This window comes from Centrocercus urophasianus, unplaced genomic scaffold (assembly GCF_019232065.1).
Source record: "Centrocercus urophasianus isolate 14NV4802_14NV808 unplaced genomic scaffold, USGS_Curo_1.0 seq_10, whole genome shotgun sequence".
Classification (NCBI taxonomy): Eukaryota; Metazoa; Chordata; class Aves; order Galliformes; family Phasianidae; genus Centrocercus; species Centrocercus urophasianus.
This window is the reverse complement of record NW_024884142.1, coordinates 73,301,628-73,403,877: the sequence shown is the minus strand read 5'-3', so window position 1 is coordinate 73,403,877 and position 102,250 is coordinate 73,301,628. Positions and strand designations below refer to the sequence as shown.

The following is a 102,250-nucleotide window of genomic DNA, read 5'->3' as shown; positions in this document are numbered from 1 at the left end:
AAAGAAAGAAAGAAAGAAAGAAAGAAAGAAAGAAAGAAAGAAAGAAAACTTAAAAGTAGCTGCTACTCTTTGTGGACTGTTTCTGACAATGGAAGTCACTACTGACTGATTAATTCACTAACTCCTTAGGGATTATTTACATTGTTTATAAGCATGTGACTAATTACACATGAAGATACCAAAACATAATCACCTAATAACAGCATGTGACGGCGGCATAGATGAATTGGATAACTAGGATGATCCCATCTAAGCGCAGCCAGCGAGCTTCAGAGCCTGCCCTGAGCACAAGAGCACAAACATTGCCAGGAACACTTGCTTGAGAAGAGCCACGTCAGGAGGGAAGCTGGAAGGGCTGCACGCGTGTCCCTGCAGGGTAACATGGGTGAGAGGCACTGCTCAAGGCCTCAGTGCCAGCGCCATAAATTGGGAGGCGTAATCGGTGCGAGTGGTATTTGGGAGTGGTTCTTACCCTGTCCAGAGGCAAATTCCAGCCCCGGAAAATTTGTTCCTGATGAAAGGTGTCTGACAAGCAGTTCCAGAGACAGAAGGCTTCAATGCCTACAGAAATGGCAACTTCAGTGCAAATGGAGCAATCCTGTTGTCAACACTGGCCTTGCAGTGAGACTTATCCCCAAACACCCAGTGAGTGTCTTCCACAGTAGTGCATAAATTCGTTTCCCAGTAGCAGTGCTGCATTTGACACAGTGCACCACCACGGGGGCTTTGCCATAAATGCCTTTCAGAAATACACCGTCACCAGTGAAGTTTGTCATGGGTATCATTTATGAATATATTCTATCTCCAAGATGCTGTCCCATCTGAAGCTATCACAGCACCTGCACTTATTGGAAATCTGCCTGGCATCCCCTGCTGTGCTCTTCACATCCGTAGTACCACAGGATCAGGGCCCAAAGCTATGACCCCTGGCAAAGCAGGGAGAGACACTCAGCCACATACCAGCCTGGCAAGAAAGGCTGCTCATGCCCCTGGGTACATTTATTGGTTTTGCACTTCAGGTTCCAAGCAAATCTTCTTGAGAGAGAATGGGGCTGTGCTCAACAGCACAGCAAGCACAGCCCTGCCCTGGGGGGACTGCAAGTGAAAAAGGCAGGGTGATGAAACACAGAGAGGACAAGCTGGCAAGTGCAGGACAACAAAGTCAGACCCCAGCCATGGCCACTGTGGTGCTGAGGGCAGGCATAGGTTGCACCTAGAGTGGGAAGTGGAAGACTGACAGTGCCTCGAGAACAAATGTCATTCTGACAAGAAGGACAGAGAGGAAGTAGAGTGCTGCTTACTGCAGGCAGGTCAGTGGCAACACTGCTGGCTCCCCATGCTGCTTTTATTCCAGCCACTCCACAGTCAGCCATGAGCTGCCATTTCCCATCTGCTGTCAGCCCCATCCTGCTCCTACTACCGAGGCTGCCAGGGGTTTGTGCCCTAAGGATTAGCCACAGCTCCACTCTTCAGGCTTGCATGCAAGCTGAAGGAACCACTTCTGAAGGAACAGTGGGGAAATCCCAGCCCAGCTGTGAACCCTTGAGGGAGAGGTGAAGGACCCCGATCTCAGTCACTCTCATCTTCTCTCTCTTCTTGCCCTAAACAGGATGGCCAAGAGGGAACATGCTGATTTATTAAAGCAGCTCCTGTGCAGAAAAGAGGCCCTGGATGCAGGACTGCTGAGCTCAGCTGAAATCGGGCATCTCCCTTGAGCAGGGACAGGGAGATGTGTGTCAGGCCCAGCTGCACAGCCTCCAGCTGGTTCCCTTCCACTGGCCTGAGGCAGCACGGCCCTCTGGCTTTCCTCCCACAAACCGGCCGTCACATTTGTCACGGACTGCACTGGCCTAAATAGCGAGGTGTCACATCGCCAGCAGTACAGGAAGGTCTTACAGAACCCCAGTAAATGGGACAGGGTCACCACCGAGCCCAGTGTCCTCCTGCAGAGAACCCAGAAGCCACAGTCCATCCCGACCCCACCGAGCCAGCAGACCCAGCTCCTGTGGGAGGCAGATGGACAGGGACAGTCAATACCTAAAGGAAGACATTCCTGGCAGGATTTGCTGGGCTGGAATTTACCAGTATCTGGCAGGAACCAGCAGCGCTGGATCAGGTGAGAGGGTTTGCTGAAACCACAGGTGTGGCCTTTTGTCTATGCCCAGTGTGTGTCGCCATGGAAAAGTTTTACCTGGCTTACCTCACCTCCCTCCACCTGCTGATTCAGGCTCCTTTCTCTATTTTTGAATGAGGTGCTTAGTGTCATTCACTCAGGAAAATTACTCCATGCCTCCAGATATAGATGCTGTGCCCCATCCCAGGACAGTTCTTTATACGCGAGAGTATTCAGAGGCCATTGTCACCTAGGGAATGGCTGCAGCGCCTGTCTCAAGCCAGCACAATGCCTGTGTTCGTGGGAAACACCATGAAAGAAGCAGTAAGGGGGCTGAGTTATGAGAGAGTGCATCATGGGGAGAAAAGAGAATGGGACTGTTGGAGTGCATCCAGAGGAGGGCCACAAAAATGATCCAGAGAAGGAAAACCTCTCCTACGAGGACAGGCTGAGAAAGCTAGGGCTGTTCTGCCTGGAGAAGGGAAGGCAGCGAGGAGACCTGAGAGCGGCCTTTCAGTATGTAAAGGGGAGCTACAGAAAGAAGGGGACAGACTCTTTAGCAGGGCCTGTGGTGACAGAACAAGAGGAAATGGTTTCAAGCTCAAAGAGGGTAGATTTAGGTTGGATATAAGGAAAAAGTCTTTTACAGTGAGAATGGTGAGGCACTGGAACAGGTTGCCAGAGATGTGGTGGATACCCTGTCCTTGGAGACTTTCAAAGGCAAGGCTGGAGGGCAATCTGATCTAGCTGTGGATGTCCCTGTTCATTGCAGAGGAGTTGGACCAGATGGCCTTTAAAGGTCCCTTCCAATTCTAAGGATACTATGAACCTATGATTCTGTGACTTAGAATCATTAAGATTGGAAAAGACAGTCCAACCACCAAGCCCATCCCCACCATGTTCTCCAACCATATTCCTCAGTGTAATATTCACACAGTTCTTAAATACCTCCAGGGACAGTGACTGCACTGCCTCCCTCCCTGGGCAGCCTGTGACAGTGCCTCACCACTCTTTCTGAGAATAAATGTTTCCTAATATACAACCCGAACCTCCCCTGGAGTAACTTGAGGCCATTCCCTCCCATCCTATTGCTGTTACCTCTTCTGAGAAGAAGAGGCCAAGCCTTACCACAGCCTCCTTTCAGGGAGCTGTAGAGAGAAACTTCATGGAAATTAGGAGGAAGGATGAAGAATACAGGCGGGGAGGCTAGATGCTGTGGGGTCACGGTCTTGGAGCACAGCCTCAGGAGCATGGACATGAGATGGAAGGACAGACCCCATGCAGCAGGGATAGGGGAGCAGGAGTAGGGCAGAGGTGCCTGGGGATGCCAGCCCCGAGATTTTTAGGGCGGTTTCTGGAATAACCGTGGGTTTTTCTTACATCCCTGCTTTTACTGAGGGGAGAAAGTTTTCAGGGGCTTGACTAAAAACAAAAGGCAATTTCCAGCCTTGGTGGTTTCAGAGAAAAGCTTAGAGTTGTGTCCCAAGAGGAATTTTAAGGGTAAGCAGTTGGAAGAGGGGGAGGAGGAGAAGAGCTGTTAAAGACGGATGCTTTTTTTTCTAACTGTTATTTTTACTTACTCTACCAATTTGTCACAGGCTTCAGGCTGGCAGCGCGGGGCCAGCGCAGGGTGGTGACTGCTTCCTCATTGTCACAGCAGGGCTGAACGTGAGGAGTCAGGAGCAGCTGCTGCCCCCCCTTCCCCTCCTCTTTATCTAGTGAGGATGTATCAAGCTGTAGTACAATATGTAGTATTGTAGCACTGTCCTGGGGTGCTCAAGGGGCTTCAGCCCTGCTCCCAGCTCAGCACCATCATCCTATACCCCATGTCCCTCTGGTTTGGGGAGTGCCAGATGAAGAGCACTAGAGCACTCCTGTGCCATGGCTTCCGTGCCAGATCTGACCCTGTGGGGTCCAGCTACAGGTGTCCATCACCTGGAGGATGCAGCCAGCAAGCAGTGTTGTGTCACGTGTCGGGGAAGAAAAACCACAGAGTCAGCCAGAGTCCAAAAACAACAGCTGGGAGAGGAGGAATTCATTAAGAGAAACAGCAAGGGAAGCAAAGCCTGTTTGTGTAAGGGCAGAGCCAGCAGCAAGCCATCCTGTGACCCATGGCTGCAGAGCGTCAGAGATGGAGCCATGCCCCCAGGGCAAGGAGGGCCATCCCAATTGGGCCATCCCAGCAAGCCATAGCCAGGGACCTCCTGCGGCAGCAGCAGGGCATCCTCAAATTAGCCACTTTCACTCCTCAGCAGCTTAGTTTTCTGATGACTTTGGAGCGGTTTTCTGAAGCCCATAGCCCACGGGTGAACGCAGCCCCTCTCTTTGCAGCTCCCTGGCTTAGTTTCCCCTCTGGCACACAGGCCAGCAAGTTCCCAGCAAAAGAGTTGGAACTAACTTCAAAAGGATTTGCAGTGAACAACCTTTCTATCTCTTGATCCTCTCAGCTGTACACTGGATTAGGGACTGGCTGTAGCCCGGAGCCCCCAGTCTGGTGCTCACTCCTCTCACTCTAGAGGGACACACGGGAAACGTGCCCATCCTGCACACTCTCTTTCTGATGCTGGCCTGGGCAACTACTGGGGGGAAGTTCCAGTCTGGCATCAAACACCATTTCACAGGCATTAGATAGCAGGGATGCAGTGTCTGACCATGGCAGGAGTCCTGTAGATGACTCTGGATCCCTTCCAAGGACAAGGGCTGGGTTTCTCTGTATCCTCACTTCAAGACTCTGCCACTAGGGCAGTCCTGGGTATACCTCCATGTGCAGGAAAAGGGAAAGCTGAGTTATTCCAAACTGCGGCAGACATCCCCACAAACCTCATGCTGCCCAGGGGCTAAGCCTGTCTGGTTTTCCATCAGGCTGCTTCTCCTTAGCAAATACATTAAGTTTTTTTCACAGCACTCCCATCTGGTGGAGCTGATGCAGTTCGTTTCTCAGGGAGGACAGAAAGGTTGACATTGTGGGGACTCAGGGAAGGGTCATGTCCCACCAAGGAGGGGAGCGGAGGTGAGGGTGCATGAAACGCTGCAAATCTTAATGAAAGGACTAAGCTTTCAAGATGGAAAATGAAAAGGAGAGCTGGGGAGGTGGGGTTGTTTTTTATTTTTCCAACTGACAAAAGAGTTGGTCCAAGTTTTTGAATCATGAAAACAGGGAAAGATTTTGAAAGAAAGAAAAATTATTCTGGCTCAGCTTAGAGTAGCAGAAGAGTGGTTTGAGCTCAGCATTACTAACTTCCATTTGCTCTGCAGCATGGGTCGGTGTGATGTAAAGTTTGTCTTTGAGAGTCTTTTTCCAATAGGTGGGGATGGGAACAGAGGTGGAGTCACTTCATTAAGGAGATGAGGGTGGGAAACTGCTCAAGTAAAGTTCATACTGCAGAAGTGAAGATTTTAGACATCACTGGGGAAAAAAAAAAAAAAGCCATCAGCTGTTTTGGATGGGGTGACTGTAAGGCAAGATGTTGGTAACTCTGTACCATAGTGAAGAATAAGGGCAGCAGAGTGAGAAACACCAGGGCATGAGTGCAGCAATGCTGCGTTCAAAGCCTGCTGCTGCATGGTTCCGTGTGCAGTGTGTTCTGTGCCTCAACTGACTGACGTAAAACACAGGGTGAAAAAAGCAGGGAAAGTTCCAGGAGATGGAAGGCTCAGCCATTATTGCTGTGTGCTCTGGGAGATGCTTAGAAAAGAGGGTTACAACCCTCCAGTGCAAGCTATGGAGCCATCAGAGTCTACTGGGATGAGCTTATTTCCTGAGCCTTGGGCCTCTGTCATGCCCTCCCCACAGCCAGGCCCACCATCTGGCAGGGCTGCCGCACTGGGATGCAATTGCCAGACAGAGCTGCCGCTGCCTGTGCTGCTTCAGCTTGTTTGTTTTCCTTAATCCCAAGAGGCAGCATCTCTGACACGGCAGCAGTGTGATTAAGATGATCCAGCGTGGCTGTCACAAGCATGTAATTACGGGTTTCCTGTGTCACTCCTGCTGGGAGGTCAGTGACTTGCCCTCCCTCGCTCCAGCAGCGGGAGGGGACAGCCATCAGCTCCCATCGGCCCTTAACCTCCTGGCCAGCTCTGGCCTCCGGCTCCGGCTTTCAGCTTCAGGCCCCACAGCTGGAAAGGGCCTGCTGGGGAGGGACAGCAGGCAAGCCAAATTGTGAGAGGGGTCAGAGAGAGCCAGAGCAAAGAGGAGGGGGATGGAGAGGACCAGAGAAAAACAGTGTGAGGGCTACACTGCCCATGGATGCAGAATTGTGGATACTGTGACACATTCCCTCTCCCATTACCCTTTTAAGACATAACAGAATCCATCTGAGCCCATTTGGACTTCTCACGTGGAAAGGCCTGGGCAAACTTTCACATCCCCACATCCACACATCTCTGTCTACACGAACATAAAGAGAAGAAGCCTTCCTACAGTCTGTTCCAGGAGTCAAAGGGATATGGCCAACTTCTTTTCATCAGTCTGTGGGGACAGGACAAGGGGAAATGGCCATAACCTGGATCATAGGAAGTTCTGCACCAATATGCAAAGGAACTTCTCCACAGTGAGAGTGACAGAGCACCAGAACAAGCAGCCTGCAAAGGTTGTGAAGTCTCCTCCAGAGATGTTCAAGACCTGCCTGGGCACCAACCTGTGCAGCCTGCTGTAGGGAGCATGCTTTGCAAGGGGGTGGGACTCGATCTCTAGAGGTCCCTTCCAGCCCTTACTATTCTGTGATTCTGTGATTCTGTTGCAGATTCCCCCCAAAGGAACAACGAAGTAATTTTGGAGACCCCAGGGGATGATCGTGCTCCTCAGCACCCATGTTTCCCTTGCAACTAGCAGGCTGCTCAGGGTGCACAGAGGGACTGCTCTCAGTAGATCGGTTTCTGAAATTGTTGCCCACAGGATTAGCTGGAAATCACAGCAGAGAAGGATCCGCTGCTGTCCTGTCAGAACAAGACAAGGTTTTGTGCTGCATTTGCTCCTGGAGAAGGCAGGGTTTCCTCAAGCTCTGTTTGTTTAGTGACCTCTCCACAAGCAAATCCATCACATAGCCTCCTTTATTAATACTGGCAATCATACGCAACCAGCTGTTGCCCAGCTGTCTGAGTTGGTATTGCACAGGAATCCCTGCGAGGAGCACCGTATCTGCTCGCCCTTACAGACTCGCTCTGAGAGCAAGTGGTGAATCAGAAACTCAGTTCTTCACTTACTGATCTCACTCATTAGCCAGTCATATCTCCCAGAAGGGCACTTGGCTTCAAAGACATCAGGATATGAGAAGCCACCATCATACACAGTAGAGTGCTCCATTGAAGGGCAGTCTTCACCACTGGAAAGCTTCTGCCTTGTTCCTAGCTGGGACCTGCCTGGCATGAGCTGAGAAGCCCACAAGTGATACATGCACAGCTAACACAAGAGCTACAGCCTTGAAGTAACTGCTGCACAGACTTTCTGGGAGCTGGCAGTAGTGAGGAATTTTGCTGGTTTCTTCTACTCTGTGTTGCTGGTTTCTTATACTCTACCAGTGAGCCTTGACTGTGCAGTAAGCAGGGGCATGATCTAGAACCCCTAGATAGGGTTTCTGATTTATGCCAGCATTCACCCCAGGCATATGCCATTCCTTGTGGGTAGCCACCCTGCCCATGGCAGTGGGGTTGGAACTAGGTGATCTTTGAAGTTCCTTCCATCCCAAGTCATTCTATGATTCTGTGATTCTATGATTCTTCAAATGCACATGGAGATGCTGCAGCATGATGCCAGCCTGCAGTGAGGACTGCTGCCAAAATCTTCCAAGCATGCCCTATGTAGTTCTGCACCCCGAGGCCTGCATTCTCCCGGCTAGCCCCTAAAATTCTCCCCGTTCCTCTCGTAGAATCATAGAATCATTATGGTTGGAAAAGACCTCTCAGATCATCTCATCCAACCACCAACCCATCCCCACATGCCCACTGACCTTGTCCCTTAGCGCCACATCCACACGGTTCTTGAACACCTCCAGGGACGGTGACTGCATTGCCTCCATGGGCAGCCTGTGAGAAGAATTCTTTCCTAGTGCCTCATGTGAACTTCCCTTGGCACAACTTGAGACCATTCCCTCTCATCCTATTGCTGTTACCTGGCAGAAGAAGCCAACCCCCACTTCACTACAACCTCTCATGCACTCGCTGCCCTCATGGCACAACGTTTTGATGCTCAGGATGATTCATAGGCACACACACAATGACCTGCCTTAGCGCGAGGCTGGGGAGGAGTTCTGCCTGCCACAACAGAGATAACTGCTGTTTTCTGAAACATATCCTGGAAGGAAAGCCCTATTCCATGCCAGCCTCATGTCAGCTGTTGAGTCCCCTCCCAGGATGTGGGAGCTAATCACTTCCTGTGACATGCTACAGCCCCAGGGCTGGGAAGTGGCCCAAACCAGAGGAGACCTGGGGTGCAAAGCCCAGAAATATTGCTGCTAGAGAGAAATAGGGTGCTGCTCTATGCTGAACCATAAGAAGGAACACCAAATCTGCATGCCGTGCAGGAAACTTTGAAAGCAAAGATACGACATCCCTCAGGTCAGGTACAAAGTCGCTTACAGGACGATGGGACCAAGTAGGACCATGGGACCATGTAGGACAATAAAGGCCATCTGTTGCAGTCCCTACAATTAGAGGCTGATCCATTGAGGTCACAAACACTTTCATCTCCATCTCCTCCATAGCCCACATCATGAAATACCACATAATTCCCCTCTGCAGATACAGGGACATCTCCTGGTGATCCTGGGAAACATGCCACAAATGACAGGAGGTTAGAAAAACTGCTCTTGCCAATCTAATTTGGATCAGAATACCTTCCTGACCCCAAATTTGGCATTTCCTTACATCTACAACATGTATATTAGACACGTCAGGGAGCCCTGGGAGGGATTTCTATGTGCCTTCCAACATCACTATGACACCCCTCCACATCTTGTTTCCAGCAATAGCCAGCATCCCGTGCAAAAGGACATAAGAGAGGGAAATGCAAACAAACCAGAAATCTTTGTGAATTTTGTTTTCAACCTTCTTTCTAAGAGAACTGGAAAGAGAAAAAAGCTTGCTGGTGGGTTTACAGGCAACCTGAGACAGAGAATCAGTTAGCAGAATTGTGTGTATTAACTGGGATTAATTAGTGCACTGCGACAGACTGAAATCAGATCACTTTTCAGTCCCTCTTGGCAATACCACCAAATGGAGCATCCAAAACTTAATATTGCGAGCTTTATTCTTCCAGTCCAGAACCCCGTTATCCTGTCATCTGATCCCCTCCATAAATTCTGCAATCCTGCCAATGAATTATTCAGCTGTCCAAGGTCTTATGCATCAGCTGCTGCCCCCACGCAAGATCAAGATCCCAACGAATGGGAAGAGACAAAAAGTAAGATAGTTTCTTGTCCTGTAGCTAGAGAACACTCTATAAGTGTTCTCCCACACATGAAGGACCCACCAAGCTTCCAAGCACATTAGAAAGGGTTTTAGTCTTCTCAAGATGCTGCCTGTCCCCATTTTTTTGGTAACTGAATAGCTGCTAGCTGACCTACCTCACAGTTCATGATCACAAGCCTCTCCAGAAAGGCGAAGGATTGTTATTATTATTATTTCTGATAGGAGGGCCCAATTCACTCTATTACTCTAATCAACAGAAAGGCTCCCACTGCCATTTCCATCTGATAAGACAGAGAAGCAGGCTGTCATATAATTTGCTCAGCACTTCCCCAGGCCTTCATGCTTACCTCTCACACAGATGTTTTTTTCCAATCCCAAGGCAGCGGAGTCATGCATGACTATGTGGGGCCATTTGATCCTATCGCTTTCAAACGCCCCCCTGGAAATCAGGTGGTAGCAAGCCCAAGCAAGAAAAATCTGTGTTCCAGCACTAGCGATGACTGTAGCAGAGATCTGTATTAACATGTCCTTGCCAGGCCAGAGGAAAATTCACAGATTTTTTTAACTGTAAGATAACTTTATCCAAACTTCTGGTTTGGATCACTGAATCGGGTGTTTGAACAAATCCTCCCCCTGCTCCTCTTACAGCAGGACAGCCAGGAGCTTATGTGACAGGCTTGACACTGTTTTGTTAGATAAAAGCACACCACTTTCTGGACATCAAAAAAGTGATCCTTCATCACTTACAATGCATGTAGGAATTCCTGCCCGTGAAAATACTAATCTTAACACTTTCCCAGTCTGCGTTAAATTAGTAGCATTCATACACAGCACTTCAGGCCATTTACAAGGGGCACTTCCTGCAATCAAAAACATATGTCCCATAAATGGCCCAGTTCTGTCTAAGTTTGCTTTCCTAGAGCAGCTGGCCATTCCTGAGAGCACAAAGGAGAATATTAAGCAAGTGTAGTGCTTCTGATACCCGGAGCTGGCTGGGAAATATGAATCCCTTCTAGCAAGAAAGAAAACAATAGCAACTGAGTTTCTTTTCAAGCAGAACATCGGGGTGAAAAATCAAAAGCCACTGTTTTCATTAGAGCTCTAAAAAAATCAGGCTTGATGAGAACCAAAAGGAAAGCCACCGGCCTCTGGTTGCCTGCCTGTCAGAGACACACTGGGATGGCTACAGGTGAGCTCCTGGGGCAGCTCTCAGTTCTGGTGCCTCTGGCTGTGTGGCTGCATTTCGGATTTTGGGACCTGAGGGGCAGGCAGGGTGCTTGGGAGCTGCACAGACAGCAGCACCCTCTGCTTGCTTGCTTACAAGTACTCTGGTAGTTTTTGTTTTCTCCTTGCAAAAAAAAAAGAGCCAAGGATCTTTCAGTTTGATTTTCCTCATGGAAATCTGCAGTTTTCTTACAGAAAGTGCTGAGTTAGTGAAAAGGGCATTTTCCATCAGAGAATTATTTGGATGGAAAATTTCCCAACTAGCTTTATTAATACCCTTGACATTGTTTTGTCATTCCTCCTATTTGTGTATCAGTGTCTGGCCACTAAACCAAATTTCTAGCCAGGGCTTTCGTAGTTATTATTCCCGGAGGCCATCATGTAATTCTTGGAGTACAACAGACCTGAGATTTATTACAGAAGCTGCCACAGGTTGGGCAACCTGGCCATGTATTTCAGTGCACTCTCCCCAGCCAAGGAGGCTGGAAGAGGCTGTGTGCTAAGCCCTTCTCATCAGCATGTCATCAGGCTGGCCATAGTTTCACATTGCATCAGGGTTCCTGTCACTCACCATGTGCTCATAGTGCCAGCCACCATGCACTCCTACCATGGTATCATGGTACCTGCTCCACAGCCAGGCTGCTCCTGCTCCTGCTAAAGCCAAAGCTAGCATTTGACAATTTGCAGACATAGCAAGCTGTTTCCTCCTGAGACAAGCTGTGGCTCAACCACTGACCTCCCAGAGCGATGCTTGGATCTCTGGTGTGAGCACAGTGCTGCACTGCTGCCAACTAGCCCCAAGCACAAGGCTGTTCAGCACACTGCCCCAAGGGCTGGCTCCCAGCTTCAAAGTTTTACACTCATGAGGAAGTGCTACAAGCTAATTTTACAGGGAGGGTTTTGCTTTCTGATAATGCAAAGTTCTTTGCTTCATCTGGAGCCTTGGTACATCACATGGATCGACATTGCTTTTGTCCTTTGTGCACTGGTCTATTTAGGGACTGTAATAGTGTTGATGTATTGGGCAAGACCCCTTGGTAATAACTGCCTATCCTCGGAAAGGAAGATAATTGTGACATATCTTGTGGTCAGAGCATTAATGGTGATTTATGAAAATCATCTGTGAGTCCCACAGCACATAGTCGACTTTGGACCATTCACTTTTCCCTCATTTTCTCCAATACTGCTCTTGACAGCCCCACCAGCACCTCTGCAGACAACCCTCCTTGTTACCTCCTCTAACCCAAACACTGTCCACATAAATCTGAATGTTAAATGCGCTTTGTGGTAGCTGGCCCATGGCCTTCCACCAGGACAGGAATGGGGAAGCTCTCCCTGCACTGCTGTACTGGGATAAAACCCCACATGCATGATACACAGTGTGCTTCAGAGAATCGTAGAATTGTTTGAGTTGGAAAGGACCCTCAAAGGTCATCTAGTGCACCTCTCCTGCAATGTACAGGGTCATCTATAACTGGAATTCAGCTTCTTGTCATGCTCCAGCACTTCCTTCTGGCTCTGGTTTTGCTCCATCAGACCTAGGCTTTGTTAGTGTGGGGAATAACCGCAGCGTGAAATACTCCCTCTTTCCTCCTTGCCAGCCCCACAGCCTCCCTCACAGACCCAGGGGAGCATCCCTGGCTCTGCCCACGCTGCAGCCCTCCCCTCCACAGCCTGTTGCACAGATGAGGTCTCAGAGTACGGTAGAGTTGAAATCGCCCTTTTCCCCCAAGCAAAACTTTTTCCTAAATGTTTCAGTTCTGATAATGTTCCAATAGACTTTCACCTCAAAGGGGTGACTGTCCCCCAAAGGGGGAACAATAAACCTTTTCTTTCAGGCTGTGTGTTGTTGCAACTCCCCATTTTCTGGAGTAGCTGTATCCTTTGACACAGCACTTCCTAGAGCACATTTTAAGGGTAAATCAGCCTCAGCTAATAACCGTTTTTTGATTGCTTCATTTTGCATACCACACACTAACCGCTCCCCTGACAGAGCATTTAAATGCTCTCCAAATTTACAATGCACTCGTAATTTCCTTTCACCTTCTAAACAAAGATTTAGAAATTGTTTTGTTTTCCTCTTTTTTTTTTTTTAATTGCATTTTTTGGGAGCTCAGATGCATCACTGTCGCCAGTGCCATTATGGAAAGAGAGATTGGGAACACTTCCACCATCTCAGCAAGTGTTCCACCAGCTGGTATAGCAGCAGCCATTAGTCTGTGGTTTCCTCTTCAGCTTTTCAGCATTCACAGTATTCCTAGATTATAATGGTCACCATTTCTTGTTTTTCTTTCCGTCTTAGACATAACATGAAGAGCCACACGGTCATGGATGAGCGCATGCTGTGTACACACAGCAGCTTCTCCCACTACGACTTGGCCATGAGTGCGGAGCAAGCCTTGCTTCCTCCTTTGGCACCTCAGCCTGCCTCCTTAACCATTTATTTGCTTCCTGAAGGCTGTTCAGCTCTGAGTTGTAACGAGCTGGTTTGATTCTTCCAGGGTATCTGTGACCTGACTGCAGCAGTGGGTGGCCTCTGCATCAGTTGGTGCTTGTCAGAGAATCATAGAATCATTAAGGCTGGAAAAGCTCATCTGGTCCAACAGCCAACCCACCCCCACATGCCCACTGACCATGTCCCTCAGTGCCACATCCACTCGGCTGTTGAACACCTCCAGGGATGGTGACTGCACCACCTCCCTGGGCAGCTGTGCCACTGCATCATCGCTCTTTCTGAGAAGAAATTCTTCCTAATATCCAACCTGAACCTCCTCTGGTGAAACTTGAGGTTATCACCTCTTGTCCTATCACTAGTTGCATGGGAGAGAAGAGGTTGACCCATACATCACTCCTTTCAGGCAGTTGTAGAGAGCGGTAAGGTCTTCCCTGAGCCTCCTCTTCTCCAGAATGAACAATCCCAGCTCCCTCAATCACTCTCTGTAAGACTTGTGCTCCAGACCCCTCAGAGCTTTATTGCCCTTCTCTGGAGACACTCCAGGGCTTCAATGTCTTTCTTATATTGCAGGGCCCAAAACACAGCACTCAAGGTGTGGCTTCACCAGAGCTGAGTACAGAGGAACAATCACCTCCCTGCTCCTGCTGGCTACTCTTTCCAACACAAGCCAGTATGCCATTGGCCTTCTTTGCCACCTGGGTACACTCCTGGCTCATGTTCAAGCAACCACTCTGCCCCAGGTCTGTAGTGATGTGTGGGGCTGTTGTGACCAAAGTGCAGGATCCATTAAAAGTGCAAAACCTGGCACTTCTGGAAGGGCATTATAGGAAGCAGTGAAAGGAGTACCCTGGGGAAAGGAGACGGAGGGACGATCCAGGCACCCAGAGGTGAGATCCGGTGAAAGGTGTATTTCTCATTTCCTGGCCCCACTGTGTGTTCTGGCAGAGCTGTGGAAATTCACCTGCAGTATTACATCATGAGGGCCTAGCTCAGAAAGCTGAAAAGGAAGAGGTTTTGCCTTGCCAGAGTCAGGCACCGAAGCGACACTTGCGGGCACACAATGCGGCTGGAAAGGTACTGAGGCTGCTGTGACTCACAGGTAGGAGTCACGCCAGGAGGGGGATACCGGCTTGTATCACCATCCCCTCCCAGTTCTGTTTCAGCAGCTGCTGCTTGGCTCCTGCTGGTGGCATTTTCCATGCAAACTTGGCAGCATCAGCAGTAGCCAGGATTAGCTTCCCCTGAACGGGAAGAGAAAGCCAGGTGATACCTGGGATCATGCCAGGCTGAACCTTGAGTAAAAAGACAAGCTAGCTCCATCTGGGCTCCACTGCTTTCTCTTGCCTGCACAGGATTTATGTCCCAGGCCAGAAATGCTTCCCCAAACCTATGCATGCTGCTCTGGACTGGCATGGTGCTGTGGCAGTAGTGGGTATGGCAAGACCCCCTGACGCAGTTCCTGTGACCAGCTGGCTTCTCGAGCTCGTCTTTTCCCCTCAGCATGCCCCCACTGCCCCTGTCTTGCCTGGGCACCACACATGTGCCAGACCTCTCTCAACAGCTGCAAACTCTCACCGCTTGTACAGAATGCGGCAGGCCAGCAACTACCCTGTTTTCTTTTAGCTTAAATATGATAAGTGCCAGAGAAAACATGAAGAATTACTTTGGCCTGAAGTTCAGTACGAACAACAGTGGAAGTCAGGCCATGGGCAGATCTAGTGTGATATCTTGCATTATACTGTATTAAAGAGCATCAGTGTCCTGTCCCCTGAGAGGGCTATTGCCACCTTCCCAAAAGTACCCATATAAGTATCGACCCCACAAAGCCAGAAGACAGCTAAACACAGCACTGAGCTAAAAATCATGATTTAGCTTGGTGGAGGAAGATATGCAGGAGCTTTGGAGAGTGAGGGGCTGCAAATAGGAACTGAGGCACCCCAACTCCAGCAGGTTTCAGAGACAGAAGTGAGGAAAGGGGCTTTGGACAGGATAAACTGTAGGTGGGAACAAAGCAGGGCAGGTATTTCCATAGCTACCCTTTGCAATGTGCCTGGCTCCTATATGTCTTGTCATGGGCTACTCTCTCCTTACAGGCCTGCAATTGCTTGTTTGTTTGTTTGTTTGTAGCGATTTCAAACCCAAGAGCAAAGATGGAGCTGGCTGGAGCAATGTTGCTGTCCACTCCCACCAGCTGAGCTCACATGTGTGTGCAAGGGAAGGTATATTCACCATAGCAGCAACCATCCTGCTGCTTTAAACTTCAGCCATAGGTGTTGCATCAGGTTATGTAAAGTTCAGTTGCATCATGCAAGATTGCACAACACAGCCTGCGTGCCAAAGCCAGGCTTCATTCATCAATCAGGTCTTGTTGGCCACAGGAAGCTAGTTAGGTACCCTGGTGTGGAAGCTACCTCTCCCAGCCCACAACATCCTTACCCAAAATTTCCAAGGGAGGCTGCCACTAGAGTGGCAGGGTGGCCACTAGCCATCATTGTGTCACAACAGAGAGCAAGGCATGAGCTGTTCATTTGGCCACCCAGAGCAGAGACTACGTCTTCTCAAAGAGGTCCCATCCCTTGGGGTGGTGAGATGTCCCCTCATGCTAGCACCATTCTGACAGATAAGCCTTTAAAACTGTTTTATTTCAGATCCTAGTGCCTATCCCATTTTTGGTGTCCCCACAAGGCACCTCTTGGTCCTGGCCAGCTCAGCACAGCACAGAGCCCAGCTGGAGCAGCCCCTCCCTCCCTCCGCCTCCCACTCCTCCTCCCCACCGCACCTATGCCCCCCATAATCTACAGAAAGCATTCACAGACAGGCATGGGCCAGAGCACTGTACCAGCACCATCTTCCTTGATTAGTTCAAGCCCTAGGCCTGTGGTATAGATAGAGATGGGAACGGCCTGTCCAAAGCAGATGGAGAACACCAGGAGCACGTCTAAAACACAAGGGACAGTGCCTGAATGCACAGACCCATCTCCAGAGATCCCCTGGCCCCCCTAGACTCCTTTGCGTTCCTCTCCTCAGATGTGCCAAGGACACCTATGGTGTCACATTCAGTGGTGTTAAGCTGCCAGTGGACTCATTGCTATTGTGTGAAATGCTCCCTTCTTGCCAAATGGCTCCCCTCCTCTGCTGGCAGCGCAATCCTGCGATGACCCACTCTAGGGTGTGGCAGTGCAAGCAGTGGCCCATCCACCAGGCTGAACTGGGTGGAAGCCCTGCGGCATGGGAGGGTCTCCTCTGGGAGGGGTGGGGGGGGACCTACCTGTGCAGCAAGGTGCTCTGTCCCCCTCCAGTGGCTGAGATCTTCAGGAAGCAGCATCCAGGCTTCATTTTCCCAGCTCACCAAGCCACGGTCATCTCGTGCTTTTGACAGCGGAGTCCGGGCATGCAGGTCCTACTGGTGGTGATGTCAGTCGTGGTGGACTCCAAAGCCACCAAGGTGTTATGCCAAGGAAGTTCCATCAAGGAAGGCACCCTGGCAGGACATCCTGTCACCCATGGAAGACCCCAGTCAGTCACTGCTTGATTGTACGCAAACTTCGATCTCCATGCAGAGCTTTGGATCTGCCATATTTACTTCAGGAAGGCATAGTTTTCTAGCTTTCTTTCCTTCCCCAGGTACCATTCTTAGAAATAGAAGGTAAGGTAAGGTAACGTAAGGTAAAGTAAGGTAACGTAAGTTAAGGAAGGTAATTCCGGTAATTCCCAGAATCCCCATACAAAGAGCTTCAAATTTGGTCTTGTATTTGTGGCACCTGAAGTTTCCTCACAGAGCTGTGAGGGGATATGCTGTGTATATGTGCAGGGATATAGACTAGCTGTCTGTAAGCCTGCTTCCCTCTGCAGTGCCTGTTCGTCCTTGGGCACGTGTCCCAACTCTTGTGAAAGACCCCAAGGGAGCCTAGGACGTGAAGGATCCATGTCGGTTACAACATGATGTTCAAGTGATTGTCCTGGAGCATTTGCTGCCCTGCAGACAATTCAGCATGGGCAGTTATGATCTTCTGTCCTATGCAGACCCAATCACCTTTGGGACTTTCAGCAGTGGGAATGTCGTCTAGGCTGGCATGAACTTGGCACAGGTTGGATGAGGGTGAGAGGTCTGGGAAGATAAGGGACCTTGACAATCTGGCAGGTCTGGTGTTTTCCCTCTATGAAATGATACGAAGAAAAAATGTCCACACCCACATGACAGATTTCATCTCCAAGGTACCGCACTCTAGTTGTAGTGGGAGCACACAGTGGGGAAAGTAGGCACAACCAGCCCACTGCTCAACTCACCAGCGTCTGATTTTTCCCTCCAGAAAAGCACGTAAAGACTGTCTGCACTGGACTGCTTAGGTTGTTGAGTTGGAAGAGGGTTTAATAACAGTCAGAGCTGAATTGTTTTGGATGTGAGGGTAGGCTTGGCTGGGAGGAGGGCGTGGGGAATTCGTTGGACCTACTGTGACCTCTACTGGCTTGGTCTGAAATTGGTGTGCTGGTTGGCCAGATCTCGCCAGAGCACAGTGGGAAGCTGGTCCCCTTGCTGCAGAGCTCCCAGCAGCTCCCATACTTCAGACCCTGAGGTTCTCTGTCCCTGGTACAGGCTTCAGTCTCATTCTTGATGTAAATGTAAGGCAGCTGTTCCACTTATTTCCAGTATTAGGGAAAAGTTAGGGCACCCAAGGCTTTTGGTACCTCTATGCTCCAAGTACCAAATTATTTGCTATGATCTCTGTGCACGACCACAGAAAGACCTCATTCACAGAAATTGATTGAGTTTAAAAAGGAATATCCTTTGAGTTTAAAAAAAAAATTCTTCTGAAACAAAAATCTGTGTGCCTTTGTAACACATCAACTCACAAACAACAGGAGTAGCAAAATCAAAGGCATGGAAAACCTCAGTGCAGGAGGCAGAGCAAATGGACATCACAGCTGCCAGGTGAAGCACTGTGCTGCACCCTCCAACTCTGGGGCCTCCAGAAGAAGCTGCCGTATCACTTCTGTTTAGCTCTGGGGTTTGATCTTTTCTGTGCAGCGAGAGAGCAGGAAGGTTTCTTTTTTAAAGGAAATTGGAGCTTCCAGATTAATCCTGTGTTTTTATGAATGCCCAGGTCTTAATCCAAGCCTGGAGTTTGGACTGTTTTAAATAGATGTTGTGTGACATTTTGGAGCTAGTTGCATTTAATTGCTGGCCTAGAGTCTGTTACCACAGCTTGTATGAAATGATAGATTAAAGTTTGATGAAAAACACTAAGACACTCTCACCCACATATTGCTCTTCGTCCATAAAGAAATACGGGGGTAGAGAGAGAGGCAAAATCATTAGCAAGCCAGTTGGGTTCTGAACCTTACTTGGAAAATCAAAACCAGAGATTCATTGGTGGTGACATATAAGTGTCACAAACTGCTCCCATAAAAGGCATCACAGAACTAGTTTTGATGGAGTGTTCGTGTCTTTCCTATGCAAGCTACTGCCTTTCCAGCAGCACAAATGCATCTTGCAAGCAGAGCTTCTCCAGCAGTTTCGTGTCTCCAGCACAGTCCCTCCTGCAGCACTGAGCCAGACAGAGTGGCTTATACAGCTTCAATGGGGTTTGCACTCATTTGACCTTTTTTGTAATCCGAATACCCTTCATCCCAGTAAGCACACCTTCTTCTGGGCTGTTTGTTCCTGCTAAACAAGGGAAAGATTCTCACCAGTGCTGCAATATGTACTGAACAAACACTGTGTCATGATTTAAGAATAAAATCTGGTGACATGAAATACAGACATTTCCAGCCTCCTAGAAGGCATTCCTGGGTTACGGAGATATCTTTGGAAAAGCTGAGGCACACTGGCACATGACACAATGCATCCTTATCAGCCAACCTTTGTCTCGACCTGTCAGACTGCTTCTCTCCCATATGACATAATGTATTGGCTGGTGTACTCAATAGTACCGTGATGCTTTAGCAAGAGCCCAGCCTTTCTTTATCAAAGGGGACTGCCTGTGTAGAAGAGAGGAAGTGGCTGGTACACCTCCTGACCCTCTGATAGCTGACATTGCCCCAGCAAAAACCAGTGATAAAAAGGAACTGATGATGGTGAAAATCACAAGGCAGAAAGCTACACATTTACCTTTACCATTGCGTTTCTTATTGCCACACCACCAAAAGACTCAAGCTCTGATTTTTTGCCCCACACTACAATGCTGACATACATTTGCCAAGGACCGAGATCTGCCCCAAGCCCCACAGGAGCTGAGACAGCCAGATGAATGAACAGGCATGGAGTGAAGAAATGAGAAAGGGAGCTCCTAAAGATGTGTAATGCCCCATCCCTGGGGCTGAATTCTCCTGCACAAGCCAAACTTTTTCCTTTTAGCTTGCAAGAAAAATTGTGCTGTTGAAGGAGTTATGATTGCAGCTGTGGGAAAAGCTGCTGTGCGATATCAGTCCTGACGTCGCTGAATGCAAAGCCCTGTGAGTTCATGTGTCAGGGTGGAGTCAGGCAAGATAACTGGAGGAGAAAGAGACTCCAACACTTTCAAAACAAGAGGCTCAACAACAGGCTAGGAGTGACTGCACAGGAAGGCAGTTGCGGGCTTTGCTGAATCCCTAAAGCTGGAAAGTTCCTTTCAGTGTCCGTATAAATATTTCTGTAAGTTATTTTTAAGTGTGTGTTTTGAAACTGAAATATATTTAGACCAGTTAGATGAAAATGTGGTTTACAGACTGCTTCTTTAGAAATTTCCCACGCTGGGAAGCCTGCTTGTCCCATGCCCAAGCTGCCCGGTCCTATGGGCACCTCTGGGTCAGAAGTAGGGGCTCCCCTCCAGACTAGGCAGCCAGAGTGCAGCCCCAGGGCCAGCACAGGAGTGCCAGTAGCCTGGGTGATTGTTGGCCCCTGCATGTGAGAGTGGGGTAAGATGTGATGCAGCACATAAGGAAGGCCTAAGAGGAAATCCTGGATCTGGAGAAAGCAAACCTTCTCCTTCCTGTGAGCCACAGCCAAACAACTTTCCCAGGGCACAGCAGGGGTCACGACGGCCATTGCTTCCCAATGCAACACGGAGCTGGGATCCTCGTCACATGTGGTCTGATCCCACAGCACTTGCTGAGGAACCAGGATGTTGTTTTGGCCAAGTTCCAGGCTGGCCAGCACTGTTTCATAGAAGCTACAGATGAAAAAAGTTCAATAGCGCAGTCCCTCTGCCCAGTGGATGGAAATGGCACTCATATTTCCCACCAGGGATGGTAGCATGCCGTGCTCTGCCTATTTCTTCCCCTGAAGGAGCTTTGATGGATGGGGAACCTCTTTTCCTTGCTTACCCCAAGCCATTCTGCAGTGCTGCTGTATGCATGGAACAGTTTTCTGTCCCATGCCAGGGAACACTATTTTGCAGTGATGTCCTCCTACCTGCACTTAAGGCTGAAGGAGAAACACATTTATTTATGCTTTAGTTCACGTAAGATAATGCTGGGAATGGCACCATGTAGAAAAATGTCTTTTCTTCCTTATTGTTTTCGTGCTTTTTGCATTATCCATCCATCTTGCAAGCAATATTCTCAAAAGTTTTCCCAGTGGATTTCAGCCGGCTGGGTTGATTTAGGAAAAACCTTTTGAAGATCCTCCGCTGCAGCCTGCACAGTTGGATTGCCTTTCGGGGGAGTTCTGGGAAGTGCACATCCAGCAAAACCTCTTTCCAGGACTCTGATTTTCTTTTCCAGCTTTTATAGATAGTCCAGCTGGAACAGCAGAAAGATGTATGCTATAGTTTAGAAATTTGACCTAGTTCCTTTAATCCGTGCTAGCCACAGGAGCTCTCAGAGGGCTCAGCATCAGTGCACAGCCTCACCAGATCACTTGTAACACAGGCTTTAAAGAAACAGCTTCATGCAAGAGTAAAAACATCCTTTGATCCCTGTTAAAAATGTTGGAAAAAAAAAGGGGCAGGGGGAACTTTGAGCTTAAGAAGCAGCAAAATTCAAATGAGTTTAGTTTCTTCTGCACATAAATGAAAGCTAAGTGTTCTGCAATGCAGCCATCAGAGCAGGGGAATTCCAGAAAATGGAGTGAGAGATGAATCGGGTAAATATAAATATAGGATTAACAGCAGCTGACCCAATGGCAGAACACCAATCAAGCAAGCTGTTGAAATAGAAGATGGAACTTACAGTAAGGCCCAATTCCCTCCTTGCTTCCCTGCACATCCCCAATGCATCGTTCCCCAGTGGGCAGGCTGCCATCTGTGGAAAGGCTGCTGCAGGGGGTGGCGAGACTGCAAAACTGTTCTTAAACCCCAAAGCAAAGCAAAAAAAGGAAAAGCGTTCCCCACCCCAATTGCTACATTGCTGTCCTTCAAGGTCCAAAGCCACCTCTCTGAACACCACTTCTCCCAAAGTCATCAGCCAAGCAGTTTGGCGTTTCTTTTTTTTCCCCATAACACAGAAAAAGGGCTTCATTTCTATACTTTCCTTTTTTTTTCTGAGTGAAGGACTATTGGCTGTAATAGAGGAAGGGGGGAATGAGACCCCCACTTCTGGGGTTTCCTATTCTCATTGTAAGCAGAGGTGTTTATAAACTGTATTCCCAGCTTCCTTGGAGTCTGGTCTCTTTGCAAGCTGTTTGTGTCCTAGGATGATAGGTGCCACACAAAAAGTCGGAGGAGGAGCAAACCTGCTCTCCTAGTTGAAGCCAACGACAACATTTCTTATCCTAAATCACCCTCATCTTTTCCCTTTCTCATTATAGAAGCGCTTTCCCAGGCTCCCAGCCATTCTCAATAGCAGTGCCCCAGCCCCCTCTGTTTCTTTTTTACCAGGGCTGTAGACTATATTCCCTTCCCACGAGAAAATGCCATTATAACATTAGCTCCTTTTTTTTCTCCTCCAATCCCACTCCCATTTCTGTTTTCTTTTGACCCACACTGGGAAGAGCTATCCAGCCAGCCCTGCCCACCGACACCATGCCTCCTGGCCAAACAGCTGCAGCTCGTCCAAAACGTGGTCCTGCAGAGGGAGAACCAACTGGACTGGCTCCTTGCTATCCATGATACTCCAGCTCCAGTAACACCGAGCTTTGGCCATCATTGATCAAATGTGGCCCATATGCACTGGCCCTCCCTCAAATTCCCCACATCTCCTCCCTGGGCTTGGTTTTATTTCTCTGAAACTCAGAGGCCAGATGTTCCCACCACCCTCCTCACTCCTCCATCACAGCAGGAAGAACAGCTCATGGCCTAGTTGCTGCTGTTGGAAATGGCTTCTTGATTCATGAGTTGGATGCATCTTGCAAAGCATCCCAGCAGCAGCAGTGTGCTCACCCTTTTGCTTTGATCAGCCCTGTCATGGAGAACAGGGTACAAAAAGGACATTTGTTAAGATCAGCTATAAAAATGTAAGAAGTTGCCAGTGCACACCCTGTGCCAAAATTTCTCTTCACCCAGCACTGTTCTGTGTGAGGATATTTTGGCAAGGGAGTTTTGTTTTGCTGGCTTTTAGGCAATGGGAATTTTGCTTTTGTTTTCTAGAATTCACATGCAGCTTGAAGGGTTTTTCCAGAACAAAATCCATCCTGCATTCTAGCAGGCCAAGTGGCACTCCAGCTGTACAAAAGCAGAAATACAACTATAATTAAGAATAATCTGAATAATGAGCTCATTCAGGACAGGACAGGTAGGCAGAAAAATAGACAAGCATCAGTCAGGCGTACAAACCCTCCTGCCTTTTAGTACCCAAAATGGAGCTGCAGTTGGCTACAGGCCTCTGGCAGCCCGATGCCCACGCCTGTCGCACACCACTGCCCAGCTGCTGTGTTTGCCCTGACACCCCCTGTGCACAGCCGGACCCCCACCTCACCCTTAGTCAAAGGGTCCTTTCTTATTCCTCCATCACCTCCCCATTTCCACGCGTTGCTGGCATTCAAGGCAAATATTTCTCCCACCCTCGACCAGCTCTTCCCCCCCTCCTTGCTTTATGGAGGCCCCTTTATCAGGCAAGGCCATGGCAAGCCAGGCAAACATTACCTCAGGGGCACTGTGAATCGGGGCTAGGGGTGTGAATAGGTCCCACACATTCCCTCCAGCTTCTTCCCTTTCCTATAGCAACCACGTCGGGAGCCGGCAGGTCACACAGCCCCTCCGTTGTGCAGCCGGGGGCCAGGGGGGCCGAGGTTTTGCCTCCCGTCTGGGAGCAGGCTGCAGGATGGGGGTGGCTTCCTAAATTGCATGGGATGGCACAGTGGCACTGTGCAAGGGGCAGCAGTGGGATGCCAGGAAGAGAAGGTGTGTGGAGATGTTTCCATCACTTCCTAGTATCACTGCAGCAGTCCTGGGAAGAAACTCTAAGAGCAGACCTGTCTTAAATAAACTAAAATAACATTAACAGGGTACTCTTCCTTCTTGGAAGCAAGATGAGATCCTGTCTATCCAGGGTACCAGAGCAGATCTTCTGACTGAAGGCCTCCAGAAGAAGAAAAACAACCACAGGGTGTTGGTCAGTGCTCAGCTGAACACGAGCCAGCAGTGTGCCCAGGAGGCCAAGAAGGTCAAAGGCACCCTGGCTTTTATCAAAAGTAATGCTACAGCAGGAGCAGGGAGGTGATCGTCCCTCTGTACTCAGCTCTGGTGAGGCACACCTCAAGTGCTGTGTTCAGTTCTGGGCCCCTCACTACAAGAAAGGGACCCCAGAGAGCATCCAGAGAAAGGTAACAAAGCTATGAAGGGTCTGGATCACAAGTCTTATGGGGATTGATTAAGGGAGATGAGATTATTCAGTCTGGAGAAGAGGAGGCTCAGGGGAGACCTAATCACTCTCTACAACTCCACGAAAAGAGGTTGTGAGGAGGAGGGGGTCAGCCTCTTCTCCCAAGTAACTTCGATAGGATGAGAGATAACAGCCTCAAGTTGTGCCAGGGGAGGTTCAGGTTGGATATTAGGAAGAATTTCTTCTCAGAAAGAGCGGTGATGCAGTGGCACAGCTGCCCGGGGAGGTGGTGCTTCACCATCCCTGGAGGTGTTCAACAGCCGTGTGGATGCGGCACTGAGGGACATGGTCAGTGGGCATGTGGGGATGGATTGGTGGTTGGACCAGATGAGCTTAGAGATCTTTTCCAACCTTAATGGTTCTATAGCATTAGATAGACTTCCCACAACTGGTGGCACATGCAGGTGAGCTCGGTGCAGTCTCCTCCTTTATCACACCCAGGTGTGGCAGGGTTTGCTGCTTTGCCACTGCCAGAGCAGCCACTCCTGGAGCTGATAAGACACTGAGCTGCCCTTGCAGGTATTCCTGCAGGGTCTCACCAGTAACATGGCAGCAGTGCTTGCTCTTATGTTACAGTTTGGGCCACATTTACTGTACTCCTGTACTCCATCCTCTGCTCTGAGACACTTCCCAGGAGCCATTTCAGTCACAGGGACAGCAGACCCCTGGCAGAGAATGGCCATGAAGGAGTGCAGTGCTCACAGTGGGATCAGCTGAGCCCATCAGAGAGCTTTCAATCTAAAAACAGAGACATTAAACATTGATTTGTATTCCAGGATGGGAAGTAGGATGAGTTTATAGACATATAAACATGAAAGACAATCTACTCGGGCATCATCAACTCTTTCTGGGTGATGCAAGTCTATGCCTCTCCAAAAACATCACAGGAAGGAACTCCATCCTTAGGTTGCTCGCTCCAGCATTAGTTGGATAGTTTTTCCTACTATCATATCTCAGACATTCTCAGATTCTTACACGTGCTCAGCCTCATACCAGCTGGAGCTTTTTCAGGACCTGTGGCTTTACTCCTAAGTATAAAGGGAAACTGTCCATTTGAATTCTTCTGTTTCCAAAATGAGTGTGTTGTGGTTACTTTACCAACATTTTTTTTATGTCACGGTAGTAGTCAGGCCCTAGGAATTGTTCAGATAGAGAGGAAAGCGTGGTCTTCCCAAAACCCCACCACATGATTCATGGAGCAGTAGGCTGCTGACAAAAGGTGGGTAGCAGGGAGCTGATCACCGGGAAAGCGATAGTGATAGTGACTAATATCCTGACAGCCAGGAGCCGTTTTGGCTCCTCTACCCACGGCTGAGACCCTCCATCACTCTTGTGGTTTCACAGTCATATATTCCACTTTCTAAAAAAGCCTTTGCTCTCCCTCAAAAGCTTGTGCAAGGCCCACCCAAACAACGGAAGAAACTCATTGACCAAAGGAAAACTGATTGCACCCGAAGCGCTGACACACGCACCGCACAACCCAGCCAGAAGCTGAGCCTGAGTGTTTTTCTCCACTCTTGGACTCTTGGGAACTTCACAGCTCAGCAGCAGGATGGAAATAACAGAGAGAAAGGCGTGTTTTTGTGTGCATGAGTGGATAGAAACCTTTGAACAAGTTCCTCCGTTCTCTATCAGTTGAGTGAGAGAATGGGGTTTGTCCAGAGATCTTCTGGGATGAAGATAAAATATCTGCCACCTTCTGCTGGTTCAAAGATGGCCAATTCCCTTTTTGTTGTACATAGCCCTCTGGGTCTACACCCCGACCACTTTTCAGACAAGGAGCCAGCCTCTGTCCCACAGCCCAGTGCCTATGGTCATGACAAGCACACAGCAAGGCCTGTACCTGCCAAGTGATGCAGAAAACTAGTCCTGCAGCCATGCAGCACAGGCACTGCTGGCCATGGTGCAGGGAAGAGGCTGGGGGATGGCAAGGAGCAGGCTGTCAGCCATAAGAATATGTGGAGCCCATAACCTTCTCCCCATGGACTCCAGAGGGCTTCAGGAAAGAGGGATCATGAGAAGGAATGGGCCCTGTGCCAATGATGTGTCCTGGCAGACCCCTGGCTGAGGACTGTCATTCCAGCTCCACAGGATGGGATAGGGTATGGCACAGGCATGCTGAGTTATCAGGTGTTATGTCAGGTATAAGACAGAAGTTTGACATAGAAATACCCTCTGGCCTCACTTGAACTCACTCCAGAGCCAGGTGCTGCTCCAACACAGAGTCATCACACAGGGTGTCACAACCAGGACCACTTGCATCCCTGGGGAAGGGTCTGTGCTGGTTCCCAACCTCTGACAAGTCATCAGCATCAAGGGAGACTGACAGTTTCAGTATGCAGAGCCATACGCACTCCTTCCTCCTGACTCTGGGGAAGAAAACCAGGTGCTGCCTGGCAGCAGGATGTGCTTTTTGGGATTGGGATCTTCACCAAGCTGGCCAGTTTGGTACACAGGCCCCACTGCATTCACAGTGCAGCAGGGAGAGCATGCTTTTGACGTGTCCCTAGTCTCAGCCTCAGAGGCTGCTCACTGTGCTTCCGTCCTCTGCACACAGGAAGCAAATCCCTCCTCATCAGTTTCCCCCTGGGAGCCAGGGCTAACTACTCATTCACCTGGGGTAATGGGAAAAGAAAGTTGCTGATGGCTGTGTAGGCATCAGCCTCATGCTTCCTGGTGGGAAGAAGGCTAACACAGCTCATGAGTCAAATGTGCAGCTTAATTAAAGTTAAAGACAAGCAGGAGAATGGCATAGAAGCATTTGCCCAAAGGCCACTTATCCGGCCACCCCCATGCATGCAAAGCCTCAGTTTGAGGCATCTGTACCTCTGCAGGGACACATCCTCTGCTCCCAGGCTGTGGGCAGAGCCCTCTCATTCCAGCTACCTCCTGCCCCCAGCCCTGCAATTGCCTGTGAATTAGGAGCTATTCTCGCTAGTTCTTTGGCAACACAGAAGTTCCCAGAAAAGGCACTTCTCCCCCCCAGTCCCCCCCCAAAAAAAGAAAAAAAAAGCCCTTCCTGCTAACAGGAACCTTCAGCAGGGCACCCACCTTTGTCTTCTTGCCCCACTGCCACGTACCCTCAACACCAAGTGCAGTGGATGGCATTTGCAGAACATCTCCTTAAGAAGAAAAGGCAATAGGAAGGTGGCCCAGCTACCATAGTGGGAAATGCAGTGGTCTGCGAGCAATTGGCCACAAATTGAAGTGGTTTATTTCTGGTAACTCAGCCACAGCAGCTTCCAGTAATGCTCATAAAGCTCCTTTCCGCTTGAGAGATGGTGGCTTCCAGGGGCCATCACAGCTAACTCTCCAGTCTGGCTTTCCTTAAAGCACGCCGGTGGATGCCTGAAATCAATGAGGGAGCAGAGGCTGCCTAAGATCCCTCATGGGAGACACCAAACATTTCCTAACAGAACCCAGGAGGCACTTCTACAACTCTGAGTAGTAGCAAGCAAACCTCAGATGGTCTGGCCACCGTCCACATATTTGGAAAAGAAAGGGGAAGGATGGCTAATAAAGACTACCTGTCCTTGTCATTCCTCAGATCTGCCTCATCTAAACAGAGATTCCCAAAGACCCACTCTGAGCAGACTGCTCACATCACCTCAGTCCCACCAAGCCCAAGATTAGGCAGCGTCAGCTAAGAACAGTTGCGTCTTTCCCTTATATCTGCTCTAGACTTAATGATGTTTTGCATGTGCACTGCCCCATGGGGAAGCTGTGATGTTGCCTAAAAGACTTCTCTCTGGGGAGCTGCAGGAACAAAACTACAGAACATCAAAGCCCAATCTCGCCCAGAGCTGTGGTACAACAAGATGATGTGGCTTCATGCTATAAAAATGCCACCAGGGCCACACCAAGGTGGAGCAATAGAAGCTGAAGTCATGGTTGAGGCAGCTACCACAAACGGTTCTCTCGTTGTGCCAGATCTCATCACTGATCATCAGATCACAGCAGACTGCACAGGGTTTCTCCTGACCACATGGGTCCAGCTCCTCACTGCTGTCTTTGGCCCCGGTCAAAGACAATTTGGATCTTGGCACTAAGTGGCTAAACAGCACCACCTGGGGCACTTGATGGAGCATCTGGCAAACGCTGCTTGTTGGTTATTAAAGGTGTGACATACATCCTGCACTTTAGTGTTCGGCTGGGTTCCAGGGTTGCACAACAATCCCTGTTATCTGCCTGGAGTTTGGCACCTTGGCATGTCAGCCTGTGCCCCCTTCACCAAAGGCTGAAAGATGTGACAGTAAAGTTTCTCTGCGTTTCCCTACCCCGTTCATTCCAGGACCACACTGACCTTTTTTCCCCCACCTCAAGCTACTGGCAAGGCTACAGTGCTCCCTTGCTTGAGTTCACTTGCTTTTCAAGTGACTCTCTCTTTTTCTTCCTTTCCTCTTCATTTTGAGGCTCAGAGCTAATCACAAGGCTCTGATGAGGAAGGTAGCACCAGCACAGGGAAAGACGGAGCAGTGAGGAAAGTCAAAGACCCTGCTCATGCCAAGCATCCTCAATGGGCGGCTTCCAGCTCAGGGTACCCTGTGGCTGTAGCAGGGAGAGAAGGAAGCTCATTCACAGCTGACATGGAAATTGTGGAAATCAGCATAGAGCACATCCTTACACTGTCCAATTCTGGGCTGTCTTTGGGGCAGTCATTTTGAATGCTGAACTTGTCTCTGAATTCCCTGCCAAGTTTCAGTCATGGGGATGAATAGAGAGAGAAATACATACAGTGAAAGGAGAGCAAGGCAAGGGGAGGGGAGATATGTTATCTTCAGCATGTCAACTGGGGAGAGAAGTGCCCAAGCACAGGAAGGCAAGCAAAGCAATATGTGCTAGCATGAGGCTTCTCTTCAAAGCCAGCCAGAGACAACACTGGACAAGAATCTGAGGTGCTAAAGCAAGGGCAAAGAGCCCCTGTGGGGAAGGCAGAAGAAGAAGGCAATAAGGTGCATCAGAATTTTTTAGCACTTTCCTCCTCACAGAGCTCCAGCAAGCAGGAACATCAAGAAGCCTTTCAGCTCCAGAAAAGTCAGTTGAGGACTGAGAGCCAGCAGAGATTGAACATATGCCATTTCTATGTCCACTGCTTACCCTGGGCTGGGATCCTCTCTGCCTGCTAGGGCTGGTCCCTTGGTGGGACCCCACCACCTTTCCTGCTCATGCCCTCCACATCTGCCTTCCCTGGCACTGCTGCCCTCTCCCTGTATCAGTGTGGGCTTCCAATGAATGAACCTTGAATGCACTGTGTCCTCTGGCAGCGACAGAATTGTTCTCAGCTGTGCTGGAGGTGGCCTCCTCAGGCCAAGTATCTCTGTCACATTGGCATCTTGCCAGCCCAGGACTCAAGTGCAGCCCAGCCTAGGCTCCCCCAGACCTGGTCACCTCCCTGCAGACCCACAGCACCGCTGCAGCCTCAGTGCTAGCAGCAGGGCAGGGAGAGCTTTCTGGGAGGAAAAGGGGAAAAAAAAATGCAGAAGCTGGCAGAAAGAGATGAGCTGGTGTCATCTGCCGTGTCACCTCTTTGTGAAGGCTTGGCTTCCTTTACGTTCAGTTCCACAAACAGCAGCAAATAGTAAGCATTAATGTTAATACTGGTGCTTTGATTATCGTTACTAACAACATAGTTGATCTACTTGAGGACTGGAGGAAAGCCTCTTAGCAGATCCAGTACAGTCAAAGAGAGAATGAAATGCTCCCCTGCCCTGCACAGTGCACAAGGAGAGCTGTGCTCTCGCTGTTCCCCTGATTTTATTCAACCCGTGGTGCAAGGCTCCTCTCCACAACATGCCAAAGTGCCTCAGTCCCCGTGCACAGGGCCAAGCCCTTGTGGCAGCGCTGAGTTGGCCAGAGAGCTGAGCCAGCGGCCAGCGAGAGGAAATGAATCCCCAGGCCCCTCAGCCACAATGCCGTTAGAAGCTAACGGGGAAGTTTATTAAAAAATAATAGCGGCGATAAAAAGGAGGCAAGGAAGCCGCCTTGGAAGCCGTTCAACCACGAGGCCCCTTCAAATGCAAACACCCGCCAGCCTCCCCCGGCTGCACAGCACTACGGGCCGCAGCCATCGGCTCTGCTGAGGTCCAGCGCCAGATCACTTCTGATCAAAACCAGCCCCCACCAGCACTGCTGGGAATGAAACACATCCCCTCCCCGCCTTCTGCCAGCACTGGTTCCAGCCTGGCCAGCGATGAATGAAAGCATTTCACAGAAGCTGCCAGTGCCGCTTCCCAGCAGTTTTCCTCCCTGCAGCTGGGGATTCCCCAGCGCCTGCCTGAGGCTTGCCCAGTGCCCGCTCCCTGCAAGGCAGCAGTGGGACCCTCCCAGCCTTCCATCCATACTTTCTTTCACTTTGTTTACAAACAAAGCACAATCTGAGGCTCAGGGTGCAGCCTGGGGCTCCCCCAGATATCACAGGAATCTGATCTGACATTCCCCGAGGAACATGCACCTTGTGATGCTATCTCCTGTGCTCTCCTTTCCCCACGTCCCCTTCAGCAACACCACTGGAAAGAGTGACACCTCCAACACCCCTCTAGCCCACCTTCCAGCTGAGGAGCCAGAGTGTGACCAAGACACACGAGGGCCTCCCACAGGAGCAAAGTACAGTGCTCAGTTTTCATTACACTTACAGCACATCACCCTATAGCAAAGCTCTCCATGCAGGAGAGAGTTCAGCACGTCCCAGTGTAGCGGCAGTACATTCAGCTGTGGCTTCTGGGGCTCAGAATGTCTCAGAGCAGAGCCATGGCTGCAGCTGGGCCACCATCAGTGTACTGGGTTTGGCTGGGACCTGCTTGACAAGATGACACTGGAGACTGTCCTGCAACTCGTTAAAGCACACTGTCTCTCACACTGAGCCCAACATGCTCAGGCCAGATCAACCTTTGGGAGCTCTAGTGAGGTGCTCCAGGTGGAACCTCTGGAGGGGCTCATGAGCATGAATTGTTCCCACAATGATCAGACCCCCACACATCTCACTGTGAGCACAGCCAATGCGAGGGCAGAGCACACCAGCTCAAGTGCCCCATGCATGTAACCATCTTCATCTTGCTGGTCCAGGAGGAGAAGCTACACCAAAAACTACCAGCTAATGCTCACCCAGCAGATTTCCCCTCCCGCATGCAGCTCTCTCTGCCCTGAAGAAGGTGGGCCTGAAGCATAACCCTCACCTCTGAGTGCAAAATTCTTCCCTCAGGCAGGCGCGGGCTCTTTGGAAGATCACCATTAGACGCAGGTGAGACCAGATTAGCCCTCACCATCTGCCAGCTCTGGCCACCCGCATCCATTAGGAGCTTCCTCCCTCCCCAGAGGGCTTTCCAGACCCCCCTGAAAGCTTGCCAGGGATGCTGAGGCAGCACCAGAGGTGGCAAGAGCTCCATCCGACAGCCTATGACATACTAATCCTGGGATTAACTGGAGTTCAGAGGTTAATTACAAAGGTGTGGAGAGGGAGGGGGAGAGAAAAGGGGCACAGAAAGACCCAAAATAACTCTTCCATCTAATAAACAAGCCTGGACCCAAGCTGATGCATTTTTAGAAAGACATCATGAAGAAGGCGATGCTCTGGGAAGATACGTTCTCTCACCTGAGGCTGGAGGGATCACCCCAACTTGGTCACCCTGATTCCTGACCCATCTTTGGTTAGCCACCAAGCAGCTCCCAGAGCGCAGTTTGCAAAGCTGATACAGCCTTCCCACAGAAGTGTGAGAACTAAACCCATTGGAAACCGTGCGTGGCTCCAGCACAACCCAGGCCAAGCAGGAACATGAAGTGGGGGCACAAGGAGTAAATACCTCAGTGGGAGGGCAGCAGGATTTACGAATCTTCCCACCCAGACTGATTTCAGACACTCCTGCAGTGCAGAGAGGCACCATGCAGGGAGACCTGAATAGGCTCCCAGGCTGGAAGCTGCATAAACACTTCAACCTCAACTCATTATCAGAAAACATCACTAATTCACTCCAGCACCATCCTAAGTGTGGTTGTCTGGATTCCAGGCCACAAAGCAGCTATATCCACAGGACTCTACTCTGCATTAAGTAGCTGTATGCAAAGAGAGATGCCCGGGTGCTCCGCAGGGCAATTCCTGCACAACCCACTGAGACCTGCTGACCCCAGGAGGGATGATGAGGTCTCCCCTAAGCAGGAATTCCACAGGACATCAGAGGAGATGATGCCAGCACGCCACCAGCTTTCTGGCACGCCCTTCTCCTACCCCATCACCGCCATGTCCCCAAGGATTCCATCGGAGGTGTCACCAGTCAGGAACTGCGGCATACAAGTACACATCTGGAAGGAGTTAGATGACGAGAGCCTCTGCCAGCTGTCTTCATTTAGATTTGTTCATACTTGGAAGCGCTGTGCAGCGTGATCTGTAAAATAAAAAGTTACACTGATTGACATGAGCTGAGGGTTTCCTCCGAGACACTCCCTGCCCCCATCATCTCCGCCTGGGAAGCCAGCATTAACGCTTATTACATCCTGGACGCCGGCAGCGTACAGCAGAGGAGGCCATGCAAAAACAACGAGGGCGCAGCAGTTAACTATCGCTTCTCTTCCTGCTAGAGCGCAGCCAGCCCCAGCACGGGTAGGGCATCTGAGGGAATACTCCTCTGCCTAACACCAGGGCAGCCCTAGTGATACGCCAGGGGGACCCCACTGGGAAGCCAGGACCCGTCCCTGGGAGATCTACCCTCTGCTGGGTGCAGCAGCACAGGAGGTCCTGGGGGTTGCTGGGCTCCCAGTTCTTCCCCTAAGGGACAGAGAAGACACAAACCTTGTCACGACCACAGCTTAGGCGTCCCTTACCCTGAGTTTAACTTAAACATTTGCAATACCACTGAGCTCAGGAAGGGCTGCAGAGCTCACCAGGAAACAGATGGGAAACACCAGGAAACAGCTCAGAGAACCTCCTGTTTCTATTACTTACACACATTTCTCACCTGAAGCTATTTCTACAGCTTTGCCTCTGGGTATAGGAGAGATTTGACAAAGGCTGAAGCCAGACAAAAGAGTCTACCAAGAAAGCAGTGTCTAAGCTGTCACTGATTCTTAATGGGTTTGTCAACTCATTGGGATCAGCTGCTCCCAATCTGATAATCTCAGTCCCACACACAGAGCCAGGGACTGCTGGGAAAACAACTGATCCATTTCAGGATCCCTGGGGTTGAATCCTTCCCTTGAAAAATGAAGAAAGAATAGGACAGAAGCTATCAACCGCTGAGATGGAGCTCTACATCCCAAGCAAAAGGATGCTGCTTTGCCAAAAGGCAGGCGGGGTGATGGGGAGGAGTGATGATGGAAGTGTATGTACTGCATGACAGCACTGTACCTATGCAGAGCCTCCCTCTGCTTCTACAGGGCACGTGCGATCAGCTCAAAAGCAGAACAGAGTGCTTGCATCAGAGCCTGTGCTATAGCCTCATCTGTGTGACACACAATCTCCCAACAGGGCTGCCAACGCTGGGCCCCAGCCAAGAGCTTGCATTCTGAGGGACATGTCTTCAATTAAAGTCTTTTCTTCCCCATTTTGTTTAAAATTGGGGTTGAGCTGCTTCTAAACAGATGTGTTGGGGAAGCCAAAATATTTGCCTTTCTGCTGGCTGCTTGTTTGGCATCCACACGTGGCCATTGCCAAAGTACTTGGCCCTCCCACTCGCTTGGAGTGAGAGGCACCCTCCCTGTGCTCACTCAGATGGCCAAACGCATACAGTTCCATGTTTCTCCAATGTCTTACCTGCAGCCCAGGCAGCTGCCACGATTGTTGGGTGCTGCAGATAAGATACACCGCATGCAGGGAGCAGCAACCCAGGACATCTGTCCATGTGCTCACTACAGCGACCAGCCCTCAAAATGCAGCAAAACACCCCAGGGACTCCCCACCTGCTCAGGGACATTCTAGAAGAATGGCTGCTCTACCAGCCCCCTGCTGTGGTTACCACTGTGTGCTTCCTAAGCCCATAGCTATGTTAGCAGTGCTAGCAGCCAAGGTTGGAGATGGGGAAGATCAAGGTGACCACCAGTGAGAGAAGCAGGGGCTCAGTGCACCTCCGTGACTCATTCTGGCTCATCTTAGCACGTCTCAGAGACTATTTCCAGCTGCAGAGAAGTTTCTCTGCGTGCAAACTCCTGTGCCCTGCACAAGGAAATCCCACCACAGGAACCTGACCCCCATGACGCAGAGGACAGACAGCCGGAGGGGCCGTTTACGTGCAGTCTGTGATGAGGGCTTGCAGGCGCACCGCTTGCCGTGCGGGGCCGGACTGTGCAGCGTGCAGACACCCCGTGACTCAGAGCATCCTCACCAGCATGGCATCCAGCCCAGGCTGCAGCTGGGGAGCCTGTCTGCATCACGACGGGATGCAGGGGAAGCCCCTGCTGGTCTCACCCTCTCCTTTGGAGGCGCAAGGAATAGGATCACCACAACCCCCGTGCTCCGCCCCCCTCATTGGTGCAGACACAGATCCTTTTGGGCAGGCAGAAAGCCACAGCCACTTTTGGAGTCAGGAATGGGGCTGTCTCGCCAGACATCGCGTTTCAGCTCTTCAGCATGCTCTTGCCACCTGCAGAGTTAAACTCAAGCTCCTGCTCACATGAGTGCTCTCAGCAAGGCTCCCCGAGCCCGACACGCCAGCTTGACCCTGCAGCAAGCTAATAACCTGTGGAGAGGGCATTAAACCAACTTTTACGCTTGGGAGCCAGATTCAGCCCTACTCAGTCACGCACCTGAACACCCATCCATGATGCAGACAACCGTTGTTGCCAGGGCTTTCAGGCTATAAATGCTCCTGGCACATCCCCTGGCCAAGTCTGAGAGGCCACAGTGGGAGGCTCATGTTTTAGCCATTGCTTTTGCTAAGTAATAACCTGGTGGGAAGAAATACTGGCACTGGCTCATCCCAACCCCAACTGAACCATCCATGTCTCCTTACACCATTTCTTCCTCTCCCAGGCCCCTGTTCTCTCACTTGTCACTGCCTGGGTCTGAGTGTTCAGGAAGGACCAGGATCTCTTAAGGCCAAAACAATCCAGTAAGGTTAATCCCTAGGTCCCACCATCAGCTCTTTGATCCCGCTCAGGAGCTTGCTCTTCCTGGAGGCTTCTGTCCCACATATCTCCCAGCAGCCTACTGCTCAGCAACAGAACAGGAGGATCAGGAGCTGACCTGGAAACATGTCTTTTGCTGTAGTTTCACAGTCCTCACAGAACTCATGCGCTTCTAAGATTCACTTGGTCTCTGTAGGCTTCAGTGCTTCTGTCTGCTACTTCACTGAAGCATGACCCAGGCTTAGCTGCATTTGTTCTACAGCAGCAGACCTGAGCTGACAAGATGCCACAGTGCTCAGAAGTAAGAGAATTAGCTTCACTAACAGTTTAAATGTCAAATTCCCGTATGGGTCTGACTTGCAGTGTCCCCCAGATGGAGGCCTGCTCTGGACTTAACATTCAGGTTCTCATACATCTTGAAGCTTCTTGGAGCACCTTGCAGCCCAAACACTCAGCGTACTGGGACCTGCATTTCACAGCAGAGAAATACAAACAATGAAATGGGGCTCAGTGGTCAGGAAGAAGGTGCACAACCTGGGTGAAGAAGTCCCCATAACTCCCTACCCATTCCCTTCACCAAGGTCCTTCCTCCACTCCTTTGTCCATTCAAGGTCAAGGAAAGAGGACATCAGCACAGCAGCCGTAGTCACAGAATAAGATCCTAGTTACATCCTATAGGCCCCTCGCTACTCAATCCAAAAGAAACAAATTTCCACCACAGCTTACAAGAACATGGCTGGGATCCATTTATTAACCAGGTTGAGGTTCTTCCTCTCCAGTGCTCCCTGTCCGACACATCAGGAGATCAGAAACTCTCCCTTGCTGTCTGGCCCTCAAGCAAATCATGCGAGTGCAAAAGGAGTGAGATATAAAGGTGCAAAAAATCTGCTGATCCCACGGCCAACCCACCACTAACTCCTTCGAAGGGTGGGCCCTTGAAGAAAGGGCACATAGCACAGAATAGCCTCAGTTTCTTGCCTGAGCTTAGATCACTGTAGACTCTCTCTTGAAGGGCCAGCAAATACACAATCACATTGTGAATGTGATCCACTGTAGCACATCTGTGACCCACCTGCACACAAATGGCAGCACTGACAGCATTCTGAGCATCCCAAAGGAGAGGAATTACCAGCCCATGTGTGCTGCACAGGCTACCCCTCTGGCTCTGAACAAGGGCTCAGGGCTTCCCTCCTAGCCTTTCAGGTGGGATGTGGATGGTTCCCCAAAGGCAGGGCCCTTGAGAGGGTCCCTTCTCAGCAGGGCTTAGTGCCCATACAGATCCCACAGGAGTACAGGTGAGGAGGGGGGATGGTGGCAAGGCTTTGCCTGATCCCTGGTCACCACCAGCTCGCTCACAACCATGTCATGGTCCCCCAGACCATGACACTTCAAAGAGTGCTCCCCACTGAACACACAGTAGGATGAATTCCTTTCTTCTTAGTAGAAGTGTCTTTTTTTTTTTAACAAGAGTTACCCCGTTTCCTCAGTACCTGGGATTTATGACTTTGATTGCCCAATGCTTGTCTGATGAGCTTGAAAGGAGGAGGAGGGAGGTCAAGCCAGCCTCCCCAGAACTAATGAATATCATCTCAAAATAACCTCAAAGATGTCATGAAGGTCTTCCCCGAATCATTCTCTGCTCAGCTTGACGTAGTCATCCAGTAAACATGCCAACCATCAGCCCAGCAGTGTCACACACCGTATGTCCCAACTGGTTACTCACATATGCTACTCTTAGTTTTACTAGAGAGCATTTACATCTTCATCACAGCATCAGAGTGGGACTGTTTTTTCCAGTCTCTTCTGAGTCAGTGGTGAGCAAGTGGGATGTGTGGACAGTGTCTGGTGATGGTATGCCATGTATACGCAGATCCGGGAGAATAATTAGGTACATGGCCACACTGTAACCTCAGCCTTCCTCTGTGGTCCCACATTCAACCTGGAAGCCAGAGAGCCAGAGCAGAGCTCAGCCCCACTGAACCCAGGTGGAAGAGAGCTTTGGTTTGAATGCAGGGCTGGGGAGAGGAACTCCTATGTTCCCTGCAGCACTCACTGCCCCACGCCTTACAGTACAGGTGAATGATGGTGAGACGACAAGAGAGTGGAAGGATATCAAATTCCCAAAGCTCTGCACTGCAGAAACAACATTAATAAAAATCTCTACTTAGTTTGTATAAGACCCCTTGTCTTTCCTCTACCCTTCCATACCCTCAATCTTTATCTCTTTCTCCCTCTCTGATCCCTCCGACCTGTACTCCCAAGAAGAAGGTTACGATAACAGCGAGGCTGGATAATACCACTGCTCTGATGCCCAGAAAGCCTTTGGCATGTTTGCTGAGAGCTCTCTCAGGGCAGATGCAGCCTGGGCTCAGGCAGGCTGAGACATGTGGGAGGCTTCCTGCTGCCTGGAGCTCCAACACAGAGGACCAGCATAGTCCATCCTTCATGAGGTGCGAGCTTCTCACCCTCCGCAGATAACCTCTAGGGGTGAGGCAGGGTGTGGTGCCCAAATCTGTAAACAGCCCACATACATTTTCAGAAATCCCCTCATCATCCTAGCAGTCCTCCCTAACAACATCTGTCAAGGATATCTGTGCTCCCATATATACACTAATGCCTCTAGGCAAAGCCAAGTTGGGCTGGCAAAACTTGCTTGAACATTACGGTATGGTACAGCCAGGAACCTCTGGTTTGGGGGCTTTGTGCTATTGTCTTTCAGCAACTCTTTATGGCACAAACATAAAAGCAGAAGCTCAACTACTGCTCTCTGCAGAGGAATCAGGAGTGTTAGCAGGCTGCTTTTAGAGGAGTCCTCTCCAGCCTGTCTGATCCAACCCTCCCCTTCACTCCTAACAAAGGAAAGGGCTCACTGGCCCCAGCTGGCTTTCCACTCCAGCCATCTTGCCAGATGTTGGTCATTAGCAGGGACCCGCACAAACCATGTCTGGCCTCTCAGAGAAGCCCCCAAGCACTGTCATTGGGATGTGGTTGTGAGCAAGGGTGTACGTGTGCGAGCCAGCATGCGTTCTTATAAGTGTGTCTCCACGGGCCACAGTAACATAGCCGCTCTTTTGGCCACACACCAGAGGTGAAACATTTTTTCTCACACACGCACGCTCTCAGCTTTTGCTCACCCTTGCCCCCTTGCTGTTTCACGAAGCCCCAGACCCAGCTGACTCAACAGCTGAGCTATCTGGAGGCACAGAGCTGGAGGTCTCCCTCCTCCTCAGCTGCACTCCTGTCGAGCACACAGGCTCCAGCTTCTGACTCTGCTTCCTCTTGTCTGCTGTCCTGTTGCAACTCTCTTTCCCCTGTCAGCCTCAGAAACAAGGAAAGTCCAGCTCTGATTCATCTGCTGTGGTTCTGAGGAACATGAATCCTCAGCTTTCAGTTTCTGGGGATGGAGTGGGATCTGTTTACTCAGGGATGTAAGATGAAGTCATTTTTTTCCCATTTATGCCAACAGCGGAAAACGATTTCAAAGGGAAAGGAGTGGGCTCAGATCTGGCCTCAGACAAAAGCTGAATGAACTCAGATCAGAATCGAAGTCAAACAAAGATTCTGGGTGGTTTGACCATAACACTGATAAGTCCAGACCCACGTTCTCTGCCTCCACAATCAGAAACTCCAGATAACTCTGTTATGGATAGGGCTAAAGCCTATGAATCCCAATTTCTCCTATGAACCCAAATTCACCCCACTACCACTGTTAGGACAAGATTCCAAGAGTCCTGCCCCTGGGGCTTGCTGTTATACATCAGGTCAATTCCTCTCCCAGATCTGGGAAGGAATTCCTGGAGTCCTGCTCCTGTCCTTTGCTTCACTCTTTGGAATAGATCTTATTCCACCCATTCATCCAGAACAGGCTGTGGAAGTGTCTTGGGACAGAGCAAAAAACAAGTCTGGCTTCATTCATATACACTGGCCCTTAAAAGAAAGGACACAGGATCCTCAGCTCATATCCAGCTCTAGATGGATCTGAGGTCAGATACATCTCAGATAGATGCAGGAAAAACCTTTGATTCAAACTGAATCTACGATAACGTTACCTCCAACATGTGTGGTTTGAGTGTTTTTGCCCTCAAAGCTCTATCTGCTCTCAGGTCTTCACCATTTAGCATTTACATGTGGCAGCACAACTCCTCAGCACATGCAGATAGAGGGCATCAGGCACTGGGTGACTTCTTAGGAAATGAGAAGATCCTCATTGCACACCTGCTACAGTGCCCACTGCAACTGCAGCTTCCACTGCTGTTGTGAGGAGCAGCATCTGGAAGGCAACAAGCAGAGACCTGTGGCTGATAGCTTCCACATTTCAACAACTGTCTCAGGCACAGTGGGTCAGTGGTCCAGCAGGAGGTCTTAGCTCCCAGATGGGGCTCTGCATGCAACAATAACAACAAAAATTTGTTACTGCAGCCCTCAGAGACACACTTACAAGAATGCATGCTGGCTTATACACGCACACCTTTGCCTACAACCACATCCTACTGACAGTGCAAGGGGGCTTTTCTGAGAGAGAAGAGGCATGGAAAACATATTTATGAAAATTTGTGTTGCTAAGCAGACATGCAGCTGGGATTCACACCAGTTGAAATCTCCTTCGATCCCCCTTGGCTCTGTTCCCAGATATAATGAGTTGTACTTGAGGGAGCTCGAAGTCATGACTTCAAGGGTCCTGCTGCCAGATTCATGTCCAAAAGAATAGGAGTGGGGGTTATCCATGATCATGTAACTCCCCAGGACTAGAAATGTCATCACTGACTTCACTGGGTGCATTGCACTGCTCTCCAAAACCCCGTAGAGTGACTCGCTGACATCATTCCTACGGCCAGGTTTGGCAGAGGCGGTTGGGATGAGGCCCTCAACAGCCAGCAGGCCAGGGATGGTCTGCATGGTTTCCATATGTTAGTTGTTTCTCAGGACTGTGTCATAGCTGCTTAAAAGCCTCAAGTGCCCTCTTTAGCTCACCGGTGCAACAACCGTAACTGCAGCTTTGCACGCAATTTCAGCAGATCTGTCGCAAGACGCCTGGGCTAATTGGGCAACCAACTGGAAATGCTTTAGCTGTTTCTGCTAAAGGCAAAGAGAGATTCAATGTGACCTCCACCTAGAGGACTGCCTTTTTGTTGAATTGGCTATTAAATATAAGGTTTTGTCTGATGCTGAAACACCTTCAATGAACCACAGCAGTATTTTCGATTGGGGATGCAGCTGTGCTTCTCCAGATGTACCCAGGCGGTGGGCAAGTGGGACATGCAGGCACATGGCAAGAGAAGGGGAGAGGGGAAGGGGAGAGGAAGAGGAAGAGGAACAGCTACACAAGCACAACAGAATGCCACTCTAAAAAGGATTGAAAGAAGAGGAATAAAGGTTGCTATTGTTAATTAATATAATTACAACCTAGCAGTTGCAGCCCCCAGGATCTATAAAATAGACTGTGTGTCACAAGAAGCATCCTTCCAGAAACATAGAAGAATTTCTCCTGGAACTAACATGTGCCATTGGATTCAGCAAGGGAAAATGCCAACTCTTCGGTCACCAGAATTTTCTGCCTTGTACTTAAATGACTCTGAAGATATCCTTCTAGCATCTATTCATTTCTTGTTTCCCTTTTCATCATATTTTTACTGTTATCCATGGATAGTCAGGGAGAAAATATTACACAGTCTGATTTCTGTTACCTAGTGTATCAAACTAAGGCTCCTATATGGCTTTTCTCTTGCATATACTCGTAGGCAAAATGATAACTTTCTGGTTTCTATCTATGAGATGCAGCTGGTGCAAGATGATTTCTAGTGCAGACTGTGTTCTGGAAAGAGGCTGAGATGTCTCTACTGGATCTGATCCGGTATTTCTCAGTAAGTTTTTTCCCCCCATAATGAAAAAAATCAACTTACTGGAAATGAACCTTTCTGTGGAAACTTTCCAATGCTAACAGATCATATGGATCAAAGTTAGATACTCAAGGGATGGGGGGAGACCCAGATTCGAGATCTGCATCAAATGGATTAGAGAGCCTCATTCATTACACTGCCACGGTTCCTCTGACAGAATGAGACCCGTGCTCAAATCCCTTGCCTAAAACATACTGAATCACTTACACTACATGTCTCTTGGGCAGAGAGAGAGCAACTCTATACAGCAATGTGAAGGATGAGGAAAATGTCCAGGATGCCAGAGACAGAAACCTTGGTCCCTGCAACAAGCCAAGCAAACATTTAGACAATTCTCACTTAGAGTATCTTCAAAATGCTCTGTGCCACATTACCCACAGTGTTCTGGGCAGCCACCGTGCTCAGTATTGCTGCAGCTCTCATTGCCTGGCACATCTCAGGCGCTCTTTCACTCACAAGGCTAAGTGAGGACAGCTGGAACTTATATAGAGGGAATGGCCTCAAGTTGTGCCAGGGAGGGTTCAGGCTGGATGTTAGGAAAAATTTCTTCTCTGTAAGAGTGGTCAGGTGCCGGAATGGGCTGCCTAGGGAAGCAGTGGAGTCACCATCCCTAGAGGTGTTCAAGAAACATTTAGATTTTGTACTGAAAAACATGGTTTAATGGGGAAATATTTGTGGAAGGTTGACAGTCCGACAAGATGACCTTAGAGGTCTTTTCCAACCTTGGTGATTCTATGATAAATCCAGTTGTTAAAGAGCTGAAGCAAAGAATTGAGCTCCTGCAGAGTGCCATTACAAGGACATTGTGAGCTTATTCAACATCTCTTGTGATTGGAGTTGACTACCCTTGTAATGGCACTCTGCAGTACATCAGCTAGGCAGTCAGTGAGTCACCTCATTGCTGAGAAAACAGTGGGACCTAAATCACCCAAGTTCCCATTGGCAACCCTAAAAAGAAGCTAATTTCAGGTGCTTTGGGCTGCTGGAAGCACTAGTATGAGTAATTTAGAACCATCTAAATGCAGGCAGCTGTCAGATGAGAGGGATCTTGCCCCTTCCTTCCAAGGAATGTCTTGGCCATGGGTTTCCACCATCCAGCCAAACCCGGTGGCTAACACCAGTCTCCCCATCCAGCTGCGAGCACCTTCACTGCTGTTTGCCATTTCTCAGCCTGAGCAACAAGTGTTCTGTTCCATGGAGGGCAGCACCATTGCTGGTGACAAAACAAGGGAAGAAGGAGACAACTGGGATGAAGGGTGAATGAAGGCATCACCCGCCCATTTAGTGGACATACAGGATCAGGTCTACTTCAGCCCATCTACATTGCAAACCCAGATTTCTCCACACACTGACAATGTTCTCCTGGATAATCCCTATAAATAGCACCCAAGATGTGTCACTGAGTGGGCACAGGCAAGTATTTTGCTTTTTCCTCTCCAGAGGACCCATTGCCTAAGCATGGCCCTAAAAAAAGGGCATCTCCAGGAAGACTGCAAAATAAGACAGAATGAAACAAAAGCTATATTGCACACCCACTCCTCTTCAGCAGGAAGTACACGGTCCACAAGCCACATCCTGGCTGTTCAGCCCTCAGCAGCACTTCATATCAGGAGCACAAGCCCTCTGCAAACCACACTGCACCACTAGTAACGCAGAATAACACTGACTCCCAGCCAGCAACAACAGCCCTACAGGCCAGGAACTGCATAACCCCTGAGTTTCCCCAGACTGTCGTAAGGAAGTACCAACAATGGAGCACAGGCCTTGTGCCCTTATTTTCTACAGACCCATGCTGGTGGGGCAGTCTCCTCTGGCACATAAGAAGCCACCTTTGGAGCTGGGCACCAGCTGTGGGTTTGTTTTGCAGGGGGTACCTCATTCAAACTCACACTTCTGCCATCCTGTGGGAAACCTGGCTACCAGAAGAGCTTTGCAAGCTACACCCAGCTGCTTTCTGAAGGAAGCAATTCCCAGCTGCTAGCTTGTTGCTGCAGGCTAAGGAAGGGTGCACCTTCACAGCACTCCTGCTCTTCCCCTTTGCCAGCTCCTCTTATTGCTCTGCTCAGAGGCAACAGCTCCAGCACTGCAGGACCTTCCAGCTACAGAGCAGCTCTGGGTAAAGAAGCTGCCCCAGCTCTGCCTTCTTAGCCTGCCCCGTCCCACTCCAAAAGTCCTGCTGGCAGTGTGCCTCCTGGCTCCTGAGAAAGCAACCCCTCAGGGGCTGCTCCTAATTGGTGGTTTCCTCCTCTTTCTCTTATATTGTTGCATTTTGCTCCCTCACTCATATTTTGTAAGGCTGGTTTTCAACAGGCTGCAAAGGCTGCCAGATCTCACTCTACCTTCAGACTACTACCATTTGGGGAAAAAGTTCTGCCTTCAAACCAAGCCAGATGTGGCTTTGTGCCTACACATAGACAAGGCCAGCCATAAGGGCTCCAAGGTCTAAGGCATCAAGCCTGCAATCATCTGGAAAACACCAGAGCAGATGGGCACAGTAGCCCAAAGAAGGCAATCAGGGAATGATTTCCCATGTGTGCTCTCACGAGATCTGCAAAGCCATGGCACAGTACACATGTTAAGCAGGCAAGGTCAACACACCGCCCAGACCCTGGGTATCCTGGTCTAGTATTAGATATGGAGGTTGGCAGCCCTGCCAGCCGCAGGAGGGTTGGATCTTGATGATCCTTGAGGTCCCTTCCAACCCAAGCCATTCTATGATTTTTTGATGGTCTCCACAGACTGCAAGCAGCCTGAGTTTTACCCACCTGTCACTACTACATTCTCCTTCAGGGAACTGAGGAACTTGAAGATAGCACTTCCTGAAGTACAGATAGATTTTATTACCGTATGCCCCAGCTGCTGAGGAAGGAGTGACTGGACACAGGTTATTTGCCAGGAAATGGCAGACACACCAAGGATCCTTCTGCTTCCACCACTGAGCCAGGCACAGAAAATAGGCTGGCAGATGCTCTCCTCCTGCTGCCTTGGTAACTTGTGTGCTTGTCCCACCCCTGACAACCTGACTGGCCTTCCCTGAAAGCCAGGACAACGCTCTTCCAAGGTGGCCTTGCTCATTTCTTCCCATGCAGGGTCTCGTGAGTGCTCTGGGCAGCAGAATCAACATGCTGACACTGGACATCCACATCAGGACAGTGGCAGCTGAGCCAGGCAGCATCCTTCTCCTTGCCATGACAGCAAGCCCTTACTTTGGCAGGGCTGTAAGTGCAGAAGAGCTGGTGTCCATCCCCACGTCTGCACAGCCAGATTCTGTGCCCAGGGAACACGCAGGGAAAGAGGCACATGGCTATGGTTGATCAAAGCCACAAGCTGTCCTCTGAGAGGAACCCCTGGCTGAACTCTGCGGTGGCAGCTGCAGTCCCTGTCCCCACAGGCAGATTGTGGTGAGAAGGAAGTTGAAAAAGCCTCACGCAAGCACAGACAAAATCTTCCTGCCTCCTTCCCTCCAGCATAGTGGCTCCCCTGTAAGCTGCTCAGCTCCTCAAATCCAATTCCCCACCAGCTCCTGGGCCTGAGCAAATCCACAAGGTACCAAACCTCACCTGCCCCTGTCCTGGGATCCAAAGCGGACAGCCTCCCTCCTCCCTGCTCCCACCCTTCGCCCTCATCACGGTCACATCACTGCTTGGAGAGGTTTCTCGTCTCTGAGGAGCCCACACACACTGTGACTACTGAACCCCACACGTGGCTGGCAAGCCATGAGGGGCTGTTTGTGCTCCCGCTCCACTTTGCAGAACTGGCCAACATACCATGAATTACGAGTGTCAGATATCACAGGCAAATCTCCAGCTGGATTTTCCATTCAGTTGGAGCTATTGGTTCAACAAACGGCAGCAAGTGCCTTCAAGTGTAAGAAAGAGGGGGATGACTGTCAGAGAAGGGTCAGGGCTTGATCCCCTGCATCTATCCCTCCCTCTCACTCTCTTGTGAGCTGGTGATGGGTTGCTCTGAAGTGCACTGCCTGAATATTCAGGCAGTCTATCTCGCATCTCTGATCCTTTGATGCTATTTGCATACAAATGTCAATGGAGATAAGGAGCAAAGGAGGGAGACAGAGACAGGATTGTTTCTAGAGAGAATGGTGTGCTCTCTGCTTTCCCATGAAGAATTGGAGGTCTGAGTCCCTTCCAAGCTCTCGGCCTTGCTGTGCTGTGGGGCCAAGCCCACCACCAAGCCCGGGCACCAGGGCACCAAAGCACCCAATTCACAGAGCACATCCGACCCTGTGAACAGCAGAGCATGAGAGCGACCAGTGAGATGAGAGTGTAGTTCACTGTGAGTTACTACAGATCACTGCATGCTTTACAACAGAATGTAGAGGTTTCAGCTGAAATCGTGATTTTCAGGCACAAATGTGCACACAGTTTATAGTCTAAAGAGAAGCAGATGCTGCTGCGAAAGTTCACAGCAAGGAACAGACCAGAGACTGTCTCAGTCCCAGCTGAGTGCCTCTGCTATCAGGTAACACAGTTGCTTACATGTGGGGAGGGAAAAACACTGGAGGGAAGCAGCATCTGTACAACAAAGCATGTAAAGTTCATGGGAGCCTCAAGCAAGGAGTTTCACTGGGACAAATACCCAGCATCACACATTCTTGCAAGCAGAAGACATCCTAATGCAAGCACGTGAAATACCTGCAGAGGGAAAGACAACTTGAGTGTTGCTGTTGCCCTTGAACACAAAAGGATAAACTGATATTCCACAAGATGAAGAAGAAACCACTTCAAACCTCATCAAAGTAAACAATTTCCTTCACATTGCATGCAATTGGACTAAGCCACCCTTAACACAACAAGCTGGGAGGCCAAGATGTGGACAGGGAGAAAAACAAGAAACATAATAACAACAGCTAACAGCACATTTGGAAAATAAGTTAAATTTCATATTGCTGGTCTCAATCCCATCTCTAATGGTTAAGAACCAGAAAGTGAGCTCAAGTGTGGAAAAGACTGTTACATCTGCCTACTGAAAAGATCTTGCACCTTCCCTTGAAGCGTTTGGCAAATGCATCAAAGACAGCATCAGAACAACAGCACATCAGAGACAGGTTCCTGGAATAAATGGATTTTGAGGCTCATCCAGCTTGGCCGTTCCACGGCTCCAGAGTTTCCAGTGTCAAGATTGCAATCTCCATACTTGTGTATACAAAGTTCTTGCAGACCCCAGTGAAGCAAAGCCATCTGAAGTAGCACAGTGCTCCTGATGGGTTGTGGATCTCATTATGCTGTTGCTGTTTTTCCTTAAAGCTCCAGATCCCGATGACAGATGATTAGGTGAAAACACGTTTTCTACATAGTCCTCTTCGTTGTGGGGAAAACTAAATAATGTGATTCAAAGGCAACCTTAAGGCTCAGAAATCAAGAAGCAAGGAGAAAAAATGCAGCATAAAAGCTCCCAACTTTAAAGTAAATCACAGACTTTCATGGTCCAGCTTAAGATGTCTGGAATTCTGGGGCTTAAAACACTGAATTTGAGGCAATATGAAATGCTTTGAGCTCCCTGACATCTCAGTTCTTGCTAGCTTCTCTCAGTTGCAGGGTTTCTGCTCAGCAGTTCCTCAGAATCCCTCACTTGTAGGGTCTGTCTTCCCCCAGGCTGCCAGCTTTCTGGACTGGACTTCCTCAGACATCTTACTTAAGTGGCTGTTGTTCCTAAAGCTCTGGCTGAAGGACTCACTTTATACAAAAACATGCAACTTACATGTTGCTACTTTGGAAAGTTGCTACATTCCAAAGCAGACAGAGAAAGCTAGTAATGGAGCCTGAATGTAACCCCGAAGCCCAATATTCCAGGTCTGATGAAAACACCACCATCTTCTTACGCTCTTGAGGCATTTGTGATTTGAGAGATTTGTGTCCTGTATCATGCATCTGAACTGCTGGCAATATCACTTTTCCATACTCCTCAGATTTGAACAGGTGCCCCTTCACAGCTTGCTCCTATGCCCTCCCAGCTTTCCATCACCACTTCCTTCTTGAGGGCTAAAATGGACTCCACAGTGATAATGAAAACAGGACTTTGTTGTTCAGTTCCTTCCCTCACAAACTGGAGATCTGGCTGGGGCTGGCTCCAGCTCAGACACTCAGACACATCCTCAGCATAGCCTGGACTTCGACCCAGCAAATGTCACTGTGGAGCATGGTTTCCCCCCTCCTTGAGCCTTAACTCCCAGCCCTACTGCCTTTCTCCTACCTTTTCCCAAGGCAGAACATCTCCTGGTGCCAGGGAGAGTCAGCAACTCCCATTTTCCTCCTCTGTTTTGTTCTTGACTCCTAGATCAGATGGGTGGGGGGTGACCAGGAGACAACCTGGCAAAGATTATGCCCAGTTTCCTAGAGTTCCGGTAATTTGCCTCCTGTTTGTACAGCACAGCACACTGTCGAGGCTGGGCTTTCAGAGCCCCAGAGAATTCCCAGCTGAAGTCAGAGGGATTTGGACCTGAAGGTGAAGGCATTAACAGTTTGCAGGGGAAGCAAGTCAGTCTCAAACCTAGGCTCTGACTTGGCTTTAGCGTGCAGTGTCAACATACCCACATTCTGCACAGTCTTGTCCTGGAGCCAATATCTTATGGCAGCATCTGGAAGGTGAAAGTAGGTACCTCCTAACTGTGTAACCTGCTTGGCAAGGAGTTTCCAGCCTGTCCCTCAGCCTGCTGCACAGGTGTGTGAGATTTGCATGTGGTGCAGCACACAGGCAGAGCTTTCCAGGGAAGGTGTGCTTTCCAGTTCTTTCCTATGCCAGTATTGCCGCCACCTGGAGATGAGAGGAATGAAGGCCTCCCAGCCGTTTTGCTACCTTTGTCCTTCTGCCTACTCAGACACAAAGCGCCCTCTTTTACAGCAGTTAAGGGACCCAGCTGGCACCTCCCCAGCTCTCTGGTTACTGTATTGCGAGCCCAGCTCTGAAAAAGACGGGACCCTTCTGCTCCTTGGTGAAAACACTGCTGGCCACTATGGGAGGCTTTGGCCGAGATACACAGCCCCGCACCTTCGGGGAGGAAGCAACTTGCCTGTGCTTTCCTGTCCTTGCTAGTTCAGAATTTCAGCTACAGAAATGCACGAATGAATGCACGCCTGTGTGTTTGGCAGAGCTGTGCACATAAAGAAGAAGGGGCTTTCTGCAAGTATTTTATGGCACTGAGACGGGAGAGAGATGGGAGAATGAGGGAGCTTATGCACTGCATGTGCACGTGCACATTTTCATGTTCTCTGCACAGTTGTGCATGTATATGTGTATTTCCATATTGTATCTAATAGGCTCTTTGTTTCTCTAGAGAAGAAGGAAAAGGAAATCCGCATGTAATGAATCCATTTATTTTATGGAGCTCCCCTGGAGAGGGGCAGGGAGCACGATTTATGCAAAAAAACAGGCAGCTGCTGTTGGGAGGGGTACACCAATCTGGTTTTGATTTTCATTCGTAAGTGGAGGTGGCCACACAAGCCAAGGCCTCGTAAACTCCCTGTAGAGAAGAGTGGCCCGTTGGTGTGAGGCTGTCAGAGCCTATCTGGCCATTAGTATCGAGTCACTCGCCTCTGCATCTGACTAATTCCCGCCCCGTTGTTCTGCCTTCCCAGGATGCGTTTCCCCGTGCTGTGGCCTCCCATTAGAAGACAGAGGCAGAGCTGTACTGGGGTATAGACTGAAATCTTTGTGTTGAAGGGTAAAATGCCCTTTACAGAGCATTTGCTGTTTATGTCACAGTGTATACTGTATACTACAAAAACAACAACTACGTGAATTGTGAGTTACAGTCCAGTTTCTCTCTGCCATTTAGAAGAAGACAGGGAGTGAGATGGTATGGAAAAATTTCTGGGCCAGTGGAAGTGGCAAGAGACACTGAGACAAGACACCACTCATCTGCCTTTTTTCCATCCCTGCCATTTTGCAAAACTCAGCGCATGCCATCCGGGCATTTGCTGGTGCAAAGGGACACTGGAGATTTTCATAGTGGAAAACATGTCTCAACAGTTGCAGTGCTTTCAGTAGAATTCTATTATCTGATTTTTCATCAGATCAAGAGTCCATCAAATTCATCCACCAGTAGCATGAGAAAAAATCGACCTTAGCATCTTCTAACTCACACTATGACTGTCCCATATTACAAAAATGCATGGCCTTCCGATGATCTCCACCAGCTGCTTGTGCCAGGCCAGAGCTCATGTGCCAGTAAGAATCTAGCTCAAAATTTCACTCAGTGTCTGTATTCTTCACCATCACCTTGTGCATGCCCAGTAGAGGTAGGCAGGTAAGTGAGCAGACAGATATATCAATTCAGGAAACTGAAGATGAAAACTGGTCCCAAAACTACCCTCACACACTAGCAGCAATTAATTACTGCACAAGGTTAATCAATTTTTGTTACTCTCCATAACTCAGATGTTTTACATTTTCTTTCCCGACAGATAAATATAGGTAGCCAGCAAAGGATATTTAGAATTGGAGGAATGTTGAACTCTCCATCCCATGGACATTCTCATTCCTATTTATTAGACACACATTTCAAGTCATACACAGAGGCTGAACATGTTATGAAATCTTGACTGAATGGTAGGGTGAACATCTTAGGAAATCTTGGTTGAATGCTGCTGTATCTGTTAAATTTTGTCACTGCTCCTTTCCGCTCTTGCTTGTGCAATGTTTCATTTTAATGTGTTCATACACACCAACAGGGAAGAGAGGCACAATTACACCCCATAACTGGTTACATCCCTGAAGCACTCAAAGGCTAAGGTTTGTCCCACATTGCAAAGCTCATGCAGCCAAGGGCTAGAGGGCTGCTGATGTACCCGTGCCAGCACAAAGCCTCACGTAGATGCATTTAAACTGGTGCAACCCTGTACTGTCTTCTTTTTTTGTCACTGCATAAACAAAGGGAAGAGACAAATGCAGGGAAGAGAGGAGACAATAACCAGTGCCCAGTACAGCAAAAGACTCCACTAGATGTACAGACCATATTGCCAACAGGTGGCTGTGCCAACTAGCAATACTTCCGATCATTTGCTAACTACTCTACACTACTATTTCTCAAGCAGAGCCACATACATCGTATGCAGGTGCTCCATACTTCATGAGTGGTCAAAATGCAAAAGCTTATTCTTGCTATTATGTTGGACTTTGACTTTAGCTTCTAAAAATGTATAATTTGATCAACAAAAGAAAAACATGTTGGAAAAAAAGCTTATGGCTTACCAAGGTCATGCAACAAATCTGGCAAAGCACAAAACTGAACATAGGTGTCCTGCATCTCCAAATTCTACAAATACCCAGCTCTGAGGACGAGGACAGGGATTCGTTCTCTGCAGTATCTCAGAAGATCATAGAATCACAGAATTGTTTGAGTTGGAAGGGACCATATGGACTCCTCTGCAATGAACGGGGACATCTACAGATAGATCAGAGACCCATGCAGCCTGATCCTGGATGTCTCCAAGGACAGGACATCCAGCCACATCTCTGGGCAACTTGTGCCAGTGCCTCACCACCCTTACTGTAAAAGAATTCCTTATGTCCAATCTAAATAACCCCTCTTCTAGTTTGAAATCATTCCCTCTTGTCCCACCACAACCAACTCCACTAAAGAGTCTGTCCCCAGTGGAAGACAACATGAATCAACACGGTCAGTTTGTCTGGAGGAGAATGTTTGAAGCACAATCTCTGCTCTAAGGTTACTGACTCTGAACAGATCATCAAGAGATCTTGGGCAGACTGGTATCCCAGGCCTCAGTGACACAAGCTTCCTCATCTGCTAAGGCCTCTTTCTGGTTTTCCAGAACTGGAGATCAGCACAACCCCATGCTGCAGCCACTTGTATACAGAACTATCCTTACAAAAAGCTATTTCTCTTGCAAAGGACGGATAATATAGTCCCGAAGAGGGCACTCAGAACCATACTGCACTTTGGAGATGAGCCCAGCAGCACTTTCAGAATCACATGCACTTTCTCCGCCCTTCTCAAGCCCTTGGCAAAATGGAGATTCAAAGCGATCGCTTTGATTAAATGCTTACGGCCACTTAAGCATGACTGCCATGCATGGCCCACCTGGCAAGGCAGGCACACCTCCCCCAAGCCCACACTGGGGCCATAACACTTGCAGGCTGTGTAGGCTGCTCTGCTTCAAGGCTGCCACATTCCCCTCCAGCCGTGTCGTCGGCAGCGTCATGCTGACAGGTTCAAGCCGTGCAGAGAGGGTTGTTTTTATAACCTGTTCTCTTTTAACAAAACTTTCCCAAGCTTATTCCTCCCATTATAGTCAAGATCACCTACTGCTCAGGGGGATTCAGATTCTTAAAGCGAAACTGCAGGAATACAGGAAAGATTGATACACAGTGACATCCAAGGAAGAAAAATCTTAAACAGACCAGTTATTCCAAATACTGAGCTCTGCAACATCCCCCATTTCTGTCTGGCAAGTCCCCTCTTTTCCCTATTGTTCCTGGTTCCACCATAACAAACTCTGCAGGTGTTCCTCATGCTGACCTGTAGCTTTTCTACTCTTCCAGTCCTGGAACCAAACATTTTGCCCACCACTTTACTTTGATCCTTGACTAATAACTCAAAATGCCACAGTGCTGTGCTCATATCACACCTCAGCTCTGTCATTCTCAATAAAATTGGTAAGCACATGTAATCACAGGACGGTTGAGGTTGGAAGGAATCTCTGGAGGATATCTAGTCCAACCTCCCTGCTCAAGAAGGGCCACCTACAGCAATTGAACTAGGGCTGTGTCCAGATGGTTTCTGAACGTCTCTAGGGAGGGGACTCCACCTTCATTCGGTTAGCAAAAAAATACTTCCTGATGTTCAGAAGGAGCCTCCTATGTTTCAGTTTGTGCTCATTGCCTCTTGTCGTGGCAGTGGGGACCACTGAAAAGAGACTGGCTCCGTTCTCTTTACACTCTATTTTTCTATTTCTATACATTTCAATTTTGATACATCGATGAAATTTCCCCGTGAGCCCTTTTTTTTCTGAACAGTAGGCTGAACAGTCCCATCTGACTCACTTCTTCCTCATAAGAGAGATGTTTCAGATCCTTCATCATCTTCATGGTCCTTTACTGGACTCTCTCCACTACATCCATGTCATCCTTGTAAAAACTCTCTGGAGCTTTTGCTGAGCTGTCAGCAGTGATGCTCAACTCTTTTCCTAAAGAGAAAGAATTCAATTAGAGCACTTTAAGATGGCTGAGCAAATGAGTTTTCTCCCAGGCATGCATTAACTTTTAGCATTCTACGAGGAACTTCATTTGCCATTGAGATGCTTTTTCAGTAAGCTTAGCTGGGTCTCTCTAAATTTCCTCACAGTCTTTCTTTTTCTTGACCAAACTAAATTTGGCCAGTGCTCACATGCTACTATTTAAATCCCCTGCAGTGCAAATGAAAAAAACATGCTATAACAGGATTCTAAACAATGCCATTTGTTTTTTGTCTCAAAATTTTTGTATTGAATTTCATGCTCTTGAATCCACAGCCCTGAAGAACAAAGTCCCCTTCCTACCCAAAAAGAACTGAAAAGGCATGACAAGAACAAGTTTCTTCAGTGCACTAGGGGATCAGCTTTTATGTTCCCTAGCGAGTTTAGATTCTGAGGAATATTTAGTCCATAACTTCTTTGAGTAAACCATCAATGAGAGCAATGAAAGTCCAATGTCTTTTTGAAACAGCAATACTCTTGCCCACTAGGAGTGAGACTACAAAAAAACTTTTTTCACACATGTGCTGCCAAAGAGCTGTCAAATGGGAACAGCTTATTGTGAAATGTTTTTGTCATGAGAATGAATATTCACCCAAGAACAAAACAAAACCTATCAACCTCTCTGACTTTAAAAACAAAAAGCCCTCTGGATGAGCGTTTCAAAGTTGCTCACCACCCTCAGTTGGCTTGTGATCCAGGACCCAGCAAAGTTCAAGAGCTGCTGCCCAGTAGGGCAGGGAATGAGATCCCAAACAGGTGTGGACCAGGTGTGAAAAAGAAGAAGGTTAACACACCCCATCCATCACAGGTCAGCACATCTGTAAAAACGGAAATAAATATTAACTCAAGGCAAAATCTTGTCTGGAGATGAGCAGAATTCTCCCCAGTGACAACTAAAGAATATCATGTGGTGAGGACTGCAGCTGAGCTGATTTACTGCTAAACTGCACTTGTATGGCTGCAAGAGGCACTCGTTCCCTCACAGCTGAATTGCTTCTTCTCAGTATTAGAGACAAAGAGGCCTAGTGCTCTTCTGAATATCTCTCAGCTTCATTTTTCCAATTGCAAACCAATGGTTTGAAACTTCACTGACTTGCCAGACTCATAAAAAGACGCTATCAGATGCTAGCCAAATTGTGGAGAACAGCATGTTTTATGAAAACCCAATTAAACTCTGGCCATCAGTATCTCACTTTCATCTCTACCAAGCATTGTCTCAGCTTTCTCGTTGTATGCCAAGCTTATATTCTTCTCTGATTCGGTCAGTGACATTAGAATTAACAGTTTCATTTTGTTTTGATGTTTTTTGGGGGAAAGAAGGCAGAGTCCTTCTTGTTTATATGCTAGGTCTGCAGGATACCAGAAACAAGAATTTTCAGGGTCAAGGAGGGGACTTTTCTTCCATAACTGAGCTATGAAAAAGGGAATTGTTTGTCATTAACATTCATACAAGCACACACTGAATGTCATTCCCTGAAAGAACCGATAAATAAAATAAAAACACAATACAAAGAGAAATCCTGCCTGGTGATAACTTCAGAAATCCAGATCAGTGGAATAGCTCTTCAAGCTGAGCAAAATAACAGAGGCCTTTATGAGTCCCTATGGTCCCAAGTACCTGGTAAAGTGAACAGTGTCACCGAAATACCTCCATTCCCTTCCTTCCACAGGGGAATTTCCCTTCTTGTTGTCTCTAAACACTTAAGTTTCCAGCTGACTGTGATTCATTTTAAGAACTCATAAATGCAGGGAGCATATTGTGTTTTCACCTGACTGGCAGAAAGGACAGCTATTATTTTCCATCAGCTTTCAACCCTCTTCCAAGCCACTGATTAACAAAAGCAACAAATTCCCCTGGATACTCACGTAAGGGTCACTAAAATGCACTGCAGTGCAACAAAATGCAAAACAGATTAGGGATGAAATAAAACTGTTTTTAATAGATCAACAGTCATCACCTAAAACTCCACTTCAGCCCATCTGATCTTTTTTTCCAACAAACCAATCCAGGAAACAAATTTGCTGATGGTGTAAACAAAACAAACAAGAGATGTCCTACTGTCTTGTCATTATCATTCTTCTGTTGTTTTCTGTCTTCGTGAAAGACTGTCTGCTATTGTCTGCTACTCACTGTCGTTTTAGTGTAAGTCATAAAATGCAGTGTGAAGGGCAGTGTCTGCTTTTATTTGTCATATTTGAGATTTGTCACGCTGAACAGTATCTGAAAACACAAATATATATATATACATGTTCTCTCTAGGTCTGCAGAGTGCAAAGATTCAGACAACTGAGTTAACTTGATAAGACAAATCTGTCAGGACTCAGAGCAGCAGCAACTATAGGTGTGGACAAGTGGTGCCCCATTCTAAACTTTTTACCAGCTGGAAAAGAGCAGCATCACAAATACCAGCCTGAGAACCACATCAACAGCATAGTTGCCTAAATGAGCACTCTTCTCAAAAATACCCAGAGGAGTTTGATGACTGAAAGGCTCCAGAAGTAAAGGGCTTTCAGGCAAATCCATCTGATATATTTGTTATATGGTGCCAGCATAATTTCCCTTAATGGCTAGAGAAAAAGGGGAGCACAAAAAGGGTCAGTTGGGAATGTTACGTGCATGTGGGGGAGGGGGAGCAAAGAAAAGGCAAAACTAGCTGAGAACAGGCTCCATCTAAATTGCATGCAGACCTCACACAAAGCACAGAGAATTGGTCAGTAGATTGAAGCCATCTGGCTGGAGGAGCCATAAGAGGAAAACCCTGCTGGAGATCTCTCCATCACGTCCCATCATGGTCCAAGATCAGAGCACAACATGGGCTTCCCCCGTTCCAAACTCATGGAGTTAAAAACAGGAAGAAAAGCAAGAGGGGGACTGCAAAGTTTGTCATTCTGGCAGAGCCTCCACTCACAAAATATAGATCCAGCTCGCACTCTCTATTGCAAACAATTTCAGTCCTGACTCATATTTACCAAAAAAAAAAAAAAAAAAAGAAAAAAAGAAAAAAAAAAGAAAGAAAGCATAAGTGTTTGACTCCTGACTGAAACAGGCTGCAGAGCCTGCCCAGCACAGCTTCATGTAAATTTTAACCTGAGTGGTCAGAACCTGTGCTTGTGGACCCTCCCATGCTGGGAACACGGACTATACGTATACCCACAGTAGACACTCAGTGAAGCAGGTGCTACAGCAACACATCAGTTTGCTGAAAGTTTGGGCATCACTCGTTTTGCCTACACTGTTCCAAGGCCTATCTGGTAAGCCTTGGGCTTTGGCCGCAACAAGGGAGAAACTGAGTCAAGGCTGCACATGCTACAACCAGCAGCGCAAAACACGGATGCAGACAGCTGGTCCAGGCTTTCAAGGCTCCCCAGTGAAAGACTGCTACAGGGCTGCTCTCAGATGAATGCACCGGAGAACTCCTGGTCTTCTACTGCCCATCCTCACCATGTACAAACATGTCTGTTGTTGAAATCAAACTGAGCATTTGTTACGGCTCTGTCTGGAAATGTCTGAAGACACAAACGTTGTTTTAAGGCCCTGATAAACCTTCCGTCTTCACTTAACACAAATTAGGATTGCTTGCATTTCAGGTATCTGAAGACTTAATATTGGTCTTTATGCCAACCCTGCCTTAACAGATTTAGTATTTTTCATGGCCTTTTTCTGAAGGCTCTCCTTCACCTGGCTTGGGGGAAAACAAAAGAAAAGCCCACACAACATCTGGAAAGATTAAAGCTTTGGACTGTTGCCGGTCTGATGTCTATGGTGTTGTTAAAGAGTTTTTCTTCTGATTCTTCCATGCAACCCAAATATTAATTTCCAGAGATCAAATCTCAGTGCAAGCAGCTCAGTTATTTTCCATCGTTTTGACTTACTTGCCTATATGGAACATTCCCAAAATGTCAAAAGCCACTGATATTTTTTAAACACTGAAAATCTCAGAACTTCCTATTTCTGTATCAGAAGTGAATTTCATTGAACCTAAAGGCTTTTCCCTCTAACAACTGTCTTCACCAACGTATTTCAACTGGTATAGTAATGCCACAGATACTGGGTATGAGAATAGAAGCATCTAAAATATGTAAGGAGAGAGGCAGGTAGTGGAAGAAACAGAACTGAAGCGATATTGGCAGAAGAAGTTGGATTCATTTTCCCAGTGGATTTTTTTGTTTACGCTAAGCCTGAAATATTGGAAGGAAACATAATAAAATTATTACTTGGTTATTTTGCTTTGAAAAATAACTATATCCACTGGGAAAAGATAGAAACCTTAAAAATATAAACATGTTATTTCCAAGTGAGTTGCTCATTTTCCTGCTAGAGTACCATCGCTTTGCTCTATACTCCTGCTCTCTTTGCAGCTTTTCCTTCTTTCCAGCCAACTTTTCATCCCACCCCACACTTCAAATTATTAATTTCTGTCCCAGTATCATTCTCTCCTACCTCCTCAAGTCTGTTTCAGAAGGTAGTTCCCAGTACACGGATACAAGAAGTTGGGGTTAGCTGTTCATTTGTGGAATGGATAGGTTCTGCAGGCTGACAAGCATTTGGCTACTCTCAAGCAGGACACCTGGTTCACATGCAAGAGATGAACCCTGCAGCAGCCTCTGATCTCCAACAGGCTGCGACACTGGACAATCTTCAGAGAGGTCCTTGTGTCCCAGTGGCTCTGAATGGTTGAGTAATGATGAACTGAAGTCTTGGTGCAACATGACTGTTTATTATTCCCTTCTTTTACCTACACTTGGGGTTGGGGGGGTGTGCAGGAGGGCACTTTTGTAGATTCTTGGGTTTTCTGGGTTATTGTTTGTTTTTATTAGTTTTATTTCCTTTTGTTTTTTTTTTTCCAATCAGTAGTTTCATTTGAATTATTTGAGCTATTTTTATCTAACTATAAAATGTGATATTTCTAAGTATTAACTACCTGAAAAGACAAACCTGTGAATGTCTTACTCCTTACAGCTGGGTGGCTCCAGCTCTGAGGATTTGTAGCAATTAATAAGCATGTGTGGCTAACAAGCCATTTTGAAGAGCTCACTAAATTTCCTCATTTAAAAGCTTAGATGACCAGTTGTTGCACTTGAACAAATTTATTCCGCTTCTGATCGCTCAGCATCAACCTACATGCTGTCACAAAAATTCTAGACATTTTGCAACATAGTCATCACCAGATCGAGAATGTTTCCCAATTTTTCAATGGGGAAGGGAGACAGGCGGTTGGATGAAGTGAATGCTGACCTGCAGTGACCCCTTCTGGAAAGCACCAAAAATGTACCATTGGAAACAAACCTGTACTGGTCTGGGGGGCCTGTGTGGGAACTGTGTGACCTAGTAGCTTTTTCCATCTCAATTTCTATGACTTTTAATGTTGTTTCATTGGAACAGCCTCAGCCTTCGTAAGATATTTGCAAAGTAAAGCTCTGGAGCAGATACACATCTATTAGCATCCAATGGATCAAAAAATGCCCAAAGGACCAGAAAAGTTGCTTTGTTGCTGGAAGCAGAAAGTAGTAATGTGTTATAGCAAATAAGAAAAAAGCAAACATGCTCCATTTTCCTGTTTGGAAACAAAACATAACAAAAAGCAGAACACAAATTTGTATGAAAAAAAAAAAAAAAAAGGCTTATAGAACACCTACAGTGTCTAGTCCCAAAGGAGTTCAGAATACCATTTCTTTGAGAACAGAGCCATAAAATCTTTAGAGGCCATAATCAATTAGGACATACATTTCTCATCTAAAATATGCTACTTCTTTACTTCTGCCAACCCCCCTCCTTCCCCCCCACTTGTGAACACAGGTTTAATTTTAATTCAAAAGGAAAAGCATTCGTTCTTTAATGGTCAGTGACATCCCATTCCATTCCATTCCTTAGAAACGTGTGCTTCTATCTAAACTGGACCACCCTCTGCAGTGCTGACAAAACACAGACCATGGATGAAATTACTTGCAGAAAGCAAGTCATTTTATTTTCTTTTGTACACACACACAGTATTCAGGATTATTTTTTATTTTACCCCCAAATATGAGGGCTTGATGAAATAAGCACATTCAGAAATTATCTGTAAGAAATCAGAAATATGTCAGATTTCCAAACTTGGAAAGAGACAATGGGCTTCAACCCAAGTTGGCACCAACTTTATTTGTCTCCTTTGGACAAAATGGTCTGCATTGCTAGTGGTTCTAGAAAACACTCGGAAGGCAAAGAAAATATCTTGGAGATAGAGAGGATTTACTCTACAAAAAAACAATTATTTATGAAAGCAACTGTTTTCCTTCTTTGCATTAAAAGATGTGTCACTTAAATTACTATAACGGACAGCACTTATCTACAGGCAAGAGAAGCAAGTGGAGTTCAATGTTACTTGAACTATCACCATGTTGGTTGTCTCTGTCAGACCAAAACCCACAGTGCTGTTTAAATGTCATCACTGACAGTCAAATGACATGGTAAAGCTCTTGAACAGCACCCAGCCCTGTTTTCTTATCTTTACCATGGAGAGCCAGCACTGCGTTCCAACCGTCAGTTTCTATCCCATCGAAATAGTCAGCCTTACAGTTTTCCTCTTCACATGAGACAAACAGAGGAAACTGGGTTTAATTTAAGACATTGAATAAATTCTCCTGCCAGGTTGTTACAGCCAAGCTCCTTTCATTAGGATAAAATTCTCTATACAAAGAAAATCTTAAAAATGTGACATTTCTACAGTGTTTAGCAACACTGCTTTTTCTCATAAGGAAATTATCCTCAGACTGGATGGCAGTAATTATTTTGTTTGGCTCTTATTTCTAAGCTTTTGGACAAGCTGAAAATCACTCTGCTTCTAGAGGACATTATACAGCGTAGTTCAGCAAGAGAGCAATAGTTATCTTCTGGGATGACCCTGTTTTCATTGCTTAGCATTGAGCACAGGGAGTCTGGTCAGAAGCCCTGCCTTCATTCTGATTACTTCAGAAGTCTTGGAGTTGTGAACTTAGAACTACCACAGAGGGGGATTTCCAGTAATTTTCTCATCTGGTAAACCATTCTACAAACTAAAGAGATGATGACAGCACCTGAAGAACCTGCATGGTTTTATCAAGGACTACAAAAACAGAAAATGTAGCCCTTTGAGAGGCATTTGCTTTCAAACTGTATTGTAACAAGATGCAAGTGTAACAAACAAAAGGAAGGTGATGAAAGAACTCCTGAGATGGGATGATCACAGTTCATTACCCATTTTGTTGTATACTACATTTAGGTCACAATTTATATTTCACATCACATTTTAGCTAGAAACTTGGAAAAAAAGTACACAATGTTTTGCATGAGCACTGTAGACCGCTGGCACAAGCAAATGGCATCAACACACATTTATTGTCATCAAACAAGAATTTGAGGAAACTCACTGAATGCACTTTGCTACAGATCAACTGGAAAGTCAGGAGAACCTCAAAACGGCAGCAGCCCTTCACTTCACACTACTCTTTTCCCTCAGGTGATAAGGGCGGGGAACTGCCGCGCCTCAACATGGCGCCCTAGAGCCCGCCTTTCCGCCGGCGGAAGCGGGAGTGACGGCAGCGAGGGCGACGACAAGATGGCGGCACCCGGCTTGCTGCGCGGGGCGTTCAGGCGGTTGTTCGCCGGGCTCTGGGGGAGCGGCTGGGTTTCACCACCGGCCAGAACCCTCCGGGAGGGTGAGTGCAGGAGCGGCCGTCGACGAAGGGCTGCTCGGGGGTCGGGGCAGTGCTCCGGGATCATTCTGTATCGCTCCGGTCCCCGGGCTGCCCTCTCGCTCTGGTCTCGCACCGCGATGGAACATTGCTCTGTTTCACCACCACCCCACCACTTACTGATTTTTTTCTTTTTCTTTTTTAATTTTTATTAAGGAGGAATGAGTCTCATTTTGATTTCTTGTCTTTTTCTCCTTTATTTTTGTTTTGTGTAGTCGTGGAAGTGACTGAAGGCAACACGACCATAGTAAGTCTCTGTCCCTACTTCTTTCCCACTTGCAGCTCGTGCTGTTAATTCTTCTTTCTGCAGAAGGGAATAAGCCTGTTGGTTCCAAAAAGGGAGGGTGAAAGGGTCGGCTTTCTGCCCAAACGACATCGCAGCCTGTGAAGGCCAAACAAAGGAAGAAGAGCGTTACAAGTGTAGTTAAGCTGGTTGGCCACACAAATGGTTTGGCCACAGCAAGCGTGGGTCGTCACCCTGCTGCTGGTGAGGTGATGGAGGGCTCCAGTGAGAGCTACCCTGACCTCTTTTGTGGTAATACCCGATAAAACTGGGAGCCCTGGCACTTGGTGCCATCTCAGCCCCATGGTTAGCACAAACAGGCATGGTAAAAGTTTGCCTGAGTGCAGAGCTGTTCAGTGCCAGCTGTATGACACGTGTGTGCTGCTTGCCTTTAATGTGCGTTGTGTTTGTTAGTCACAGTATGTGCCTTACTGGCTGCTCATGGTGTTAAGCTTGCCTTTCGTAATGCATCCAATGAGAAAAAAAATTAGTAGAAGAGCTGTTGTCAAAAGGAAGACTCTAGATACTCAAAGAATATTGCTTCTGAAAATAAACAGGTTCTGAGGTATCTGATTAAAAAAAAAAGAAGAGCATTTTCTCAGTTATAATATGTGAGAGAAAAATACCAAAGCACTAGAATTACTAGAATTAGCATTTTGCTTAATCAATGCCATCTGTTCTGTTGTACTTTATCAAGAGAATTATTGGTGTTTAGAAAAAGTACTGAAATGAATAAGGATGGGGAGCAAAATTCAATTAATCTGCTCATATTACGTATACCAGTAACGATATGTATCTTGTAGACAGACAGTACAGATACTTGGAAGTGTTTAAATATCATTGGGGGAGCAGAACAGGAATTATATATAAATAAGGGTTGAAGGGACTTTTTCTTCCTAGTGAAATGGGCAAAAACTGACTGTTTATACACTTAAAAGTCTGAATTTCCTTTGTGTCATCTTTGGATTTGAGGACACTGCCATATTTGAAACTTGAATGGAGTAGGTTACTTATATGTATAACTTTTTACACTAGCAGAGTCTTCTAGGAAAAAAAAGAAGTCTCAGCTTCCTGTCTCTTTGTGCATCATGGGGAAGATCTGGATACTTCTGCATAATATGCATCAATAATAATGCATCAACCTATGATTCATCCACGGTCATAGATGAGAAAATCTTGTAACTTGATTCTTGTATCTTGTAAATTGATCAACTAAAGGGCTGATGCATTTCTTAGCGTATCCACTGGTCACTCCATTTTTCCTACAAGCTCAACATCAGGTTTTTCTTAATCTATCTGCATGCTCATCTGCCTATAAACTCTTTATCTTTAGTCAGTATTGAAGGAAGTGTTGTATATGAGCCAGATGAATGAACCCTAAAGGAATTCAGAATTCATCAGCATACTGAGAACATCAAACCTTTGTACTCATTCTTAGTCCTGTAACAGAAGAATAATAACTCAGTGGCATAACAGTATGATAGCCCTCAGTTTTTGGTCAATAATTACCCAAACCTGTGTGTTGAAATTGTGTCAAGGAAAACTGATGTAGCATTCTGATTATATTTTTTCTCATTCACTTTTGAGGTGAAATTACAGTCAAAGTACAGTCTGAAGCCAGACTGCCAAGAATCAATGAGACTCTGAGGGAATTAGACATGCTGGCTTCCCCAGAAATCATTTTACCAACAAATGGAAAGTAGATACTGACCTGTATTTTATTTATATATGTATAGATATATAGATATTTAGATATATCTAAAATGCTGGTCAGTGTGTGCATGTGTGTTATTATTAATGTAAAACTTTCTGTTGAAACTGTGGGAGAAGAAGCCTTAAATAAAAATTGCGAGTATTCCCTCTTTTTGAGGTACGGAGGTGCTTCAGCCACAAATAACCTACTCATTTGCCATCACTAGACAAGAAAGATGCTTGGTCTAATATCTTACATCGTGGCATTTCAGATGAATACCAGTGTCCCACACGTACTTAGAGAAAATGTCATGTTTTTTTTCTTCCCAGGTTTTCAGACCCAAACTTGACAATTCAAAATAAAGCAGCTTTTTTTTTTTTTTTTTTTTTTTTTTTTTTTCTCTCCTTACAAGCAAAGTTGTGTTCATCCACAGTATGGCAGACTTTAATTAGATAGTTGGGATTTTTTTAAACTGTGTTACTTGAACTATTTGACCCTAGCAGTTGGTGTTCCATATGTGGTTTTAATCTTGACCAGAAATTTTCTTCTTCCAGAACATTTTGAAGAAAAACTGGCTTTGTCTTTTTTGTCTTTTCTGTCCATTCAGCTGCAAGTTGATAGCTCTTGCTTCTATTCATATAAGCCCTCAAAAAAAAAAAAAGAAAGACAAGTACACATTTATGTATGTAGACATCATATTCCTAACATCTACATTTAGAAAACAAATTTCTCAAGTTCCTCCTACGTACACCTACATTTCTTTGGATTTTTCTACATTTCTTTTGAGAAAGTTAAGAAAATTTGCTTGTTAGATGTCACCATTTTGTAGTGACAGAGGAAAAGGTTGTAAAATAGTCTCCCAAAGGAATTGTTCAGGGAATTAAACTAGAAAAAATATTAGTATAATTTTAAAAAGAAAGAAAAAAGCACACAACATTCCTGTCTGATTTTTTTTGCTCATAATTTTCCCCATTGGTGGTTTATAATCCAGCAAGCCTATGCGTGTTTTGGCCCACAGCAAGCATCTGCTGCTCTCTGATACGCTCATATTCCCAGTGAAAATATTTAAGGCTTTTGGCTAACAGACTGCTACAATTGCAAGGCATAGTGGTTCAAAGGAATACCACAATAAGTGGAATTCAAGCAAGAATGAGAACTTCACGTTGTGTACTAGTTTAGTTTTGAATAAAATATATATAAGATTTACCAAATGGTTTTCTGAGCCCCTTTTCTTTTATCCCTATTGTCTTTGCATTCCCGAAGTGCTTGATTTGTGTATATATACATATATATATGTGTGTGTGTGTGTGTGTGTGTGTGTGTGTGTGTGTATATATATATATATATATATATATACGAGTGAGTTGTATAATGCAAATCCTGTCTCCCTTACACCTGTGCAATACTGGTCAGCACGTTGTAGACTTGATGAAAGATATTCCTGAAGTCCCAGAGGAGGTTAGGTGCAGGTACTATGGAATCTTTACTCATTCATTGTATTCTATGAATTGCTTCTTAGATTGAAGGGAAAATTATAGAGGATGTTGAAACACCAACGCCTCCTAACCCCTCTGGCCAGTGTCCTATCTGTCGCTGGAACCTGAAGCATAAGTATGATTATGTGGTAAGTCTAATGAAGTAGTATTCCCCACAGGTGGATAAATATTGCTCTCGGGTGTAATGTACTGCGCAGTCTGCCCCCTTTCTTCTTTCCCTGGGTGTGGTAAAAATAGGCAATTCCATCTATGCTTCCTTTGATTGTAACAAGAATAACTTCCTACGTTGTAATTGCTTGCCTTGGCTGGTTGTGTTCATTGGAGGAAAAAAAAAAAAGGAGGGGGATTTTCTCATATCGAGTAGGAGGTTTGGGATTATGCATGTGCCCATTACTGCTTACCATCTGATCCTAGAGCATGTGTTTCTAGTGTGCTTAGCTCTCCTTCAGCATTGCACTTCTAGTTAAATGGAACTGGAATGCAATATTAAACTATCAGATTCAAGCCTGTTGTAACGCCAGAGAGGCCAATAAACTTGATTAAATCAATTGTGTATTTGAGCACCATGGTTTCATTTTGGATCACTGTCCACTAAGGTAGTAACTGAACTTAAGAACTCTAAAGTTCTTGATGGATATGAGGTAGAGCACACATGCTTACTTCCCTTTCCCCTTAGCAACAGAAAAAAACAGATTTTGATTGATGTCTTTTGCAGGAAATGATTATGAGAGTATTAGTAACACTAAACGTGGAAGATAGAGGGGAAACTGTAATTCTTTAAAGCAAAAGCACCATAGAATAGAGAGTATGAGGTAGAAGACACCAGATGTAGCCTCACCAGAGGTCATTCAAACACAGAGGTCATAAAAGAACTAAGTGTTCCCACCACCCTAAAATACCAGTGCTGGAATCAAAAAAGAAAACCAGACAAGAACATCCTGTTACTAAGATTAGGTAACAGAGAAGTCAGAACAAGTTAATGCCAGTAGGATTAAGGTGAAAGAGATACAAATACATCTGGAGGAAAATGAATACTTTTGAGAAAGGAAGACCATTAATGTGAGAGAAACTGAAAGCCCTGTTAGCTGCACAATGACTGAGCTGCTCACATTCAGTCCTAGTGCACGCAGAGATGAAAAACTGTTTGGATATCTGGGTACTAATGACAGTCTTGCAGATGACTACTGCAAGGCAGCAGGGAAAAAAAAAAAAACAAATTAAACAGATACATATTTAAGCAACAGAAATAACTTAAGTATTGAATTAGGTACAGAGCAGGAGGCCTGGCTTGCGTGTAGCCCCCAGGTGGGGGCTACCTGCAGCCAGAGTATTTAGAATCACTGTTGAGACTGTTCCCAAAAATCAAGAAATCCTAGATACGTGTCCATCCTGACTGTTGCATAGTTTCTGAATGTTTCTGTTTCTGAGTACATACATCCAGTACTCCTGCTGCAGAGCAGAATAGAATCTAGACAAAAGGCTGAAGATAGTAGCATGAACTAGCATATCCAAGTTGTAGCATGTTCCTGCCTCAGTATTTAGAGCTGTTCCTCCACGGAATTCCAGGGCTGATGTGAACTAGGAAAGTTTCAGTTCTGGAGTAGATCACCTCTTCTGCTTGAATAAGTGTGTTATATGTTTGAATGCCAGTTGAGAATGTATGGGCTTTTAAATGTTAAGGTGAATAAAACCTCCCTTTTTTTGCACAAAAGCTCTCTGCTGTTTTTCTATGCTACAGCAGTGATGACTAGCAGAATCTTGAAATGCTCAAACAATAAAGGGCAGACACATTACTGTGTGGGTAATTAAATGGTGGCACAATTTACTCACTGGTGGTTGAATTATCCTAAAAGACAGTAAATCGAGAACAGCTATTTTTGTTAAAGACACAGGCTAGTTTAAAGCATAAACTATAACCTGTGTTTGGTAAGAGATTAGAATAGATGGATCACAGTGGTTCTTTTGAGATTGATAAGCTGAGATCAGTCAGTTGCACAGAAGGGAAAGTGTGAGCTTTTTTGCTTGGGACGCTTGTAATTGGAATGAATAAGGCACTATGAAAAGGGAAGTGTTGAATTAGCCCCTGAGGGAGCTGAGTAATATGACCTCATAGGACTTTTCTTTTGTGATGGGCAACTAGCACAGTCTAAAGTAGTGGCATAATGAGTTACTTTAGCTGTCGTAGATCGGGGGGACCAATGTCTCCTAAGTTATTAATCAACCAAACAGGCATTGTGAGCACTCTCGGGTCATGATTCCAACTTGCCTCAGCTGTGGTGTAGGGAGCTGCAGTTGTCATTGCCAGTTCAGTCCTTAGTCTCTGCTAGGCTCAGGATAAAGGGGCCCGAGGCACAAATTCCCACAGTTTGTGATCTGGGTATGTCTATCCACTAAAAACTGAGAGTTGACTTTATTTTCTGTAGCCACTGGAGATTTTAAAAAATAAAATGATTTTGATCATTGTCAGGCAACGGGGTTGAAATCTGCACTCTTCTTACAAAATATCTAGAGGATGGTGTACAGCTCCCAGGAGTAAGAGTGAAAGGAAGAAGTATATTCTTGTGTAACTGGAAATAATGACTTGGCTGGTACAACCCAGTAGTAATTTGGCTACGCAGACAAATCTTACTCTGGTAAGTGAAGGTTTTAATGAATTGCATATAACTCGCCAAGGACATTGCTTTTCAGATTGTCTGCAGATAGTAAAATGCAGAGATGCCTCTGCATTTCAGTTGCTAAACAAAACACAATGTATAGCACATTATTGTGAACGGATAGCAAGTTTACCCAGATCTTTTAGAGGTGTAGAGGTGAAGGCTAAGTTGCTTTTTTCTTTTTCTTTTTCTCCTTATCCATTTCAACCATCATTAGTCGGAGTTAGGCAGTAAATATGTCATTTTGCTTTAGCAGCAATTAGAGGAAACTGAACTGCAAAATTTGCCTGTTAGCCCTAGATTAATTCAATCCAAGTTGTTTTCATCAAATGCTGCAGATTACTGGGGTGGGAATCTGGGTCCAGCCTCGTGGGAGCTGTCCAGTGATTAAAGCAAAGCTGTGGTTACAGGCTTGGCTGTCCATTAGCACAGAATGTGAATTTCATGGAACATGACGGCACCATGAGAACGTGCCAGACATATTTTTTTCTTTGACTCTTCTACGTACTTGCACACTTCCCTCCACAGCTGCCCCATAAAGTTGGCTGTACCTGTCTGCTTTCTCCCAGTGGTAAGATGCATCTGTGTGATTACAATGGGAGACCAGGCACCTGGTCTGTTAACTGTGGGAATCTTCAGAAACGGACAAACCTTCTGTTGAGTATGCAGCATTTTAAGCCAAATGGCATGAGTGTGATTTGAAGCTGTGGCAGTTAGAACGTAGGCAATTTCACTTGAGAAATGACTGCCACACAGAGCTGGTCAGCTGGTGACACTGTTGCTCAGAGATAATAACAAAGAATGGATTTTCCTGATTTTTTTTATTTTTTTCCCAGTGGGAGAACAAGCACTGTCTCCCTTTTTACTTTTCACCTCCCCCTTTTGCATGGAAATATTCGATAACAGCCCTGTGACTCCATGAGGCGTGGTGGTAATATGAGAAAGCACTTGGACCACACACACCCTTCACTAGAGCCTGTGGCCTCCTTAGGCTTTCACTGTAGCAAAGACTGGAACAGCCTTAAACTTGCCATCATCTCCCTTTTCCCTCTTTCCCACAGAGTAATGCAGGCTAGTAGAAAAGCCTAGGGGGGTTTTCATTTCCTAGGCACTTTGAGCTGAACAGCCCTTTCTCACTTAAGGATGTGATATGTTTGTGCAAATTGAGGTGTTGGTGATTTGGAGAACTGGGTAGCTAAAGAAGATGGAAAAAGGGGGAAGGAGTCTTGTTTAGGTTTCCTGGATCCAATCCAGTGCATTTCAGGAGTGGCTGAAAGTCAGTGCCCTTGGACTGCTTGGCTGGCCCCTGCCCAACTTCCACCAACGCAGCTGGCACCGACTGATCCCCTGGTTACTGTTCTCATTGGCAAGGCAGTGTACTAGCTGGACCAAAGACACTTCTCTTCCCTTTTATCCACAGATGGCCTCTTGAGAGCTTCCTGCTCGTTGCTCAGCTATGTTATTCTTGTTCTAATGATACAGCATCACCGTGGATGGTGAATGATAAGTCATTTTGTATTTATAAAATGAAGGAGATGGATCTGAAAATCAGCCTGATCATGTTAGTTGGTAGAAGGGGAGCTAAGGAAGAGGGAAATTGTCATGATCACAATAGTGAAGATAGGATTGGGGAAAAATAAACATCTGGATTTTTGACTGCAGCATTTGTATAACAGCATCTCATATTGCAGAATTGGTTATTACTAGAAAGTTTGTACTGAATTCTAGCAGCCCGTTTCAGAGGTTAACTGGTCTCATGCAGTAGGGATGGATTTATAAATCCAATATAGCTCAAGTTTCTGAATGCCCATTTTTATTCCACTTGTGATTATATGTCTTTGCAATGGCAGTAAATGAAGCAAGGAATGTTTCAGGGAGCTTTGTGTAAAATAGAATAGATGTGGAGTGGGAAAAGGGAGAAGGATACACCTCAAACAGGCAGAGGAGTATCAAGTGCTGATATACCTGGTTTGAATTCCCAGCATGTTGAAGTGTCTGTTGTCACGTCCCTTCCAGCCTGTGAGCCACCTCTGCGTGGTCCAGCTACCTCAACTATGGACGTGTTTACAGTAATGGAGAAGTAAACTCTCAGTTAGCAACAAGTCTGTGAACAGATGGAGAAAAACAAGGACAAAGGCCCCAGAAGCACTTCGGGCCAACTTATGCAGACATCAGCACGTCAAGGGGACCTGCCTATGTTGGTCTGAGGGTGCACTAGCAGTGGTGGTGCGTGTGGAAGCGAAGAGCTGGACTGGTTTACTGTGTGCAGTTAATGGGACACTCATGCAACAGCTGTTGCTGCTGTGCTTAGGAATTTGTAATCTCAGACCTGTGATAATATCTGATTCTAGAGATTCCTTTAATTTTGTTTTTATTAAAAGTGCTTTACATTTCTAGAGCTCTTAATTAAGAAGGTCAACAGCAGTTTAATCTAAATGATCCTTGAATCTCAGCCAAACCCTCAGTATGTTTTGAATGCTCCTTCTGTGCAGTGTGACTCTAACATCTCTGACTAATGCATACACAGGCAAAGAACTGAAAGCGGTGATTTATTCTATTAGGTCTTTCCTATCAGCATATGTTCTTTTCTTACAACAAGCTTTTCGTGCAAGATTTTGGACTGTTTCCCTGTTCTCCACCCTCCAGAGAGACATGAGGGAAGTTCTACCATGGGAAACTGGACAAAAGTTTGAGGAATAGATACCAGAGAACAATCCTGCTCTGAGGGGAACAAGGAAAGGGCCAGAGGTGATCTAACGTATCTGTGACCTTTAGGATAGCAGCTGTAATGGCGTTTCAAGTTGTGTAAACACTGTCCATCTGTAGGTCTTGTGTAACTGTGCCTCAGTACCTAGGACACATTATCTTAGCCAGAATCTTGGAGCAAGTGACAGTGAAGTAGTAGGGATTGAAGCTGACATCATGTGTTTACAGTAATGAAGTGAGGGGAAGACTCAGACCATGTTAGTGACCTCACTGAGTTAAGCTGGCGGGCAAAGTGATGGCTAGCAAAACCCACTTGTTGACAAGCTGCATCTGAGATGTGTGGGAAGTATGCTTTGTTTTGGTTTGCTTTGTATTGAGTTCTGTACACAGCGTGAGCACAACACCTAAGAATCACGGCAATTAAAGGAGCTGTAATACATTGGTTTTGCCCTTTTCTTGCTTCTGCAGGATGTCTTGCTCTTGAGCCAGTTCATCCGTTCTGATGGAGGGATGCTGCCACGAAGGATCACAGGCCTCTGTTTGGAGGAGCACAAGAAGATTGCTGCCTGTGTGCAGATGGCACACCGTGCAGGTACCTCACCTCCTCCTTCAGACAACATCCTTAGTGCAGGGCAGAGAGCCCCATGAAAGGACTCTCTCACCCAGTTAGTATGCTGGTGAGATTTCAGTGTCTAGTCAGCAAACCCATTATGCACCAAGTACAGGGGCAGGATGACTGACCAGAAAGAAACTACTTACTCTGCTTTCTTTCTGTCTTGGTTCCTGCCTTAGCAGTAGATATTTACTCCTAGGTGAGTCTACCATTGCTGAAAGATGTGGGAAATCTCAGTCTGTAGTACCTAATGATTAAATGCCAGTTTCTAAATTGACATGTTTTAGCATAAGCTTGATTTTCTACCCATTAATGTACCTGTCTCCTATCTGCCTTGGGAAGTTCTTTGTTTTTAACTGGGAGCAGATCCCAGGTTAACACAGTCTGAGTATTATCCAAGTTAAATTGACTGAAGATTTTAATAGTCAAATTTTCATCCTGAAAGTGGAATCTGATTGGACTTTAGTGCTTTATGTTCTCTCAAAAAGCCGTTCTGTTGAGCCTAAGTCCTTGGCATGTGTTTCCTCTCAGTGTGTACACCAGAACCTCCTAACTGATCTGTGGCTAGAGTGCTGGTTCAGCAATGGCAAAAGAAAGAATAAATACTTTTTCTGCTCTAGTTGTGTTTTAGCAGTAGGGATCTGGGTTGCCTGGCTTATGAGGTATAAATAACTTGTAGATGCTATAGATGCAACAATGGCACTGTATTCTCACACCTTTCTTTTTCTATCTCAGGTTTGCTGCCAAACCACAGGCCTCTACTTCCTGAAGGACATGTTCCCAGGAAACCCAAGTTGAACAGGTGAATATTCTTGTCTTTCCATGTCTCTTTTTCAGGAGTAGGTTAGAAGAGAAAAAGCAGTTCTTTATAACTGGCTAGAACATGCCTTACGCAGCAGGTCTTACAAAGAATACGTGTCCACTGTCATGAAGTTCTTTCATTAGGCTTTTAAGGACAAACTGCATCTCGTTCAATCAGTCTGTCCCCACATGATGAATGCCACACATTAGTCTGCCCTCCCTTCTTCAGCCTCACTTGCCTCCTGTTCATTAATATTCAGTAGGACAGACATAAAAAGCTGCCACAGAAATGGAGTCACAGCATCACAGAGCAGTTGAGGTTGGACAGGTACTGTGGAGACTATTTAGTCCTCACCTGCTCAAGCAGGGTCACTTACTGCTGATTAACCAAGAATGCCTAGCCAAATTTTAAATATCTCCAAGGGTAGACCATTCACAGTTTCTCTGGGCAGCTTGTTCCAGAGTTCTACCACTCACAGTTAAGGAGGTACTTTCCTAAATATGGATGACATTTCTTTCAATTTGTGTGCATTGCCTCTTGTCTTTTTGCTGGGCACCACAGAGACAAGCCTGGCTGCCTTCTTTGTACCTTCCTTTCAGGTATTTATAAGCACTGATAAGACTCTCTCTGAGCCTTCTTGTGTCCAGAATAGAGAGTCCCTTCTCTCTCAGCCCTTCAGTGTCCAGCCCCCATCTGCGCTTGGGACAAAAGGGTGCTCAGGATGGGTACCAGCAATGTGTTGGGGTGAGCAGCTAGCAGGGGCCTGACAGAAGCTTGTTCTACTGTGCTCCATCTCCATTTGCCCTTTCTGACTGCAAGCTGTGATTCGTCCTCAGCCTGCCCTTCCTGTGTAACAGGCTGTCTTCCCCCTCCCAGGACTGAATGGCCCCTGGCCTTGGGGGCGAACCTAAAGGCTGCTGTCGCCTTCTGTGCTTTGCTCAGCGTTAGGAGGTGCTAATCCCCTGTTTATGGCCTCACACTCTGTTTCCATGGGGATGTCAGAGCGGTTTATGAACCCTGCATTAGCAAGCCATAGGGTTACCAGAGGCCATGGGGCTGTTGCTGGGAGAGCTTAGGCTTCAGGGTTTGGGGCAGTCAGAGACTCCTTCCTGCATTTCAGGTCTAATGCTCTGCAGTGGAGATCTGAGGCAGGCCCTTGGAAACGTCCCTGAGATGCTGTCAGGCTGTGCACTGAGTACTGGGGAGAATCAAACTGGAGGACTCTAGGATTGGTGCAGCCTTGTTTCCATCAGATACTTTGACTCTTTGTTCCTGTATCTTAAAAGTCTTTGGGGTTCTTTAGTTGCTGCATCTATCCAGCAGCTGTGGAGTGTAGCGCATTATCTAGTTAGCATTCACACAGCAACCCTGGGTCGAGACAGGAAGTGATAAATCCTGTATCTTGCTGGAATCGCACCAGGACTCCAGGTCTAATGCCTTGAATTTTGTAAATTGTTGTTTAGAATTTTAGCGAGAACAGAAATACCTCAAGACGTGTTCTACATGGAAGCAGGTGCTTCCACCTCTAAAATTAAGAGATTTTAATTAGTGATTAATATACACACCTTCCTGTTGTATTGCTAGTCCCACCTTACACCACATGATTTTTTTCTTTCCAGCAAGAGAATGTAACAAGCAGATTGCAGACAATTGAGGAAAAGAACAAAGCTATTGTTGAGGAGATGGAACAGCAGTGAAATAGGCAGTCTTTGGGGGTCTGAATGGAGACAATGCAAGGGATCAATAAATTTGATTGAAAGCTTTGGTAGTGATGGAGCTGGAACTAAATAAGTCCTGGAACCAGGGTAGAGTGTAGGGGTACTTCAGGAGTGCATCTGTGGTCTTTACAACATTAACTTCTCAGTCTGTTGGAAGGGGAAAATCTGTATCTCCTTGGAAATCTTATCCAGTGGGCCTCTCTGAGAGTTTTACTTAGGCCTGCCGCTTCCTGGACTTTCCACGTTGTTCTGTGGAACCGTAGCTGGCATTGGTTGAAGCAGGAGTTAATTACTTCCTTCCTCCTGCCCTACAGGAGCAGTGTGCCCCTGCAAGTTTGGAAGGGTACCTGTGCATGCTGTAGACTTTTAACCAGCACTTACTTGAGGAATGAAGACAGAGTTATTCTTGGAAGTTTCTTCTGAAAACAACTTGTCCAAGCTTACATTCCCTTTGCCTATGTAACCATTCTTGAAGTCTTTGTAAGGCCATAGTAAGCGGGAATGAACTCAACATGTGGTAACTCCAAATGCAAGGGAGCCAGCACTTGAGGCCTGCTGGGTTTTCAAGCACAGGTAGCCTATCATGGTAGGTGCTGTTTTGAACAATTTTCCAAATCTCTGAGATTGGGTTTTTCTTGAGATCCCTGTATTGACTGCTGTAGTTGTCTTTATCTCTGTTTAAATAAGAAGGAACTGCTTTATTTTGCACTGCTACTGTAGCCCTGGGAATGTCAATGGGGAGAAAATGAGCGATCATGTAATGTGCAGTTGTATCAGATTGCATCTTGGGCTACTTGTTAAAGCTTTTCAAGACTAGAATACAGGTAATGAACATTCCTTAGCACTTAGCACCAGCCCATGTACTCTCCAACTCATCCTGCAGTAATGGCTTCTTCGTTCCACCAACACCGCTCTGTGTGTAGTGTTGAAATAGATTCTTCTGCTCTCTATCTCCTCTAGAAAGCCCTGACCACTCTTTTAACAAGGATCAGGGATGCTGCCCTGCAGTTGATCTATTGATGTGAAGTTTGGATTTCTTGCTTTTCTGGAAGGTGCTTTTCTGGTGCTTACAAGCAGAATCACTGTTATATTTCTGAAGTTGTTTTATTGTCTCCATTGTACATGCTTCAGACATTCTCTCTTACATGCCCCAGAATTGTCTGCATATTGGTAAGAATTTACCTGTTTTGTACTGGGTCATTTCACAGGCAGCTGACCCCATTTCTTAACCTGTTTCTGGGATGCAAGAGTAAAAGTAGAATGCTTTTGATCCCAGCTTGTTCTTGGTCATGCAGCTCTAGCACAGAGTGTATGTGATCACATCCATCATCCAGGATGTAATGTAACATAGAGAAGGAGATGGGGAACTGCAAAAGAAGGTACCACATGAAAGTGGAATGCCAGTTTGAGCCACACTGGTCATCATGGTAGTGGGTGATGTGTGGAACAGAATTTAATTGAGGGGCACTCCACAGCTCTCTGCATTTGGAACACTGTCCAGGTAAGACCCACTGTGTCATTCCTCATTTCTTGGATTTAGTTCTTTCTTTTCACATTCTGCCTGATTTGTTTTTGATGATGAGAGCTCATGCGTATTATTGCTTAACTGCTTTATTTGCTGTGGGCTCTTCTTTAGAAATATGGCCATCAGAGTTTCTGCATCGTCCGTAAACTCTTCAGTCTATTGTCCTCTCCCTCTCTTTCATAACATTTATCTACAGAACTTGGGCATGAAACCAGTGAAGATTACCCCTGTCATTACAGAATTAGTCCCTATGGTTCATTTATTTGGCCCAGTCTGGGGCTTTCACTGTTTCCAAGGGTTGATTCTACAAGCAAACTTGTCTTGTAGCCAAAGCTTGTTCCCTCAGCCTGTCTGAATTCTCCCTTTCATAACTTCCTGTTATTACTTCTTATTTTTGAGTCCATTTATGCTCCTGCCTGGCATGTTCTGGTAAAGTGCTGCAGCAACAAAATATTGCCACTAGCCCATGAGGTTGAGGACATTTTCAAGGATTACACCAACACTGTGTGGAGTGACAGGCTGTTTGCAGATTCCAGGGTCGTACGTGCAGGCCACCACACACCAAAACCAATTTGGGAAGCTGTTAAGTACAGCTGCAGGCCACACTTCTGTACTTGCTTTCCAGGAGTGGAAACCTGAACAACTCAGCAGTTTTGTTTACAGCATGGAGTTTACTGCGTGGATATTGTGGATTAACTATCCAGAACAGACACCAAGTTCAGGCCATCATCTAGATGCTTTCTTAACGTGAATATACCACTCTTTTTCTTCTGGTAGGCCCCTATTGGTGGTTAAAGTATAATGTTGAGAAGTTGTTCCCTTTTCCAAAAGACTGAAGGATGTCACACGTTCCTTGAGTCACCCGTACTCTTGTCAGCAAGACATGCTGTACATGTGGAGTATGTGATTTTAAGTTCTCAGTTACTATTCCATTTTCAGCTTCCTACTGGAAGAACAGAAATTGGCACAGCTAATATCCAGGTCAGTCCTTCCTCCGCATGAACTGGAGAATTTGCTATGTGTCAGGGAAGAGGCAGGTTCCATATGAGCTCCTTATGAATTATAAAGTTCTCAGGCTCTGCAGACATCTCTCATCCCTCAGAGCAGAATCTGATTTCACTGCTATCAGTGTTTCATTCCAGCAGCTTGTGGTTTCTCTCATCTGTATGGGAAGTGTGTGTGCATAGCATGTGAATTCAAAAGAGCAAAGAGCTGGAGTGGCTGCAGGTGAGCAAAACCAAGAAGTGTCAAGGGAACGGATGTGGCAGAGAGGAGGCAGTCTTGCCAGCACTTTGATAGAATGCTTCCTGCACAGTCTGTAGCCCGCTGCCTTCTGCTCTTAATCCAAACAAGAGACGGACTGAAAAAGTTCAATGAGGGTTCAGAAGTTCAGCCTTGAACCGCACCAGCATACTTGGGCTGCGCACAGGGCTGCAGTAGCCCCACGTGTAGATAATTTCTTTTACCCAGCACACAGAATTTCTGTGCTTATTTCAAGGTGTTAAGCAGCAGCCTCTAGGTGGGAAGGGTTTGGGGCCCTCGTGCTCATGGAGTAAAATCCATGGAAACTGATTTCTACGTGCCACAGATATTTTAGGTAACTGCAGTGACTGTGGCTGACTAATTACAGCTTTTTCCATGCATTTTATGTCTTGTCATTTCCAATCATAGGAATGTGACCAAGATTTCCATCTTGCTTTGTCCACACTAGTCACTTGTGTATCTGGAGTCTAGGGATTCTGGTTGTTCTCTGGGATCCCACCACACAAAAGGTGGCGAGCAGAGCCCTGGGGTTGGTTGCTGCTCTCTGAGATTGCATATCTTTCCTCTTTGTCCAGAATGAGAGCTCTGCATAATGAGGTAACCGGTTAGGAGACTGGACACCAGTTGCATCTGGCATCCACATGGAGACTGTGTCCTGACAACCCTCAGCTGATTGAGAAAATTTAGACCATCTGGCAGTGTATGTCTGTAGGTTATTGTAAAAGCTCCCCAAGACAAACCAGGTGGCTCGCTACAATGGAAACTTGGGTGACTTGGCTGGAGAAGGGTGCACGATTTCTTGAAACACTAGATTACATGGACAGTAGAGTTCACAGGAAAGTCCTGAGTGCTGGGCTTTGAAGCTCTCATATATGAGTTTTGTGGATTCTTGTTACTCTTGGGGACAAAAAAGAAATCTATTCTATGAAACAGCAGAAACTGGGGTTAGTAAAAGAGGAAAAGAAATTTCGTAGACTGAGTGCTCCCAGGCATCAGGCTTTTGCTATTGCTGAATCAAGGTTTAAAAAAAAAAAAAAAAAAAAAAAGCAGCAAACAAAATAGGACAAGTTTGAGTTTGGGACAAAGCAAGTATTAAAAGTGCTAAAAGCAAATGTGCTCCAGGAAGGGAAAGCGTCCAAATGTCTGTTTCAGCAAACAATGAAAAGCCCCAGCCTGCAGTCCCCAAAGGAAGCTAAAAGCCTGGACCAGAGGGCTGGATTAGACCTGCTCAAAGGGGAAATAACAAAAGCTTTAAAATCAGGCCATTACTAAATCCTCCTTCCTATGCAGAATTGGGGTGTGCACTTTCAGCCCCCACACAGAAACAGAGGGATTTCTTAAAAAGCCACTGTCTGTCTAAACCTGCACACAGCATTGATGTGTATCTCGCATTCACACATTTGCTTCTCTCTCAGTGAGAACATTTATTACCATGGGACCACTTTCCTGTACACGTGCAGACACATGACCAGAACTGCACTTGACATACTGTTGCATTAAAACAATTTCAGATTTTTTTTTCTTCCTTTGTTGTAACTGCAGTCTTGTGATACTAAAATTTGTGCTACAGGCTTCCCTTCATGGGGAAGTGTGAGAAAATGCAGCCCCGTGTGCCTGTCAAATAACTCTACGCCTTCTTCCAAAAAAAGCTGCCTTCCATTGGCTCTTTCCCAAGTAGGGACCTGTGTTTGGTCTCTTTGAACTCCCCTGACGTTTGGAATGAGAGATAGGAGTCTCTCTGACTTCCTATCCTCATATTGTTATGTAAGGGATTCCGTTAATGCAGCAGTATAACATTACAATTCAAAAGGGGCTAATATATTGCATTTATGTGAGAAAAACTGACTGAACTTTGTTCCACACCATCTTTTGAATCCCTCCTGCCATCCTAACTATCATGAAGTCCTGAAAGTAAAAGCTTTCAAGTTTGAAAGTGGCTTGATTTCAGTGGCAGGAACCTCTAAATGTGATCCATTTTTTCAATCTGTATTGTTCGGGATCGCTGGGGAAGAAAAGTACTAGGAAAATGTGTTGCTGTTACACAGTCTATAGCTGCCTGGCATTGCAAGCTTTCTTTGTAGTTCCTGGGAATCTGCCACATGCCTTCAAATAAATGCATTACATGGTCTCTGTCCAAAGTTCTTAATATCTCCAATTTGCATGATGCAAATGAAAGGTAACAAAGCTGTTTGGGGAGAGGATGACTGATTGAGGTTACATTAAGACCATGGGATTACTCAACATAGGCATGCAAACATCACTGGACGAAGTTTATCAGACTGTTCCAAATTCTAATTTGTTGGAGCATTGTTTGTGCAGATTATGCTGGGGTTTTACTTTGGATCTTTATTGTCTGAAAAGACTCTTCTTTCTCTAAAGACCTCTGTTCCCTTTCTACTGGTAGCAAAAGATTTAAAGCCTAACAAAACTCCAGGCCACCCAGCCGCAGGGTAAGATTTCCAGTAACCGATTCTGAATCTGAAATCCCCTGCCAGTTTGCAAAGCCAAGTCTAAAACTTCAAATGGTAAAAAAAGCAGAGGATATTTGCCAGACTTTACTCCGGACAGAGATTTGCAGTTGCAAAAATTCAATTATAGTACCTCTTCCATTGCAGGTTCTGACTTCCTGCAGCAGCAAACTGGAATAGTATTATAAAGAGAATGCTAAAGCAAATTCGAGCATGTGAAAATGCAAAAACTGGGCCAGAATCACATCGTGTGGAAAAGAAATACCCATTGATCCACTGAAAGCAAACTAGTTCTTTTTTGGAGATTATTTTAACTGAACTTGGCCTTTGTAATCAGTTTTATTTTATTGAGGCGAGCTCTTGAAATGACATCTCCCCTACAAAATGGATGGACTCGCTCTTGAACTTAGTTGCAATGAAGGGATTCAGCACTCCACGTTCGCTACAGGTGGACAACATGCCGGCAGCCTGGAGATTACACCTGATTTGTTTCACATGACTGGAAGTCAGGCAGGTGCCAGTGGCTACAGTACAGCAGAGGTGCAGCAGTTCCAAAACAAATAGTCCTTTTCAGTGGTTCCCTTCTGAACTGAGAGAGTTCTGCTCATCATTACTGCTTTCATAAAGAGGCAGGCGGAGAGGCAAAGGCAAGCAAATGAGTGTCAGCTTCTGCTTTGACTAAAGCTGTTTTGCCGTGATCGGTCTCAATTTGAAATACGTGTGTATTGTTTTGACAGGTATCTGACTCGCTGGTCCGTCAGATCTGCAAAGCCCATCTGGAAGAGGGGCCCTAAGTGGTGCAGAGTTCCCATGCCGGTTGGAAACCTTCTTCTGAAGGATAATGTCAAATATATATACAAGCCGCTTTATTACAACCACTAGATTCCTGAACTGGCACAGTCAATGAGCACAGCTGTTTTACACTGTTCTTCTTTTTTGTTTGCAAGTTTGCTGGTATTTCCAAATTCAAAAACTCTCATTAGTGCTCTGTATTGTCTCTGGTGAATAAGCTGCGATGTTCCTCAAGGAAAACACAGGATTCAGCAAAGCAGAATTCAATGTTCAAAATGATTTTGGAGAAAGCAGGGGGCCAAGATTCTACCTCAAAGGCAGGAAGGCTTCTTTGTCACTGTAGTCTACTGCTGGGCTTGGAAAGGTGGTTTCCTTCTTTCCCAGAAATAAACGGTAATTCCCCTTTATTGTGTTTCAATTTGGATTTGCCTCATTTGGGCTGTTGTATCTCGACACTGATGGAAGAAAAAACCTCCTGCAGCACCGTGTTTCCTCAGCAGTAACAAGTTATGTTAATGGCTACCAAAGTGAAATATTTTTATAATCTGTACTATCTGTAATTTGCAGCAGAAAACACATGGCAGTGGCAGGCAGGCATGTGTATTTCTTACACATCCAGTTCAGTGTTCCTACCTTGTGCATCCTTCCTGAATCAAGCAAATACACAATGTTGATATTCTTGACAACTGGACTTGCTTTTTCTCCCTGCAAATGCATTTTCTACATTTTCCATGTCAGTGATGAGGGTCCTTCTCAGGATAGTTTTGGGCTGCCAGATGTGCACAATTTTCTACCCTGTAAGTGAAAGGTGGCACCATTTCTGTCCTTATATAATATCTGTATGCAATTTCCACTGATCATTTCTCTTAAGAAGTGCTAATTAAGGGCCTCATATGAAAGGCTTATTAAATTATTAGGGTCATTATTGGTTCCATTTCTTTGATACTTATCTGAAAGCCACAAATCAACACAGCCTTTTATATGTACTGCTTGCATCAGAATTATCAGTTAATACTTACTGGTATGGATAGGAACAAAGGATTGGGATAAACCCATGTTACCTGGGAAATCAAATTAGTTTATAATGGTTTTTTGTTTGTTTTTTGCTTCTGTGAAATGCAAGCCCTGAATTTAGCCCCTTGAGCTGGCTAAGATGTTTTGGCTTTGGGAAAGAACCGACACTCTAAAATCTCTGGGCTGGCCATCTCTGTTTTAACGAAGCTTTGAAACCTTCAGTCCTTCAGGAAGGAAAAGGTTTTTCCTTCTCCTGTGAACAGAAGTGGATATGTTTTCTAGCCCAGGTTGCTGTGCTCAGTGAGTTCTGCTAACAGAAATGTCACTGGATAAAGCCATAGCTTTGAGGTGAACCTAAATGAGAAAGTTTTGCAAACAACTAGATGATGCCTACAGTTAATTTTTTTCTAAAGTTTTGTGAAATAAGCTGGAAAGACTGCACTAATTTTTGTGAAGCCTAACACCTGAAAAACAAAACGCTCCTGTCTTCATGATCCCTTAGAGTAAGCAACAGCTTTGTACTCTAACTCCAAGGGAAAAACTCTGCTTTCGTTTGGCATTCATGGGTGACAGCAGGCATTCATTTATGTTCCTCCAGATGAGATTTTGTTTAAAGCATCATGTCTCTGTACACAATCAGATGGCCCAGGTTTGATTTCTGACCTAAGACTTTGCCCTTGATGGAAGAAAATGTCATTTGTTGCTAGCTGAAGGATCTGTCGTGACATATTACAGGGTATTTAATCAGGAGGTGAGGATTCATGCTGTGAAGTCCTAGGAAAAAATCAAGGCGCAAAACAATCCAGCTCACAGTGCAGAGGTTTCACGTGTTTATTAGAATAAGCTATAGATCTCCCAAATATAAATTCTAAATATTTTTGAGTGATCATCCCAGAGAAGTGTTTCACAGCATGAAAGGCAGATCTAAGTTCTTCTCACCAGTGCCACAGTAGATGTAGCCATATTGCTTCGTCTTTGGGACATGGTAGAATGTCAGTCCAAGCCACAGCAGACTTCTCAACACCACCACAGTGCATCCCTTCTCAAGCTGGACAGTCCAGGAGCCTGTAAGAGAGCATAGCTAATGTGTCACTGCAAATAAGAAAGACTGAATTCCTGGGGCAAGGGAGAAGGACTGCCCAACTATTAAACAGTACACGAGGCTGCATCAATATGTTGGAGTTCCTAGCACCCAAAAAGGAAAATCAGACCAAAAACCTCAATGTCCTTTCTTCTTTTGGCAGTTCTGCATTACTGGCTGCATTTATTTCCAGGTGTCTGGTTTTGCACTCGCACAATCCTACAGCCCTAACAGTAGTGTCACAGGGATCACAGGAAGGATCCCCTGGAGCTCCAGATTAGTATATTTTATCTCTAGGAGAGGCTACTGCTTGGCTGCTGCTGAATGGGCAGCAGTTACTTTAGCAAGCCCTGCTACCTATTTGGTCCAGCTACTAGCTGAATAGCAATCCTGTGAATATTTGCCCAGGTATGAAATTTCTTCTCAGACTCGTAGCATTAGTAGTGGAAAGAAGAAGGCACTTCAGGGAAGACAGGAACTGACAAAGAGGAAGAAAAGAAAGCTAAAAGCAGGATGCTTCCTATCTCAGAAATTTACAGAAAACGTTAATTCTCTTCACTCTTTTGGTTTCATCGTTGACAAGGACGTGCGTAGTAGGGGCAAAGAAATTAGTTTTGGCAATAATTTTGCCTTGGCTTTGCAGAGGAAAGTGTGAAAATGCAATTTCTCCTGGATGCAAGGAGCTCTGAGCCACTGAATATTGTTTTGTGTTTGACACAACAGCCTAGGAACAATGCCAGAGGGAAAGGGGCTAGAGCACCAATTTGGATTCAGTGCTGGGTTAAGAAGCTTCCTGGAGAAGAAAGTAACATCTTCAGTGCCAGATGCCTAGATGCTGCAATGTAGGGAAGAAGATTCCTGCTGAATCAACACTTAAAAGCAGAAGCAGCAGACCCAAATAAAAAAAATTAAAAAAAAAAGTCAGAGCTGTCTGGACACTACTGCCTAGAGTCAAGTGCTGAGCCTATATGGTGAGCTAAAAATTGCCAACTCAGGAGTAAGCAGAAAGCCCATAGTGTAGATAATTCTGGGGTCTTCAGTTTATACTATGACTCATGCTTACTCTTGTCATGGTTAGCTTGGAAAAGGATTTCTGTGATTACTGCCAGCTGCCAATCCTCCCTCTCCCAGTAACTTCCAACTCTTGGCCAATTGCATCTGATGGAGAGCTGAGGGGCTTAAACATCACAAGATCCTACAAGAGGTCTCCCTGATACATGGTCTAGAAATCCAGGGCTTGACTACAACTCCTGAAGCTATGTATGTGGTCTGCCAGCAGATGCAAAAAGTACATGCTGTTTGGCTTGCCTGGCAGTCAAAAAGCAGCAGCTAGCTGGGCACTCAGTGTTTGCATGTCTTCAGTCTTTTGCACATTTACAGTACATGTAGTCTCTTACACAACAGTTGATTTCTTGTAGGAGGAGGAACATGACCAGGGATGTTGAAAGCAAATGTATATATGATGTCTGCAGAATGACAAAGGAATAACACAATTCAAAATCCTGTAAGACCAGGTGTCATGATGATACCTGTCCTCTTCATATTTCTGTTCTTTTCAGAAGTTTCTTGGACAAGACTTTTTCCTGTCTTTCAGTAGGAAGTTCCACAGGTATGTTATATCGTAATATGCACAACATAATTCCTGTGTGATCTTTGACCTGGTATCCTTTCAAGTACCGTGTTTAGTTACGTGCAGACCACAAATGAACCACAAGTACCCCTTCACCTTCTGTGACAGTCAATGAACTTTCTGATAAACTAACTGTATGGAAGTACAAAGAAGATATTAACAGTCTTTAAAGACTTGGGAGATTTTTGCACTGAAGAGTTTACTTCTGACTCAGTTCCTTGTTTACACTACAGACAAACAACTGGAACCGCCATAAAGCAAAGCACTCACTATTCAATACAGGGCAGGATCAGTACAGGTGTGTGGCATCTCTGCAAGTTACTACACTGTGGAAGAATTATTGTGCAGGTCTTACTTAAAACATGAATTAGTGTCTCTACAAACAGTTGTTTCATACAAGATAACCCCAAGTCTCCCATGCAGCCTCTCCAGTGCCAGTCATAGGGAAACAAACCGCAATGGATCTTTGTCATAACTGGAATAAATGCATACACTATGATTCAGCCACTGAGATTACACATTATGACTGACTGAGTCTCCTACAAAATCCACAGGTACCTAAGCAACTTCACTACTTGAATGATGTGGAAGCCCAGGTGAAGAACACTTCCAGAACAAGGCAGATCATCCAGTGACTGAAGCCCATGACTGAAGTTCTACAGCCATCTGCTGTCAAAGCAGAATCTTTCAAACAATTTCTTGAACTTTTCTTCTGAAGTTTTCAGCATTTGCTATCAGTGCTAGCTAGACTACATTTGAGGGTGTTGGATAAGTGGAAAACAGATCTGAATGTAATTGTGACAAATAACTTTCAATTTCTCCATGCAACACTGAACTGACTTTTCTTTCAGTGCAGAGTTTTTGCAGATTCAGCCTGCAGAAAAGATCTGCAGCCCTCCATCTAGATACTGGTGGTTCTTGCTGCAGCTTTACGTAGAGGCTTGTAGGGAGGACTGTAAACTGTTGAAAGACTTTCTCTGGCTATGGAATGGAGAACTCCCATTGTCTTTGACTCTGAACCAATCCTCCAAGAAGCAAGTCTGTCAAGGATAGGACTGTATCTTGCCTTGCTGAATGGTGAAAGCCCTTAGGGATCATCTAGTTTGCTAATGCCTCCCAGTATAATGGAAGCAGCCAGCACCTTCAGTACATGTGATAGCTTATGTATATGTGTATATGTGTTCATGTACACAGATGAATGCTTCGCCCCAAACTATTTGTAGTCAAGAACAAAAAGAAATGCCTGGAGCATGACAAGTGGGGAAGGTGAGAGGGAAGACAGGGATGCTAATGCTCTCAGTTCCTACATTTGGATTCGGGCTTTTTTGTTGGACAAATTCACAGAGAAGATATAGTAAATCAAGTTCTGCTTGATTAAATCCACTTATCTGTGCTCAGGGGAAATATAGTACATGAATCCATGATCTCCTCAGAACGTGTATCCAGTGTCACACAGGCTTATCAATCTCCCTGGAGTATTCAACAATTAACTCTGCTGATCAAAGGAACTTCCTATACCCCTTCAAACCTGGCAGAAATGGATCGATGTAATGGATGACAGCTTCATACACTTTTATGCTAGATCTCTGAAGGTTGTGATGGACAACTGCTTCATTTTCCTACCATCAAGCCGCGATCTCTCGAAGGACTCAGATTTGTCATTTCATAAATACAAGACCTTTAGGGAATATTGTTATACTTCACAGCTTTTCTCTGATCCCTGATTCTGCATCTAGTTCTATGCAAATATGGGCAATAAAGTTGTACTGATGCTGCGCAAGTCTTCCTGAAATGAGGATCTGAGCAAAGCAAGCAGCATACTTGAGGGCAATCCCAGCTAGGCTACTGCAACATACTGAAAGAATGAGAAGTAAAGGCCTGAAGCTCTAATGCCATCTGCACTCAGATCCTGTTTTCAGCCACGATGGTGACCAGTCATTGAGCTAATATTTATTCTACAGAGCCAAACAGTAGCAGCAATGCCACCTTCCACCTTTTAGTAAGCAGATCACTGGGAGATTTCTCTATTGCAGCTGTTCAGTATATTTTTCCAGACTGGATTTCTACAGTGCACAAAACTCATTCAGAAACTGTTGCCTTCCAAGAAGACATCACAATCAAATTCTGGAACCTGCATTCTTTTTTTGGACCTTTTCTCTAAATGTTAGTTGAATTGCAGTCTGGTATCTCAGTACTGATTTTTTCCATACCACACCATGTTAGCTGCATTCAAAGAAAGAGTCTAGAAAACAAAGATATTTGAACTCAAAAGGGATGGAGTCGTTCTCCATGAAAGATCCAAGACAATTGCATTCTCTTCCATCACAGCTCCAATCTCATAATCAATCTTTGAACATGATGCTTTGTCAGGACTACTTTTCTTGTAGGAGTTTTAAATAATGATGTCATAAATCACTCTAAAACTTATAATCAATAGCTAATGAACAGTATAAAATAATAGCTTAAAATGAATACTCCTTTTTTCTCCTTCAAGGGAAAACTTTTGAAATGCATTCAGTAGCATGGTATTAAAAAGAATCAGGGGAATTATGAAAATTATATGCTTCATTTATCTTCTTTTTTTAAGCTTCCCTGCTATAATCAGTGGTTCTTACCATTTACTGAGTAAAATCATTACATAGGTAGGTGTAGGTCTGTATTAATATAATGAAGTGGGATGCAGGGTTCAAATCCTTTCTAACACTGGCATATTATTACCCCGTTTCAGGCAAACTGTTTCCTAATGTGAGACTGGGAAGCTCAGAACATCAGTCTCTATGGCATACCAAGACATCTAGATAGAAGTTGTTAGGAATTAAAAAAAAAAAATTAAATACGGAGTTTTTATTTGCATTGGAGGGAATACAACTAGAACTAATAGACTGCAAGTAAGAAGTGGCTTTCCTAGAGTTAAATACTCTAAATATAAGTTAAATACTTACATTTAGAGTTAAATACTGCCTTTAAATAGCATCTGGGTGTGAGGGTGCAGCTTGTCCCTAAACTAAGCAGCAGAGTTAACTTCACTTATGATGCAAAGCCTGATGAGGTGCAGGGAACTCCTAGAGGCCATTGCTCTCACACTAGAGATTTTTTCACAGCAGCGCTGTTCTGGTAAGGTTTCTGTTCTTCAAAATATATTCTTTCAAAACAGCAAGTTAGTTCTTAAGCTGCACCCTGCAAATCTGAGACAGCCAAACACTGTTCTGAAACTATTGCCTGCTGCTGCTCCAGAAGGGAAGGGAGGGAGCTGCTGTGTGGGAGGAAAGAGCATGGGAAAAATATCTGCTGGAAGAAGATCTGGAGCTTCCTATTCCCCCTTCGGAGCAGGCTACAGCCTCCACCCCTCCAAACACAGGCAGGAATTCTGAGGAGTTCCTCACATCTTTCCCAAACAAGAAAGTGCTTTGAAGATCCTGATGCTCACCCAGTGTTAAACCACTGCCTTTTTTATGGCCCTTCAACAGCTGCCAGGACACCAGGGCTGAATTTCAAAAATCAACCTCCTTCTCAGCTTCTTCTTCCTTTGCAGTCGCCAATAGAAATCCCTGTCTCATCCCCCATGTCTGTCTCAGCTACAGGCTGAACCTTTTAATTCAGAGGCAAGAGGGTGCACGAAGCATCAGCTTTTAAATAAAAGCCTTTTAAGAGGCCTGTTTGCAGAAGAACTTTCCTGCTGTAACTGGTCCACTTTCAGTATGACCTCTCATAACTTTGCTGCTTTGGAGGTGACTCAGCAGAGCCTCATTTCAAAGTAGGCTTGAGAAGAAACAGCTCTAAAAGCTAGACAGCCTGACACGGGATTCCGTGTAGTGAAAGCTCACACTGGGTTGTAAAACTGACATTATCAATTCTTCAAAGAAGAAAACGTCTCAAGGGAAAAGCAGCTACACCGTGGCCACACTTCCCACTATACACTGCTGCGAGAGCAGGTTATAATGTATCTTGCCACAGTCAATCTTGAGTGAGGGTGAAGTACTGAGTACTGGGTGCCTGGACAAATAATAGCACTTAGAGAAGGGGAACGTAACAATTTCCCTTTGCAAAAGCAGCTGCAGGTTGGCTGTGTGACCCTAGGCACTTAACTCTCACAAAGTTATGCTACAACTACAGGATTTAGCTTCTATTTCCCTCCAACTGAAAATCATACGCTGGGAAGAGCTTCCTACCTCTAATTTGCTGTCTGTAGGGAACAAAGTTTCATTGCAAAGCAGAGCAGCTGTAAGGAAAGGTCACAGCCCTCTGGCTCTCAACAAGTTTCCCCGCACAGACGTTTCACGCACAGCCTAACAGCGTAAGGACACATACAAGCACTATGTGGGGCACAAACTCCATGCCACTTACTGGCTGCAAACTAAACCTTTCATTTGCTTGACACACCACCTGCACCCCATATGTTAACACTGCTGTCAATATTTCCAGTTCCCCATGTAACTATTTAATAATAATTAAATAGAAACACAGACTGGTTGCACATTCACAACTATTTTAAAAAGCTACCAGAGCCAGAAAAGTGGGGCTTAGAAACAGTCAAACACTGCCAGGAGGCTGCTGCATCATCCTAATGGCTGCCACATCCTTGACACACAAATACAACCATTCCCAAACCTCAAAGGAAAATGATCTTACTCCATAGACTTTTTCTCTTCATTACCCTTCCCCACTTGGAACACCAATGCAGCACAAATGATTAAGGTAGACCTAAGCCTTTTGGTTACACACGAAGTACCTCTTCCTGCTGACAAGGGGGATTCAGAGGTTGCAGCTTTGTCCCAGACTCCCAATATTCAGGTGCCTTATATAGGGCGAAATTTGGCCATACCTAGACATCTGACAGCAGTGCTGCTTAATTCAGCTGAAGCTGCCTCTGCCCTCAAACCTTTATTCCCACCTTCATAACCCCTTCCATCATAAAGACTGCAAAAGCATTTTATTTACTGCTCAGTGAAGCAGGTCAGGGAAACAATCTGAAACAAACAGGCTGCAACACAGTGTAGTAAAAGAAGTTATTTTTCCAGCTGGAACCTGGCTTCTCAGCCAGCAACACTGACAGAAAAGAAGGGACAATACACACATAAATGAGAAGCAAAGGATGGTAAGCACTGAAAAAGCTAACACAGAAGCACTGTGCACCTAATTACAGCCTCCTTTTTAGTGCCCTTATTTTGTCCATTAGTTCTAAATCCATTTGATAATTAGAACAGAACTAGAATCCTTTTCTGCTACCAGTTTTGTTTTGTTTTCTTACAATTTTGATGTTTAGAAAAAGATGTAGATTTAAAAGCATCCAGAATAGATTTGGAAGGAACTGTACACTAGAGGAAACAGGAAGACAATATACAATCAAAACTTCTAAGGAGCAGGAAAAACTAATTCAAATCCCTTCTGTTAGGAGTCTGACAACTGAAATACAGATCACTGTATCTCAAGTCTTCGGCAGTAAATTTAGAAATATCTCAGAGCAGCAAAGCACTCTCCTTCCACAGCACAGGTTTACGCTGGATCCCGTCACACACCATATATCTTGTTCAGCTGGTCGCTGTGGAAACGTTTTTGGAGCGTGCCAGGAGTCACGTAGCATCTACCTGGGGAGCCCCTGCATTAATCCGTCACCTTCGTGGACTTCTGTGAGCCCATTGGTTAGGAGGAAGAAAAAGAAGGAGTCTTTTGCTCCTCCCCTCTCTGAATGAAAGACGCTTCCTCTAAATCTTGCTACAGGATTTCAGGCTCAATACAGCTTCTTTGGGGCTTTTGTCACCAAACAAATGTGATGTCTTTGAAAGAAAGATTAACAGTTTGATGAAAGGATGCAATGGACAGCTTTGTTCTAGCCATCTTCCCCTAGAGCCTTCGGTCACTGTCACTTTCTTACCCAAAGGAGAATATCTGTCTGACTCTCAGAGGAGATTATGACCACCTTGTAAGATCTTGCCTCTCCTGATAACAAAGCACTGGCCACTTTGAGAAGGTGATAATGATGAACAGGGGCTGGATTAGGGGCAAAGAACCTCACATTGATCTCTGAATTCTGAGAGAATACAAAGCACTAAATGCTGGGATTCAGAATCCACTGAATGCTTAGAGCACATCCAATTCACTGTCCTGAAGGAGAGGCAAAACTGCAAATCCTGTCAGTCCCCAAGCTGTACTTCTTACCTCATCATCAAGTTAGCATGTCTAGTTAAAACGATTCCGGATGAAGAACGGATGGCAGAGGTAATGGACAGTGGATGTTTTCACACTAGGCTAGATATGAACTCTGGCCCAAATTACCTGAAGAATTTCTGAGAAGACTGTCCACAGCACAGGATATTTGTGTTAATATTAGAGCTAATTCTGAACACTAAAGATGGCCGAGCATCTTTTAGTACCTATAGTAGCTTAGAAACACATGCACGCTACCACTGTTGTACATATACCTAAAGATCAACTGTCCCTCATCCTTTTCCATCAACACACAGCTACACACCTCTTCAGCATGCAGAATTCTAATCCATGTGATATTTGTTTATAGCAAAGCCAGACAATGTCTATTGACTCTCTTTCTGCAGAAGTTCTTGCAGCCAAAGGAGCAGCAAACAGCAGAGGAAAGCCATATGCAATGCTGGCACCAATATCAGCCAGTGCAGAGGTAGGAACTGCCATTCCTTATGTGGAGCCCCTTCAGAAATAGATCACTCCAAGCAAAAGCTGACCTGCTTAGGGCTCATTCTGACATCCAGTGACAAATGGACCATCCTAGGATTCCCCCTTCGTGTAATTTTTCATCATTATCTAGAAAAAAAATGGTTTAGTTCAAGGCTGACTGGTGCAGTGCTCAAAATACAGCTACTGGTTCAGAGGCTTTAGCAGCCTTTTCCTCCTTCAGTTCAGTAAGAAGTTCATCTCCTTTTCACATCCAGTGAACCAAGAACTGAAATAGAAACAGGGTGGGCAATGTTTTCTTTTACTGACGAGGAACAGACTTAAAGTACAATCCCTGGAAAGTTGCTATAAAGACCGTGCTTCTGTCCTCATTATTTCACCGCAGCAGTCAGGAGAGTGAAAGACTTCACCACAGCACAGTTGATGGTCAGCCCTGATCCAGTATAAACTCACTCAAGGCCTCTGACTAAACAAGACCCCTGACGTGATACAGACCTAGGACCCAAAAGTAGTGAATGCACTGCTTTATTACCAGTAGACATAAACCCAAAAGAAAACAGACTGCTTTCCAGAAATCAAGGCAGATCATTGACAGCCAACCTAAAGATATAATAGTAGCTGGCTCTGGAATCCTGCTGTGCTGCCACATGAGAGGTTTCAGACTGATACTGAACTCCTGAGCTGGCAGCACCCCACCTTTAGGGAGGGACAGTGTCTTGCTTTGCTCCCAGGTAACTTTCCTGGGTCACTGTGGGAGTGGTTTTAGTAATCACTGAAGGTTTCCCAGGCCATACATTACTAGCAAAAATGATCAATGTCTCTACTTTTGGATGAGGCAAGAAACATGCTTATGTGTTTATGCATGTCCACTGCAAACCTCTGGTCGTTGACGATACTCAGAATGGTTTTTTTTGGATGAGACAGGGTCTCTTCTTCATAGACAGTTCAGTATGTTCTTAGGCTTTACCCTCTCCCCATTCTGATCCTCTTCTTGGTGCTTTTCTTTCTCATTTTACTTTCCCGTGGTTTTCTTTCCGGCTCAACACTGACAATGCCGGCACCATAGTGCACCCTGCTGGAGCATAGCGTCTACAGCTACCCTAGAATTATTTCTAGGGATGGCTGACTTCAGCTTTAACAGAGAAATCCAGGTACTAGCAAAAATAAAAACCATGATTTCATTAATAACTCAGTAAAGCAGCTATTCAGTTCTGCTCCTACATCTGAAAATCACCAGCAGTTCTAATCCACACTCATCTATTATACTCCATCTGTACCAGTGTGTTATAAAGCTTGTTTGTCAACACCATTTGTATATATATCAGGTAACTCCAAGCAACACCACTGCCCAGTTTCACAGATTCACTGAGCCTAAGGATCACATCTCCTAAAGGAACAAGGATAGCTGGGAGCCACACTTAGTATTTTGGTTTACATTTTGGCTACCTCTTTTTTTGCCTTGCTAACGTGCAGCACAGTCTTCTCATTCACTATGGGTCTTTTCGTTTGGATTTCAGCGAGACAGTTTGAAAAGCCTTGTCCCCGTGTGGCTCTTGGCAAGCTAAGAAGTAAAGTGCTCTTGCTCTCAGCTTTCACAGAGCTGGGGAGGTGCTGCTTATTGTTAAGCAATGAAAGGGGAGGGCTCAGGTCACATCTGTGAAATGTTAGCGGAGAAGGGAGGCTGGGTGAAAGTAGGTGGCCAGCACAGCGCAGCACTTTGCTGGATTTTGCAAGGCCACTGGGGAGATAGGCAGCCATTTGTCTTAGAGCCCTGATAACAGGCCGACTTGCTCTCTGCTGGCTAGCTGGGGTTGTAAATACCTCTGCAGACACAGACTCTTCGAATGGCTGGAGACAGAGGCTGATAGGGGATTAATCGCCTGAGGGGGACGGTCCAAAAGGGAGTTAATTAGCTCTGTTAATGCATGGAGATAAAGCAGGTTCATGTCTCCTGGACCTCTTTTGCCCAGCATCTGGGCTTTTTGGGACAGCCAAAATGAAGCTACCAAAATGGCCCTTAAGAGTGGTCAAAAGAAATTCTCCCTCACTTAAAAACACAACCTCTCCATCTTCAAGGGCCCATTATGCCCTATCAGTTTTGCTAAACTGATAAAGAGCGTGCTAATGAAGCTCAGAGGACAGAAGGTTAGTGTTCTAACCCAGGCTACTGTTAAGGAAGTTTACAGAAAGGCTAGTGCCCGAAGTATTCAGTCAAGGAAATAGTCACAAATCACTTTGTCTGTAATGCTCTGCGAGGAACACTCCAAAAACAGCACACTTTTGGGTGAAGAAATTAAATATTTTTTCCAGGCAATTCTCCCCCTCCTCTAGCTTGAAGCACAGAGCAGATATGGCTCGCTATGATCCATTCTGCCATTATTTACCTTTTTAGAACAATGCTATAAAACCTCTTCCTGCATTGGAGTCAGCAAATACATCTGAGGAAGTCTCAGCTCCTCGGTTCACCCTCCATGATGGGACAGTGATAAATGGGGAATCACCTCAATATTCTTTTAAGTGCACATAGTTCAGGAAGCAAAGCCAGATGTATACAGAGTCCTGTGCTTAGGGTCACCGTCTCAAGAACCTACTGTCACCCATGTGTCCCTGACACTGGCATTGAAAAAGCCAAACACGGTTCTCCATAGCTGTCATCACATTTACAGCCAGGCATGCCAGGAAATCATCTGTTTTGGACACTTACGTACCACTGGCCATCAAATTGAACTCAGTTATCACATGTGGGACTAGTAACTTACATTTTCATTTAGCTAGGACACATCTTGCTAGCAGGTAACCATCTCATCGGTTAGATTTTTACCAAATTTTTCCTTTCAATTTTTTTTTTCTTGGCTATAATTCCCAGCTGCTGGTTCCTGTTATGGTTTTCTCTGCTGTACTAAATAGAATTCAGTACCCAATACTTAAAATCCATTGAATATTTATGCAGTGTAACACAGTCATTCTCATGTTCTTTTCTGTGAGATAAACAGACTGAATTGTTTATGTCTCTCACCAGCCCCTGAATCATTCTGCGGCTCTTTTCTGCAGCCTCTCCAGTTTTGCAATGTGCAATAATACAGTCCTGATCCCACCAGTAATCTAGCAAAAGTAAAGTCACCTCCCAGTTCCTATTTGCTACACCCTTGTTTATACATCTGCAGATCACATTAGCCTTTCAGGTCTCAACATCAGACTGGGAGCTCACGTTTAGCAGGTTGTGCTTGGATTTCTCCTCAGAGCTACAGCTTCTCAAATACAATTCTCAAAGTCTGACTTGTGCTTCCTGCTCCTGGATATATGATTTTGTAGTTAGCTACATCAAAATATACTTCATTGTAGTAAGCCAGGTTTGCCAGGTCACTGTAACTGTCCCGCCTTTGTCATTACTCATCTCTCCACCAGTCCCACATTTCCAGCCCATACGCTGAAGAATATCAGCACTGACACTGGTCCCAGCTGAAGCCCCTTCTGTTCTCTGCCAGGAACACACCCATTCAGTGATTTCTGAATCACAACCAAATCAAAAGCAGTTTAGGGAGTATGTATGCAGTGCTGGAATTAATTAAAGGTTAGCATCAGAATTATGCCAGAAGCCTGCTGAGATAATACGTTCAGGAGTAACTCATTTGGCTCTGCCATTTTCCTTTTTTTGGCCCACAGTAAAGGTTACCTAATTATCTTCTCCCTTAGTCAGAAAACTGTCTGAAATGGTATTTGATTGTCTTCATTTGATACAAGTCCATATTTCTTGTTTCAATCTCAATACAAACACACACACACAAAAAAAAAAAAAACTGTTGAGCATTTCTGTTCTTCCACATTCTTATCAGCCATTTTACCATCACCATATAATGAAAGATACCAGTACTGTTATTCTGTTTTCTTTCCTCTCAATATACTCGAAAAATTCCTTCCTACAGTTTTCAAACTAGACAGCTATGGATTACTCCAGGTTATTCTTCTGATTTCCTCTGTCATTTTCTACTCGTCATAAATTCCACTTATATAAATCATTAATTGTTCCCACCTTTCTGCATTTCCTTTTATACTGTTTTTCAATCCTAATTCTTCTTTTTACATCACCAGTTACCAGTGAATTGGGTAGGCCTTCTGCCAAAAGTTGCTATTTCTTGACTGGAAGTCACAACTTTCTAATAAACTCTTCTCGAAGAAACTCTATTTCAACTTATTTTTTGTATCTACTTTTTTTCCTCCCCTTTTTCTCTCCTCTGACATAGTTCCCTTCTGCATCAGTGTTTAACAGTGCCCTGTTGGTCTTCCTTATTTCCATTTCAAAGTGTTCTGAGTTGGTAATCTGTCACAAACCTTCAAAGTCAACATTTTTTTTTCCTGAAGAGCAGTTCAAAAGTGTCTAAGAACTCAATTCTCTGTCCCCTATTTTACTTCCTTCCCAGCTTTCCATTCAGTGCTAGTACCTTGGGCTTTATCCCATCATTTTCCTACCTCCATTCAGAATGTAGCACTGCCTGAGCAAGTACCATGATCACAGTAAATCATCCTTCCTCTTTCACTTTCCCCACCACGCCAGTGCGTGACAGTTGACTACTGTTTCATTGCTACACAACATTAGGTCAAGTGAAAATGCTGTAGGCATGCTAGAAATTACTGCTGTTTGCTTTGCTATTATATTACCTACAAGCGTATGTAAAACTGCCATAACTCTAGTTCCTGAAATGCTATTGCCCAGGCTGCTGAACTCCCTGCAATAGAAAGGCAGTGTGCCAGCAGCTCAAAGGCTACATCTAATTGTGCATAAATTTAAGCAGATTCTCTGCTTAGACCAGAGCAAACAAGCTTATCTTTAATGCAGACATATGGCCAGCAAAACCTACAGATCCCAGCATGCAACATTTTGGCCAGCTGGCCATTTGGATCAAAATGAAGCATTGCATGATCTGATACTGTGGTGACAGAAGATCAGTATCACAGTCCCTCCATGTTCAAAAATCCTGAATCAGGCCACTCAAATTCATGATTTTTGCTTAAAGAACAGGAAATCTTAAAGGGGGGAAGCAGACTGAATTTGCTTTTAGGACGGTAGTGTTCACATTCTCCCACTTTTCTCTCCATTTACATATATAGATATATGTATATATAAATTATTATATATTTTTTAATTTTTTAAAATGAAAAGTAAGTCACACAGTCACTTGCCTCAGGGAGCTGAGATACCACGAAAACCAGACAGACTCACAATATGATCAGGAGAGGACCAGCAACATATTCTGAACTCTTTAAGTACACTGATAACCACATAGATAGACAGACAGAATCTGGAACCTGCAATCACCAGAGATATTACTAATAAAGATAAGGGTGGGGGACAGTTTTGTTATAAAACTCCGGTTGTTGCAGTCTTGCACTAAACTCTTTGCTTTTATCATTGCATCCTTTATTCAATCTGGGTTTAACTTCCTTTCTTCCCACCTCTCAGCTGTCATATAAAATCTTCTCTCTGCCTCCAACCTTCCATTCTGTAAGACACCTCTGCTCTCCAAAATGACACGCCATACATTTTATGACAGTTACCTCCTTGACATCTGTCACAGATGCTCAGTCTCCAATTAATAAAGAAAACTGTTCCAACAGAGTTGTTACTTTTAGACAGGGAAAATCAGCCTTTCATCCCTCAGTCCTGTTCTTTTGGTGTTTTAAGAGACTACTGGAATTCTAGCCAATAAAGGTTGGGAACACCACCAAGATGTCACTCACCAACTAGTCTACTTTTTAGATATATACACTGAGGGCAAAAACAATTCTGGTTTCAGGTCACAGTCTATCCTGGAATATTTGGGAACTCCTGCTTTGATTCTGATAACAACTTTCCAAGAAACGGATCCCACCAGAAAAGGCAGGAAAAACCTTCAGATCAAAATGTGGGGATTTGCCAGAGCTGCAAACAACATGTCAAGAAATAGAAAAAGCATTGTCTGCTCTAGGTCAGGACTAACATGCACTGGCAGAGTTGGAAGAAAGTGATCCAAGAACCAGAGTTCAAAAGGCTTGCACTGCGACCAAGAATGAGAGACCTTGGCAGAGCTGTGCTGATAAAAATCAGTGCAAAGCCTGTGTCTGTCCCATGTTCTTTTTCTTTTCCATTACATTTTTGCAAGCAACCAATACTTCAGGCAACCTGAATGCTTGTTAAAGAGGTGGTTTAATCTTTTATTAACGTCAGAGCTCCTATCTGCATATGACAGAGTGCAATTAGAGAAGCTATATGCTTTGCTGATCCCGTAATCAGTTCTTGTCTTATTTCCTTAGTCTGATAAGCTCGTCCCATCAATCCCCAGGTTCAATCTAAAAAGAGCAGGACAATACAGCCAGAGCTGCAGAGGCACTATGATGAATCTTCTACGCTTCCATTAAGAAGCACTCAGCTACATTTGAGCTCAGGTAGTCTTTCACAGGTAACCTTTTTTGAGGAGACTGAGAACCACATTAACAGTGACAAGCTCCCAGGAAGAGGGCAAAGGTTCATGCTTATACAAACCTCAGGTTGCCACAAGAAGACAAACATGACAATGACGTGGCTGAGCCTTACTTTCCATCTGCCACTGGGTAAATAAAGCTACAAGTCAAATTTGATTTAAAGACTTCCACGAAACCTCCATTTCCATGTCTTCATGACTTGCCAGTTGCCTTGTTCTTTTAACTAGATGAGAAACTGCACTGTGAGATCTCTGATCTTTAGAAGCTGCCATTCTTCATCACAGCTGAAGTTAAACCCAGCTCTCTGATGCAAATTAGCCTTCAGGATCTTAACCCTCAATGCCCATTTTCCAGTGGAAACAGAAAGCACTACAGATTCATCTACTGCTGCATTGGCCTTGTGCCTGCAAATCTCACAAAAGTAAGGAGCACCCCTGTCACAAATCCTAGGAGAAGAAAGAGGGGAAAATGTAAATAGTAACAGCACCTGAACTACCATATGAAACTGCAGCTAAGATTTTCTTAGTAAGTACCTAATAGCTAACTCCACTTGCAGTATTCTTTTTGGAGTCTAAAAAGGGCAACTCAGTGAGCCAGTATATGTAAAACATACAGTATCTCAGGACTATACCTCTAAAAAATGACACTACAGCAAGGACACTACCAGTAAGTTCGACAGTTGTCCTTTCAACACTGTTTATGGTCTGAACAGTCAAAAAATGTTCAGAATTCAGGCTGGAACTCACTACTTTCATTCTCCATTCTTTATTTTCCTTTCTTTTTTTTTTTTTTTTTTTTTTTTTTTTGAGAAGGAAAGATTGGACAAATATATGTATATATTATGTATATATTGCCAGTCCTTACAACCAATTCAGTCTAGCACAGGACAGTCACTATCCTACCCTGCTGCTCCGGGATAGAAATAAAATAGCAAACAATGTCTGATTGTGACTCAATCTAGAGTCTTTTCTAGAGAGAGGAGGTAGAAGTACTTGTCCCAGCCCAAAAAGGCGTCAAATCAGCAAAAAGCAGTTAGAAACAAATAACAAGTCACTCCCAGTTTACAGACCTTCAGCAGTTCTGTACTTAAAAATGTAGTACAGTAACAAGGAATGTAACTGCAGACCACATGGGATATATGAAGACTTACTCTCACTCTGAATGAGAAACTAGGTCCTATTTATTGCTCCAGAAGCAAAACAGTAACAGAAATCCAAACTGGTAACACTTCTTCAGAGAAAGATCCCACCAGAGGAATGTCTGAATGAGGTTTTCAGCACATGTATATTTAACAGCTGTCCAGAAGAGTAGAGATGTGATGTGACTATGTTTTTCCTTCTAAACTCTGTAATCCTGCTGGAGGACAGATTATACCCCAGTACAGCATTTCTAACAGTTTATCAAAATAAACTTTCGATCCAGTCTCTCAAAGATACAAACTTAGTGTTAATGAAAGCCCACTAAAGAAAAGAAGAGCAATATTGGGTGGGACAGGAGGTGTGAAATACCTCCTACCATGTGAATTCCCTGTCAGAGGTGGAGTTATCTCCACACACAGGGACACCTCTGTCACAGGCTTTACTGAGGTCAGGAGATGACATAGCACTAAGCCAAGAGCAGGGGAGTGCTGGTCATTCGACCGGTAGTGAGGATGTGACAGCCCTGGTACTCTTACTATTTCAAGTGTTTATAATTGCCTGAAGAAGGAACTAAGTACAATATTTAGGAAAGATAATGTTCCTTTACAGATTACAGGAGCTTCCTCTAAGCATACCAACTGTACTGTAATTCACACTTCGTCTCCACGGTATTTCTCAGACTATGCAGACCACCTTCCCTTTCATTGTATCTCCTGATTTTGCTGTCTTTACCTTGTGGGACATCATATTCCAGAGAGTCCAGAAAGTCAGTGGATGGGTCCAAGTCAGCCTTTTCCAGCAGAGTTTTATTCTTCAAGTGAACAGGCTCAGTAAAATGGAAATAGGAAGTTAATTTTTTTGCCTCCGTCAAGGAAAGACCTGCAAACAGCCATTCCTCACCATTAATACAGCGTGCAGGGCTGCAGAACATTGCATCACAGACTGTCATATTGTTTCTCTAATGCCTGCAGCATTCTGCAGCAACCTATGACAGGACAGTCATAGGCTTTCTCCGGTTGACTCCCTAGTGCATTGCAAACCATGTTAATTGTGGTCTCAGATAAGTAATGGGTTCTGAGTCACGATCAACTCTGTGCCCATTTGTTACATCCCATTGTGCAGATGGAGAATTCAGTGCAGGTGTAATTGCTAAGCACCCACATAAACTATACATGGACAAATGAAAGTACAGGTTTATTGACTCAGATTCTACTCCCACCTTCCAGTTGAATTGCACACCTGAACATTAACGATTTTATTCACTGCTCTATGAGGTGAATCACAATTGCAGGGGTGGCATTGGTCTGTCTCTTCCCTATTCATCTTACCCAGGGAAAAAAATAAAGCTGAAATCAAAATATCAGCTAGACACAGAGAAAATCTGATCTTCTTCTACAGCCTTTATGATCAAAGTACAGCTGATCCTGATACAGACAATGAAAATTTACCTTCAAAGCTTCTGTTTTCATGCACAGACCCAAGAGGAGTCTTCGTAAGTGCACGTCGGGGGATGATACCAACTGCTCTGTCTATCTGTTCTATCGTAGCTACAAGGCGATTCTCCTCCTTGATTGTGAGCTTTAAACAAACAAAAAAAAAAAGGCAAATTTTAAAGGCAGGGCTTTCCTTGATGATGTTTCTGAAAATAAAGCTGATGTGACAACAGAAACCAAAACAGATTCAGCTTGGAGCCCAACGGCACCACGAGGATCATCACAAATCAGACATTATTTTCATAAGATATGACAAGATATCTTGCTAGCTAGGAACAGTCTAGACTCACCAGAAAATTAACTGTCCCTCCCTTCATTCACCATTCCTCCCTCTCAGATAAATTACTTGAATAGCTTATTTATCATACTTAGAATGGGTACCTGCAGTTCCTGTATAATGCTTCAGGATCTGTACCAATTGCACATAATAAAGCATAAAGGAGAAATAGTATTTCTCAGACACATCTAAAGGAATAACTGAAGGCAGAGTTCAATCAAGAATCTGCTGCAATGACAGAAAACAGGAAACTGTATGTTCCACCTGATGTGAATAGGGAGATTGCTGAGGGCACATATCTTGGGAGGAGCATTCTGAGAACTAAGAAGAAGCCTCACAGAATCGCCAGGGTTGGAAGGAACCTCAAGGATCATGAATCTCCAACCCCCCTGCCACATGCAGGGCCACCAACCTCCACGTTTAATGCTAAACCAGCCTCAGGAACAGCCTCTCTAAATAGGAGCTACAGACTCCCACAGATCTTCATTTTCCTATCTTTTCGGGTAGCAGTCAGTGGTGTCCACTGAAAGCACACAGGATCTGAGGAAAGAGCTGCCCCTCAGTGGGAGATTTTGTCAGCTGGGACACAAATGCTAATCACCAAACGAGTGGAATCAGGCCGTTTCTGTCACCCACCAGCTGTTCATGACAAATGAGGAGCAGTCTGTTTGGTGCGAGGGGTACAACTGCAGCAAAGAGAGCTGGGAAGCGTTTTGCTGTATTTACCTCCTTACCCTCACCCAGGAAATTTTTGTCATCTTCTGCGTTTACCTCGGCGTACTCATACTCAAAAGACGGATCCCCCTGGAAGCGGCCCTTCAGCAGCTCGGCCTGTTCCACCATCTCCTCGGTCGCCGGCGGCAGGAGGCTCCACTCCACGCAGTTCAAGCTGTCAGCCACGGAACCGTGAGACACGGAGCGCAGCCCTCGGGGCACGGCCAGGCTCCCCAGCCCCCTTATTGCGAGCCTCCTCGTCCCCCACACCGCCATCCCGCCTCCCCGGGCCTCGCAGACCTCCCCGTTCCCTGCGCTCCCCTCCGAGCACCTGCGGAGCACCTGTAGAGGCGGCTGCGAGGCGCAGCGAGGTCGGGGCCCAGCCCCTGCGCGATGTAGTAGGTGCCGCGCACGCCCTGGATGCAGCCCCAGAACCAGACCCTCTCGAAGCGGTAGTCGCGCTGCAGGAGCAGCAGCGAGGCCTGCAGCGCCGCCCGATTCTCCAGGCTCAGCCCCGTGTCCCCGCTGGCTGCCAGCTGCAGCGCGGCGGGCAGCGTGGCCGCCTCCATTGCCAACGCGTCGCCGTTGCCGGGCGACCGTCGTTCGGGCGGGACTTCCGCTGGCGGTGAATGTCAATCAAAGACAGAGCCTGAGCGAACTCCCGCTGCCATGGAAACGGCGTGGCCGATGCTGGTGGAAAATGGCGGCGGACACTGGGGAGCCTTAGTGACCAGGCCGCGACCGGAGAGAAAGTGGGGTCTAGGAGCCTGGGCTGGTCTCGGCAAGCAGGCAGGCGTGGCTGCGGTGGCACTCCCGGCTGTGTGGACCCGTGTAACCATAACCCTGTTCACAGCCCTGGGATCCTGACAAGCAGCGTATTAGGAATGCTGGCAGGGGTGGGCAGGATTGCTTTGGTGGTGTGCCATTCCTCCATTTCCAGAGGCCAGAACACAAAAGTACATCAGAAAACTGGAGGACGTTTCAGTTGCATTGCACCTTAGCTGGGATACCACCATACCCTCATTTCTGTTGGGAACATTAGCAGAAAATACATCTGCATCTCACTACATAGCATCATTTTTGCTGACCTTACTGAGCTCATGTACGTCTGTAAGTCAGTGGCTTATGCTCTCATTTCTAGATGACAGTGCTCGTATCGCTGTGTGGGGGCCTATTTTGCTGAATCACACCCAGACAGACATTCAAGAAATAGCTCCCGCCGTGCAAATCATGCAGACCAGCTTAATACAAACTGCAGTAAATAAATAATGAGGTCATGCAGCAGCTTAGACAAATAAAATTTGTTTGATGTCTTAAGAAAGTTTAAAATTTTATATGCACGTTATATAAATATATGTATACACACAAATATCTAAATCCATTGTCACATCGTAAATTCTTGGAGTTGTTTTTCATCCATTTCCTGCTCACATCTAAGGAAAGCACAGCTCTTGGGACTGCTTTCTGGAACAGTTGTCACCTGCTTGTCTGTCAAGTGCGATGTTTAATGACCTACCAGCATGCAATCCGACCCATTTGTTTTACTTAGGTCTCAGAAAAAGCAACTTGCATTCCTGAAGGTTAACCGCCTCTCTTTAACGTGAATCATGCAGAGCATGCAGGAGTGACCACAAACTTTTTGTCCGTGCTGTCACCTACCACCATGCCTTAGCCTGATTTTCCCTATGGGAACAGACATTTTCAATCATTGTAAACTCATTTAATCACAAATGTCTCTAGAATCATTTGTTACACTAATATTTTTTTATATGGCTGGCTGGCTGGCCAGTAACCACTAGAACTGCAAGCCAAACTCATTTCATACACGTCAGAGAGGCAAAATGAGACATAATGAATTTCTGCCACTGTCAACCACAATTGGATTCAAACCATATGCTAGTAGCTGAGAGGCTCTTCAGCTTGTTATGGACCTTCTAAGCCACCCAGTCTCCAGTCTTTGCCTGTCCTGACTGAAGATTATCAAAAAGGAAATCTTTAGCTTAAGGAAATTCTTCCTGGTTCAGTAAAGTCTGGAGGGTAACTGTATTCTGTCTTGCTTTGTCTTGACCCCAATTACTAAACACTGATAAGCATCGGGAAGTAAGTGGTTGTATTATTTAACAAATGAAAGGTCAAAAGCGCTGCTATTCAGCAAGGTCAGAGGTTACCATCACTGTTATTAAACAGTTTGAAAGCAGTTCTCCCATCAGTTGCCATCCCAGGTTCAAACAAGCAGCGCAACAATCTGGCAGCCAGGAGGGAAGAAAATAGGTACCAGGCATCATTCAGCTTGGCTCAGGTTAGGCAGCTTTCCACTGATAACCTTCTTTATTGAGGGAAGGTGCTGTGTTCCAGTGGTGCACAGCAGTCTCCCATTGGAGCACTGAGCTCTCCTGCCATTGAGCAGACCAGGCATCTATGTACTCGTGTGCCAAACTGCTTCAGCTCCTCCCTCGTCTACTCCGCAATGCAGCTCTTCAGCTATGGCTGGCACCCTTTTGGCTGAGAAATCAAACTCAGGTTCCCTTGATTCAGATGGAGATGGAAATACACATGGAGATTATTCCTCCCAGCTGTGTTGAATATAAAATCTGTTTTTCCTCCCATTTTCCTCAAAACTTAGGCTGTCTCTGGCTTCAGAAACCTTGTGGCTTTGAGTTGTTCCTTTGCATGTAAGTCACTGCTGTGATTTCATCACTGTATAAGGCAAATAGATTAGTAAAAGACAGCAAACAAGAAAACAAAGTATGGAGTCTTTCTTAGGAAGGAAGACATAAGAGATGACTGACTAAAGGAAAGGAGATTTTGGATGACAAACATTTGGAGATGCTTCAAGAGCTGCGAAGTGAAACCTTGAGCTATGCTGAGCATAAAATACGGCACTGGAGATAGGCAACAGTTTAACAGCAATAGAAGGCACCAGGGGTCTCCTTACTTTTTTCTAACACTGGCTCTTCCCCCTGTTTTTGAGATTGTGCTAAATATGGCAAGTCTCTGGGAATACTCTGAGTGGAAACTATTCAAAAAAAAATAGATGTAGGTCTTTTGGCTTGTCAAAGCCCAATGTCATTTTCTCCGTTAATGAGACTGGAGCTCTCTGCTCAGTCTAGTTGGAGAGGAAGGAGTGAAGGCTGCAGCTCAACCACATCTGGAATCACTGCAGAAGCATCCTCAGTAAAAAGTTAACAATAAACTGGGCCAGTAGGTCAGGATGGGAACAGCTACACGGAGATAAAGAGGAAGTCTATGGGATGACTGTTACAAGCTTTCCCTAGAGATTCTCTTTGGTATAATCCTGGACAGGCAATATGCCCCCCAAAAATGGTTATCCTGCAGTAGTCAGGTTGAGATGGAAATGAGAGACAACAGCTTTGTTGTATTTGTGACATGAAGTTTTCTGTCTATCAGGTTAATTTCATCACTTCCCTAGTAAGCATCTGTCTTCTTGACTGCTCTGGCACATGGTACAGGTAAAGTGTTTCCTGGGTAAAAGCACCAATGTGCTGATTACCTCATTACCTATGCATCACATAAGTAGGTATGATTCTTCCCTCTGACATTAACTGGACACACACAGCTTTTGTTGTACCCAGTGAAGTGAGGTGCAGCTCTTTTACCTTGTCCCACCACGCTGCCAGTCGAACTGCGTAAATCTGAGAAGGAAAATGCTGTTGAGGAAGCTTGCGTAGAGAAAAATATCACAGTGAGAATCTGGCATGGAACTATAGGTCATGACTGTGGTTGGGATACAGGAGAATTTAATGCATTTTTGAAATATCCACATTTCAAGCTACCCTTCATCCTACTACCCTGGTATAAGGAGTTAATACACTCACAAGAGCTAACATATGATTTATTTTTTTAGATATACTAAGCAAAGATAGACCTTGTATGAACAACTACCAAATAGTTTTTGTGGTTCCTGGGTTGCAGTCTGCTGCTCTGGTCTTTACAAGTTCAGTTTTTAGGACTCATGCTCATCTCTTCAC

At 45.8% G+C, this 102,250-nt stretch overlaps 2 protein-coding genes and 1 long non-coding RNA gene across 3 annotated transcripts; 1 reads left to right on the top strand and 2 right to left on the bottom strand.

The window, feature by feature from the left end:
• Nucleotides 1-32,156: 32,156 nt before the first annotated feature.
• Nucleotides 32,157-59,571, bottom strand: LOC122164822. The gene is made up of 3 exons (XR_006170319.1): nt 59,476-59,571; nt 51,899-52,041; nt 32,157-32,308 (listed from the first exon to the last, which is right to left on the bottom strand). It is a non-coding gene; the product is annotated as an uncharacterized LOC122164822 (long non-coding RNA).
• A 79-nt stretch (nt 59,572-59,650) lies between these two features.
• On the top strand, nt 59,651-78,219 carry MRPS18A (mitochondrial ribosomal protein S18A). Its single transcript, XM_042811930.1, has 6 exons — nt 59,651-59,763; nt 60,015-60,046; nt 63,295-63,399; nt 69,100-69,223; nt 69,980-70,046; nt 77,758-78,219. Exons 1-6 carry the CDS (start codon nt 59,664-59,666, stop codon nt 77,900-77,902), a joined length of 573 nt encoding a protein of 190 aa, XP_042667864.1. The 5' UTR covers nt 59,651-59,663; the 3' UTR covers nt 77,903-78,219.
• A 1,424-nt stretch (nt 78,220-79,643) lies between these two features.
• RSPH9 (radial spoke head component 9) lies at nt 79,644-98,830 on the bottom strand. Its single transcript, XM_042811916.1, has 5 exons — nt 98,604-98,830; nt 98,274-98,436; nt 97,226-97,355; nt 96,510-96,656; nt 79,644-79,891 (listed from the first exon to the last, which is right to left on the bottom strand). The coding sequence occupies exons 1-5, from the start codon at nt 98,828-98,830 to the stop codon at nt 79,731-79,733; spliced, it is 828 nt and encodes a 275-aa protein (XP_042667850.1). The 3' UTR covers nt 79,644-79,730.
• Nucleotides 98,831-102,250: the final 3,420 nt, after the last annotated feature.

Excerpts from the sequence above, each read along its gene's own strand:
- MRPS18A (XM_042811930.1), top strand. The coding sequence starts at position 59,664 with ATGGCGGCACCCGGCTTGCTGCGCGGGGCGTTCAGGCGGTTGTTCGCC. Across the intron at positions 63,400-69,099 it reads AGCATAAGTATGATTATGTG|GATGTCTTGCTCTTGAGCCA; the intron begins GTAAGTCTAATG and ends TTGCTTCTGCAG. Across the intron at positions 70,047-77,757 it reads AGGAAACCCAAGTTGAACAG|GTATCTGACTCGCTGGTCCG; the intron begins GTGAATATTCTT and ends TTGTTTTGACAG.
- RSPH9 (XM_042811916.1), bottom strand. The coding sequence starts at position 98,830 with ATGGAGGCGGCCACGCTGCCCGCCGCGCTGCAGCTGGCAGCCAGCGGG. Across the intron at positions 98,437-98,603 it reads CCTCGCAGCCGCCTCTACAG|CTTGAACTGCGTGGAGTGGA; the intron begins GTGCTCCGCAGG and ends CGTGGCTGACAG. Across the intron at positions 96,657-97,225 it reads TGAAAACAGAAGCTTTGAAG|GTCTTTCCTTGACGGAGGCA; the intron begins GTAAATTTTCAT and ends GGCTGTTTGCAG.